We start from the raw sequence: 144179 nt of genomic DNA, 5'->3' as shown, positions 1-144179 counted from the left end.
TAAAACGCCTAACAGTATGCAACGCGCGTACATCCATTCATAATTGCCAGTGTTCATTTCGCCCCGAATCGACTACAACATTAAAATTGCTATTTTGAGTAAGTTCTAATCAAAAATATAATACTTCATCCATTGCTAAATCTGCGTATACATGTAGATGAGCTAACGATTCATTTGTTTTCATGGTGGACACACTCCAACACTCGTAATACCTTATTTGCTGCTGCTTCGAAATTATAAGAAATCCACCATATGAAAAACCTACTTCGATTTCAATGATATTTTGGTTATTTTGAAGGAATATAAATGGTACTTTTGATAAATAGAACAATGACTTGTTCCTTTACACTTATGCATTAAAAGTTTTACATAAAAGTCAATGGTTTCGGCAAAAACAGGGGTGTCCATTTCGCCCCGGGTGTCCATTATGCCCCTAATCCCCCTACATCTTCGGATGAACCTGATGTCTTTTCTTGTAGTTATGATTTTTTAGCTTCGGCTCCTATCATAACTTTAGAATCGATTGAATGGGCACTTAATAGCTTTGCTCCTTTCAAATCTCCTGGGGCAGATGGGATTTACCCTATTTTGCTTCAGAAGGGATTTGATCATTTCAAACATGTTTTGAAACAACTACTTGTTTGCAGTTTTGCTACAGGGTATATTCCCAAATCCTGGAGGGATATTACTGTGAAGTTTATTCCGAAAGTGGGTCGCGCGTCGTATGAAGAAGCAAAGAGCTTCAGAGCTATCAGTTTGATCTCTTTTCTTCTGAAATGCTTAGAACGCATTGTCGATCATCACATCCGTGATGTTCATCTGGCCAATGTGCCTCTTCATGTGAACCAACATGCTTACCAATCTGGAAAGTCCACTGTGACTCTTTTACACAAAGTTGTTTACGATATCGAAAAGGCATTCGCTCAAAAGCAATCCTGCTTGGGTGTTTTCTTAGATATCGAGGGTGCCTTTGACAACGTGCCTTTCGATGCCATATTGGAAGCCGCACGGGGTCATGGTATATCTCCAATGATTTCCAATTGGATACACCAAATGCTCAAAAACCGACATCTTTTCTCGACATTGCGTCAAGCGGCGATTAGGAAATTGAGTGTTTGTGGATGCCCCCAAGGGGGAGTCTTATCACCACTTTTATGGAATCTCGTAGCAGATACGCTATTGAGGCAACTCAATAATAGCGGTTTTCCTACTTATGGTTTTGCCGACGACTACCTAACATTGTTAGTCGCTATGTGCATCAGCACCCTTTTCGACCTGATGCAAAACGCTCTTCAGGTAGTTGAGGGTTGGTGTCGCCAATATGGCCTTTCGGTAAATCCGAGTAAAACATCTATTGTTCTTTTCACGTAAAAGCGAAACCGTAATGGTGTTCGAACTTTACGTCTCTTTGATTCTGAAATCAATGTGACTGAACAGGTAAAGTACGTTGGAGTCATTCTTGATTCCAAGCTATCCTGGACACCTCATGTTGAGTTCAGAATTAAGAAAGCTTGTATGGCCTTCGGGCAATGCCGGCGAACCTTTGGTACAACTTGGGGTCTAAAACCCAAGTATATCAAATGGATCTACACAGCTGTTGTTCGGCCAATATTGGCCTATGGATGTCTTGTGTGGTGGCAAAAGGGCGAAGTGAGAACGGCCCAATCAAAGTTAGGCCATCTCCAAAAGATGTGCTTAATGGCGATGTCTGGAGCGTTCTCTTCAACTCCCACGGCAGCGCTCGAAGTTCTCTTTGACGTTGCCCCACTACACATTCATCTCAAACAAGAAGCACTGTCTTGCACTTACCGCCTATGGGTACTCGGTTTACTAGAGGAAACTCCTGTGAACCGCAGTTCAACACACACCTCGTTGTTTCCACTTTTGGTGAATTGGGACAAAGTTGTCCTTGCTCCAAGTGATCTTACAATTGCTTGTAATTTTCCATATAGGACATTTTCCACGAAATTCCCTTCCCGGGAAGAGTGGACATCTGGTTATCTGGAGAGAAGCATTTCAGACGGCATCGTATGCTACACTGATGGCTCCCTTCTCGAAGGTCGAGCAGGTGCTGGTGTTTATTCTCGTGAGCTAAGGCTGTATCAGTCTTATTCACTTGGCAGACATTGCACCGTTTTTCAGGCCGAAATCTTTGCTCTTATGTGCGGAGTGCAATCAGCACTTCAGCAGCACGTAATGGGCAAAGTAATATACTTCTGTTCAGATAGCCAGGCTGCTATTAAAGCACTTGCTTCGGCCAACTCCAGGTCGAAGATAGTTATCGCTTGTCGAACTCAAATTGAGGAGCTGAATTCAGCAAACGCTGTTCACCTTGTATGGGTACCTGGCCATTCTTCCATCGCTGGAAATGAATTGGCTGATGAGTTAGCTCGCACTGGAGCATCACATGACTTCATTGGCCCTGAGCCAGCTATTCCGGTATTCAAGTGTTGGGTGAAGCTTCAGATTGACACCTGGGCTGCCACTCAGCACAAACAATACTGGAATAGTTTGGAGTCATATCGTCAAACAAAATTGTATTGTACTGAGCCATCTCTAGGGGTGGCAAAGTATCTAACAAATCTGTCAAAGCAGAATTGCAGCATGCTGGTCAAAGCATTGACTGGCCACTGCCGACTCAGTTATCATATGGCGAATATTCAGCAAGCTGATTCATTTGCATGTGATAGCTGTGAATCCGATTATGGAACTTCGTATCATTTGATATGTAACTGTCCAGTTTTCGCGCAACTGCGTTTCCGAGTATTCGGTAAACACTTATTAAGTGAAACTGACTTCAGAAACCTGAATCTTCAGGATATTCTGTTGTTCTTAACCCGCTGTGGTAAAGAGCTATAGGCTCTCTTTACGCTTTATGCATTATCACAGTGTCCTTTTCAGGACGCTATGTGAACCCATTGTGATACGCTTTTGCGAGTATGACGATCCTATTCCCTTACCTGTCCTTTCCCATGTCCTATCCTTTTTCCTTCCCTTCTCCGTCAGGTAAATGATGAATAGGCTCGTGTTCATGGCGATGGCACAAATTTCCCGAATGGAGGAGAACGTGCCTCTAGAGCTGACCTACTGATACCTGATACCTGATGCGCTTTAGTAGCAATTCTGTTTGGACATTTTTTCACTATTGATCATTCTTTTTATTTTTACAAAGTGTATGGACTATTGTTGTTACTTCGGCTGTAGGTCTTATGCAGTATGCTACATAAGTAAACTTCCTCTTTTTTATATTTACATTTTCCCAAGTATCAAATTGAAGATCTGAAAAACGCTACAGGCTAGAAACCACGAAGCAATACTTTCTGCTAGATAGATTAAACTTTTGCTCTTGTGGCCATCTTTTTGTTTTAATCCTCAAAACCCCAGGACAAACTTTTTATACTTAATCGGCTGATACTCAGGAACTACATACATTTATTTGTTCAACATCATTAAGTGTTGCGACGAGTCAAACTAATTTTCACAGCAGACACAATCCGTTTATTTGATGATAAGCTGATCATCAACTGTAATTTATTCATTTATTATATTAAACGTTTACAATAATATTGGTTAACCTACAATTTACAGTCTTATCGTCCCGCAATTCAATTCGGTTTCAAACCACAACTAACAACTGAATAATTATGTTATTCTAAGCCACACTTCAAGTGTACGTTTCAACTTGTACTCCTTTCAATCTCTCTATTCAATCGAACTGCATCTCAAAAATATGTCAGGGTTGCCAGCTCGTTTACCGCGCCAACATTCCCACCCCCGTGAATCTACATATTCTATGAAGTTTGACTAAATAAGGGCGCGGAATTAATGATGACCTTCCTGAACTCTGTTTTGGTGCAAAAGAGGATGGTGCAACAACTGGCATCTCTCAATCCCACACTCTTCAGCATTCTGGCAAACTCCAGTTGCATGCCGACGGTTGAGACAACATCTGCATAATCTTAGTTCGTTCACCAACTACTCTCCAACGCCGGCTGACGTCGAACGAATTGAATTCATTACAATCCTGTACATGGTGCTGTTGGTTCCTACAGACGAGACATTTTCTTGCAGTGTTCCTCGGCATGCGATTTATATTCTCAAAGGATTCATTTTCCGAAAACTCCTCCATCCGAAGAGCTGCTACGGATCCGACATTGCCCAAGTAACCACAAGCATTATAACATTGCACGAATTAGACTGAATATCAACCTTTGCAATGCGAAATGCAGTAATTCCACACTTGTCATGCAATAATCCTTTAGATTAGCATTATCAATGTGATGATGCATTGCATTTTTATTTACATTCGGGTTTATTAAAAGGTGCTATAAGATAATTCAATAATTCAACACTGCAAAAACTGAATAAATGCAATGTACAAACTAGCAAAGTTTGCTCTAACAATACAATTATAAAAGCTTGACTCTAATGGTAAACAAATGAAATCAAGAAGATTGAACAACTTTACGGTCAACTCTAGCGGTCTTCAACATTTCTGGTTCGACTCCCGACCAACTTAATCCCCGTTTGAGCCACCGATCGACGACAGCAAAACCTATTTAGAGATGAGCTTTTCTCTTTTTTGTAGGCTGCTATCTCATGCCAATAACGATGGAAATCGCAATTAGCATATGAGCAGTGTGCGAAGGGTGTTTTAGTCGAGGTTTTAATGTTCTTATGTTGATTAAATATCTTCTAAAATGCATTATGTATTTATCAGTAATTTATCGGAATGTGATAGTTTACTGTATTCTATTACATATGACATATTCGTTTTACCCTCCTACAATGATTGAGACAGAAGAACAGTTTCCTTTTAGTTAATGAAATATCTGTTGTTATCACTGCAGCAGAAACGGTCCAAGGCGCCAGCGCGTATGGAACTCATCTAGCGGTCTTCAACACTTCTGGTTCGACTCCCGATCTGACGACAAAAAAATAATGGTTAAAACATTCATGTGTGGGGGCATCAGTACCGTCGATAACAAAACGGTGCTAAAATTAGATTTTTGTTTTGGTTTTTCGTGTTGCACGTATCAAGCATGTGAAATGCAAATGTACAGCACATGCATTTATATTACTTTAGTTATGGCTGTCAGCGTGCTGCAATATGTGGCACTAATTTGATTTTAGTGGGACCCTTTTCGACTTTAATATTGCTTCAATGAGGTGTATAAAGTAATGCAGCATTATATTCATAATTTTAATTATCAATATATGGCAAAATTGATGCACTTATATACGGCTTCGTGGTTACTTGGGTGGTTACTTCCCATGCATCTTGAACCGATTCATTCATAACATCACACAACACTTTCAGTGACGATGATTCGCAAGTCCTTTTATATTGCGCCCATTGTAGCTTCATTTCGCCTGGAAAGTTTCCTATTAGTTCTTGTAGCAAAGTAGGATTATGAAGGTGTGCTGTTTGTTCCATCGCAATTGAATGGTCGACTAAATTTTGGATTGCCATTCCATAATTTATTATCGATTCTAGTCGTTCCATTTCAGGTGATGGTACGGCGCGTACTTTTTTGATCAAAGAACCGATAATAACTGTCGGTCGACCATACAGCATTTTTAGCGTATCCATTACCTTTGGAACTAAGCTTGGCAAGAGTAAGCGACTTCTCACATATTCCAGAGCCTGTCCTTTCAAACACCTCTGTAATCTAATCAGATTTTCCGAGTTACTATAGCCGCAAGCCATGGTAGTGTTCTTGAATTGGCTATAGAAGACAGGCCATTCTTCAGGATCTCCAGAGAATACTGGCAAATCCGCCGTCATTACTTGGCGAGCGTTTACTTGTTGTGGTGTTGGCGACACGACTAATGCCGGAGACGAGCAATTTGACGGGGCGTACTCGAAGGAATTCGGTGGAGAAACATGATCCCTGTGGCTTATCACATTTTCAACGACAGTGATCCCGTTCCCGTCGTCGTTGGCTACATCTATATCATCATCAGTGTCGGGTTCGCTTCCAATCAAACCAGATCTCAATAGATAATATTCCCTTCGTGTGAACAATAGCTGTGCAGCCTGTCGGTCGGCGATTGCTTTCATTTTGATTGTATGCTCCTTTCGTAAATATTTCAGTTTGAGCACGATCAGATGTGCTGATGCCCCAGCGGCGGCGTTCACTTCTTCAACTTCACAATCGTTCTTCTTGGGGTCGCTCTTGGCATCACAATTGGCAATTATCGGTGTTTTACAACTTGTTGTCGTCATCTTCCAGATCCAATCAGCGGTTGCTAATTGTAAATTTTTAAGTTTGTTGCGACGAGTCAAACTAATTTTCACAGCAGACACAATCCGTTTATTTGATGATCAGCTTAAACTGTAATTTATTCATTTATTATATTAAACGTTTACAATAATATTTGTTAACCTACAATTTACAGTCTTATCGACCCGCAATTCAATTCGGTTTCAAACCACAACTAACAACTGAATAATTATGTTATTCTAAGCCACACTTCAAGTATACGTTTCAACTTGTACTCCTTTCAATCTCTCTATTCAATCGAACTGCATCTCAAAAATATGTCAGGGTTGCCAGCTCGTTTACCGCGCCAACATTAAGACAAGACATAATCAACAATAGTACGCCCGAATACTCGGTTTGTGGCTGCCACTCACCATCCTCGGTCGCGTCCAATGCTCGCCAGGTCGCGCTCCACCTGGTCCACCCAACGTGCTCTCTGCGCTCCACGCCTTCATGTGCTAACCGGATCAGTTGCAAACATCAGCTTTGCAGGGTTGTTGTCCGGCATTCTTGCAACATGCCTTGCCTCCGGCTTTGGCCACTTTCTGGATGCTGGGTTCGCCCTAAAGTGCAGCGAGCTCGTGGTTCATCTTTCTCCGCCACACACCGTTCTCCTGCACACCGCGAAGATCGTCCTTAGCACGCGTCGCTCGAAAACTCCGAGTGCTTGCAGATCCTCCTCGAGCATGGTCCATGTCTCGTGCCCGTAGAGGGCCACCGGTCTTATTAGCGCTTTGTACATGGTGCATTTGGTGCGTAGGTGAATCTTTTTCGACCGCAGTTTCTTCTGGAGCCCGTAGTAGGCCCGACTTCCGCTGATGATGCGCCTCCGAATTTCACGGCTCACGTTGTTGTCAGCCATCAGTAAGGGTTCGAGGTAGACGAATTCCTCCACCACCTCGAAAGTATCCCCGTCTATCGTAACATTACTACCCAGACGGATGCGGTCGTGTTCGGTTCCGCCTACCAGCATGTGCTTTATTTTTGAGGCATTCACCACCAATCCGACCTTTGCTGCTTCGCGTTTCATGCGGGTGTACAGCTCTGCCACCGTTCTAAATGTTCTGGCAATAATGTCCATGTCGTCCGCAAAGCACACAAATTGACCGGATTTAGTGAAAATTGTTCCCCGGCTGTTGAGCCCGGCTCGTCGCATCACACCTTAAAGAGCGATGTTGAAGAGGAGGCATGAGAGTCCATCACCTTGTCGCAGTCAACGGCGAGATTCGAATGAACTGGATAGTTCACCCGAAATCCTTACGCAGTTTTGCACACCGTCCATCGTTGCTTTAATCAGTCTAGTCAGCTTCCCAGGAAAGCCGTTTTCGTCCATGATTCTCCATAGCTCTGCGCGGTCGATACTGTTGTATGCTGTTTTGAAGTCGATGAACAGGTGATGCGTTGGGACCTGGTATTCACGGCATTTCTGGAGGATGTGGTAAAGATGTGGTCCGTTGTCGACCGGCCGTCGATGAAGCCGGCTTGATAACTTCCCACGAACTCATTCGTTTCAGGTGACAGACGACGGAAGATGATCTGGGATAGCACTTTGTAGGCTGCATTAAAAATAGTGATCGCCTCTGAAGTTCTCACATTCCAAATGATCGCCTTTCTTGTGAATGGGTCAGATTACATCTTCCTTCCACTCCTCCGGTAGCTGTTCGGTTTTCCAGCTCCTGACTATCAGCCGGTGCAGACAGGTGGCCAACTTTTCTGGGTCCATCTTGATGAGTTCAGCTGCGATACCATCCTTACCAGCTGCTTTGTTGGGTATGAGCTGGTGAATGGCATCCTTAACTTCCCTCAGCGTGGGAGTGGGTTCATTTCCGTCCTCCGCTGCACTGGCGTCGTCGCTTCCCCCGTTGCCGTGGGCTCCCGTGCCTTCGTTCTCCACGCCTTTCAGGTGCTGATCGAAGTGCTGCTTCTTCCTTTCGATCACCTCACGTCCGTCCGTCAAGAGGCCTCCGTCTTTATCCCTGTATATTTCGGCTCGCGGCACGAAGCCGTTGTGGGATGCGTTGAGCTTCTTATAGAACTTCCGTGTTTCTTGGGAACGGCACAGCAGTTCCATTTCTTCACACTCCGCTTCTTCCACACACTCAGATTCAGTTTCGTTGTTCGGTAATTATTTTGCCGGAAAAATTCGGTAATGCGAAAAAACAACCGTTCTACGGTAAAGATGATTCATTTTACAAGAGTTCGGTAATATTATTACCGATTGGATTGTGATTTCATGCTTTGACAGCATCATTCATCAAATAATTTACAGTATGGACAGCAAAATCGAACAATTACCGTATACTGTAAGAAACATTACCGTACATCTTGTTAAATCAAGCCTCACTTTACCGAAGTTCGGTACAGTTGCCAGCAATATTTGCGAAATGTCAAATTGGAAAAAATAGACATTTTATTTCAGTTCTGTAGTCAGTTCAGTATTTCAATGTTAATTTTCCCTGAAAAATCAGTAAATAAAACATCGTGCTGCCCGATAGTTGTTATTTTGTTAAACGGAGCATCGTGTTTTGTGGACTTGAGTAAGTATTCATACTTATATTTATTATGGCTTTCCCCCAATTAAATAATCAACATTTGGTTCCAGGTCTTCCAGGTGCTTACGTGGTGGAACGCAGTGGAAGTGCACTCACGACGTTCTACAAATCGGTGTCAAGGTTGAATAATTATTAGAAAGAGTGACAATATTAACGAACATTCTCGCAAAATTTGGTAAATAAAAACATTCAAATTCTCCAGCCTGCATCTTCAATTATTGCTTGTACCGAAAATCTGTAAAACATTCATAAGAAAACATTTAACTACCGAAATTCTACGGTAATTTTAAAACGCAGATTACCGAAGAATACGGTAATTTTTGACAGCCTTTGAAAATTTTGTTTTACCGGATGTTCGGTATACGTTTCGATTACCGAACGGATTACCGAACGTTCAGCTGTTGAGAATTCGGTAAAAAATTACCGTATACTGTAAAAAAATCTAAGTTTGCAGGCGGCGCTTTTTCTCCCGGAAGAGGCGGGTCTGCTGTTTCCGTTTCTGTTTGTAACGTTCCACGTTCTGTCGAGTCCCTTGCTGCAGCATTACCGCCCTCGCTGCGTTCTTCTCCTCCAAAAACCGTTCTGCACTCTTCGTCGAACCATTCATTCCGTCGATTCCATTCCACGTACCCGATGGTGCTCTCGGCTGCGTCGCTGATAACAGCTTTCACTGTACTCCAGCAGTCCTCTAGAGGGGCCTCATAGAGCTCGTCCTCGTCTGGCAACGCGGCCTCGAGATTCTGCTTGTATGCTGAGGCGACATCCGGTTGTTTCAGTCGCCGGTACCGTACATTGTTGATATTCAGGAAATATCAAATATAAAAACAAGTGGTTTTCACTAGGATCGATGGGAAGTGTTGTACTTCTTGCAAGGGTAATTGTCAAACCGGAAGTCCATGCTTCAACCTGATTTTGCACCGGAAATAAGTGTTCCCTGGTGCAATGTTGTGGCGATGTGTTCTACAGCTACCTATTGGCTACTTTTTCAGTAAATAGCTATTTATTCTCGGTAGATCTATTAAATTAAATAGAATCAAAATCTGGCCTTTAATTTCTTACCGAAACGTACTTTTACAAAGTGGAGTCAATTTTGTAAATTGGGACAAAAACCGATAAACGCCTAAACGTATGCAATGGTCTTGTAATTATTCGTTGGCTTAAAGTATGGCTCGTGTTTGAATTCTATAGGGATTAATGACATGGGTGATACTTTTAAAAGCTGGACTCTGGTGTACCGAACAAATTTTTCATAGACACCAAACTTCTAATATAATCTTTTCAGGTCCAAACTGATTATGGAGTTTTGGGAGCAGTGCGCCCCGAGTCCTGCCGGACCGGAAGAACACATCTCACGGTGTGTTGTGTAGAACAACTTTATAATAAAAAAATAAGTAAGTCTGAAATTTTGCCCACTGATACTTTGGGCTATTCCCTTCAATTTGCTGGGTCGGTGGAAAACATCCATCGGGGGGTCTAGAACAAAAAAAAATTTTGAAGGTTTTTCATGCAAAAACTGTTAAAAGCGCATATTGAAAATTATCGCATCTCTTATAAATAGTCACAACTTTTTTGTCTTTAAAGATAGAACCATAAAATTTTCAGGCGTTTCGAAGAAGTATGAGTAGATGACTGTGTGAAAATTTAATTGAAATATGTTGAATGGTTTTCAAATAATAGCAAAACTATCAAACGCATTCTAAAATACTAAGCTTAGTAGCAAAAGTCAAAGCAAAATATCTATATTTTTTAGATAATAATACATGAAAAATATTTAATTCTAAGCACCCTGAGTCATTATGATGGCTGTATTGTGGAAACTTACTTGTTTTTCAAATGATGAACAGATACATAGTCAAATACATGAAAGGAAAACACACACACTGCCATGATGTAGCTTTTTACTAAACTATTAATTATTTATTTCAAGAACGTGGTTTTGTGTATACACGTTCATTTTTTACATTTTTTTTAAATTATTAAGATCTTATCTAAGTATCAAATTGCAAGCGAAAGGCTTTAGGGGAGCGTGGCGCAATAATTTGGATGACAAAAAAAAACTGTTTGTTATTTTTACGAAAGATATAGTTTTATGTTGAAAATATTCTACTAGTAAACGATGCCCTAACAATGATCAACCACTCTTCGTCATGCTTGGAGGTTTCAAATTACACAGAAAATATTTTTTGAGACATCATATGCAAATCGATAAGACTATTTATATCATTGTTATCAAATTGTTTTTCCAAGGCTTTATGCTGAACAGCCTAATTTTCATGCTTAATGTAGAAACATTTTCAATAAGTACTCCGTTCTTTCAACTATTCTTTCAGTACTTATTATCAGTTGTTTATTAATAAATGGTGGCATAAGCAATAAGCATCATATTGCTATTAAATTCAAATACAAATTTAAGTTTAGGTCCAACAGCTATGTCAAATATCGTGAAATAATCCGGAAACTATGTTTAGTACCGTAAAGTTGCCCTTGATCAAATATTGCCCAACTGAATTCTGTTTTAAATTCAGTTCTCGTTATTGTGTCCTTCAAGACAGTGGTTTAATGTAGACTCATACCCACAACTTCAATGTTATTATGAGGTCTTTAACAGAGTTAACTTGTTTTTATTCTTTGACTAAGATGTAATACTATTTTATTTTGAGCTTGTAAACATTATTTCCAAAATAATTTAGATTCTGTACTTTTTCCTCGAAACAGAGATGTTTCCCATCCTCGAGTGCTTTTCTTGGCTTGCCAAATAACATTCAAATATTTTTTTAGGGAAGGCCGACATGCTCAGCAATCATGATAATTGTGTTTATTATAGAATTCATATTAGAGGCACACTTGTACTTGTGAACATGTATACGCAAGACCACGTTCTTGAAATAAATAATTAAAGCTTTAGTGAAAAGCTACATAATGGCAGAGTGTGTGTTTTCCTTTCATGTATTTGACTATGTATCTGTTCATCATTTGAAAAACAAATCATAATGACTCAAGGTGCTTAGAATTTAATATGTTTCATGTATAATTACAAAAGAAATATAGAAATTTGGTTGGACTTTTTCAACTGAGCTTAATATTTTGGAATGCGTTTGAAAGTTTTGCTATTATTTGGAAACCATTCAACATATTTCAATGAAATTTTTACACAGTCATCTACGCATACTACTTCGAAACGCCTGAAAATTTTATGGTTCTATCTTCAAAGACAAAAAATTTGTAGGAGATGCAATAATTTACAATATGCGCTTTTAACAATTTTTGCATGAAAAACCTTCAAAAAAAATTTTTGTTCTAGACCCCCCGATGGATGTTTTCTACCGACCCAGCAAATTGAAGGGAATAGGCCAAAGTATCAGTGGGCAAAATTTCAGACTTACTTATTTTTTTGTTTTAAAGTTGCTCTATAAACACACCGTGATCTGGGACCAAGTTTCACATGCAATTCATGCTAGAAAACAACCTCAGCATCGTGTTCTTGCGTTGGCCTACCATTTCAAGTTGTTAAAGAGTTTGGAATTATTTAAAAATGCCAGATTCATAGACGAAACGCCGAAACATTGAACCAGGGAACACTCATTTCCGGTGCAAACACGAGCAGAACAGAATATCAACAGCATAATAAAATATGTTATTTTGGCAAAATAACTGTATAATGGAATCAAAAATTTTTATGTTATTAACACGTTTTATTACGTTATAAACATGTCTGTCATAAGCAGCAAAATAATAAAAATCATAACAAAAAATGTTTCTGGAAGACTAATTTATTAATATGTTTTGTTAGATATTCTCCACTGCTCGGGAAATCGGGTTCAAGCATGGACTTCCGGTTTGAAAACTACCCTTGCATGAAGTACAACTTTTCCCATCGACCGTAGTGAAAACTGATTATTTTTGTATTTTATAGTTCCTGAGTATCAGCCGGTTGAAAATAAAAAGTTTGTCCTGGGGCTTTGAGGGTTAACAATCGCTTTACTACCCTAACATCAACGTGGAATTTGGTCAAATCTTTTATCATAAGTTTCAGAAATTGAGCATGAATGATACACGGAAAACCTACCAAAAACATCATTCCATTTCTTTTCTAAACTAGCGCTTGCGCAACCAGCATTGAACAGCATACTAGATTTATCAAAATATCTTCTTGTATTTTTTGACAACATAAAAATTTACAGCATATCAGTTTTTTATCTATATTAACGAGATTTTTAGCCTTAGTTTAGCTAATTCATCTCAGGAGCCACGCTTTGCTTCCCTTTCGAAGGAAGAACTCACATTTTGTGAGTATGTCGGGGATTGAATCCCAGGTCCTCGGCGTGATGGTCACGTATTTTAACCATCATACCTGGTCCGCTCCACAACAGGCTGTTTTGAAATATAGAAGCCATGGGCTTTATTTTTTTTTTAAGCATTAGATCACTATGCTGTATTTGACATGGTTGAAATTATGTCATTTATGCATGTTTTCTGTCTTTTTTTTATACAAACTTCAAATTCCTCGAGCTTATTTTTAGATAGTACCAATTACATTCAAATTTTGAGAGTCTAAAACAGAAAATTAAGGTGGCAAAATAAAATATGTTTTAAGTATGAATTTTCTTTGAAAACTTTAGGCCACTCTATTGCTTAAGTTGGGATTTCTGTCTTTTTCAACTATTTCTTTGTTATCACTAGCTGGATTGAAAGCAAGTTCGTTCTTTTAAAGGTAACAATGTAAATCCCCAACTAAACTGGAAAAAATAACTAAATGGAGCTACTAATACAAAAAATATTCCGCTCTTATCTGAAATAATCGTACTACGGAACAGGGTACTGAAAAGTACTACTTGTCAGAACATCTGGCACTACACATTTTGCGTTTGTGTGAACAATAGCAGGATGAACTCCAGTTTAGGACTAGAGTTCATTTTGGTAGATCCGTCGTCGTAAGGCACCGCACCCCGACAAGGTGATCTAAGAATAAAGACTACATAATATCGTCGGTTTCCTGCAATAGGGGCACAACTCAAAATTTCTCATTTTTTGAGAATTTGATAGCAAATGTTGGAAACATTCATCACACAAAGATCCGTTCCAAAATCCGTTGAGAAACGCAAGATATTGATATTTTTTATCTTTTTTAGGCACTAAAGGCACAACTAAAAATCAGTCAAAATTCGATATTTTTGTCGAATGATGAATCAAATAAGTGAACTTGTAGGAGGTTCAAGATTCCCATAATAAGAAATGAGAAGTAGCATTGTCTGCTAAAGCATGTTGTCATTAATACCCCTAAGAATGATTTAAAATAAATTACAGCAATATTCATGATATGTACTACACAATTTTTAAATAAAAGGAATACTTACTGAAAAATCGCCTCAATAGTCCACTCAGGTGTACTAAGTCTTGTTTTATTTACTAGTCTAAAGGAGAAGAATTGTTAAATCACTTCTTATAGATCGAGCTAATTGTCATCGTTCATTCCACTTATATAAACATTGACGTCCCTCCTCATTGAAGGACTTTATTTCTTCTTCGTCCTTTCGAATCTACGTTGATCGTCACTATACTATACAGCCGAACTCACACACCAATACAAGAACTTATTCATACACTGGTTTATAGTCCTGGCACTATTCAAACAATCCTGCCGTCTAGCAAGCTGCTTTGCCAGAACACCGTCGTTTCAAAACCACGGAGCGCACCCCACGAAAATCTATTACTTTAACAACATCGAATAATCATGCACCTTCCCACTGCTTAAGCCTTCCAAACTCGGTTACGATGCAATTTTTAATAGATGCACATCATGTCACCCCTATCGTAGCTTTGTAGTGTTTTCAATCAGCACCTACACGAATCCGATCGAATTACTACACTTGTCCACTCACCAATGCCTTACTTTTACAACTAATGATATGTATCAGAATCACACTTTCCGGTTAGCGAACAATTACATTTACTTCCGAACTGCAATGATATGTATCGGTTTCAATTAATATAGCACAATTTTCAGCAAACCAAAGCCCGCTGTCGTGTACACAGTTTCAATGATATATAAAGTGTTGGACGACGACAGTTCGATTGAGTGATAAAATGGATGAACGGATGTGCGCAGACGCCGTGTGGAGCCAGACGTCACGGCAGGCACGAATGCCATCACAGTCTGTCGGCAGTGGTGGTGAGTTAGGATAACGAGGGGTGCCTTTCTAAGGAGGAAATGCCTAGCATTTTATGTAGGGGAACTCGGCCTAAAATTCGCTGATGGGGTGAATCATTCCTGAATGTGGTTTGATCATTGCTATAGGTGAATGATGCCCAGATATGTTTGCATATAACATCCTTCTAGAAGCCGGGTAGGCAAACCCTCGTAAAATATTGTGATTTCCCAATGAAAATTCCGGTTTTACTTGCATGTAATTAAGGTTTTCTGGTGAATTTATTTTTAGCTATGTGTTTCCAAAGAGATTGAGGAACACGTGGAGGCGCATGGTTGTTGGTGCATATAGGTGAGTATACAGTCGGATCTCCTATTAGACGTTGCCACCCACTTAACGCCCACCGCGTTTTCCAGGTTGTCTTCTAACAAATTTCGGGGAAAGAGGGGCATAATTCCCCGGCTAAGCATATGTGGTCATAATCCTCAAAAGATGCTTACTTTAAGGTTGAAGAATTCGTCATTGATATCGGCGTCATCATTGAAATTTCAAAAGCAGTTTTCTCATTCAAAACATTAAGGTTTTTATTAAAAATGTATTCACTGTAATCCATTTTCCTTCTGGAATACAGTGAATACATTTTCATAGAAAATAATTGTGTTTTGAACGAGAAAACTGCTTTCGAAATTTCAACTATGACGGTGATATCAATGATGAATCCTGCAACCTTAAGGTCGTATTCTGCCTTGGAGAGCAGTTTACTCATTTACCTAAGAAACTTTTGACCCACGTGCCACAAAATTTCCCATTCAAATAAACAATTCGAAAAAGTGTTACTTTTTAGGTGACGGGAAACTGCAGGAGGCAAAACGCCTTTTTGGGTGAGGCAGAACGCCCGCTGGCATTTCCCGCTATTAATGTTATGAAATACCATGGGGCTCCATCGAATTCTTCCCAGCGGAAAATGAAGGAGTAGGAGGCGCGTGGTTGTTTAATGGCTTGATTCCATATAATCAGCGCGCAATGTCTTAATTTCTGGTGCGCTGCAAATTAGGGAATCTTCCCAAATGTGGAAAATCGTCGTTTTTCACGCTTTTCTTTCGCCAATAGCAGCTGTTCTTGGGCTGAACTTGCTCAGTTTTAGTTCTAGTTTGCTTGTATCTAACGAAAACCTCCACGATATGATGAAATCGAGTGAAGGCGTTTTGCCCCCGGGAAGCGTTATGCCCGCATTTCCCCTTGTTCATTTCTTGTATGTTTTGAAACTATAGTAAGCACTAACTGCACTAAGAAAATCAGCTGGATTGGATGCAAGGCAGCTGACAAATTGTGGTGGGCTTAAAGTGGGTGGCAGCGTCTAATGTTTCCCAAACTTCAAGGATGTATCGCCCCTTACAGCTTCAAAAAAATATTTTCGCCCCCCCCCCCCCCCCCCCCTCCCTAGGTGAGATTTTATTTTTCTATAGCAGAAGCATGGAACTGTGCTTAGCTAAAGCATTTAAAAGCGCTACTTTGGCAAAACTAGTAGTGCCCTTTAATGTATCTAAATCTGTGTCACTCTCATTTTCATCAAATTGTTTGGTAAATGCGTTGATGTTTCACATTTGAAAAAAATATACTGTATTTTACTCGTGCTTACATAACATACTTTTCAAAACGATGGTATTTGAGCATTAATTAATCGAAATAGAATGAATTGTGAATACCTTGAACACTCGATATTTCCAACCAGATGTTTTACCATTGTTCTAAAAGGGAGTTTTTCAACAAACGAGAGTCAATGCTTGGTAACAAGCAGGCAAACAGACTGGTGGAGAATTTGAAAACAATATGTTATGTGAAAAAAGTGTAACTGAGAAAAATATCGGTGTATTTTCAAATGTAATTACTTTTCTCCAAGATTCAAATCAACGAGCTTCGTATAAATTTGAATGCTTCCTGTGTTTCAAACAAATTGTCAAATAAGTAAATATGCATCATTCATAACTAGATTTGAACGGAATTTTACCGAGATTTGTTTGAATGTTTTCAAATTAACTTCCAGTAAAATTTGGAATTCCTCCGAGAAGCTTCTCTGAAATATTTTCAAACACTGTGCTTGAAGTTGTTTGTAAACACTGTGTTACGAATGTCATCGGAAAAGTGTTCTGAAATTCAACTGAACCTCATTCGATTTAAAATTCATGAAGAAATCCGCCGACGAGTTGAAATCCAAAATTACTCATCAGTTCGCAAAAAAAACTCTCTGTTCTCTGTTCATAATTATGACAAAAACTAATCACGATTCACGAATGTTTGTTATAGGAGTTTCCAAATATATTTTAGATTTCCAGAATTTCAGAAACCCTTCCGAAGTGCGTATAGATTTTTTTCTAGCAATTTTGCCACAAAATCGACATAAATACCCAATAACTCTGTAATAGCATGTCGATGTTTAAGCTTAACCCTCGAGCGATCGCTGTTGTATTTTGTACAACACATTGAAAAAAATTCGTTTTTTGTACTCAGCGTTAGCGGCGGTGGTCAACCGCGCGAATTACGGAAGGTTAATATTGACAGCATTTTTCTATGATCCTGGACAAAACTCGAACTGTAAGCTTGAATATCAGAGTTTTTATGTTGATATTCTCGACTTATAATTCAATAAAACTGATGTTTTCCTATGATTGAAAAAATTGCCCACCTTTTTTGTATTTTCACCCCCAAATTTTGATTTTTCAAATTTTCGCCCCTCTGGGCCTTATTTTCGCCCCCCAGGGGGGCGATTTCGCCCACTTTGAGAATCACTGGTCTAATAGGAGACTCAACTGTACACTATTAGGGGTCATTCAAATATGACAACCATCGTTTAGGAGAAAGAGGGTATTTAAAAGTGTGACACTACATGTATTGAGTATACGAAACAGCGTCATATTTGAAAGTCGTCGTTAAGTAGCAACTTACCCCATGACCACTGAATCAAATTTCAACCATAAAGCAACAATAATGACAATGTCGAAACCTGCATTTGGTGCGACATATGTAGGTTTGTCCCTACTAAAACAGAATAGGATAAAGATCATACACCACGAGTTTAGGGATTTTTAAGCCTTGCATTGCTGAAATGTCAAGCAAATTTTGTCACTTTCAATGCCTAACAAATGAGGCTTTCTATCAATAAAAACAATGCAAGCTTGAAAAACGGTATCTTGCCCCATCTTACCCTATCTTTGCGCATTGTTATCCTGTATAACGCCATACAAGATAATATTCAGTAAAGTAAAGGTCGTCGAGATCATTCACCGTCTCTATGATATAGTAAATGGTATAAATCTGGAGCAACATTTGAAAAGGGCCCAAGAAATCTTGTGCCTTTTTTCGAAAACGCTCCGTAGGGCCTAACAGCAGCCCGCCCACGCAAATGGACACCGTTATCCGAAAGATCGATGTTTGCTCTATCTGATAAAGGTCTTAGTTTGAGTGAATGAGGTGATGGGTTCTCAGGAGCGACATGTGAAGTCATTGTTTACCAATGCTTGTATGCCCTTTTCAAATGTTGCTCCAGAAATGCTTGGCTCAAAGGTAAAGTGAACGTTTCCTGTTTAAATCACACATGTTTCTGCATAAATGGCTTTTCTCATTACACCAGCGAGAACTTCCTCGGTAATTCGTCCAGGAGTTCTTTGTTAATTTCTCCAGGAAATCTTCGATATTCTTTCCAGGAGTTCTTCAGGAGTTACCCAAGGAGTTCCTCCAGGAGTTTCTCGAAAATTCATCCAAGAATTTCTCAGAAATTCCTTCTGAAGTTCACTGAGAATTGGTGCAGAAGTTTCTCGGAAATTTCTCCAGGAGTTCATCGGAGATTCTTCCAGGAGCTCCTCGTTCTTGAGAAATTTCTTCAGGAACTTCTAGGGAATTCCTCCATGAAATATCTGGAAATTCTTCCAGGTTTCCTCGAAAATTTCTCCAGCAGTTCTCCGTGAATTCCTACTGGTGTATCCCGTGAATTGCTCCAAAAGTTGCCCGGAAATTTCTCCATGAGTTCTCCGAAATTTCTTCAGGATATCATCAGAAATTTCTCTAAGAGGTCCCCGAGAATTTCTCCAGAACTTTCTCGGGAATTCCACCAGAAGTTGTCGGGAATTCAGCCAAAAGTTCATTGGGAATTCCTCCAGAACTTTTTTTCCACGAGCTCCTCGGGAATTCCTCCAAGACATGCTCGGTAATTCCTCATCGAGTTTTCCCGTTTCCGAGAACTATTGCAGGGATTCCTAAGAAATTCTTCCAGGAGCTCACCGGACATTGCTGCCGCAATTTATCGAAAATCTTTCCAGAAGATCCTCCAAAATTTATTCAGGACTTCCTCGAGGATCGGGAATTCGTCCAGGAGTTCCTCGGGAATTCCTCCAGAAGTTCTTTATGATTTTTTTCCAAAAGTTCCTGGATAGTTCCTCGGAAACTCCTCCAGGAGTTCCCCGGATTTTTGTTCCAGAAATTCATTCAGGAGTTCTTTGGAAATTTCTGCAGCAGAGCACCCGAAATTCTTCCAGAAGTTCCCCGGGAACTGCTACAGAAGTTTCCCGAATATGTCTATAGCAGTTCTTCGAGGATTCGCCCAGAAGTTCATCGAAAATTTCTTTGGGAGCTCTTCGGGGATTCCTTCATGAGTTATCCGGAAAATTCTCCTGCAGTTTCTCGGAAAGGCCTGCAGTACTTCCCCGCGAAATCCTCCAGGAGTTTTCCGTATACTCATCCAGGAGTTCCCCGAAAATTCCCCCACGATATACCAAAGATTCCTTAGGAATTTATCCAAGACTTCCTCGGGAATTCCACCAAAAGTGCCTTTGAAATTCGTCCAGGAATTTCTCGGGAATTCCTTCAGAAATACTTCGATTTTTTCCAGGAGCTTTTTGGGAATTCCTCCAGGAGAACCTCGGAAGTTCCTCAAGGAGTTCCTCGGAAATTCTTCTGGGAATTCCTCCAGCCAGGAGTTCCCCGGAAGTTTATTCATGATTTCCCCGTAATTTTCCTCCATTTCTTCAGAAGTTCTTGCAGAAGTTCTCAAGAAATTCATTCAGGAGTTCTCCGGAAATTTCCACAAGAGATGGTCAGGAATTTTTCCAAGAGTCCATCGGGAATACCACCATAAGTTTCTCGATAGTTCGTCCTGGAATTACTCCAAAAGTTCTTCTAGATTTTTCCCAGAAGTTCCTCGGGAATTCCTCCAGAAGTTTCTTGAAAATTCCTACAAGAATTCCCCCAGAAGATCTCCATGGGAGTTCCCAGAAAATTCCTTAAGGAATTCACCTTAAGAAAATTAGTTCAAGAGTTCCTCGCAGATTTCTCTAGGAGATCCTTGGAAATTCCTCCTAGAAATCGTCGAGAATCTCAGGAGTTGCTCGAGAATTTCTCAAAAAGTTCTATGGGAATTCTTCCAGAAGTTCCTCTGAAATTACTCCATGAACTCCTCAAGATTTTTCCAGGAATTTTACGGTAATTTCTCTCGAAGTTCCCCGAAAATTTCTCATGGAGTATCTCAGTAATTTCTTCAGGGGCTCTTCGTGAATTTCTCCTGCACTTCGATGAAAATTCTTCGAGGAATTCTCCGTGAATTCCTTCAAGAGATCCTCAAAAAATCTTCCATGAGATCCCCTTAAATTCTTCAGGAATTCCTTCAGAACTATTTCGAGATTTTTTTCAGGAGCTCCTCGATAATTCCTCTAGGAGTTCTTCGGAAATTCACTCCTGGGGGAATTTGCTGGGAAATCCTGAGGGAATTTTTGGGCGAACTCCAAGAGAATCTCAGTGAACTTCCGGAGGAATTCATGGGGAACTCCTGGAGGAAATCATGAAGAACTTCTGTAGGCATTCTATGAGAAATTCTGGAGAAATTCGATAAAAAAAACGATCAAATCTGACTATCTATATATATAAAAATGCAGTGGCATACGTGGGACCGCGCATAACTCACGAACGGAACGTCCAATGCAGGTCGTCCTAGTTTTGTTCTGTTAGTTTTCACCCAAGGAAGGTTTATGAGCCAAAAAACATTAAGAAATATTGAGTTTTTAGAAATCGATTTTTATACCTTTGGCACGGGGGGACTTGGACTTGAAACGTCAAAAAAACGCAGTAGGCAAGACAAAGTTTGCCGGGTACAGCTAGTACAGTATAAATGTCAATGGTTGCTCCTCCGTGATTGATCTGAGCTGGTACCAACTGCACTGAGATCCAAATGAATAAGGGCTGGGTCACTCCACTTATTCTCAAAGTGCAATTTAAGCAGCTCATACATTTTGGATCAATAACGGTGCCGGCCACGTCCTCATAGTCAGTTGGGAAGGGAAAGGAATGTTAGAGTGTGCCGGTTGTTGCTACTAAAGACCGAGATCACCTCTGCATCCCCACAACCAGCACGGACTGGGGTATTTGTTAGACGGAAAGGGTGAGAGATCTGGGAGTCACCGTTGGGTCGGTGATGCGATCCATGAATTGGGGTTTATCGTGTTCGTAAAGGTGATAGATTGTGTGGTGAATAAGGTGAATAAAGTCAAGCGGTACAGCACGCGTTTGGTTGCATAACTTGTAGGTGTTATATACACTGTGCTGTGAGTGGAAGTTAGAAGGGAGGGAAACGACTTTTTTCCAATTCGTTTCTGGTTCTAGCGATGGCTATGAACATATGAATATTAGTATGGGACAAACATCAAATTCTCGCTCCAGTCGACTTTTTTGATTCCATTTAGGTGAAACTATAATTTAGCGCAAGCGGTTCAAAGTTTTCATAGGATTTACTATGGGAAAAGTTAAACTTTCAGATAAAAAAATCCCAGAGGTCGTCCCATGTCTCCTTAATTCAAATCGATCAATGCTTCTTGTAGAAAAATCATTTATGAAACTTTCTTTCGAAGACACAAAACGATTGGATGCTTGATGAAAAAGTTATTGATTTATTACCGTTTATTGATCCAACGAACGGCTTTTTGATTAGTTTTATTAGCAGCACTGTAGCTGCTGCCTTGGCTGCTGCTGTTTCTGGGGGTGGTGATGCCTCCCGCCACCCCATGCAACAACGGCAGCAGCAGTGCTGCTGATAAAACAAAACAAAAAGCCGTTCGTTGGATCACTAATCGGTAATAAATCAATAACTTTTTCCGCAAACATCCAATCGTTTTGCGGTCTTCGAAGGAAAGTTTCATAAAAAAAAATTTACAAGAAGCATTAATCGATTTGAATTAAGGACACAAAGGGTGACCTCTATGATTTTTTGTTTCAAAGTGTAACCTTTCCCATAGTAAATCCTATGAAAACTTTGAACCGCTTGCACTAAATTATAGTTTCACCGATTGCGCTGAAATTTTGTACAGTTCATATGGGACCTAAATGGGATCTAAAAAGTCGACTGGAGCGAGGATTTATTTTTTTTTCATACAAGCGTGTCCCATACTAATGAATATACATGAGTTGTATATGTAGAGAAGAGAGAGAAGGAGAGAAAGTGGATAGAAAGGTACAAAGTAGGATGAAAGGGACGGGCCAGGGATTGAACCCATGACTTTCTGCATACGAATCAGAAGCGGTAGCCACTAGACCACCAAGCCCGTCTCTATAAGGAATTCTGGAGAAATTATTGCGAGACTTCAGGAAACATTCCAGATACACGTCTGGAGGAGATTTACAATGATCTCCTGGAGGCATTCCCAAAGAACTACAGGCAGAATTCTCGAAAAACTACTTACAGATCCCGAGAAACTCTTGTAGGAATTCTCGAGGATTTACAGGAAGAATTCCTGGATAGTTTCTCGAGGAACTCCTGGAGAATTTCTCGAGGAACTCCTGGAGGATTTCCCGAGAAACTCCAGGAGTAACTCCCGAGGAGCTCCAGGAAGAATTCTCAATAAACTCGAGAAAACTCCAAACTGGAGGACATTTTTAAAGAACTACTGTATGTACTATAAGAGGAACTATTAGAATAACTCCCGAAGAACTCCCATGGGATTTCCCGAGGAGCTCCTGTAGGAATTCCCGAGGATTTCCTGGAGGACTTCCCAAGGGTCTGTTGGAGAAATTCTTCAGGAAGTCTTGAATAAACTTCCGAGAAACTCTTGCAGAAATTTTCAGGAACTTCTGGAGGAATTCACAAGAAACTACTGTAGACATATTCAAAGAACTGCAGCAGCAAACACTGAGGAAATCCTGGAGGTATTTTCGGAGAACATGTGCATGAATTTCTGCGGAACTCCTAGGGGAAATCCTGTGAAACTTCTGGGGAATTCCCCAGGAACTCCTGGAGGGATTCCCGAGGAACTGCTGAAGTAATTTCCGAGGAACTTCTGGAGGAATTCCCGAAGAACTTCTGGAGGAATTCCCGAGGAATCTCACTAGGAGGAATTGCCGAGGAACTTCTGCAGGAATACCCGAGGAACTCCTGGAGGTATTTCCAGGGAACTGAAGAAGCCACAAAGAAAAAAACGTCTTGCTCAAAAACTGATTTGCATTTCGTCTCTTGCTTAACGTGATTGATTTGATGAGTTTGTGTTTGCTATTGTTTGTGTATTATTATTGCAGTTGTTCACTATTGATAATATTGTAAATTAGTGATAAGTAATAATTCAATTAGACTAAATGATGTCCGTTGGATTCTTAGAAATAAATAAATAAATAAAATAAATATATATTTTTAAAAGAGTCATGTTAGGGTGATCCATGAAATTCAGTTTTCTTGCAATAACTTTTAATCCATTCGTTTCTCGTAAAATCTCTCATAGTTAAAAAGATATTGGCTTTTTTCTTCAAAAAATCACTTTTTTTAAATTTATATCCCAAAAAAGAGCAAATGATTTTTCAATCGCCGAATTGCATTGAAAAGATCGTAATCTGTTCTATTGATGCTGAAAAAATTGTGAGTACCTTTTTTGTTTGAAGCTTTTTATTGATTTTTGAAAAGACGGTTTTTTTCACATAGAAAATCAGCTGTAACTCTTAAAATCGATGAGATACAAACTTGGCGTCTTCGACAATATTGTGAGTTTTTGTATGCTCTAAAAGTGGTCAGAACAAAGTATAGCGAAAAAATCAACGCATCCAACAGATCCAAATAATTAAGTAACAAAATGCAATGAAACACAATGTTTAGTTTTTTTCAATTTTCACAGTTTTATTGTCGTTTCTCGACATTTCCTTAGCCGAGAGGGGATACATTTTTAATATATATTTTCAGTATATTTATATATGGTAATAATAATAGAAATTTTTAATTTACAATACTCTTTTGAATCATGTTCATTTTCTTTTTTGTTTCCTTTGACGCACTATTGTTCTTGACCCTAGATTTCTTATTAATTTACTTAGTAATCGTTTTTTTTTCCTTCCATTCCCTTTGATCATGTTTATATGTGTATAAATTAATTTTCTTCAAATTAATATATTTTGGTTGTCTGTCTCCTTTCTCGCTTTTCTCTGGTTCACCACTTTTTCTGAATAGTTTGCTTACTAGTACTTCTGTTTTATAAAATAATTAAAACTCATTATTTCACAATGTACACAATTATTTCCATTCCTTCATAACCACACATGCCTTTCCAAATCATTTCTTGTATCCTTCTAATTTTGTATGATCTCCATCGAACCGTACTTTTGAAAATAGTACTGTAAGTAACAAAATTAATGAGTGTATTGATTCTTAAGTTACTTGAAGTATGCAGTAAGAAGATCATGGCTTTATGTGACAGTTGATTTGTAATGATCGTTGAAAAGTGAAGAATCTAACCAATTTGATTGCAACATGTTCAATCATATTGGAAGAAAAATGAGTAAATCTGATTGTTAAACGTGTTAATTCAATACATAGAGTTTGCAAAACAGAAATTACTTCAAAGCAATCAAGTTGTGTTGTATTGGCGATTGGTTCGTTCATCCCTATCAGTGCAAAATTCCAAACTACATAGGAAAATTTATTTATCGCTAGGATTTAAAACTAAAATAACTACTTTTAGTAGGCCATTTGTTATCCGTATTTTAGTACTGTTTTTAAGATTCACATAATCGCACCAAAAATAATAGGTTTTCATTCATCTTTTCGATTCTTTTCCAAGCGTGCACCTCTCGTCGTCAGGGGCTATATTCTAATGAAATCTTCGATTGAAATGTATATTAAAGCAATAAGCACGGTGAAATAAATAGTAAACAAGCTCCAATATGTGCGCCATACCTTTGAAGCAATTGCATAAAAGTCATCGGGAGGTGAGTTTAGCTTATAATTGGTAAATGGGGAATCGATTTTCAGAAGTGTTTTACTAGCATTTGCGAGAGTCAATGGACGGATCAGAGATGCGCACAATTAAAGTTCAAGAGTAGTCCAATTGGGTAACACTCATATGTAGCATGGGATCTTGATTATTTCTTTATTACATTGGTCATTATTACAACTGCAGAACTGCAGAAGTCAATTTACAATTTCTATGTGTCTTATTTGTTACCACCTGAAAAGCAGAAAGTGAAACTTCGTTGTTCTAATTCATATATGCGAAAAGTCCGACGCAAATAAGTCATGTTTCCAGTTCAGAAGATGGCCCTAATATCTATTTTCTTTATTTTGTTTGAGGGATTGTATCATGCAACCGATTGAACAGTGTAATTTGATTGGGAAATTATTGGATTTGCTATTAAACTAGTCACCTGTAAACCAATAAGCAAACTACTTCAACATTTTTTAAAATCTGATAAAATCAACTAATCCATACTTCAGTCAGATAAACCTCTAGAACGAATGGAACAAAACGCTTCATCTAGTCCTGCTAAGTGATTGTTCCAAACAAAAACCATGGGATAGTGCTTCGGTGATATGACCTTCGTTAACACGGCATAAGCTGCTGAACATGTGTTTGTTTGAGATGTCTTCTTTCTCTCATAAAATAAAGTCGTACTTAAAGGCTTCGTCAGCAGTTTGCTTCAAACTTCTCTGCAACGCAAACGGAATGTCGATCACTGTTTTCTTTGACGTCATTAATCCCATATTCCTTAGGTTTTGTTTGCTGCTAGATGAACTGTTTTGATTTTACTTTCATCTTCCATTGTCCACAATGTAGGGGGATTATAAAAATATGTACTTTGTATCATCTCCTTATTTCCTGCCTTTATGCCATTTTTGTTGCTAGTAATGAAATTTAGTGTCAATTCCCAAGAAGCGCGTTCTTTAATGATAATAAGTCAAATGAAACATTCGCATAACCTGTTTTTTGTGTTGCTCTTGTTTATTTTTATGTCAATTAATCATTAAAGTTTCTTATATTAAAGATATGGTTTTGGCTTGTTTTTTTTTCGTTAAAGATAAATATTTTATTTTTAAGGTTTTGTTTCGCTTCCATGAAATGCGTTCCGGCTCACTTTTGCTTGCTCAACATTACGAAGCTCTGTGAAGGTAAAGACGTCAATACCTCTGCAGAATTGTACCATGCCATGATCCCAACCACCGGCATGTGCTGGTTTAGTATTTATATGGAAATGGTTTTTTGTCTCTGATTGATGCATAAGATTTTATTTCTCATACATGGCATTATTACATTTCACAACAGATTGCCTCGACGATTCAGCTCTCATACAATTGCTGCTAACTAATTAACAACAAAATGGTGAATAAATGAATATTACTTGTTTGCTAAGTAACATGTAGAGATTCAACTGTTTACTACATTGCAAACTTATATGACGTTCGATGAAAAGCCACGTCAATCATAAAAAAAAAGTAAATACAAGTAATCAGTGATGTAAAGACATGCTGTTTCGGGGAAAAAAGAGTAACATTGGTAAGGAACAATAAGCAGCAGCATTGAATCTCTTCGAGACAAAATGTTTCCGAATTGCGGTTCTTCTGAGGCCATGACAACGGTTTCGCGTAATTTGGTAGGAGTCTAAGGCAAAACTTATGTTGATTTTATTTGTTTAATTTATACATCGCTTCAACTCCTGTCTTGATTTTTTTTTTGTATGGAACGAGTGCAAGGATGCAACCTTACGTATTCGTTGCTCACGTCCCGTTTTTCTGTGTAGTTTTCTTTGATTTTACTTTATATTTACAAGATGTTTCCGCGATCGGTTCTGCCTATTATGTTTAAGTAAATTTACAAATTTGCTTTTTTCAATGAGTTACGCTTAACTTTTTTCTCTATGAAAAAAAATGTTTTCCTGTTCCATACCAGCTGTACACTAAGTGGCGGTCGCTTTGTTTGTTTTATTTTTCCTATAGTCTTATGAGATTTTATGTGAAGTAGGAAAGAGAAATTACATGAAAATGCATGTTAATTTGGCGAAAATTATTTGAGAGGGAACGAATATGTTTTACGATACGATAGTTCTGGCTGAATCTACAATTCAAAAGTAAAACGAATAGGAATGATGTAGTTTGTCTAGGACCATATGCTGGGATTATCAAATGTCAAAAATTTAGTTTTGTTGAATTGATAATTGATAATTAAATGTTCCTTGTTTCATAAATGTAATGGAAGGCTTGATTATTTGTTCATTTTTTAAACAAAGTAGTTATTCACCTTGTTATGAATCGTCTGATGCTGCATTTTGATGATTTGTATCATTACTGTTTTTTTTTTTCTTTTAATATTAGTTTTAATAAATTCACAGATTTGAGTTTCATTTTTCCTTAGATGTACTTTTGCTTTTTTTTAATAAATACGCGAAAAATCTGAAAATTGCTCTCGCTCTCCGTGCTCGTGTGTGAATGTGGTTTTCACTTTTTTTTTATTTGGTTGCGTATCGCGTCATCTCACGGGCTGAATTTGTTAATTTGTTTTAGTCTAGTCTCCTATACTGGAACATGTTGCCGTTACGGTCGGTATTTGGCTTCCTAGAACTAACTGTCGTGGCTTGGATTGTACGAAAAATAAGGATGTGGATTTGGTAAACCAGATAGTAGGTACGCCGATGAAACTTATGTTGAGGTTTATCAAGGTTACTTTTACTGCAATAAAACGGTAAGAAGGGGTTAAATTTTTGATTAGCCTGACGAACAGCATCACTACAAATGCGAAACAGAAAGCTAGTGAATCACGGCAATTGTTCTAACGAAAATATTCACATGTTTTGTGACATCTCCGTAATCCAAGATGAACATTTTTTTAGTAACTGGGACCATAAGCAACTAACTCAATATTATTTTCAAACTTTTCGATGTAGCCTGAAAGTTTAACGACAGACAAAAGCCGAGATGATAGATTTAACACACGGTGGCACAGAAAAACCGAGTTTTTTAAATAATCAACCGTAGTATAGTTAGGCTACAAGGTTTCTGACTAGTATCACATAACAAGATAATAACAAAATTATATCAAACATAGTTAAAAATAACAAAAGTTGATATGATTTTGTTCTAAAGATTCTTCGATGAAAAACAAGAAATTTATAACAAAAGTTATAGTTATTTTGAAACAAGTTTAACCTTCCTTTTGCATCACGATGGGAACAGCTCGCTGGCGTAGTGTACGATTTGGGTCAGTAATGACCCAAATGCCAAAGGAAGATTAATATAGCTTCGAAAAAGTTTTAGGTCTAGGTATCAAAATTTGTTAAATTAAACGTTGGGCAAGTAATACACATCGTTTGTTAGTTCAAGACTGAGTAGCCGGTTTCAATTGATTGTTGGAGCCATATAGTCGAACCTCCAGCAGAAGTTAAATTTATGTTTTGGCTGATGGAAGTTTTGTTAGAATTTTTTTTTTATTTTAACTACTAACAGCACATGTTTTGTAACAACCGTTGTAACAAAAATCATTGTAACGAAGAAACACAATCTGTCATGATTTTGTTATTCGCATTTGGTCGGTTATCAATGCACGCTAATTTTTTTTTGTCTAGGTCATTGGCTCAATGTTTAATCTAAAACTCTACAGAGCCGAAAGTCACACGCTAAAATTATTAAAATTGTCGTGATTCACCATTGAACTACACTTCAGTCTAAAATAAAACTACTGCTAAACTCATCTATTCCTATCGTAAGCAATAATGGTTTGTATGGATAAATGAGATTTTAAAAGATCTAAGCTCAAAATCATTGCAAGATAAAACACTACTAGTGAATAAGCTTTGGTGCTTTAAGTGATAGAAACAAAAATAGTTAAGCCTAATTCATGCAGACATAATATAATGCATCTATCCGTAAGAGAAAATAAAAAAAAACTGTTAGCTCACCCCACTCAAAAAGCTTTATCGACATAAATTCCCCGAACAAACCTATAACCTAATGTAAATCCAAACGAAATCCATAGAAGGCTTTCCACAGTTGCTGGTAATCTCTGTGAGATTTACAGAGTAATTTTCAGAGGCATTCCAGTGAGCCTCAGGGAGTTTCAGAAGCTATCAGGGCCAGGGGCGTATCAGAAGGTTTCAAGAACGTTTAGAAGAATGTCATGGTGTCTCAGGGGGTCTCAGAGAATCTCAGGGGGTTTAAAGGGGACTCTGGGACAATTCTAGCGGATGAGTGGATTTCCAGGGGGTCGAGGGAAATCTCTGGAAATCACCAGAGAAAGTCGTTTTAGCAATTTTTGGAGAAATTATTCATATTATAAAGGCAGCGGATTTGAGTATAGATGATGCTAAAATCAAACCTGCCGAAAATTAATCCTTGGGAGAGCTTAAGGACTAAACCCCTAGAGGTGTTATCTAGAGTTGCCAATTGGAAACACTCCAGTTTGTCCAGTCCTGTTTTGCAGGAGTAATAAATCTGTGGGAATACAGGGGGATTCCAGAAAGAATAGAAGGAGGAACTCCAGGAGGAATCTCACAAGGAACAATATAAGATTCTCTTGAATAAAGTAATTCCACGAGGGACTCTAGGAGTAATTCTTAGAGGTGTGCACTGAAGTAATCTATGGAAGTATTGCAGCAGCAGTAACCACTGTCATCCACAAATACTCTCATATAACTCAAGATATATCTCTTATATTAGCAAATTTTGTAGAATAAGTATATAGGGCATGTGTGCTACTCGGGTAGAAGTACTATAGAAATAATCTCTGGAGGTGCTGCAGGAGTTACCCCTGAAGGTATTCTATAATCTGTCCATGGAGAAAATCTACGAATCCCTGTAATCTATGGGAGAGAAATATCTGAAAAAAAAACTACAGGTGAAATCACCGAAGGAACCTCAGAAGTAATCTTTGGAAACACTTAAGGGTGTCCCTGAAAAATAGTTCCAAAAGGAATCACTGAAGGAATTCTAGATATTATTCCAGGCAAAGTTTCTGTACGAAGACCCTTACGTCATTGAAGCACATAATGGACAGTCCAGGTGTTATCTCTGGAGAAACTCCAAGAAAAACCCCTGGAGGAATGACATGAGGAATCCCTTGAACACCTAGAGGAACACCAGAAGGAAGTTCATGAGCATCTTCAGAAGGCATTCTTGAAGCAGGCTTGTCCCGCACTGAACGCAAAAAATTCTGCTCTTTGAATTTACACCACCTTAATGATCATAAACTTGCAATGTTTATTGCTTAACCATTAGAAGGATATTTGAATATCCTAAATGTCATTTCGAACTGTCAAAAAACCGCACCGCAGAGCCGCACGGAGCGATCAAAGTGAAATACACTAGAGTGCGCGCACTCAAGTGTAATTCTCTTTGCGCACGCCAGCGCGGCACTACGGTGCGGTTTTTTGACAGTTCGAAGTGACATTTAGGATATTCAAATATCCTTCTATTGGTTAAGCAATAAACATTGCAAGTTTATGATCATTAAGGTGGTGTAAATTCAAAGAGCAGAAATTTTATGCGTTCAGTGCGGGACAAGCCTGGAAGGATTTCCTTAAGAAACTCAAAAAAAAAAATCAGGCAGAAAACAAGGAAGACTCCCTAAATGAGATCTACAATATATACCAGGAGGAACAGTCCTGCAAAATGTCAGTCTCAGTGCCTGTTTTTCAGCCGAAAATGAATGACTGCGGAGGTCGTTTTCAGTTCCTCGATGTGAGAACTGACAGAGTCCGAGAGCTCCATTCGTGAGCGACCCAATAAGATCAATTCCCAATCATCCACACACTACTCATGCTGAAAGGCCATTCGTCTCAAGCGGTGGCTTGTGAGAATGAGTGCCCTATACGCTACCACGGGTGAAAATACTCAACTACAGAAAATTGAATGGAAATTTAGCCCTGTTAGCTCTCGCTTTCAGCACGCTGCGTGCGAGTGTGAGTACCTATTTCATTTCGCTCCCGTGTTGTTGATCGGAAAGCAACATTGACAGGAAAACCAAAACGGAGAAAATGATAAAAAGCAAAATATCGCTATCATAAAGGTCTGTCGAAAATTTGCAGCACTGGGAACTACACAAGTAAACTTCGGAGAAACGGCAGAAATAATCTCAAGAGGAGCTCTAGTAATCACCCTTAAATGAGCCTCAGAATTAAAAGTTAAAAGAAAATCCCGGAGTTATCCTTGGAGGAAGTCCAGCAGATGTTTCTAGAAGTTATCGCTAGACTCCAGGAGTAATCCTTGTAGAAAATCTAGAAGTTATAACTGGATAAGTTTCAATCAATAATGCCTAGGAGAGCTCCAAAAATTATTCCTGGAGCGGAGGGATTACTGGACAATCTCTATGACTCATGAATCAGAAGGCATCCCTGGATAAGCTCCAAAAGTGATTCCATAAGTTACTCCTGGGCAAACTCTAGGAGGTTCTCTCTGGAGAAACTCCAGGAATGATTCCTATAAAAACGCCAGGATTCATTCCTGGAGGCACTCCAGGAGTTATCCCTGGAAATACTCCATAGGTTATTCCTTGAGGAACTCTATGAGTAATTCATGGAGATACTACAGGATCAATCGTTGGTATTAACTCGCAGAAGTAATCTCTTGAGGTACTCCAAGAGTAGTCCCGGTAGATACTCTAGACTAGAAGAATTCTCAAAAGGAACTGCCGGAAAGTACTTGATACGAGCTCCCGGAAGGAATTCAAGGTGAGTTCTCTGGAGGAATTCCGGGGCCAACCCTGAAATAACTAAGGGAAGCATCTCCGATGGATTTATTTTTCACAGTCGGAGAGACCGCAGATGTTTATATGTAAACCTACAGTAACCAGTTTCATGACAACTGGTTCTCAGATCAGCATACGCTGCAATTGTTTCTATTTTTGTCTAGACAAGAGGTGACGCCAGGACTCAAACAATCAGCCAAAAACACTTCACTGGTCTAAGACCTAATGCCTATGTATATTAAGCCATCCCACGCGAAAAACTTATTGGCCAAAAGATCAATCAAAATCGGTTGATGGATGCATTGACCACAAATCATTTCAACAAAAACTTTTATGCATACTTGAGCGGGGCGAACAACAGTATCTTCTCCTAATCATCCTGAGCTAGACTAGACTAAAGAGGTAAAGTTCCTAACAACAAATTGCAAAAATAGCGGAAACACAGAGTCATGCATGAAGTTTGAACGTACCTATGATTAACTAAAACACTTTTAGCGCTATATATTTTTTGTAAGATTTCATTGTACAGATTTTAGGAAACTTTCTATTATTCCATCGATCGGATTTGACAAAACACACTATTTTAAAAGTGCTTTCGACACTGCCTCTATGGAACAGAAGTAACAAGTAAGGAGTCTAAACAAATCAAACAAACGGAAAAGGAAGCCACAATTGGGAGATCAGTTTTTTCAACTGATTTGAAAAAGGATTTCTAAAGAAGAATTGGAACTAACAAAACCAGGTGATTGAAATGTGGTAAATAAGGATTGAACAAGACAAGATCGTACTTTGAGCATTTTTACTGCTGCATTTATAGATTGCACTGAGAAATATGCGAGTAAGCTGAAGAGAATTGTAGAAGGAATGCGAGCGAAGTTGCTTTCATACTCCATGGTGGAATCAGCGTTATTTATAATAAGAAATGTCACTTGCATGTTTCAAAACTATAATAAATGATGATAATACTATTTTTTTTTTATTTCAATACAAAGTACTCAATAAAGTCTGGCAAATCAGTTACATACCAAAAGTTACTGAAACGTCGGAAAAAGCAAAACCGGTATGTAAGTATGAATGAATAACGAACTTTCACGAACCTAGATAGAATCTTTGCTGATCCCTCTCGCAATCCGTTGAAAACCAGCAGAATAGTGGCATCCTTTCAGGAGTCTAGGGTGGTTTAAGCTTCATCTCGAGAAGATCGTGCTCGAACAGATACTATTAGCTAGAGTGTAAACTATTGCAAGGCTATATCGAAAAACTGGACAACAAAGAAGATATTCACAATTCGTAGAAACGCTAGGACAAAACTGTTGCATCAGCTTTCGTGTTTCAATCTAAGTCGGATTGTGGTCACTAAGATGACTGCCGCTAGACAAAACTTCAGTTCGTATCAAAAACCAACAACATCAAACCATCTCATAGTACGAACCAAGAACAAAAGTGATACAGTTCTGAACCAAACAAAAGTTGAAAACCAAAACAATGCCGAAGGAGAAAATTAAACATAGTGATGTCAATGAGTTTTACAGCTTAAGTGAATCGAGTGATGCAATTGAGGATCGCCTAGATAGACCCAAACTAGGTGGTCCACTGACCAGTGATGTGGTTCCGAACAGTTTGTAGTATCCGATGACTAAATGTGATAGGTTTAAGTTGTCCAGCATTATTTGAGCTACACCCATGAACACTTTTTTGCCCTCCATTCGTCCGTAATCACCCCATACCGTCACCTGAAAAAAAAATCCAAAACATATGAATGCTTCTATTCAATGCGAAACATCTAACGCAACTTACTTGTAGTATGCAGCCAGCAAACGGTTCTCTAAACACTAATTGTTGTTGATATAATGGATCTAACGTTTTCCTAGCAGTCGTTGTTTTAGCTTTTTCTATACACTTTTTACCGGAAACTAAATACACTTTAACATAAGGCGCTGGAAGTACTTTTGAGCCAGGACGAGCCTGAAAAACAATGGAAAACAGTGGACGAAATTACAAATTAAGATTCCAGTGCAAATTCCCACCGTACTAACCTGCAAACCTCTCGCTCTTATCACTTCAACTTCTAAGGAACCCTTCTGATAGTACATAGACAGTTGAATATCACCTAAGGCAGGAGCGCCCAGCACTTGGCGCCCAACAAGCTGTCCTGGTCCCAAACCCTCGATGAAGTCCGACAATGGTCCAGTATCGCCGGTCATCCGTAGCGATGGCGACCATCTACCATTTGGTGTGTCAATGTGTTGTGGTGGAATACAGAAGAGGATATAACGTTAGAAGGTATTTCATGTTTATGCAGAAAATCGAAACAAGATGATCACATAATAAACGTGAATCTCTAGCATGCAGGGATCATCTACGGGAAATGAGTTAACTAAATGTGTAAAGATAAGCGACGAATGATGACAGCGTGCACTCGGTAGCTTGGCCAACAACTCATGAATTGAACTTGTCTAATATGAAGACATGCGTTTTAAGAATTACTAATATGTTGAAAATAATAAGCCAAGAATCATCGTATACACATTATGCACACTCTCGTTGATCAAAACTGTAAGGAACTTTGCAAGCAGTAAATGCCTCAATTCACATTCGCCGTAACTTCAGGAAGCCTTGGGGAAATGATAGGTTCTTCAGGAAATTTACATGAACGAATGCAAACATGACTAGAGAAGACGCAGGAAACGTTGATTTAAATTCGTTCCAGTTTTTCCCATATCGCTAAAATAATATCAGTTAAAATGATTAAACAGATCCATAGGTGCGTAATGTACAAATCCAAAACATTATTTACAATGATCTATTTGAACCGTTGCGAGAAAATTACTCTACGTGACTACGTGATTGATAATATATGTGTTATTATTTGTAATGTAGGATGATCTCTAAAAAGCTAGCAATTGTTTGCTTGTATAGGGCACGGGATTCGAATGAAAAAGATTTAAGCAAAATGATTTTTCAAAAAATAATCAACTAACACCATAGTTGCGCAGATCAAAATAGAACCACTGTTCTAGTTATGATCATATTCTCAACATTGTTTTCTATTTTGATGAAAAACATGTATTCTTTGTGGGAATGGACCAATCGGAAGCACCCTGATACGTCAATATAGATGTATAAAGACAGACCCAAGCAAAAACATCTTTCACAACGCAATTAGCTATATAATCTACTACTGGCCAAAACTGATGCTGCTACCCTTTGGTTTCAAGTACCTGTATATCACCAAATGATTTTCTTAAAAATTTTAAAAGCCAGAGAATTGGGAATTATAAATTCTTGGGCGAAATATAAGTGGAAAAGAAAACGACATTTGCTGCGCCTCTCTGCAGAAACGCGTTTACTTGAATATAAATTTTCGAAAAACGAGCTTTTGGAATAAAGACATTCCCAACTTCATCGATATTTTCACGTTGCTATGTCACAGCATGCAATGTTTTATGAGCCATTTAACACTGCAGTGATCTTGAAACAATTTTTGTCACACTGTACTGGAAGGTATTTCAGACAGTGTAGTGCTTATACTAGAGAACTAGAAATTGTCAGCTAACAAATTTTTGCTGTAAGTTGCTGAAGTAGTCATTTAACAATGGTCCAAATTTGGGAAAGTTCGGGCTATTCTACATGAAGGTAGAAATATTCTAGAAAAAGCATTATTAATCCGATAGCTAACTTTGGACTGTCATACATATCTCCGGATTCAATGAACCTATTGCAATTAGGCTTTGAGCTTCGAAAAACTTTTTACGTAACTTAAGATTTTTAACACAAAAAAAAATGATTAGATTACACAGCGCAACATTTTTTGTCTCAAGAGCAAACTTATGTGTCTCCGAAGGATTTTGGGCCGCCGAATCCGAATCCGGGCTCAGATTTGCTCCAACACGTCACAATTTTGAGCTATACCTCAATTTATAGGACAAAATATGCGATTTTGGGCTTTTTTGACTGCAAGCCATTAAGCATGGAAGTATTTTTTTTTAAGCAATCAAAAGGTTAATTGGTCAATTAACATCTAAATTAACGACTCATGCAAAATATTTCGTTTTACCTAATCAAATTTGATAGATTTAAGCATTTTATGTAAGTATGAAAACTTGCATGCAACTTTTGGAGGGTGACTTGTATGGGAAACATCGTACCTAACATAAATCGCCTAAAACCATCAAATTCGATTTGGTAAAACAAAATATTTTGCATGAGTCGTTAATTTAGATGTTAATTGACCAATTAACCTTTTGATTGATTAAAAAAATATTTCCATGCTTAATAACTTGCAGTCAAAAAAGCCCAAAATCGCATATTTTGCCCTATAAATTGAGGTATAGTTCAAAATTGTGACGTGTTGGAGCAAATCTGAGCCCGGATTCGGATTCAGCGGCCAAAAATCGGTCAGAGACACGTAAGTTTGCTCTTGAGACAGACCAAAAGTTAATTTTTGTTACGCTGTGTTATTTTTCTAATAAAACACCAAATTAGCCAAAACTTCTACATCGTTTCAAAGTTCAAAATAGTTCAGTAGAATTCCCTCTAATTTATTTGAATATAAATATTTTTGAAAAAGAGTACCAACATATCCGTGGACAAATTAAAAGAAATGAATGTTAAAAATAGACTAAAAATTCATATAATAAACTAAATCGCTACAACTTTTTTTCTTATGAACAATTTTAAGTTATGTCAAACGTTTTTCAAAGCTCATTACACAAGTCATGAATGTTCAAGATTTCGTTGCATTCGGTCCATGGAATTTGGAGATATAACAGTCCAAAGTTGACTATCGGGTAATTGTACTTTTCTAGAATATTTTTAACTTCATGTAGAATAACTCGATCTATACTAAATTTGGACCATTGATAGAACAGGTTAGGTAATCAAGAGTTGAGCCAAATTGCGACCTTCTGAAGCAGTGGGAATATGATACGATTTTTTCTCTCTGGAAATAATATACTACGGTAAAGTCTCAGGTATATGAAAGCCACAGGAATAAACTTTTCGAAAACTGGTTAAAAGTTTACATTTGCGCCAGATTTCATTGAAAAATTGAATCATTTGTCAATAATGATTTTAATCTTAATTTGAACCATCGTGCTCATAATTTGAACCAATTTTAATCTAGATTTGAATATTTTATATTATATTATCTTTATTAAAGAGACTTTCAGCCCGTGGCTGGTTCATCTCTGTTAGATTTGAACTTTTGGCGGCAGCAGCTCAAGCAATTCCCACAACAGCCAATTTAATGCTAAACAACTAAAAATCTCATGGATCTGCTAATTCTCATAACATATTTGCATTAGGCAATGGAATTTCAACTCAGAAAGATCGGAATTCTTCAGGAATTTGGAAACTAATTTGGTATTTTCCATCCCCAAGAGTAAACAAAGGAGCCACTAGCGCACTGGAAGCTCACCCCCAGTTACTAGTTCAAATCTAGATTACAAATGGTTCAATTGAAGATAATATTTTCCAAGTACTAATAACGTAAATTTGGTATTTTTATGACAAATAATGCGGAATATTATTTGATTGGACGATTCTACGATAAATTGGCTTTCAATTACCGAATTCACTTATTGCGTGTGATACAATGCGTGAGCTGTACAAGTGCACCGAAAATGTGCATCCTCTTGGGAATGGATGAAATTGCTGTGATATTTCAATTACTTATTTTCGAAAAAAAAAGGTTCTATTCTATGCATTTGAAGTCAATGCTACCAGGTTCTATTACGGAAAGCCATTTGCCAACTTTTTCGGGACAATATTTGCCAGTGAGTAATTTTAATAATTTTCGAAATGGTTCAAATTAAGATTACAATTTGACTAGATCAAATTATGATTTATTACCCTACTAGTTGAGCAAATTACCATAAAATTTCAGAATTTTTGATGCACTTTTTGAAAAAAATACAGCTAGTTGACCGTTTTTTGAAAAGTGAAATTTTGCCTGTTCCGATCATTTTGTCTATCCCCAGTATATTCCGACTTGTAGATTTGATCACTATTAAACGATTGTTGCATGCCAAAAGGCTACGCTCAGATTTTATCCTTGGCGAGTGCAAATAAAAAATATGCAATGCGATCGGAAATACGCCTCGAATACACAATTTACCAGATACAAGTGAACTGTGGATTGATAAAACATAACAGTAATGAAGCAACAGTCCATAGACTATGCTTGTAGATCCTAAAGCCTTTTCTCGTGGAAGTTCTTGGATTACCTAAAATATCAAGGAAAAATATTTTTCTTAAGTACCATGCCCCATGGACCTGTATAGTGTTGCCCTTTATCAGTAATGTAACAAACAATTGCTCAATTACGCTTGTAGACCTTCAGGCCTTTACTCGTGAAAGTCCTTGAAAGACCTATAACACCTTTGGAAAGTAGTTCCTTACAGATCCAAGTGCCATGCATCTGCAGGATGTTACATCGCATCAGTAATGTGATAACAATCCATTGGTTGCGCTCTTAGATCTTAAGGACTTTACTCACGGACGTTCATGACTAACCTAGATCATCTTTAGAAATAAGTTTTTTGCAGAACAATACTCCATGGACGTATAGGATGTTACAGCATATCAGTAATGAAACAACATTCCATTGATTACGCTTGTAGGGTTTTAAGTCTACGCGGAAGGTCTTGGATAATAACCCATTGGTCACGCTTATAGATTTTAAAGCCTTTACTCGTGGAAATTCTTGGATGACCTAGAACACATTTTAAAATTACTTGTATACATAACTATGCACCATGGAACTGTATGATATAACACCGTATCACTAATGTAACAACAATTGATTGAATACGCTTATAGACCTTCAAGCCTTTACTCGCGCAAGTTCTTGAATAACCTAGAACTTCTTTGGAAAGTAATATTTTACAGATCCATGCACCATGGATCTGCAGGATGCTACACTGCATCCATTCTTCTTCTTCTTCTTCTTTATGGCTCATTTATTATGGGAACCCACAGGAACTTGGCCGGCCTCGCTTCAACTTAGTGTTCTTTGAGCATTTCCACAGTTAATAATTGAAGGGCTTTCTTTGCCTGCCATTGCATGAATTTGTACATTGTGAGGTAAGGACAATGATACACTATGCCCAGCCAGGGAGTCGAGAAAATTTTCCCGACTGGAACGAGAATCGAACTCGCCCTCTCCGGATTGGTGATCTGTAGCCATAACTGGAGTTCCCACCGCATCCATTGGCAACGCTTGTAAATCTTCAGGCCTTTATGCACGGAAGTTGTTGGATAACCTAGATCATCTTTAGAAATAAGTTCTTTACAGAACAATATTCCATGAGCCTGCAGGATGTTGCGCCGTGTCAGTAGTGTTACATCATTCCATTGATTATGCATGAAAACCTTAAGCCTACAGGATGACCTAGAACACGGGTTCCCAACCGGTGGCCCGCGGCCCCCTGGGGGCCGTGAAGCCAGTCCAGGGGGGCCGCGATGTTACAAAAAAATGTTAAATTTTATTCTATTTTGTGCAAATTATACGAGCAAAAGAAACGTTGGGATCCACTTCTAGAACAATAATAATATTCGCAGAATTCGGTTCGCGCTTCTAACAACACTACAGTAGTGTTGTTAGAAGCGCGAACCGAATTTTTTAAAAAGACAATTACACCGTCTTTGACCTTGCGGCCTCTACAGACTGAACATTACTAACATTTGACAACGGACAACACTTAGAACACCCAGCGGCCCAGTGGAGAATTTTTCGTTTGACGAAAAGTTTTCCCCGACTGGAGCGGAATCGAACCCACACTCCAAGGCTTACGAGACATCTTAAACGACTGACGCCGCTAACCGCTCGGCCACGAAGCCCACTAATAATTCTGCGAATATTATTAGTGTTCTAGAAGTGGATCCCAACGTTTTTTTAATTTTGTGTCAGACGGATTATGCTTTCACAAAGCTTTTCATAAACATCGAAATGTCGGATGAAGGAGAATATCTGATCATTTGATTGCAATTGCGACTGCCAAGTCGAAATTCGTCCCAGGTTTCCAGATTCCTCAGTCGATAGCTACCTCCAAAGTTACTCACTTGTTATTTTCTTCTGCTCGGGTACTGGCAAGTGTAATGAAAACACAAAGTGAATTCATCAGCATAGCGTTAGAATAGGTATTTATCATTGAAGCATGAACAAAATGTTTCATAAACATTCAACTAACTTTGATTTTTAAAGAAAAACTCTGGTGGGACTGCAATGCCGATAAATTTAGCAATTTTTGGGGTTTTCTCGGCATAAGCTGTCCCATGTCATGTGAGATGTTCAGCATAAACTGTCCCATGTTGTAATTTTCATCATAAAATGTCCTATGTTGAGTTTTGCAGCATAATCTGTCCCATGTTAAATTTTACAAATTATATCAGGATATCCGGAGAATTTTCAGGCTTCCCTCAGAGATGCTCGGACAACTTTTTATGCGTATAAATTGAACATGGGATAGCTTTTGAGTAAAAATAAAAGAACATGGGACAGCTTATGCTGCAAAACTGAACTGCCCATATTCGCATAGGTGACGTAAACGCCACATAGGTCAAAATTCACTTTTTTAGCTTAACATATCCTACACCATGTATAGCATTTGCTCCAATTATTAAAAAAATGTGTTTGTTCTAAAACATGTGATTATATTGAAAAGAACGTTTTGACGTAACCACCATGTGGTCGCAATACTGACGTCTGTGTACAAGAAAACGAAAATCTCCCCATAAAACGTGATTGAAAATAATTTATTGAGATAACTAATTAAGATAATTTATTGACATAAACATAATCTATATTGGAGATATCCAATTATTTTATTTCAGATGCCTGAAAACCATTTTCAATATCAACAACTTTCATAGTGAATATTATCAATTATGTTTAATACTTACTATGGATGCAATGTAGATACTGAAACATTTATGATGCTTTGACAACAACATGTGAATAATTTAACAAATTGATACTTGATAGCCTACAATTCGTAATTGTGAGTCTACGCCGATTGAAGTAATCGTTTCCACTGGTTATAGTCCTGGATCAATCGCTTCCAGTCGCCCTGAGATTTTGGAGCCCCTTAGGGCCGCAAAATGCAGTTGATGAAGACCTAAAAGGCCCACGTGCGCGCCCTACCACGAAGCCAACGGCTCCTTCCTGGTTCTCTGCTAATATGATATAAGTTTGTCATTTCTCTGGCATAGGAGCTACGTACCCAGCCCACCGCAGCCTGCCGTGCTTTATCCGCTTCATTATACATCAGTTAACCGATTTTGTCAGCCTGTTTTGGGGACACATTTTTTTGTCCTCCTTAAATATCTAAATAGATTTTCAAGCAGTAGTTTAGTGATGAACATGATTGAATTAGTTCAACTTTGACCGTAAGTTAATGAGAGCAAAAAGTTTGTGGGGCTGACAAAATTGGGTTCATACTGTATCTATTTATTTACATACTTGGTACAATTCGTAGTTCATGCAACGCCGCCATATGCCGTGATCCTGGTTAGCGGCGAGTTTTGTTCGCAGTTAACGTGCTTACTTTAAATTACTCTAAAATGAGTGTTTGTCAAATCTCCTAAGTATAGAATCCAAACACCTCATGTATGAACAGTTATATTTTTTGTATGGATGGTTGTGGTAGATATCTATCGCTTCCTCTGAATTACGACGTAAACTCCTCAAACCCCCTTTCAGTTACTTACTAAGTGCTTGAAGCAAACTCATTGAAACCCGAAACGTGAGTTTTTGTGGCACCTGATTGATTAATGAAATAGTAAACACATGGTTAGCCACGAGTAAAATCATTCCACAGCAAAACTATTATATGTTTTACGTTTTGTTTCAAAACCATCATTGAAACAATACTACTGAACTGTTGTGGCTTTTCAGTCTAACAAAAGTGAAACGATAAGGAGTTTGGCATGGCCGTTTTAATCCTGTTAGACTGAAAAAGCCACAACAGTTCAACATTTCTTCCCAGTCGTAAACATCCTCCAAAACTTAGATGAATTTAATCCATATCTATCTGATTAGGCGTTGGGTGTATGAGCTTTTGATGTTTACTAATTTAATTGTAAAAACTTAGTGTAGAAGGTTATTAAAATGAAACTAGTTTCGTTATTAAAATGAAATTAGTTTCGTAACATTTCGTAATTTGTCGAAAATGCGAAAAAATAAATGAGGCCCGCGGGTGACACTTGATGTTTTGGTTTTAGTTTATCAAGTAAATCTCAAAAAATTGTAAATATTACTAAGGTATCATATATATAAAATCCCAGCGTTGTCTGTCTGTCTGTCCGTAACGCTTTGAAATGTTTCGTTGAAATGTTTCACCATAGTTGTATCAAATTTCTAAAAGGTACGAGAACATTCTGGATGTTTTTTTACTTTCCAGAAATAATAAGAAGAACCTTCTGGAATGTTCTGGAACATCAATATTCTAAAAATTTGAAGAACTTTCTGGAAGTTCCAGAAAATAAATAACATTCTGGAATGCTCTAAAATATGGAACTTCTTAAATTTTCGAGAATCCCCTTGAAGTTTCTGGACGCTTCAGAAAGAGGAAGAAGAAGAACCTTCGGCAGCATTAAGGAACATCTTTTTTTTTGGCGTAACGTCCCAACTGGTTTAACCCTGCTTCTCAGCTTAGTGTCTATGAGCTCAGTTATTAACTGAGAAGTTCGGCTTCTAATAACCACTTCTAAGTTGTTAAACGTTTTAGAAAAGAACCTTCTAGAATGTTCTAGAGAGCATGAAACTTTATTATATTGGGAAAAGGTTATGGACGTTAGGGAACGAGCAAGGAACCAAAAAAGAACCTTCTAGAATGTTCTGGAACATAAAAATCCATAAAATTTCCAGAAACCACCTGAAAGATACTGAACGTTACAAAAGTAAAACAATCATCTGAGATATTCTGGATATCACACTTCCTCAAATATCGAAAACTCTCTGTGCGTTACTGAACGTTTCAATCAAAGAAAGGAGAAGAACCTTCTGGAATGTTCTGTACACTTTTCATTCTTAATTTCAAGAACTTTCTGGAAGTTAATGGAAGTCCAAGAAAGAAGTAAAGGGCCTTCTAAAATGTTCTGGAACACCAAAATTCATTAAATTTTGAGTCCTTCCTAGAGATTACTGAATGTTTCAGAAAGAAGAATAATAATCTGCGAAAATGTTCTAGATAATCAAAATTCTTAGAACTTTCGAGAAGTTACTGGACAAAAACAAGACAAAGACCTTCTGCAAACTTTTTTTAAATTTACTAAAAGTGTCTGAGAGTTTGTGAACGTTCCAGAAAGAATGAAAATTCCCTTTAAGAAGGTTCTGGAACAACCAAATTCATAAAATGTTTGAGAAATTTCTGGAAGCTACTGAACATTCCAAATGAAAACAGAAAAAAATCTCTAGAATATTCTGGAACATTAAACTTCCCAGGTACTTTCCAGAAGTTACTGAATGTTTCAGAAAGAACAAGAAAACTAACCTTCTGGAATTTTCTGGAACAAATTATTTAATGCCGATTATGTTCGGGGAGTTTGTCAACGTTCAAGAAAAAAAATGTCAAATGGACCTTCTGAAAAGTTCTGGAAAATCAGAATTCATTAAATTTTGAGAACTTTCTGGAGGTTACTAAACGTTCAAGAAAGAAGCATTCTGAAGAGAGATTCTGGAATGTTCTCGAAAACAGTTTCATTGAAGAAGTGTAACTGAAATTTTAAAAACATTTTTTTTCTAGCTAGCGTGGCTAGCCACGTCGGGTCAGCTAGTTTCTTAATAGTTACGTACAACACCATATTTTGGATAAGGCATAAAATAACCTTTTCAACATTGACTGCCTTAATTGTATGGTGCATTGGAAGAAGCCGTTAGGATCCATCGTAGAGCCTGGGGATTAATGTTAATTCCGGTATTTTTGCACACATTAAACGAAATAAGAAAACTGGTCGGCGTAAAGTCAAATTGGACTAGGCGATTTTTTGGTCAGGTAAAGATATGCCAAGGAATCACTAAACTAAAAACAATTGGTCCGGTCTGATTTAAAGCCGAACAACTGTGAATCTTACTACGATGCTTTATGGTACGCTCGACCGCACTATCAGATAGTTCACATTTTCAGAATGTGACGTGTTAGCTTTTTTCTGAAACCACGGTTAGTACATCTTCTTTCGAGTCGGGACTGCTGCTTATCAACGAATGTATTTAACGCACGAATACGGACATTCAGCCGGAGATCCGGGTTCGATTCCCGTTCCGGTCGGGATTTTTTTTGACTCCCTGGGCATGGTGTATCATTGCACTTGCCTCACAATATACAAATGCATGCAATGGCAGGCAAAGGAAGCCCTTCAATTAATAACTGTGGAAGTGCTCAAAGAGCACTAAGTTGAAGCGAGGCAGGCCAAGTCTCAGTGGGGACTTAGAGCCATATAGAAGAAGAAGAAGAAGACGGACATTCCGAAAAAAAATCTAACACGTGTTCAGAAAACGGGTACCGCAGTAGCTAACATAACGGTCATAGCAATCTGGTTGTTACGTCAACTTATCCGTGTAATCATTCATCAAAACGACTGAATGGTCGCATAAACTGACGTACACGTTTTAAATATGGAAAAAATACCTGAAACATCTTAAAATCATTGCGGCTCACTTTTTGTAGCTGTAATCCACGAAACTGACAAGATTATCTCATTCAAATAGTCGATGCATATGTAAATCCGGAAAAAATCTATAAAATCGTGTTTTCCCATCAGAGCAGACGTTGGTGGTTACATCGACTATGCGAATATGGGCAGTGAACATGGGACATTTGTATTTTCAAACTCATTCTCCTGAAATGATGAAGATTCATTCGTCGCACGGTTAGTTTTGCTTGAAGACAAAAAGTGTCCCCAACGAGGCCCAGTGCTAGATGTGCCAGATGTTCCAGAGTGGCCACAGCGTAATTTTAATCGGTCGCACCATTTCCCAGCAATTATCACACTCTTCATGTGAACATTGGTTGATTGCAAACTAACTGTAAGCAAACTAATTTCAGCGGACACGTAGAATCAGTTTTATATTTATCCTCTACCTTTGAACTTTGTGAAATCACCATGCCTCACAATCAGCGGTTTAGTGTACGAATCCATGCCAGTATGTATTTAACTTTTAAATATTATTTCAGTGTTTTGGCATGGCCAGCTTTTTCTTTTTCTCACTCACTCTCCTAAATAAACACGAGAAAGAGAAGGATGAAAGGTGGCCATTCGACGCCTCTTCATCCCACTCTTTCTCGTATTTGTTTAGGAGAATAAGCTAGGAAAAAGAAAAAGCTGACTACGCTAAAGTTTAGTCTGTCGATCCGGTTCCCGCGATTGCTTGACCGACATCTTAGCAGAGATTGTTGATTCGCTACATGGAAAGAATGTAGTTTTTACACAACTTCTGCGATGCGACTGATATGCAGCTAAATAATGTAATTTCACTTTTTTGTGTGTGCATATTTTCATATTTTTTTTCTGCAAAACAAATCTCCCTGTTAGCGTGGCTCAAAATACCACATGTCAAAAAGTTCGATAGGTTCCCATCTCATTTCGCTCTATATGATGCCACGATGCTCTGGTCAAATTTTCAGTTAAACCCGTTAACATTTGGGCGGTGCTATACTAGTTTGATGTTTGTATGGAATTTTATATGGGAAAACATCGTTTTTAGCATTTTTCTCATGAGGGGCACTATTTTTACTTTAAACACATAACCTAGAACTATAGTCTTTTTTTTTATTCTTAATCACTTAACCTAATTTACAGCTCTTTTTGTCCAATAGGGTACTACGTGAGCGATTCCAATTGGACGCTGCACTTCCACTTTGTACAGCGCCTAAATGTATTCTATTCTATTCTACTTTATTGAACTGATTGCTTTTGTGCTTCTTTCACTCTTCTACCCTGTCCATGGTAGAATGATGAGCACGATGATGTGTGGCTGCTGTTCCTTTTCCAGTCCGATTGGGGGTCCATTATGAGTTGCGGTTCGCCGATATCCATATTCCGGGTCCGTTAGAGCTACATGCTCCGAAAAGGGTCAGGTGCCAGCTGCTCTCGGGGGGAAGAGCAACTGACGAAAAATTGCAAGTGCCGGGGCTGGGTTCGAACCCATGACCATCCGCTTATGAAGCGAACGTGTGGACCACTGCGCCACGGGCCCCGACTACTATAGTCTTATATGTGCCGAACAACTTTGTCGAAGACCGCAATATTATCCGAAGCTTGTAAGAAAAGTTATTACATGCAGACCACCTAGTGGTGCTTAACATTTAATAAGTAAAGGAACAACAATAGCAAGAAAATCTCATTGAATGGGATCGTACTGTCAAGGCTATAGCTTTTTTCGAAAGTGTCTGATCACGTTGCGGTTTTCGACAAAGTTTTTCGGCATATCCCAGGCTATATTTCTATAGGATCTATTACGTGGTTTAAGGAAAACTAGAACCTCTCAAAAGCAAAACGCAAAAAACGATGTTTTCGCATATAAGCTTCCATAAAAACTTCACACGAGTTTAGCACCGCCCAAATGTTTAGTATTTAGTTGAAAATTTGACCAGGGCATCGTGGCGTCATATAGAACGAAATGAAAAGAGGGCGCATCGATCTTTTTGACATGTTGCTCATACAAGCTTGAGCCTACTCCCTGTACAACGTAAAAACCTCCATGTGTATCGTTATGCATTGAATGTGTAATAAGCAAAAAGCATGATTCTTACATCTACTAGCCAGATTTAAGCAGAAAAAAAGCAATGATTTGTCTACAATGGTAATTAACAATAACTAAAGCAAAAAAGTGTGCATATTAATGGTACTTCATTCTAGAATGGAATCAAATATAGATATGATGCAGCAGTTTCCATCTCAGAGAGGACTATTACGAACAGTACATGAAACGTTCCATTAAGAAACAGCTAGTATTCGCGCCGTTTAGAATGTACTTGACTATCGTTGCGACAAATACAGAAGATGAGGCGAGTCAGATACTATTCATTAGAGGACATTCTTCAGAATCAGATTCCCAAGGCACAAAGATTTTTTTACAATCGACAGATATGGTTTACACTATGGGGTATGACATTTCATTTTTAGCAGATGAGCGAATGCCTTGGGTAGAGAAAAGTACATCCATCTATTCGGTCTCTTCAATCTATATCGATAGGTTTCAATTACAGGGAGAGATAGACAGTTTAAGATTTATTCCGAAAATGTCGATTTATTTCTCAAAATTGCATAACTAGTTAGCATCATTTCATGCAACAAGCAATAACAGAGTACATAAAAAACAGAAAAGATAAACACATTTTTATTTTAAAAAGAGTGCAGAACACATAGTATTAACATAATGTTCAACTACATTGCTAAATAAAGTATAAGATATAAAAAATAGGTGCTTTAAAAAAATAGATTTTCTGAGCATTATTTTTTCTTGGACAAATCATATTATATTCTTGGACTAATTATACTATATTCCCGATACGAATCAGCCAACGGCTGAAAGTCTCATAAAGTGAAGTGAAATAGTATAATAATGATACATAAATCTTTAAACAAACAAAGAAAAAACATATGACACTACAGATTTCCCATGAGATCCAACGAAAATATTTCATGTTGGCCAATTGGCTTAATTGTATCTTATATTGCTCTAATTCAAATATCTCACATGAACCAAAAGGGACATGTTCTTCACTTTTCATCATTGTTTAATAAAAAGTCACACGAATCAGTACTTTGCCGTTCAACGCAAATTGTCCCTTGTAACGATTGGTGGGAGTTCGGCTTTGTAGTCTAAAGTTCTCTAGAACACCGTTTAGGACTCGAGAGAACTTTAGACGGCAAAGCCGAACTCCCACCAATCGTAGCAACCAAACAGTCGAACTCTCGAACATCCAAAAACATTGTTCCTTGTTGTATGGAAATTCCTATGTACGAGAAACATTTTTGCGTAAAACGGCAGTATTTTTTCATTGTTTCACTTGGAGTTCTAGGCAGCAGGCGTAACCTCTAAACGCAAAAAAGGAGTTCGTGATACTTTTTACTAAAAAAGAAAGTATGTAGAGTCCGAGCATATTACTTACACCCTAATATTAGAATGTTCTTGAATAAGAAATCTGAAAACAATCTTGCAAAACAAAGCATAGGATAGCAAATTGCAATAAGAAGTTCAGTACACATTGAGTTAACCACAAAACACTTAGAATTCATGAAGAAAAGGATATTGCAACTCATTAGTCGTAGATAGTAAATAGTAGAGCAAAAGGAGTTAACAAAAAGGCAACACATAGTTTACACCCGCAGCGGAAGGGGAAACTTACGAGGAGCCCTCGGAGCTAGAGATTGAGTGTAAACTTCCGGCACGATTGGCCCCCGACTGTGATGGAATCGGTGTCACTTCGACTGACCGTTGGATCGATCCCGCTGAGGATCGTTTGCGTTGCGATGTAGACGACGAGGATGATGGCGATATCCCTTGGTCTGTGAGTGATTAGGCGTGTATTTACAATGTTTCACAAAAAATAAACTAAATAACATTCAAAATTAAAACATTTCGGTATCGAAAATAATGCGCAACTCTTGGGTTGAACTTTTGCAAGGGAATGCCCCAATTGGCGAAGGAAATGCTAGCACGGCGTATGGGCAATCCAAAGTTAATTGTCCAGCAGTTCAGCTCACATATGTCAAATCTAATAACAAGTAACTAGTGTGTAATATTTAAAACGAAATCATAATACAGAACAAGAAGTTGAAATAGAAGGACTGAAAGTGGAAAATTGTAAGAGCATTGTTCAATTTTGGGAAATCTTATGTTACTTTTCTAATCTTCAAGTAATTGATGAACATAAGGGGCAGATATCAATTTCCATGCAGATACATTTTCATATTGTGGCGAACACATAAACATGAAAACATCACGTTTAAGATATACTTTCAGAATTTTCTTTTTTTTTCATTTTTTTATTGTATTTGAACTTAATATTTAGCAAAGACAGTTTTGATTATAAGCAATAACAGATTTCTTACTGAATTGACAAAAAATATTCGGTTTTGTAATGAATTTTATGTTTTCCAAATAATTTTCTCACATTCATTCATGTAATCTTTGCCTCTTATTACTACTACCAAGTCTCTGAATGTTTTTGTTATCAATTACATGTTTTGGTATGAATGTAGTGGTTTCTTTTGATCTGCTCAAGCCTTCCCAGTTTTCTATATCAATAATAGTTTAGGGGAAGAAGATAGTAAATTTGTTCAATCTTGTAGACAATAAATAACATAAATCATTTATTGCAGCTAAACATATAAAAATAAACACCGTTTTTTAGAACATTTTTTTTTCTTTTTGTAATGACAACAAGTACTGTTTTATTTTACTGATAGTACAGGTTGAAAAATTTGATATCTGCCTACCAATTTTTAAACATGCCAAAATCTATGAAAAATTGTAGTAAAAGTGCTAAATAAAAAGTAGATTTAGAAAGAATGTTATACAGTAAAACATAAGATAGAGAAGAAAGCTGTTTATAAGTAGTGTTAAAAAGTGTATGTGTGTATGGAACTAACCGAAAACAAGAATCAATTCTACCTCATGACATTCCATTCCAATTACGTAAACCACTCGCATCTATGAAGCACCCTATCAACGAAATGTTACTACGGTCCTTACATTTTAAGTTATTTTTGAGTTTAATTAGCATTTATTCTATGTCTCCCCGTAAGAACATTGATTGACCTTATACCTGTCGCGTGTACTTATTATTTGTCTCTGAGACTGGCGGAAAGCAATATACATTGATCGGAACACGCTGTGTGATCGTCGTTGAAATGGGAAACTCCTCTGGGAAATAAGGTCATACAAATTTGATGAATCTCTACTGAACCAACTACAGCAACAGTACAGAATGACGGCTTGAACACAAAAATAAAAATCTATTACTAGTGTACACGGTTGACGGTTGTGGTGATACTAGAAAATGTTAAACAGAGCAAAAACTGAACAACAGGATGGATTACAGGATGGTGAAACGAAGGTGAAATGAAGAAGAACAAAAAACTAGGAGCGAACCTGTCGCCGTCTGCGCTGCCTTCACCATCGCTAGACGCTGAAGAACCACGCGATAGGCCTCCGCGAACTTCCCCTGGTAACACCTCTTCGCTTCGGTGCACGGTAAAGGAGTTTTTTCCACGCTTACCAAACCCCATTCGGCGCTTACGACCTTTTTCATATGTTGAATGAAATTGATTATCAAAACATGGTCAGTTCAAAGAGTGTCATGATGGGATTCTTGTACATCGATGCGACACATGGAGCTAATCTCTCGCCTTATTATTTACATATTTTACTTTTGACAATCGATTTAGTCACTTACATTACAAATAGCTGATATGTATATTTTTATCCTAATTCGATACCTTTCTCTCACTCTGTGCGCTAGACGCACATAATCTCACATGATTGAACTTCACAATAAATTAAACTCAAAATTAAATAAAAACCGAAAAGCACAGTTTTGATAAAATTTTGAGCAAGTTACCTGTTGCCGACAGTTGCGACGTGGAACTACTCTTCTTTCCCATGCCGGGACCGAAGAGATCCCGTTCCCTCGTTGGGGTCTCACTCTTGGGCGATCGTTGGTCTAGCTTACGCCGCGAGTCCAAACTTTGTATCACGGCCGTGTCGCTTAAGCTACCATCTGGAAAGAGACCGAATCGGGAATTAGACTAATTAGAGAATGCAGGCTATATTTGAGAACTGTAAACAACAATTGTTGTAAGCAATGCACAATGGGTCCAGAGCCGTGTTTACGAAGACAAAAATGTTTGTGCCTAAACCATAAGTTTTAGATACATGGTGTCTTTGGGAAACTTTCTTCTTATTTTTCGAACTTTTTTCTCATTATTGTTAAATTGGGGTGATCCCTCTAGTTTCGCGGATCCAAACATCTGCTTTTTAATAGTTTTATGTACGTTCACAACATGTTCTACAAAGTTGTAAAAGAACTTATTTGGAGCAAGTTTGCTGAAGAAACCATTATTCTATCTCTTATGGTTCCTAACTTATAGTTTTTTAAAAGATTCATGTTAGGGTGATCCATGAATTTCAGTTTTCCTGAAATAACTTTTAATTCGTTCGTTTCTCGTAAATACTTTGTTCCGAGCACTTTTAGAACTATCAACGACGCATATTTTTCCCAAAGTGCTCAAAGTTCTAACTCTCATAGTTAAAAAGATATTGGAATTTTTCTTCGAAAAATCACTTTTTTTTTAAATGTCATATCTCAAAAAGGAGCAAATGGATTTTCAATCTACCGGTTGCATTGGAAAGATCGTACTCTGTTCTATTTATGGTGAAAAAACTGTAGGTACCTTTTTTGTTTAAAGCTTTTTATTGAATTTTGAAAATACGATTTTTTTCATGGAAAAGCAGTTGTAACTTTGAAAATCGATGAGATACAAACTTGGCGTCTTCGACAAAATTGTGAGTTTTTGGCTGCTATAAAAATGCCCAGAACAAAGTATTGCGAAAAAATCAACACACAAAATTATATTGAGTAAAAACAGATTTTCATATGGAAAGCGGAACAATTTCAGCAAACTCGACTAGTCTTTGTTAGATAGATCGAAGTAACCATGTCAAAAATATTTAAATTTGCTTATAATCCATAATTCGTCAATGAACTTAACTTAACATGTGATTTTGAGCTGATTTCCATCAATTTAATTTCAATTTCATCACTTCAATGTATGGATAGTGAAAATGTCAATCACTAGTATATGTTTAGGTTAACGTAAAAGCCTATCAAAGTTACATGATTTACAATATCTTATCAACATTGTGCCTAAATGGTGATGACAGTATAAATAAACATTGGTTCTACAATGAAATGGATGGCCATTTACCAAGCTACTTTGATCTATCTAACAAAGACGAGTTGAATTTGCTTGAAAGTGTCATTTTTCATATGAAAATCTGTTTTTACTCAATATAATTTTATGTGTTGATTTTTTCGCAATACTTTGTTCTGGGAACTTTTATAGCAGCCAAAAACTCACAATTTTGTCGAAGACGCCAAGTTTGTATCTCATCGATTTTCAAAGTTACAACTGCTTTTCCATGAAAAAAAATCGTATTTTCAAAATTCAATAAAAAGTTTTAAACAAAAAAGGTACCTACAGTTTTTTCACCATAAATAGAACAGAGTACGATCTTTCTAATGCAACCAGAAGATTGAAAATCCATTTGCTCCTTTTTGAAATATGACATTTTGAAAAAAAGTGATTTTTCGAAGAAAAATGCCAATATCTTCTTAACTATGAGAGTTAGAACTTTGAGCACTTTAGAAAAAATATGCGTCGTTGATAGTTCCAAAAGTGCTCGGAACAAAGTATTTACGAGAAACGAACGAATTAAAAGTTATTTCAGGAAAACTGAAATTCATGGATCACCCTAACATGAATCTGTTAAAAAATTATAAGTTAGGAACCATAAGAGATAGAATAATGGTTTCTTCGGCAAACTTGCTCTAAATAAGTTCTTTTACAACTTTGTAGAACATGTTGTGAACGTACATAAAAACATTAAAAAGCAGATGTTTGGATCAGCGAAACTAGAGGGACCACTCTAATTTCACAATAATGAGAAAAAAGGTCGAAAAATAAGAAGAAAGTTTCCCAAAGACACCATGTATCTAAAACTTATGGTTTAGGCACAAACATTTTTGTCTTCGTAAATACGGCTCTGGACCCATTGTGCAATGTGTAAGCTGGCAAAATTTCATGTTTTTCATAAACAAATCACTTAAAAAAGTTCTGCTAGAAAAGTTCTCGCGGATTATACCTGACGTTTCTCTTTGAGTTCCGCATTCAGCAATTTTGCAGAACTTTCTAGCTGTTAAAAGAAAACATTCCATCTGTTCGCTGTTGCATACGAGAGGAAGGAAACAACCCCGCATAAGCAAAATTCAACTATAAAAATACTGTTCTAGGTAGAACACGATAACGAAGATCCTATCGGTTATTATTATATACAAGCTCTCAATAAAGAGATTTTCAGTTCGTGGCTGATTCATCTCCAAAGAATCTATCGGTGTTTATTAACGTTATCAAATTAAAACAAATCACAAAACAAACACCTAAGTGTTAAATATTTATTCAAATGACATATCACAAATATGTTAAGAATGTCCAATATGTACTGAATTTTCTATTGAATCGCATATAGATTCGTCGTTGTTTGAAAAATTTACACGGGAAAAAATCCGTTCCTTAAAGCATAATGAAAAAGTCATAAAACCATAAAATATGTCGCTTCATGATAGCATGACTACAAGTCATAATATCATGACGAGACGAATATCATGAATATTTCTTACAATTTTAATAAAAAAAAGTCATGGTTGCCAAAGACGCTACGGCAAACCTTTTCTTGTTTACCTTTATGCAACATTATGACGCTGAGTCATAGAATTATGCCGCTGAGTCATTGAACCATAAAACAGCGACATGACGCAATGCAACAAAACAAACGTCTGCAACCATTTCACCCGTGTCACTCACCTATTTTATCCTCGGGCGTTCCCTCATTGTTCGAAAGACTTCGGTCCAGTTCAGCACGCTCCCGCGATTCTCGCCGACCGTCGCTGAGACGGTCCCGCTCATGGTCACTACTGTTTCGGTCACGATCACGCTGCCGATACGCATCCCGTCCACCGTTGTTGCCGTACCGACCCCGGTCTCTCACATCGTAATCACTTTGGTGGTGGTGGTGTTGGTGGGGATTGGATTTTCGCGGCGTGGGCCCACCCGGTGAGATTTTTTTCAATGAGGTTCGTTTTGGTTCGGTTTGCAGAAGGGCGATACCATTGGAGGATTTGGAACGATTGGAAGCATAATTAGCATTTCTAGCGTCAGTCTTGGGGCGAGGTGAAGGGGATTTACTGTATTCAAAGTACTCTGGCTTGTCATTAATACTGACTGAACTATGTCGGGTATTATCACTTTTGCTACCTTTGTTGCTGCTACCAGCTTTATGCTGAGAAGCAAATTTTTTCAAATCTTCCAAACTGGAAGTCCGTCGGGTATCTAGCCGAGATCTACGTTTGGTGGAAGATTTGCCATTGAATGATGAATTTCGTCCTCTAGAAAAAGGACTTTCAAACACATCGTCATCGGACACGTAATCCTCGTTTTCATCGCAGCGATCTTCATCGTTGGACACCACACTCGAACTACGTGTACGACACTTTGTAAACAAGTCTCCAGATGCTTTAGTCGAATGACCTCGCCTATTATCTACTGAATGGGAGCGTGTATATCCCACCGCTTTTTCGTTTTCGTACTTTCCTAAATCCACCTTACGGTTCAAATTGTCATCTTTGAGGATATAGTGTTTCCGACCTTCAATAAACTCATACTTATCGTACTTTTCGTTTATTCTTCTGTTGTGAGTTGAGTCACCGTCGCTGAGGGAATGACTTCTGTTTAAAAATGTCGGACTTTCGTCACTCAAGTACGTGAAATTTTGTGGCTTTTGTAATAACTCATGACGCACTTCGTCAATGATCGATTTAATGGACTCCGAGCTACTGTGCAGAACATCGATTTCACCTTTGATTTCATCCACTCTATTTTTGCTGTCCGTTCTTTGTTTGTTTGATTTTTGAAGCACTGGGTCAACTTCTTTAAATTTTGGTTTATCCGCAGCCTTAGATTTAGATGTGGATCCTTTAGAGGAAGACGCTTTAGATTTAGCTGAGCCAGATCGGTTCAGCGAATTGGAACTGGAAGTATTTTTCGACATTTTGGAATTTTTCTTTGCAGGTGACGCTGTTGATTTTCTGTTGGTTTTCCTATTATTTGCATTATCCTTGCTATCGGCATGTGACACATCAGTATTTCTAATTATATCGAGAGTCATGTTGCTTTTATCCAAACTTGACCTGGATCCAATGGAATCAGAATTGTTGTCGGTGTATTTTTCATCCAGTGCTTTATGGCCATCAAGTGATCTTGTTCGTTTGTGATATACTTTCTCTTCCACACTGCTGGCGATCATATTTTTACGAACGCTTTTTGTTTTGTAACCCGTATCTGAGTCATATTCAATGTCTATCATATGATCGCTAGCGACTAGTGATTGCGAGCGATTAAATTTGTCTTTTTGTTTAGTAATCGTGTTGCCCAAGTAAGTTTCTTTGAATCCAAGTTCGGTGTGTCCATAGAATGGCTGTTCACGTGGATATGTGAGATATTCGGTGGGTTTCCTGAGTACCACGCCCAGATCGTTTTCAAAGTCATCCACATGATATTCGTCTTCCTGGCGAATATCGTGAGACTGGTTTACGATCATTCTTGGAGGAACATTCAAATCAATACTTCCAACTGAAGAACGGAATTGTAGGTGCGGAGCAGAAAATTCACAAATCGATCCATCGTGGGTGCTAGAATAGCGAATGTTACTTTCTCCTAAATTCTCCATACTGTTTCGAATGCATGTGATTGTTTGATTCTTGATTCCAGTATTTGGATCGTACACATTAGATATACAAATATTTCCAGTTTGGCCACTATTTTGTTCGTAAGTGAAACTGTTTGGCAAATTCTGGTCCGAGAAGGAAGACTTTAGTATAATCTGATTTGTAGCAGTTGGGATTGATTGATTAGTGTGAGGTCCACGATGATTGGATACACAAATCGACTCATTTCGTGAGTTTCTTGGTTCTTTTGGCATACGGCGGCGAACTTTGTTCATACTATTCAAATTTGGTTCTGATGTATTTGAACGAGCAGCGTATGAAGGTCGTCGATTTGTGTCATAATCAGCTGATGCCTGATCGCTATAAAATGAATCGCCTTGTAGAGATGTGGACATTTGATTGATTCCGTACTGCATGTAGCTACTAAGCGGTAACGATCCAGTTTTTAGCTCTAAAGAGGTTGGTTCCGTTGACGACATGTTTGAAAGGTTCAGAGATGTGGTCATCATGTTATCATTACCAGGGTTAACAATACAGCTCTGAATGGTGCTCTGATCTGAATTAAGCATAATGCATTGCTTGCTAAAATAACTATTACTTGCAGGCTCAGGGAGAGGAAATTGCTCAAGGGTTGGAACAGCAGGACTCGGTACAAGCCTATTATCTTCAGTAGCCGAGGGAACAACAACACTGGAAGTGGAGGCCATAGTAGGTAACATAGGGGTTTCAGGTAGTTTTGGGGTATATTCTCTAGAGGGTATGAAGCCTTGATCAGGAGCAACATCGAAATTGGGAGGATTTAGACCAGCTTGAGCGACATCAGGAAGTGTTGTTTCGTGTTCCGCCTCGCTGACTGGTTGCCCGAATGGGTACTCGCTTGGAAGAGCACACAAAGAAGTCGTTGCCCAACCCGATGGGAGACTTCTATGCTGAAGACGCCTACCGCGCGTATTCCTTCCGATTCGAAAATTATTAGTCAGTATCGATGCATGCTGTTTATGTTGAAAATAAATAATCGAAATTAATCCAATTACCTTATCCCTTTTGATCCACGCGGTCGCTCCGACTGAGTTGAAAAAGCACTTGAAGTTACACTAACTACCGACTCCATATCGGAGTCAGCAAAATCACCCATAAAATCCTTATCCGGAGATAACGAGTGTCTAGGTCTAATTCTACTGTCTAATGAGTGTGTCGTCAGATCGCTGTCGGATAGTCCGGTATAGCGTTGTTCCCATCCTAAGAATATAGAACAAAAATATGATTGAGAAATCCATCTTGAAATACACGAATACCAACCTCCCATCCCCGTACTTCGATACGTTGGCAGATGATGGCTTTGGCGATGTCGGTACCGGGAAAAACGTCCTCCACTGCGCTCCTCAAACTCCTGTACGAACCGTTCTCGCATTGCTGCATTTCGTGACACGTGAGGTACTTGTGGTAATTGTCGTTTCTTCGGTGAACCAGTTGGTGTCGCAGTCGCTGATCGTGATTGAAATCTTGGCGCATACTGATGTAATGGAAGAACTGGATATTCGGTATATCTATCATCTTGGGGCGACAGAGAATCCCGCCGGTCATCCCGATAGCTATCGCTCGGTGCTGCCGATTGACTTCGTTGGTTCAGTGCCATCGTGCCGTTCCGACGATAGGAAGCGGATGCCTGCAGCGCAAAAAAATAAACAAATAAGCAATTTTCAGGCGTTGCCTTCCGAAGTGCAATTAAGTAATGAAGATTATTATCAATCAGTTTGAATCAGCTGTAAAAAAACAATGATCAAACATCTTGTTTGATTCGATCGAATTTTCATGAGGCTTCAAACAGATGTTGTTCTTGAGTTCATTCCTTGTCAAATATTTGACCCTGTATACTTGAAGCCTTAAATGCTCACTTTGAGTAGGTAATGTGATCATATATAAGCAACTGTATAATCGTGAATTTCAAATAACTCAACGTACATATGTATAGATGGGTAAATTCAAGGGTAAATTATTGGCTAAATTGGGAAAAAATCCACAGCTCAGGTGAGATTTGAACTCACGAACCTTAACTGTATAATCCTTATTTGAACCTTATCCGAGAAGAGATTATCATTAAAATTCTGACAAAAGTTATAAACACTACAAGATTTAATGTTTTAAGTGTCAAATCGTGAAATGCGTTTTAGGAATGGGCACTGTGAGTATCCTAAGTGGAGCAGAATAAGCAATCCGACCAATTACGATGGTGTGACCGTAGCACGCTCTTGTAGACGCGACGAACGCGTGGGCGGACTCCCTATCCCTAGCCAACGAAGGCGAGAAAGCAGCAAACACCGGCAACATCTGTCTACTCTACGATGTTTCACGTCGCCTCAGTGGGACTAAGATGAATGCTACGATGCCCCTTAAAAGACACGTCTGGACAATTATTGACCGACAAGGCTGACCAGTTTAACCGCTGGTCCGAGCACTTTGGACAAGTAGCGGCCACGCCATCAACAACTCAACATGATCCGTCAAGAATTCGACGCATTACCCATGTCAAAACCGAAGCTCCATCAGTACAGGAGACGGAAACAGCCATCCGTAGCATGGAATCGAACAGGGCCCCGGGGGCGATCCCAGATCAGCTGAGATGCTCAAAGCTCAGCTTGTAGTATCCACACAACTACTGCATCAATTATTCTGCAACATATGGGAAACCGCGACATTTCCGGCCGACTGGATGCAAGGCATCTTAGTAAAGTTACCCAAAAAGGGTTACCTGACTGTATGCGATAATTGGCAGGGCATCATGTAACTGTGTATTGTTCCCACAGTCCTCTGCAAAGTGATCCTTAACCGGATACAGGAGAAGATTGACGCAACTCTCCGACGGCAGCAAGCAGAATTCCGTGCCGGACGATCCTGTGTGGTCCATATTGTCACGCCCCGTATCATCATGGAGCAAATCAATGGATTCCAAGAGTCTCTCCACCTGTCTCTACTGGTATGCATTCATTACGAAAAAGCTTTCGACCGTCTCAATCACGAAAATAAGCGAGGAGCCCTCAAGCGTTCTTGAGAAAATCATCGGCCTCATAGAAGCACAGTACAGGGCATTTTCGTGCAGAGTACTGCACAACGCGCAACGGTGTCTTGTCCGGGTCGTTGCTGGAGTGAGGCAAGGGTGTATACAATCACCGCTACTGTTCCTCATCGTATCGATCGTCGCCGTGGCAGCCCATTACCATGGACAACCTAAATGACTTTGAATTGGCCGATGACGTTGCTTTCCTAGCTCAACGGCGCTCTGATATGCAAAGCAAGATCGATGTGATCTTGCCAATCGCTTCTCGGAAATAGATCATACCTGATCATACCATCAACGTCAACAAGACCAAACCGTTGGATGTACGGTAGCTGGGCAAGCAGTGGAGAATATTAAAACCTTCCAATATCTTGGTAGTCAAGATCGACATAGGTGCACGGATCAAGCAGGCGAGGGCTGCTTTTGCGAGTTCAAGAAATTCGTGAAAAGAAAACAACCAAATTAGGCGAGGTGCCAAAATCCCAATTTCCAACTCGAACGTAAAATGTGTGTTGCTATACGTCAGTGAAACTTGGTGTGTATCAGTGGAGAACTCCCAACGGCTGCAGGTCTGTATTATATAATATATGATATATAATTCGTGCATAGTGGCCTCACAATTATATCTCCAACGTGGAGCTCCATTGTCGACATCATTGGAAGCCGATATGATATCTGCTAGCAAGCGTTAGATTGGATCCCAGCAGGACATCGCAGCAGAGGCAGACCCAGAGGCTCTTGGCGACATAGCTTCAACAACGAAATAAAGCAAGTCGACAGAAAATTGATCTGATCTAGACATAGGTCAAGCCGATGCCGGACAATCTCTCAGGATGGAGATCTTTCAATTCGGCCCTCAGGACAGAAAGTAAGTTAGTAAGTAGTAAGTAAGTAAGTAGACCGTAGCACTTTACAAATGTCGATTTCTTGATTTCACTTGGAAATTTCTCCAGAGTCACTTTTTGGTTTCCCTAAGGGATTTTCTTGAAGAATTTGTTTCTGGGTTTTTCTTTCTGAAATTTATCCATTAGTAAATTCGGAGATTCGCCTTTCGGAATTCGATGTTTCTTTCGATATTTCAACAAGAGTTCGTCCGGTGTTTCCAGGCGCTCCTTGAGAAATTCCTAAATTAAATTGCCTAAAGAGACCCAGCTTCCATATTCCCCCAGGCCCATATAGCCGAGGCGGTAAACGCACGGGTATTCAGCATGACCATGCTGAGGGTGACGGGTTCGATTCCCGGTCGGTCCAGGATCTTTTCGTAAAGGAAATTTTCTTGACTTCCTTGGGCATAGAGTATCTTCGTGCCTGCCACACGATATACGCATGCAAAATGGTCATTGGCAGAGGAAGCTCTCAGTTAATAACTGTGGAAGTGCTCATAGAACACTAAGCTGAGAAGCAGGCTTTGTCTCAATGAGGACGTTACGCCAAGAAGAAAGAGAGAGACCCAGCTTCCCGGAGTATCTCTGGTAGTGCCCAATACATATGTTCAAAATTGCTGAAGATTGTTTTGTCGCGAAAGCAGGTTCAGGAAAAAAATCAGGAACTTGCTACTTCTCAGGAGGAACCAGTTCCCTGAAGAACCTCTTATAGTGACCAATATAATAAAAAAGTTTTTTATAAAATGTTTATTACTTAACGCTAAAATCGGCATTTTTTATGGGATGATCCAATTCTTGCTAACATATCGGATTTTTCGTTTCCTTCAATTCCCCAGTGCCCTGGAACCCGAAATAGCTTCAACTGATTTCGGCAAACTGTTGAAGTGACTAAATACACTCCCAACCAAACATGTTTAAACGTGCTGATTTCAAAGCATTTAGAGCTGCTTGACTATCAGACATCATGCAAATTGTTAAATGTCTGTATAGTTTCTGCGTAAGTAAATATTGCTGCATTTTAAAATCGTCTGTATTTCAGCTTGAAAAACGGTGTGCCATTTGCCAATAGGGATTGATGATTGATACGTTGATCCCGAGGCCAGTCACTCCTGCACCTACTTTATCGTTCAATTTCGAACCATCAGTTCAACATACGATTGATCCTGGATGGTGTTTCTGGGCCACCATTTGGCCACAGATTTTACCCAAAATTAATCACTTCAAAAGATCGTTCAAAATTGTATCTTTTGCTCATCCAATCACTATTATCTACGATTAAACCACCGTTATTAATTGTCAGAAAACTGAGATGTCCTTTTAGGGCACCCTCAAAGAGTTGTGTAGTTCTTGTGAGCTTCTCTTGAGCTTCTGATTGAAGAAATTGATGCAGATGAAGTAGGTGAAGTATATAAAGCCAAGCGCTTTAGACGGTGTACTTCGAATTGCTACTGTAATTGAAAGAGTAGCTAATCTTTGAAGTTTATCCGGCTTCTTTTGTTCTAATATTTTGTTTGTTTTAGGCCTCCTGACCAGTGCCACATAGGTAACTCTGGGTCTCGCAATTGCCTCCCCCTAGAGCGTAACGTAATTTTTGGTCGGCGTAAAATGACTTCTAGAGAATTCACTCGCTATGATCTGTAGTGTGCAGTGCAAGTAGCCCTAACAAATTATGGACGAAAACGGCTTGCCTGGGTAGCTAACTAGACTGATTAAAGCAACGATGGACGGTGTGCAAAACTGCGTAAGTATTTCGGGTGACCTATCCAGTTCATTCGAATCTCGCCGGGACTGCGACAAGGTGATGGACTCTCATGCCTACTCTTCAACATCGCACTGGAAGGTGCAATGAGCCGGAGAACGATTTTCACAAAATTCGATCAATTTGTGTACTTTGCTGACGACATGAACATTGCCTCGAAAATAAAATACATGCTGGTAGGCGGAATCGAACACGACCGGATCCGTCTGGGTAGTAATGTTACGATAGGTGCAAATAATTTTGTAATATCCAGGCGCGTAATTTCTGGTGATGTATTTATTTTCGAACGTAATTTCACTCGGTCACATCGTTTTCCAACAATTATCACACTTACCATGCACACCCTGGTTGACACCGGAAAGTATCAACAAACCCATTCCAGCAGATACCTAGAAGCAGTACCATATTTTTCATCCCCCATCTAACTCGGTGAAATAGCCGAGAGATAAGGGATATGACTCACAATCAACGGATCCGTGTACGAATCCATGCCAATATTTTACTTATATATGATTCATCTATTGTTCCGGTTCTAGCGATTGCTAGACTCTTTGTCAAGCTACGGCGGCTAATTAACTGCGTGGAAGGGATGTAATATGTACATCACTTTTACGACGCGACTGATGTGCAGGGAAAACGATGTGATTTCACAAGATTTTTTTTGCTGTGCGGGGATACCTTCGAGGTGGTGGAGGAATTCGTCTATCTCGGATCCTTACTAACGGCTGACAACAACGTGAGTTGTGAAATTCGAAGGCGCATCATCAGCGGTAGTCAATCCTGTTACGGGCTCCACAAGAAGCTGCGAAAAAAGATTCACCCACACACCAAATGCACAATGTACAAAACGCTAAACCATACTCGAGGAGGACCTGAAGCACGCGGAATTTTCGAGCGACGCGGGCTAAGGACGATCTTCGGCGGTGTGCAGGAGAACGGTGTGTGGCGGGAAGGATGATCCACAAGCTCGCTGCACTTTACGGCGAACCCAGTATCCAGAAGATGGCCATAGCCGAAGGGATACGATGGGCAGAGCATGTTGCAAGAATGCCGGACAACAACCCTTCAAAGTTGGTGCTCGCAACGGATCCGGTTGGCACAAGAGGGCGTGTGGTGAAGAGAGCACAATGGGCGGATCAGGAGGAGCGTGGCTTGGCAAGCATCGGGCGTGACCGAGGATGGAGAACGGAAGCCACGAACCGTGTATTATGGAGAAATATTGTTGATTCAATTTTATCTTGAATTTGTACTAAATACATGAAAAAATGAGAGGCAATAAAAACTGAGTGGGAAAGAGGGGAACGAAAAAAAGAACCGATGATGATTTCGGGTAGAAGAGCGCGTTTTTTGCCTCGAGAGTCTTTGTATGGGAGTGGAACTTGCGAGTACTTTTTGAGTGTGAGTGGACGTGAGAAACACAACAAGCAATTATGAGTTTTGGACGAACTCCTCGCTGCGGGACCAGCTCGCGCTCGGTGCTGCTGAGGACTCACATTGTGATTTCTGAGTTGTATTTTCACTCCTCAGATAATCGTCGAAATCGCTTCCTCATTTTTCGCGAGGGAGTTTCTGTCAAGCTTTCCTGGAAATTCAGGTATCAGTAGGTCAGCTCCAGAGGCAAGTTTTCCTGCATTTCTGATATTTGTGCCATTCTAGAGTTTGGTCGTTGACATTTACATCTAAAGCCATCACATTAGTGATATTCGCTGTGAACTGCAGCATTACATATCCAACCATTATCTATGACATTCCTGGAATTGAATGAATTATTTCAAAGTTGAGATATTCTAGATCACACAAACTACTCAACAGATCTGGTCTACAGTCGTAGCAACAATCGTATCCGGTTTACTGAGTAACGTTGCATAATCAACTATGGTTACTGGATCTGATGGAAAACTGATTTATTATAATATGTAGTATAACATTGGGACATTTAGGGTCATCCAAACTGTTCCGGAATTTAGTCCTCGACATCTACTTGTGTGAACTTCGGTGAATATGACCCTTGTCTCGGCTTGTCCTTATCCCGAATAACTCATAGAAGAGCCTGAGATAGATACAATTTATAAAGAACTCTAAATTGTATTTGTTGAAATCCAGTATAGATTCCCGAGCAAAGTTCAACAACAAAATTACAGCAAATCGAAAACATGATTTGTATTCTGCAACAAATTGATATCACATTTTGATATCAGTTTATCTTTACTTAACTTGATTTCAAATTTTGTTTTCGGTTTGCAGTCATTTTAAATCAATGTAAATATTAAGTGTTTTTTAATAGTTTTGAATCTTTTAGTAAACCATTTAATGTAATTCTAGTGATATATCATGAGTGCAATTATATTATTGCACTTTTGATTGATATCAACCAAAATCTGAACATTAAACGATTTTTCATTTTTCTTGCGCTGATAAAAAAAAACAGTTATCAATTTGCTATCGATAGCAGGAATTGTTTTCAATTTGCTGTCACAGGAACGTTTTTCTGCTCTCATTTTTGATGTCTTAACCGTTAAAACGACCAAAACGGCAACAACCTGAGTTATCAAAATTTGCAATATCACAACATCAAAATAAGTTTTCAATTTGCTATCAGACTTTGCTCGGGGCCAGAGTAGCAGTGCTAAATCATCTCGGAATCAGAGGAGCACTCGGAGCAGCAATTTAGAAACTACTCTGGTAAGCCTAAATGGGTTACGTATGAAGATGATGTTTAAACAACCATATATATCGGACTTGGAATTGTTGCATGAGACTCTTAGATGCTTCTGTTTTATAAAGCACTAACAATAACAATTAAAGACCACTTCCTCAGGGTTAAAAAGCATTGTCTAAAATCACACACATTGTGTTCAAGGAATGGTAAGAATACACATCTTTAACAGTAATAAAACGACCAGGTTAGGCAATCGGCTCAAATACCATCACTCACCTCGTTCGTCATTTGATTGTGAAAGCCCTGCCCTACGCCCGACACCGTTCGATAGTCTTTTGCTACCATACTAGCCACTCGTTTACGTCCCTGTGGTGACATATCCCGTCGAGACCTTCGCTCCTGTAGATCAACCTGAAAGGCAGCAGAGAAAGGCAAAATAAAGTCCATTAATACTGTTTCACTATTACGGAAAAACGTTCTTGGCTCATCAAGAAGTATAGGATTGATTACTAAGGCTACAAAACTATCAGATATGAACCGTTTTAAACTTGTGTTAAAAAGCAAGGCTATACATAACTTTAACGAAGAAAACTAAAGCGGTAGCGTTATAAGACTATTTGACAAAAATTGATAGCAAAACATAATAGATTATATGCATCTATTGGGGAGTATATTTTAAAGCTGTAGTTGAATTTGCAATATATGTAGCACAAAAATAAAGCATTAATTCAAGCTGGACCGTCCATTTTCTCATATACAACTTTGTTCTTCGCGACAAATAATCGGTGTTGATGAAGTCTCAGGCTTGAAGGTGGTTAAAGATGTTGATTAAAACAAAATCGAAAAAAGGTGTAGGAAATTTGCTAGTGTTCGCTGTATGAGTATTTATATTTTTAGCGACGTGTGTCGGAATGATTATTGTATTCTTTCAACTAACGGAAAATTGTATTCACAGGGCAAACGTCTGTAGAGATCTCGACAGAACTGAAAAATAAAATAGTGTTAATTGAGTTCACACAAGTAATCCACAAACTGTACACCCATTCATTACCCAAATTAAAATACTGAACTAAAAAGATGTGAAACATGAAAGGTGCAGGTGTAAGTAATAAGGGCGTTTATTGTGTAAATACATCTTATGCTCAACCATTTAGTGAATATGACAGTGGTGGTGGATGGAAAAGAATGGATGACCAATTTTACCTCTGGTGGAGGACTTGATGATGAAACGCTAGCACCGTCTCGGGCAGTCATCAGACCATCGATATCGCATTCGGAGGTCGTGTCAGAGTCAGTACACCTTGAAGTGGTGCTCGGTGGCGATAAATGATCGATCGGGGATAAAATCATATCCAGTTCGTTGCCAGGTTCTCTATCCTCTCTACGGAACTACGGATAAATCGTGAAAAATGCGTGATGGGTATTCTTAGAAATGGTTCTTAAATGGAGTAAAACAATTTGCAGTGCTGAAGAGTAGAACAATTGTTATTGAAAAGACACTTTCTTAAGACATTACGTGAAGATGTGCCATAAAGCTACATCGACAATTCAAACCATGAACAAAGTTGACACATTGGATTACCGATCAATGAACTAAGAGAACTGTACATTGTTCGAAAAAACATTACATTACAAAAATGGCATCAAAAATTCTAGCACATTGTGTATAGTTGTGCAGACAGTTCAAACATTCTATCTACATGATTGATGAACTTCAAGCAGATTTTTTATGATTAGTTATTCCATATATGGATTGCAAAACATCAATATAAAGTTCTTAAGAAATATCGTGGTCTCATATTCTAAATTATATGAATTCATTCCGGTAGGCAAATGGAAACCGAAGCACGCACAGCTCAGAATGGAGAAAAACAAACATTTATCAACGATTACGACCGTAGACTACAGTATCAATGGCGTATTTTCTAATCACTATAGTAGACCCTCTCTAGTAAGCTATTGTTAGGAACACCTCTTCAAATTGTTTCTTATATTCATTTTCAACTCCTAAAAATATCTGTGCTCAAAACAACTGAACATTCGACTTTTTAAACGAATATTATAAACATCTACACACTTTTTAAATTTTAAAGCCTCGATATTGAAACCACGATATTTTTCGTCAAACTGAATTTTTGCTTTCCCATTCCATGGAAAAATTTTGTAATATTTATGACAGGTTTACAACAAAACTATTCTTCTATGTTGGATAATGACCAAATTCATCACCAAGCATTCAAAATGACTTCAACTTCTAGGAATGAGTTCAATATTAACGGTCTAGCAGTCAAACGTTGGTCATTGCTATTCAAGCTTTATGAAATTTTCAACGATCGTTATCTTAAAATATCTAGAAGGAGATGAAAATACTAAATATATTAGCAAAGGATATGGAACATAAATGTACAGTCAACTAACTATCCACCATCCATGGATTACAGTTTCCCAAAAAAAAAATGATAAATGGGAATCAGCTTTTAGTGCAGCGTTGACTGCACAATCCGTGATGAACACACTACGAACAATTGACGAAAACCAAACGAAACAATTCGGAGCATATGCAAAAACGAATAATTTCATTTAGGGCCATATGTCAACGACCGAATACGTACTGCATCTCGGAGAGACTCCGAATGCGGCTGCAGAACGTGCCACTCTGCTTCGTCGTCCAAAGGGTACGTGGACAAATCGAGAATCACTTCGCCGAGGAAATCGTTGGCACCATAGCGGACGTAGTCCCAGACAGTGATCTGAAATGAACGCACGGCAAATGTAGACGATTACGGGTGAATAAGTTTGGGACAATACTTCGAACAGGCGATTTTGCAGATCAGCTCTACGAAGGCCTTCGTATACGAATGTTTGACCCCAGCGAGGCTCGTTCGTCAGAGCTAACGTTTTCGTTCGTCGTTTGGATTTTTCACTGCGGTCCGGAAGCAAGCAGATCTGGAAGAGGAAAATTTGATTAATGTTTGAGATACTTTAACCTGTAAATTTTATATTAAGACTTAAGACTACCCCCTCCTTCATAAAAAAAAATAATTTGTGAAATAAATAAACTTAGTTTCTGGCGATATTGAACGTATGTTCAATAAATTACGTTATTTTCCAATATATACTACACTCAATATGTAAGCAATGGCTGGTTGCGGGAGATTTGACAAACAATGCGAAAAATTGGAGTGTGAGATTTCATAGAAATTCACATATTACATCATGTAAGTTCCCTTTATATGTTATATAATCTAACATGAGCCAGAAAGATTACATGTAATGCAAAGAGTACATGCAAATTTATATTTTATAGTCAATCATTTAATATTTTTCCGAATGCCAATATCAAATTTAGCGACTAATCAGGTTGCGAAACCCGCAAGTGTTAGGAAAACCAAGTCCCAAGAGGCCAACCCTAAGAGGAAGAGTGGCCAACCGGTCCAAGGGAAGAGGAACCCTTGGATTACGATTGGAAAGAAAAAGGTAGTGAGAAAAGTGAAGTCAGTCCACAAAGGCGAACGAAGCGGCCACGCTGATCTTTAAAACCGAGGCAGACACGTATGCCGAAGTGCTGAGGCGAAAATCGTCTCTCACCGCTGGGCGCGGATGTAAATAGCATCCGGCGCACCAGGACTGCAGAGATGATGCTAGTGCTGAAGAAGGTGGCGGTCAAAAAAGGCACCTCCTACAAGACACTAGCTCAAGAGGTATTGGGCAAAAAAGTTCAGGTGAGAGCCCTAGCGGCGGTGGCGACACTCCAGTGTAAAAACCTGGACGAGAGCACCGACGCAGAAGAGCTCGCAGCCGCGATCAAGCTCCCCGTAGGGTAGGTGAACAAGGTTACTGGCGTGCTTCAAGTGCTTTGAGCAAGGGCATAAGTCGTGGGCGTGGAAAGCCCCCAACGTGAGCAAGCTCTGCAAGAAGTGCGGAGTGGAAGGCCATATCGCCAGGGAGTGCCACTCGGCACCAAAATGCCTGATTTGCACGGCAAACAAGAGTTACACGGCCGGCGGGCCCTAATGTCCAGGCACGTGAGGTAGTCGCACCAACTGACGATAATGCAGGTTACACAGCTAAACCTGAACCACTGTGAAGCCGTACAACAGTTGCTGTGGCAGTCAGTCTCTGAGTCAAGTACAGACATCGCAATACTATCAGACCCATACCGCATCCCTCCTGATAACGGGAACTGGGTAGCGGATAAGGCCAAGCTAGCGGCGATCTATACAACTAGTTGTATTTCGGGTAAAGAAATAATTTCCATGTCGAACGAGGGCTTCGCAATAGCGAAGATCAAAGGGGTGCACTCCTGTAGTAAATAGCTATGCCCCTCTCAAGTGGCCGATAGACCAGTTCTCATCTATGCTGGATTCACTATCAAGCACACTAGTGGGATTGAGTCCCGTGGTCATCGGTGGAGACTTCAACGCCTCGATTAACGCGAGAGGCTGGGCTCTACTCGAAGCTCAATGACTGCACGTAAGCGACAAAAATAACCAACAGTAAGAACGGTGGTGCAGTGTCCATCATTGATGTCACCTTCTAGAGTCCAGGTCTAAACCCTAGCTCGGACTGAAGCGTCGACGATGGATACACACAAAGTGACCTTCTGGCGATTCGATACAGGGGGAAACACGGAGGAAGACGGCCACAGCTGAAGGTCATCGACCGTCATCGGGGATGGCTGACTTCGCGCTTCGATAAACCGGCATTTGTGGAGCGATTATGGAAGGTAACACCGACGACCTATCCAGCGATGATCTACTCGGAACCCTAAGCCGTGCATGCGACGCCGTAATGCCAAGGCGATCCCTACTCAGACATGGACGCAAATCGATACTAGTAGTGTCCAGAAATCGCAAAAATCCGCGCATCCTACTTAAGAGCTAGAAGGGAGAGCTCGCACCGATGAGGGTAGAATGGAGCAAAGTGAGGCCTGCAGGGCGACTAAACTAGCACTGAACAAAGAGATTCAGGCACGTGATGCCCACAGATTAGTCATGGCTAAAAAGAAGCACCCCCAGAACGCTCCCCAGAGATGCTGCAGGAGATCGTGGAAACGTTGTTCCCGCGCCACAATACAAGACCATGGACCCCCGTCTCCTATGGCCAAACCGGCCAAAGCAAGCTCGCTTAAGTTGAACAAGGCTCCGAGTCCGGACGGTATCCCGACAGTAGCCATCAAGACAGCCATCGATAATCCGGCCCTGACATGTTCAAAATGGCTATGCAGGTGTGTCTGGACAGAGGCGACTTTCTCTTGCATGAAAATCACAATCCAAGGTTCACAAATCTCGTGGTGCACGATCTTTGTCCTATTCTCTTTAAGTTGGGATAAACCTATGTCGCATTGGGTAGAATATCGCAACAAATTAAGGTTGCGACATTGTCGTTATTGTAGCGCGATGTTTGAATTTTGATACAGTGGGCAGTGGGCACCATACTACAACATTCGATTCTAGAATGGATCGGGCCAATGCACAGTACAGCGATCGTAAACATAGAGGGTCACGGAATTCGTCGGCTATTCTGAACATGTTTGCTCTATATCGATATCGATTATATCGTTATAATGCGTTCAGAAAGAGATCGCAGCGTCCAGAATCACGCCTAAATCACGTACCAGTCATGCCAGTGGTTGATTGGCGATGACATAGGCATAGCTAATAGGTGTGCGTTTGCGATGTAAGGATATAACGTGGCACTTTTGTAGACTCACCATCAGCAAGTTGGTAGTACACCACTCGACGAAGGACTGAACTAACAGCTGTAGTTGTGCACAATCTTGGAGGCAGCGAATCAGTCACGTCGTCTGCTAAAAAACAGACGGATTCCTGGTGAAAGCACGCTGGATAGATCATTTAGGAATATGGAAAACAGTAATGGCCCCAAATTGCTGCCTTGTGGAACTCCAGAGAAGTTCGAAAATGGTTCCGATGCTTCTGGTTCGATTTTGACGATTTTTAGATATGATTTTAACCAGCAAACGAGATCGTCAGAAACACCCAGTTTCCCCAGCCGTGCAAGCAATATCCCGTGGTCTACGCGATCAAAGACAAATATGTAACTTGAAAATGAATTGTGTCCAGTCCAACCAAAAACCTGCGCTGTCGACACTCTTTTGTGACATGTGTGCTGCTAGGGTCACTATTTAACTCCGGAATGGTTTAACCAATCCGGACCATTTTTAATACACACACAGACATCATCTTAATTCGTCGACCTGAGTTGACTGGTATATGTAACTTAATCCACAAAGTTTTCTATCGAAAATTGTTTTTGGAGTGAACACATAGTCTTTCCATTACACATAGTGTACGAGAAAGGTAAAAAGCATCTCAGACAACCAGCATTTGCATAAGGATGCACGCATTTCATTGTATAATGTAATAATTTAAGTTACATTTGCCTATATGTCCGACGAATGAACAGTTCTCATCACATATGATGTTATTTGTTGAACCTATTCCAATGTTTTTGGTGAAGTTATATAATAATACAAATCAACTTATTAAAAACATTCAAAAAGCACGGAAGCTCCATAAGAAGCTCACCGCATCCTGCAACAGCCTCGTGTCGCGAGCCTTGACGGACGGACGAGGGGTGATCGTAAGGTGGCAGCAGCACTTCGATGTGTTATTAACTCTCGTTACGCCCGCTCAGTCCCAAGGACTCCCAGCCCGCTTAGGGTCGACTCTTTCCGCCGAGGCTATGCGAGAAAAGGGAAAAAAATTCGTTCCAACGGCTTTATTGGTGCTACACCTAACGTCCCAAGTGGGTCGACCAAGTAAAAGACGAACTGCGGACCCTACGCAGAGTGTGGAACTGGAGACAAACAGCCATGGACCGAGTGGAATGGAGCTACTATACACCCGGCCACCCGGCCTTAGCCTGATCGGTAAGTAAGTAAGTATCTAACGTCCATACAGCCCTAACTACCCCCTAACCAGTACTTACGATAGGTGTATGCGCAAGCCCGTGCACAGAAATGGCGCCAAGGGTTTTCTCAATTTCGGTAAAAGGCGGAGGGGCGCCTAGTGTATAGAACATCGGTTATGTTGCTCCATTCTTTGAAGCAGATCAATTGCTAATAAAATTTTTACGTAAAACTAGTTTGGGGTCACGGTTTTCTCGGATGTCTGAAGCTTACAAAGCTGTTTTTTATGAGTAGCGTGGGTAGATCACCTTGGAATAGTGCGGTACGGCGTAAGATCTACCGAACTATATCAAATTTTGATCTCGCTATTTTCCAGTCTGGTTAATTTAAATGCAGGATCGAAATTTGGTTTACTTTTTTATTGTATTTCGTTTGTTAATTGTTTTTTACTCTATTTTTGTAATTTATTTTTCACTGCTAATATACCATTTGTTTCAGAGGGATACAGGTAAATTTGTCCTATGTATAAATAACTAAATTTACAAAAAAAAGATACATAACTGTTGAGAAAGTATCACCATTCAATACTATTTTCTATTTCAGATCTACAAGCAGCGAAAACATCGAAGCATCTCTTTTTTTAGAAACCGTACGATTGCAGTGTTGGTAAAAACTCAAGTTCTCAAATCTCATGCTTGAGTTGTTTCACGCGCGATTCTTGACTCGCCAAACTCACCGCCGAAATAATCATGCATAAGTTGACTCGCGATTTCACTCATTGCTTTATTTCTTGGTATTCTTATTACTTACATCGATGTTTTTAGGATTATATGACAGAACAAAAGCAAACCTATCGTACAACAACATTGGATGTCGTTTAAATTGATTTAGATTAGTTTTACAAGCGAACGAGGTTCCGGCGTTTGATTCGTGAGAGCGAGATTTTGCATGAAAATCTCGCGCGTGAGAAAATGATTCAGAATCGCGCGCGAGTTTGCTCACGCAAGAGCGATTCATGAGTGTGCTTTGAGTGTGATTTTACCAACACTACGGTTGAGTGGCAAGTAGACCACGGTGTCCGCGTCGATTTCTTCGAGCCATGTTTCGTAATTTCGCGAATTTTTGGTAAACCCGTAAGATAATTTCAATTCGGTAAATTCCATTTTTTTTAGCGAAAACACATGTTTTTGTTCGTCACTTATTCAACTTATATTACACGCTGCGACTACAATAATCACGTTAGATCCAACAAAGTGAGCAATTGATGAGTATATGCTGCTAATACCGTCCCGAATGCAATATTCTGGTATGATGTAGGTATCGCGTCGGAGCCTACCGTGGCAAGTGCGGGTAAGCAAACACTCGATGAACATACTTGATCAGTACGCTACGATTCTTTGTCGTTTTTTTTAGTATCGTGACGGAATAAATCATGTTCAGCAAAAGAAAGCAAATGCGGTTAGAAACCTTTGTCGCGAATGAGTTGGAAACACCGAAGTTCCGATTGCTCGTTCATCAAAACAAAAATCCTTTCAAAGACAATCGGGGAGACACTGAGATTTTCGGTCTTCATAACAACGGTTGTCTTACTAACACTCCCTCCCATCCTCGATGGCCGTAAGGACGTGGCCAGCGCCGTTATTGGTCTTAATAAAGTTGGGAGTTCTCGAACTGTGCACATTGAGAATAGTAAGCCCTATTCATTGGTTCTCTGTGCAATTTCGATTACTCCGGTCAATCACGGAGTAGCAACTACGAAGTGTTCGGTCATCTACACTGAAATAAATTTTGTTTTGGAAACTACCTATTCCATAGTAAAATTACTAACCGTACCTATGATTCTCAACCGACAACAATTTCCAGTTAATTCCACTAAAACACTGACAATTTACCTAGCAGTGCAGTTAACATTACCAAAAATAATCTTAACTTAACAGCTGAACATTGTATTTTTAACCATACTGTGTTGTAAAATGCGTGTCCAGGAAAAATTGACAATGCTTTGTTGTTGAGGTGACTACGTTTTTAGTTGAATTTACTGCAATGTATTGTCTCTTCAATCATATTTCAGTGAACTTTACAGATTTTGTTGTCGGTTGAGAATCATAGGTACGGTTAATAATTTTACTATGGAATCGGTAGTTTCCACAACAAATTTTATTTCAGTGTATGCTCATTAGCGTGGTTCAAAAAATCGTTTTTGCTCCACATCGTTTTTTCGATTCGTAACCAGATTCTATGCCTTCTCCCAAAATTTGAGCTCATTTGGTTAAAAATTCAGACTGCACAAGCCCTTCAAAGTTTGTATGGGAATTACTATGGGAAAACGATGTGTTTCATTCAATCGACCGTAGTGTTTCCCCAAGTACCCTAGAGCGTTAGTTGACCCTTGGTACTCCTAGGCTACTCTATCAGCTACAACTTTGCCGAAGACTGCATTCGAATCGAATGCTTCATTAATTAGTTACCGATTTTTATCCACAATCGAAATCTTTACTCGTGATGGTTAAACTAATCAATGGGCGTCACTGCACTTTGCAGTGAAACATAGAGGTCATGATTTCAGTGTGATATCTTTGGCGCCACATGCAGCAATATTGCCTGCTGGGAAGCTGGAGGATCATTGTTAAAGTTTGTCCAGTTGGATACAAATCGATAGTTAATTAATTAGGCGTCCGATTTGAATGCGGTCTTTGGGAAAGTTGAGGCCGATAGAGTAGCCTAGAAGTACCAAGGGTCAACTAACGCTGTAGGGCACTTGGGGAAATACTACGGTCGATTGAATGAAAAACATCGTTTTCCCATAGTAATTCCCATGCAAACTTTGAAGGCCTTGTGCACTCTCAATTTTCAACCAAATGGGCTCAAATTTTGGGAGAAGGCATAGAATCTGGTTATGAATCGAATAAGCGGTGTGGAGCAAAAACGATTTTTTGAACCACGCTAATGCTCATGCTCATGCTCATACTCCATATTCAACTAAATGGACAGAAAACAACTGACAAATATTGATTTGATTGATTTTTCCCAATTTCCACTAAAATGTTTGTTGCATTGGAATTTTACAAAAATCCCGGGATGCCGGGATTTCCGGGGATGTGCGTCAGTTTTTGTCTCGGAACCCGGTACAAGGAAAATGGCCGGGAAATGGACAATGGACTGGTAGTAGTGGACATTGGTTTAGAGCTAAAATGCTGTTTTGACACAAAAGGATGGACTATGCAATTTTCGCCCAATAACACCCTTACTGACGGTGCATCAGTTTCAGGTCATAATAATTCATAATACGATTCGTCAAAAATATGGATGTACAGGGGGTGGCCAAAATGTTTGGGATAGGCATTTTTTTTTCTCCCACAAAAAAATTCAACATGCTGTAACTTTTCGTAGAGTGCATCAACAATTCTCAAATTTTAACTGTTTATCAATAAGGAAATAAGTCAAATTTACAATACCATATAAAACTTACTAAATGTGTTCTTCCTTTAATCTAAATAGGCTCTAATATATCTGATTAGAGATAACTAGAGAACAGAAGTGGAAAATTTTTAGACATCAACACTAAAATTTATTGACATTGACGTAAAAAATTACATTTTTTCGAGAAAAATCCAAAAAGTGTCAATCCATGATAACTTTTTTCAACGTACAAAAAGTATTTATGTTTTAATGGTTTGTGAAGTATACGCATATTGTTAGTGTACGTTCAAAATTTCATTTAATTCGGTTAACTGGTTTACGAGATATGACAGCTCAAAAATAAGTTGTCTAAAAAATAGTGTTTTACCCGAACGGTTCTAACTTCGCGAAAAATTATTCAATCGAGCCCAAATTTGTACCAATGATGCACATATAATAGGTTGACAAACAGCCAAAATTTGAGATTTTTTGATGCACTCTATGAAAAGTTATAGCATGTTGAACTTTTTTGTGAGAGAAAAAAAAGTTGCCTATCCCAAACATTTTGGCCATCCCCTGTATGTTCAACACAAATTTGGGTAGTGAATTAGCACCATTTGATGAAAATGTCCCGTAACATATTACATATTTAGTTTGCATGTACAATACTCACTTTGGCGTATGGATTTCGTGCCGCACCGTTAAGCCTTGGAACCAGATCTTTGGCGCCCACGATTGTCACGATCAGCTGCAGAGAACTGGGATCGAAGCCCAGCTTCAACTGAATCCGTCCTCCAACGCAATTTTCTTGCTGCGTCGCTGTCGCAGCCGGTGTCAGTCTATTAGGATATCGAAGGTTGGTGGAATAATTCCGAACACTGTGCAGGTCTGGTGAACCGGGAGATGTGACTAGCACGCTGGGCTTATCCCGGCGGTTGTAGTTTTCTGTGGAAATAAAGAAATGCTTCAACTTATGCGACTAGCGTCAATGCTGCAGAAAGGGCAAAGGCACAAAATAAACACACTGAAATTTTAATAAAATATAACACATCAACATTCTTAGATCCCTAATTTGGAGCGTATAATTTTGGTGGATTTTGATTAGCACAACAGCTATTTGGGTGCCAAACATCTTAATCATTTTTTTATCGATTTTAGTTGCTACGGAAAATTTCTTCTACTGACAGGAAAAGCATTCGCTAATACCTGCTCCACGGTGAGTCTGAATACGCGTTGGAGAATGAGATTTTCGCCAGGATGCTTGAGTGTTTTTACGATTTATCGCAATCTCACGTGTTAGGAGCAATTCTACCAACGGTTCCCGTCTACTAGCACTTATAATATCGTATACGTCCGACGCGGATTTCCCACGCATCGAGTGGCCATTCCATTCCACCACTTCATCACCTGTAAACGTGTGGACGGGAATGAAAAGTTGAATGCTGGCAAAGTCAAGCTGGTGTTCAACACCTTGCTAAGAAACACAGCTATAGTTAGGATAATGGTATGGAAAAATGGAGCTAGTAGAACCCTACATCGAACAAGAATGTCTTTCAGGTGAGACCGTATACAATAGTCAGCGATACACTCATCCAAGCTAAGCACTGAAAGGTTTATTCAAAACGTACCAAACAAGAACGGGTGGTATTTACCTGGCCTAATGTGTCCTTCCTGGTCTGCTATCGAACCTCGCTGCACTTGTTCAACAATAGCTCCCTTTTCGTTGTGGGGCAGAACTTGACCACCTCGTACTCTCAATCCTAAAACGTCTTCGCTGTCTACATTTCTTTGCAATACCATATGACCAATCATACGGCTGCCATCTGCTGACACTTGCCAACTAACAGGATTCTGTGTGAAATAATTTCATATTCGATGTTTCATTGTTACGAAATTTTTTAATGTATTTATGTTTTTCTCTAGCATTACTAAATGAAATCTACAACTGGGAGCATTTTTCCAACGCTGTAAATCCAGACACAAATTTCGTTAAGTAATACAACTTGACTAATTGTTTCGAATGTTTTTGTGGTATTTCCAATAATTTTGTGGTATTTTCAATATTTTTTAAACGAGCGAAATAACGAAAAGTAAAATTTGATAATTATTTACCGTGTGCAATACAGACGAAATGATAAATTAAGGAATCGTACCAATGGTTTCTGTATCCAAACATAAACAAATAAATATGAGATCCTGTGAATGATGACAAATATATGTATGTGAAAAGTGCAAAGTGAAACACGGGAGCACTGATTGTCGGTAATGTGATGGTAAACAGAAACGAACATTGCTTCCAGACATACAGAAAAAAAAGAGTTACGGATTTGATTCATTTACACCAAGATGATTGATAATCGATTCAATTAAACCACATCTAATATGACCAAAACATCATAAAAATCTCCCTCGGGCATCATCATCAGTGGAAGCAGCAGAAAATGTGTTTTAGATAGTGGTACATAGACGCTACAGGGAGAAAAGTCGACGATAGAAAAGTTGTATATGATTCATGGATAGAGTTTGAAGCCTCAAACAGAAGCAAGCTAGTCGCATGCAAGTATATAAATAAGCAGAATCGATATATAATGATTAAAAGAACTGAATGAAACTACATATTGTTAAAAAGAATTTGTGTGCATTTATACAGTAAAGTTAATATAAGAACTCATTGAAATAACATCTCTACTTTTCATTTGTTTGTTTGTCATAAAAAGTTGAATTTTTCGTTTCTATCCTATTCTATCTTATGTGTAATATCCTAGCCAATCGATCTCCAATTTTCCGAACATACTTCTTCTTCTTCTTCTTCTTCTTCTTCATGGCTCTGTGCCACTGGGACTTGACCTGCTTCGCTTCAACTTAGTGTTCTTTGAGCACTTTCACAGTTATGGCTGGTTTCCACCTGATAAGTACTGTGTAATAGGATAGGACAAGTAATGCTCACGTAAAACTTTTGCAATCAACATTACTTAGGCGTTCGCAGTTGATAAGTAAATCACAGCCAGAAAGATTTGCCAACAGATGGCACTGTCATGCGATGCTGTCAGTCATGTTGTTGATTTTCCGTACGGAATAATATGTCGATGTAGGGGGATTAGGGGCATAATGGACACCCTAAGCAAATGAGTACGTTACGCCTGTATAACAGAGTAAAAGTTAACATATTTTCAATTGATTTACAACCTTAACTTGTTTCCTAGGTCTTTCAATCATTTACAGCAGGTAAAATGTCTTTATTGTGAAGAAATAATGAATTATAAACCGTGTGTTTTTCAGGGCTGGCAGGAAAAGTACGGGGCGAAATGGACACCCATCGGGGCATAATGGACACCCGTGCATATTTTATGCTAATTCTTTGGTCACATCGACCAGTTAAGTAATTTTTCCTACGGAGAGCAATACCACAGATATAATACTCCATCTTAGACGAGTTTACATAACATCAAAGTTAATTAAATAAACTTTAGGCTAAAATAATCGGATTGATTTTTTACAAACTCTCTAAAACGCCTAACAGTATGCAATGCGCGTACACCCATTAGTAATTGCCGGTGTTCATTTCGCCCCGAATCAAATACAACATTGAAATTACTTTTCTAAGTGAATTCTGATCAAAAATAAAATACTTCATCCATTGCTAAATATTCGTATACATGTAGATGAGGTAACAATTCACTTGTTTTAATTGTGGACACTCTCCAAAACTCGTAATACCTTATTTGATGCTGCTTCGAAATTATAAGAATTTCACCATATGAAAAACACAAATCAATTTCAATGATATTTTAGTTATTTTGGAGCAATATAAATGGTACTTTTGCAAAATAGAACCATGACTAGTTCCTTTACAATAATGCATTTAAAGTTTTACATAAAAGTCAACGGTTTCGGAAAAAACAGGGGTGTCCATTTCGCCCCGGGTGTCCATTATGCCCCTAATCCCCCTATTATTCCGTGAGTAAAAGGGACATTTCTCTTTCTTTGTGTTTCTTCTTTCGCGCCTGCGCGTTCACAGTGTGCATTAGTATTTAGCCGTGTCGCTCTATAATGTGTGCTCCGTCGTCCCTCAGCATGGCTGCATCTGAACACGAGATTGAATTTCTTGAGGTTGAATAATTTGCCGTTACGTAGTTTAAAAATTTATAAAGACACCCCAAAACTGAATTGTTTATAAATAGTTCGACTATTGAAAAAAGTAAATAGCATTTGAGTTTAGCTGATGAGGAGACAATGATTCTAAAAACTGTTGCATCATAATCATTTCATTTCGTTTGTTGAATAAAATGTTCTATGGTGCACTAGAACCATAAGAAGTAAAGACTGTATTCGATGAAATTTGGACACAGAAAATAATGTATAGCTTTTGATTGCGTTCACAAAATCAAATATTTTTTTGATCAGGAATAATATATAATGTGTAGCTAATACCATAACAATGACAACAAATTCAGTTTGGTATTGGCGCAGATATTGTTAATATCATAAAATAAGATTTTAGCAAATTTTTTCATCCGTTTAAAAAATTGTAAAGGCTATAATTTTGATGTAACTCGTCAAGACGACTGAAAATTTGACTCGAAGTTCTTAACAGAGTATCAATAAACTGGTAAAAAAATCTTAAAATCAGTTCAATACGTTTTTCTAGTATTCAAAACTCAAATCGTTTCAAGGCATATTTTAGGTACATTTTAACCATTTTATTCCGTGTGTACTATTTTGTTTGTACAACTGTCATGACTGTTCCGATTTTTATAACCATTTAACCATTATAAAAACTGTTCTTAGCCAAATTGCTTGAAAACTTTTCAAGTTATAACTGTGTGAATGTCACGATACAAAAAAAAAACATTTTTGATTATTGTGACTTTGTGCCACATATACGGCTATAACTTTATTACGGCTAGATCAAATTGAATGAAATTTTTACACAATATTTCTACATGTATACTTTACATTCAGAACAGTTTTGATTGAATTCGGTTCGGTATTTTTGAATCTAGAGCTATAACGGTGAAGAAATTTCTCAAATGGCAAAATTCTTGTTTCAACGATATCTCCACCAATATTCAACCGATTTTGATGAAATTTGTATAGTATTAGCTATACGTAATACACTATTCCTGGTAAGAAATTAGTCATTTACCATTTTATTATGAAATCTTTCTGAATTCCAATAATTCGTTCCGAGATCCCTACGAGAATTGCTCTGGGATTCCCTCAGAATTTCTGCTTGGGATTCCTCCAGAAATTCCATCCTAGATCTCTCTCGAAATTAATTCAGGATTGCTCCAGGAGTTCTTTCTGGGATACCTAAGGGAGTTCCCTCAGATATTATTCCAGCAATTTGTTTAGGATTTGTTCAGAACTTCCAGGAGTTCTCTCCAGGATTACTCCTGTAACTCCATACTGGATTCCTTCAGAGGTTCCTTCATGGAATTCTCTAGAAATTCCTTCCGAGATTCCTCCAGAAGATTCATATGAAATTATTCTAGAAGTTCTTTCAGGGATTTTTTCACGAGTTTTTTTTTATGATTTCTCCAGAACCTTTTGGAATGTCTTCAGATTTTTATCTGAGAAGAAACTATTGAAAGAATCTCTGAAATCGCTCGTGTAGATATTCCCTGCAAAACTGCTGGAGATATTCCTTAAGAAGCTGTTGGAGGAATTTTATAAGGAACTCAAGAGCAAGTCTTGGAGTACTTCCATAAAGAATAAAAAAAAAACTTCTGGAGTATTTCCATGAGCAACATTTAAGAAACTTCCAGAATGAATTCCAAATTATGTAATCTGCAAGGAATCCCAGTAGAATTTCTTGGAGGAATCCCGGAAGGATATCCTGGATAAATTATTGAACAAATCTTAGAAGGAACTCCTGGAAGAACCTTGACTTATTTTCCAGGAGTCTGGAAGTTCTGAAGAAATTCCGGAAAGAACTTTTAAAAATTCCCGGAAGATACCCCGGGTAAATTCTCTGGAGAGGTCCCTGATGCCACCCCTGGTGTAATCTTAGAAGAAAATCCTGGAAAAATACCAAAAGAAACTATGAGAGGAACCCATAAATTTACTCCTAGAGGAAACCTAGAAGGAGTTCCTGGAGGAATCCCGGAAGAAGCTAGAGGAATTACAAAAGGAATTCTTTGAGGATTCACATGAGAAACGTCCAGAGAAAATCTAGATGAATCTCAAAAAGTTGTATCTTAGAAAGGAATCCTGGAAGAATCACTGAAAGAACTCCAGGACGAATCTAAGAATGAATTCCTATAGAAATCCTGAATTCCTGCGGCAATCTCCGAATAAATATCTGAGTGAACCCCGGATAAAACATACTTAAGAAATCCCGGATGAAATTATTGTAGAATAGTTCGAAAAAACTCCTGTTAGAATCTTAGAAAACACCTCTGGAGAAAACCCTGAAGGAACTCCTAGAAGATCCAAAAAAAAAAACAAAATAAATAAATCCTGAATTAGAAGAAACTCACGGAGGGATTTTTTGTAGAACTTCTAATGAAAATCTCAGAGACATTTTATAAGAATCCCCTGCGAACTTCAGGTGGATTTTTCGGTGGAATATCTGGAAGAAATTCAAGAGGACTTTCTGTGAAACCCCAAAGAAAAACCTTCGTACGGAATGCCAAAAGATTCATCACAAAGAATCTTTCGTGGTTCTTCATTAAATTCCCCGTGAAGCTTTGTCCTACCTCGTATTTCATCTAAAACTCCACAAGGTAACCGTCAGAGTCCCAGCCGAATTCCTCCCACCGTAGTCCGAACTCCAATATTGCAGAATTTATAATTAGTATCCAACCATAGTTCTCGCTGTAATACCATTAAAAGTTTTTTTTTAAATTTCTTTTTGTTTGTGAATTTTAACTTAGGCTAATTCTTCACACACCCATTAAAAGTTCCCTCAGAATCCCAGCGTCTCTCATTAGCATTTCCCTTGGAACTCCGTTGCACGGTGTCAAAATTTCGATTATTATCGAACTTCCATGTACCTCGGATCTTTCTTCACAGAAAGTCAGCATTTTGGCTATACTTTATAATTGGAAAGTTTTAAAATATTCCATCGGGGAAATTTTGATTTATCTAAGTTTTTGGCTATTTTTCATACTAAAATTAATTAAATACTGATTTTAACCAAAAAACGTCCCATACAAAATGTATGGGAAAATTTTCACCAATAAAATATTTTCTTGTCTTCCGATTATGAATATATAGCCCAAACACTAACAATTTCCGAAGAAAAATCCGAGGTACATGAAAGTTCGATAAAAATCGAGATTTTGACACCGTGGCGTTGAAATCTCACTATCTGGATTTTCCCCATACGCGCGCAAAAATTAAATTTAAATTTCAATCACACTTCCTGAGGAAACGAACAAAATTTCTCTAAGTCCAAATCGTAAACAACAAGGTCACGAAACGCCACACGAACAACGAACAATTTATCTAGCAACCGCCGTATGCAGTGCCCTTTTCTTCACATCCTTCTTACAGCATCGTTTCGTAAAAATGCTGTCGGTTAAACAAATGCCAAAATTACTTACGGAAAAAGGAGGAATTTTACTTGAGCGCTCTACTTGTGAACTGGAAACTTACCATTAGGTACTAATTGAAGGGCTTTCTTTGCCTGCCATTGCATGAATTTGTACATTGTGAGGCAAGCACAATGATACACTATGCCCAGGGAGTCGGGAAAATATTCCCGACCGGAACGGGAATCGAACCCGCCGTCTCTAGATTGGCGATCCATGGCCTTAACCACTAGGCTAACTGGATACCCACATACCGAACATACCCAATCAACAAAACCTTGATCTGCAAAAAACGATCACTATGCCCCACGCTTCTGATTATCCGGTTATGAAATGAATGTGCAACCAATTATGCTACAGATCCCGTCGTTGTTTAAATAAAAATGCTAGTAAGAATGAAACAAACGATTAATCGGCTCTGTTCTAGTGCACAATGGTCCAAGAAATGTAACTGTAGTAGCTGGACAAAAATTTTTATTAGTACGGCAGGGCGGAGGTTTTTTATGTATATATTATCTCTGCCATGCAACTCCGATGCCTACCTTCTAGTTAAAACCGGCCAGAATACGAGCAACGTCAATAAGGAAGGCCATGTATGCAAACAGGGCCGGTGGGTTTGCTTCGGCAAACTTACTGATTCCCTCCAGACAGTAAACCGGGGGGTTGGTGTTAGGCCCTACGGACCGGCTGGAAAAAGCCATGCAAGAGAATACGATCCGAGACCAACGGCAACGGCTCCAGCGAACAAAGAGGACTTGGAAGCTACAAACGTAAGAGATGAATCAGCCTCTAGCTGGAAATCTCTCTAATAAAGACACCTAAAAGCTACATACGCGGAATTACAGATCCCTCAAGTTCATCGGAAGCTCACGCATACTTGCCGATATACTGAAGTACCTACCGCGGGTTCGGCATCATAAGACTGCAGGAGGTGTGCTAGACAGGATCAACGGTGCGAATGCATAGAGGTAATCATACCAGCTACTAGAGCTGCGGCAAGACACGCGAGCTGGAAACAAGGGCCAGTTCTTCAACTTCAGTATAATCAACGTGCACACAGCCCCCACTCTGGAAGCACTGATAATGACAAGGAAGCATTCTACGCGCAGCTTGAACTTGAGTACGATATCTGCCCAAGACACGACGTCAAGATCATCATAGGAGATCTAAATGCTCAGGTTAGCCAGGAGGAGGAATTTAGTCCGACGATTGGGAAGTTCAGCGCCCGCCAGCTGACAAACGAAAACGGCCTATGACTGATAGATTTTACCGCCTCCAAGAACATGGCCATACGTAGCACCTTCTTTCAGCATAGCCTACCTTATCGTACACCTGAAGATCGCCACAGCAGACGGAAACCCAAATCAACCACGTCCTGATTGACGGACGGCACTTCTCTGACATTATAGGGGAAAGTGGGTAAGATGCCATTTTTCAAACTTTCATCGTTTTCAATGATACATAGCCTCATTTGTTAGGCTTTCAAAGTGGTAACAGCAACTAGACAATATTTGCTCGATGCTTCATCAAAAATATTCACTAGTTTATTGCATTTTCATCGATTTTCAGCGATTTCAAAAACTGGTTCGTAAAACGCAAGTGGTGCAAAAAGGCCATCTGCCATGGGGTAAGATGCCACTCCATGAAAACAGTCAAAAATTATGTCCATCACTTTTCGGGCTTTTTCGACTCACTTTTACCCCTCCGTAACGCTTTTTTCGTATACTCGATACATGTAGTGTTTCCCCGCTCCTCCCCGCTAAACGATGGTCGTTATATTTGAATGGAATGGGTGACAAAACGTCGAAAGACAAAACGTCGAATGCCAAAACGTCGAATGCCAAAACGTCGAAAGGACAAAACGTCGAAGGGACAAAACGTCGAAAGGACAAAACGTCGAAAAGTGTGTAACTGTTCGCAGTTCAGCATGGATTTTTTATTTTTTTGGGGCTTTTGTGTGATTTTGTGTGGATTGATTTAATCCTGTGGATAGCCTGAGAGGGGTGGCGATACCCGGTAGATCAACCAAGATGACAGGATGACGAACTAATTAACGGGGACGCACTCATTATGCCTCATTATCTGCCCAAGCGCTGAAGGTTAGTGAATCATTTTGCACTCTATGATGCTTTAGACCCGAGTTGAAACCACCAGCTGTGTAAAGATTGATACATGGCGTTGTTGTGCTAGTACCATATTCTGGAATACCGGATGAAATGCGGAGAAGGACAGCCGTAACCAAACCAGACGCCCTTGTAGGAACAATGCGCCCGATGATCGCCATCGCCACCCTAAAGGTGACAGAGATCCGGTCGACGATACCTAGAGACCGCCATCGTAGCCACCGTGAAGGAAGTTATGGTGTAATGCTGAAAATTTGTGGAAGGTGCCACTGACATTGTGCCACTCGCAGTGTTGCACAGGGCGCGATCAATTTGTGTTGAAGTTCAAAAACGGCACGCTGCGATTAAACATACCTATTTGAACATTGTTCAGTTCATAAGGAACGCACGTGAGCTCGAAAGTGAGCAAGAACTGCACCCGCAGAATGCCAACATACCAACATGGTACCCTGGTATCTGGTAAACTGAAATGGTCATGTTTCTAACATTTTTTCACCATTTCTAGCAATCTTGGGCTGATTCGATTCAGAAACTCACTCTCTATTGAGATTGGGAACCGGTGCGGTCACCGTGGATTACCGGAAAACCCGGATTTCGGTGCAGAATTTCAATACCCGATGCCAAAATGTCCCACTTCATTGTGGCGCATATTTTCGCGCAACAACGCATGTATGCAGATGCGTCACAAAGCCCTAGGACAGCACCTTGGTCAGGACGCACATATGATTTGATGACACATCCAAGCTCAGTTCATTTTTGGCTCGCGTTTAGTTCAAATGCAACACTGGGAGCCAGTAGAAGGGGCTCCAAAGAAGTAAGAGAAGAAAAGTGTGAGTTTTTATATACGACAGTGCGAATATTCCCTACCCGTGAATAACTGGTTAAGAAGCATGCCGACCCTCAGGAAGGCTCCTCTCTGAGCTAGTTGGCAGATACAAGTGAAAGAATGAGTATCCTTTAAAAGAATAAAGAACTCACTATTTGCTTAGATTACTCGTTTTCGACGTTTTCGACGTTTTGTCCTTTCGACGATTTGTCCCTTTCGACGTTTTGGCATTCGACCTTTTGGCATTCGACGTTTTGGCATTCGACGTTTTGTCTTTCGACGCTTTGTCCCTAAACCATTTGAATGACCCCTAACATGGATAGCGTAGATATCAACAACCGTGCGCCTCCATATGTGCCTCAATCCCCTTGGAAACACATGGCTGGTAATAAAATCACCCGAAAACCTTAATTGCAAGCACAAAAACCCAGATTTATCCACCTAGTGGTGATAGTGCCTTTCTCGTCGAATATGTACTCATGAACTTTCTGTCGACGTTAGCCAAAATGTTCCTGAATCCTGATAATACTTTATATAGAAAAACAACAATTTTAACAAATCCATGATCGATTTTGGAAACTTATTCATGGTACATACACAGCTAGCCGCGTTCGGTAATTTTTACCGAAATCTCAACAGCTGAACGTTCGGTAATGGTTTTTTACCGAAATTCTGTAAAAAATACCAAATTTCGGTAAAATGTTATCGTTTATCTGTCAAATTTTAACGAAGTTCGGTATACGTCACCGAATTTCTCCGGTAAAAAACTTAACGGTTGAGATTTCCGTAAAATATTACCGAAGTCGGTGATTTTTGCTAAGTGTGTATTCAAGATCAAAGCAGAGCTGAAAAATATCAGATATCTCAGTTGACTGCTTGACCACCTTAACCCTGGTCGTATATTGGGGTCAGAGATGCCAGATATACAGATTTTTCTGTATCATACAGATTTTTGACCTTCTATACAGACAACATATAGAGTACAGAAAAATACAGAATTTTGAAATGTTATACAGATTTCTCCAGAAAGCATGAAATTTGAAGCTTTTTGCAATAAATTTATTGAAAACTTTATAAATTGTTGCTTAAATTTTAAAGATTTTATGAAAATTTGTACGTTTTCACAAATGTTTTAGAAAAATAAATACCTGCAAAAGTTTTAAACTGTCAGAAAGTAGTACATTTTTGTTAGTTCCTATTGAAATCTAGGACTCTCGGTGTCTGCTATACCCTCAAATACGGCGATACAGAAAAATATGTAATGATACAGATTTTTGATAAAAATAATCTGGCATCTCTGATTGGGGTCATTATGACTCCATTCCATGCACTACGGCAGCGGGGTGAGCGTCAGCTAATGCATGAAGAAGGTCAACTCTATTTACAATCGTAGATCACTTTGTGATCTTCGCCATTGTTTATTTCAGTACACTTTAGGCTATATTTTATTACCAAATGTAACACGATTCATGTAAAATGTGATCTTCTTACGAGAAAAATGCAGAAAATGTAAAAATTTCCATTCAAATTTCAATCGCAATGAGAAGAGCGAGGGCCCAACCAGCCGCACCCAAATTGTGAGCAGTAATTTTAGAAGCAAAAGTAGATTGAAGATTGAAAATTGATAAGGTGTTGATGCGATTAGATTTTAATTTTTCCATAAAACGTTGATCCATCCTACTATGCATTTACACCGCTGGAATCTGAAATGGTGTGATTTGAAGATATCACTTTGGTCACGATTTCGTTCTCTTGCATATTGAAGACTTTGACCATTTCTTCACTTATAATCTTACCCAACGTTTACAGGCTATCAAAAAAGCCACGATTTGATTTATCGCTTTGACATTTATTTTGTTCACTTTTATAATTCCGCTATTTGATGTGCAGCTTGCATGGGTTTTGTTAAATTTTACGTTTGACCACTTCGGGTGGGAGACCTGGAACCAATTCTGGTTGTCTCAAATGTGGTCTGAGATTATGTTCTTGTTAACTGTTCATCGAGTTAACTAAAAAGCTGAAAATTAATGTGATCTGATGCTATTTTCTTGCAACAGTTCAACAGTTTTTTGAAAAACCACGATTTTATGTATCGCATGCATGATTTTGGTTTCTTCTTCTTCTTTATTGCTCGACGTCCCCACTGGGACTTGGGTTGCCTCGCTTCAACTTAGTGTTCTTTGAGCGCTTTTCCACAGTTATTAATTGTAGGGCTTTCTTTGCCTGCCATTGCATGAACTTGTATATTGTGAGGCAAGTACAATGATACACTATGCTCAGGGTGTCAAAGCCTTAACCACTAGGCTAACTGGAGACTTCTATTAAATCACTTCCGAAGGAACACCCGCAACCGATTCCGAAATATTATTACAAGTTCTAGATGTGGCCTGAGACTATTTTCTTGTTGGCCTTACATCAGATTATAAAAAAACGCCACTATGGTTCAGTTCCCTTCTATATTTTACCACTTCCGGTGGGCTACTCGTCTCGTCCCTAGTTCTGGAACACTACCGGTTCTCCCAAATATGGTCTGAGATTATTTGTTGGCTATCGTTTATCATGTTACTGAATAAGTAATTGATATGTTACATATATTGGTTCTCTTTTACATTTGAGTATTTCTGGCGGGACAACCGGAATCGGTTCCGTAACACACTGATATGGCTTGCGTCTACTTTTTTTTGCAACTGTTCATCATGTTACCTAAATAGCCGTGATGCCTCAATCGCATGCACGGGTTTGCTTTCACTTTCGGCTCGGAACCGGTTGTGGAACACTACTGATAATCTCCTAAATTATCTGAGCCTATTTGCTTGCAAACGTTTGTTAGGTTATCAAAAAAGCCGCGCTTTGCTATGTCGCATGCATGGGTTTGGTACAATTTTATATTCAGCCGCTTTCGGAGGGAAACCCGAAACTAGTTCCGGAACTAATGACAGTCCATAATGTGGTCTTAGCATAAAAGGTCATCAAATTGTCGGAAAATCTGTGATTTGATGTGCCGCATGTAAAAACTATGTCAAATTTTATATACGGCCACTTCCGGCGGAACTCCCGGAACCGGTTCTGCAACACTACTGGCTCAGATATGGTCTGAGTCTATTTTATGCCAACCTTTCATTATCACAAAAGCCGTGCTTTGATATGTCACATGCGTGGATTTGGTTCACTTTAATATTTGGCCACTTTCGGCAAGACACCCGGAGCCGGTTCCGGAACAAAACCGGTTCAGATATGGTCTGGGACTGTTTTCTTGCTAACTGTTCATCAGGTTATCGAAATTGCCGCAGTTTGATGTGTCGCATGCATGGGTTTGGATCACTTTTTTATTTGACCACTCCCAGCGGGTCATCCGGAACCGGTTCCGAAACTCTACCGGTTTAGATATGGCCTGAGTCTTTTTTAATGCCAACCTGTCATTGGGTTATAAAAAAGTCGCGCTTTGATATGTCGCATGCATGGATTTGGTTCACTTTTATATTTGCCCACTTCCGGCGGGACATCCGGAACCGGTTCCGGAACACAACCGGTTCAGATATGGTCTGAGACTGTTTTCTTGCTAACTGTTCATCAGGTTATCGAAATTGCCGCAATTTGATGTGTCGCATGCATGGCTTTAGTTCACTTTTATATTTGGCCACTTCCGGCGGGACATCCGGAACCGGTTCCGGAACACTACCGGTTCAGATATGGTCTGAGACTGTTTTCCTGCTAAACGTTCATCAGGTTATCCAAAATGCCACAGTTTGATGTGTAGCATGTATGTGTTTGTTACATTTTTATGTATGGCCCCTTCCAAGGGTACTGGTCCGGAACACCTAAATGGCCATAACTCCGGAACGGCTGGACCAATCCGAACCATTTTCAATAGGAAACAATGGGACCAGATTCCGCGTCGAATGACCCGTTGGTCATTGAAATCGGTTGAGGTTTACTGCCAAAAAGTGATGTGAGTTTTTTTGTACACATACACACACACATACACACACACATACACACACACATACACACACACATACATACACACAGACATCACCTCAATTCGTCGAGCTGAGTTGATTGGTATATGTGAGTCGACACTCCGGGCCTTCTATCAAAAAGTCATTTTTGGAGTGAACATATAGCCTTTCCAGTACACTTAGTGTACGAGAAAGGCAAAAACCGGAAGTTGCCAATTTTTAATGGGAAATCATAAGATTTTCAGTGGGTTTGGCGGCCTATCTTCTAGAAGAATCTTTAAAGCAAGCATATCTTGACACCATTCATCTATAGTAATGATCAAGTCCCACTCAGGAATGATTTTATGAGTTGAGTCATTTTACCCCATCTTGGCATTTTGGGCTCTGTTCCCCTAGGACTTATCGTGGCGCTAACATCGACTCTGACTTCTATCTGGCAATGGTAAAAATGCGTCAAAAACTGATTAATAACATACGAAACCGAAGGCCGCCTTGGTATAATCTGGAGCGACTGAAACAACCAAATGTCGCCACCCCATACGCGCAGAATCTCGAGATAGCGTTTCCGGGCGAGGACGAGCTTGATGAACCCCTCTTGAGGACTGCTGGAGTACGAAAAAGAGCAACCATCAATAACGCAGCTGAGACCAAGGTTGGGTATGTAGAATGGAGACGAAGGAACGATTGGTTCGACAATGAGTGTAGAGAGATTTAAGAAGAGAAGTACGAAGGCGGTCATGCTGCAGCACGGGACTTGACAGAACGTGGAATAATATAAAAGAAAGCGGAAACAGCACATTCACCTCTTCCCGAAGAAAAAGCGCTGCCTGGGAGAAGCGGAGTGCTAAAAATTGGAACTACCGTGCCATTCACAAGAAACACGAAAATTCTACCAGAAACACAACGCATCCCGCAATAGTTTCGTTCCGCGATCTGAAATGTGCAGGGATAAGGACGGGAGCATCTTCACGGACGGACGTGAGGTGATCGAAAGGTGGTAGCAGCACTACGACGAACACCTGAATGGTGTGAGGAGCGCAGACATGGAGGACTAAGGCAGCGGAAGAAATTATTACGTCAGAACAGTAGGGAGCAACAACGTGCCTACTCCCACGTTGAGGGAAGCTAAGGATGCTATCCAGCAGTTCAAGAACAATATGTCAGCTGGGAGGAACGGTATGTAATCTCGCCGAGGACTTAGACAAGGTGATGGACTCTCATGCCTGCTATCCTGTTCAATATCGCTCTGAAAGGTGTTATGCGACAAGCCGGGTTTTTCAATCGCCATATGGGCTACATACACGATATTAAAAAGGAAATGTGTACCATGGGGCGTTATGGGTTTTGCAGCAATCATAAAAAATTCACCAAGATTTGTCAAGCCATTTTGCGGCTGTTCGGGTTCGTTTGGAAGTTAACCATCAATGTTAACTTCTTTTCCGATCAGCCTAGATAGCTGTGTAGTGTCGGTAGCGGTTGTCTCAATTGGCTAAGAATAACATTACGGACCGCCTGATCCAGTGGTAAGAGTCCACTAAACAGGTGACCCCTAATTCATGGTGTTATGCGGCTTATGCTTGCCGTGTCAAGGAATGAAAGGGGTCTAATAAAAACCTAACCACAAACGGAGCCTGTAGAGAATTAGGGCGACCTCCACAGTATGTTGCCCTTACTGCGCTAACCGGAGCAATAGTGCAGTGGACCTTGCGTTTGTCCGAGATAATCAGCTGCCCTTTTTAAGTCTCAAATTTGAGGCTAAATAAGGGCGAGGTTATTCAAATGGTGTTAATTTGCTTACATTACTACCTATATGGATTCGCTTATAGTTATTTATGTAACGAGTTGCAAAAAGTTGATTTTTTCAGCACGAATCGTACATTTATCCAACGAGGCTTGCCGAGTTGGATAAATGCGAAGAGTGCTGAAAAAATCGAGTTTTGCAACGAGTTCCATACAAAATTTTATGCAATGACTTTTTTCATAATGCAACCGAGTTACAAATGAGTTGCATTATGAACATTATACAACTATTTTTCATTATGCAACTCATTTCAGTTGTATAATGAACCAGTTTGGAAAACATGTCCATTATGATACCAAAATGAGTTATATAAAATGTAAATTATAATACTGAATTGCATAAAAGCGTTTTCGCCATTGACATTTTTCAATTGACACTAGTTTGAGTAATGTGGCTAGGAATCCTCAGATCTCAGAACCAGTTTGGAAAAAATGGCCATTATGATACCAAAATGCGTTATATAAAATGTAAATTATGATACTGAATTGCATAAAAGCGTTTTCGCCATTGGCATTTTTCAATTGACACTAGTTTGAGTAGTGCGGCTAGGAATCCTCAGATCTTCAGCTATATCTTAGAATAACATTAACAGTATGTTTCAACCTTTCCTTCTGGATGCCTTCAAGCAAGCTCTTGTATACAGCATCTTTTCGCTGATATTTGATTGATCATCTGAAGTAGCTCAAACATTAATTTGAGATGCTTGAGTTTGATGGATGACATACACACTTAAATTAAACCGCCGACCTCAGCAAACGGATTGCCGAGAATCCAACAGCCGAGAATCCGGTAATAATTTTTTACTGAATCTCAGTAAAATTTTTACCGAGATGTCGTTAAAACTTTGTCGAGATCTCGGTAATCAAACTTTTTACCAAGATCTCGGCAAAGTTCACCGAGATTCGGTAGTGGTTTACCGAAATCTCGGTAAAAAATTTACCGAGAATCAGTAAATATTTTACCGAGATATCAGCTGTTGGATTCTCGGTAAACCGTTTATCGAGATCAATTTCTGAATTTAAGTGTGTAGGTAGTACAGTTCATGGATAACTTAACATAGAATTGCACCTAACCCAACTCTCATGAGCAGAATTTGTCATAAGTTGACTGATTGGCAAGTGTCAGATTAAGAGTCTCCATTTGACCCTATTTGCACTTTTGAGTGTTCCATCGCATAATTTGCGTATTCAGGCGTCCTGCTCAATAAACTAGGGAACTTGTACTAATTGTTGCCAAAACATTTTATGGATAACTCGCTTCCATTGCTACACCAAGAGAATCTCATTGTGGTTTTGTATCTACAACACCCTCCATTATGGCATACCATAACTATTGCTTTGAAAGAACCTTGTCCTCTGCGGTCTGTGCGAGAGGTATTCCTGAATGGAACTCTGATCTGTCCAAGTTCAAAATATCTCCGGATAAACCATTCTTTTGTATAGTTACGAATCTCTAGCTTACGTTCTGAGAATTGTTGCTTTAGCGTGAAATTATTCCATAGTTTTACCTCGAAAGGGTACGTGCGTTGTATAAAGAAAGAATGAGTTCCAGATTTATCTGGTTACCTTGTTCTTTCCGAAATGCTTGAAACGCATTGTCGATTATCACATCTGTGATGTTCGCCTGGCTAACATGCCTATTCATGTGAACTCACATGCCTCCCAATTTGGAATGTCCACAGTGACTCTTTTACACAAAGTTGTATACGTTTTCAAGAAAGTACTCGCTCAAACGTAGTTTTGCTTGAATATTGAGGATGCTTTCGATGACGTGCCTTTTAATGTCACATTGAAAGTTACATGACGTTACAAGCTACCTTCAATGTGCTATAGGCTCTATTTACTCTTATGTGATTTACAGTGTCCCTTTCAGAACACTGATTAAACCCGTTGTGGTATGAGCTATGAGCTCTCGTTGCGCTTATGCGTTCATTCCCTCTTCTAGGGTACCCCTTCCTATTTCATCACCTTTCCCTATCCTAATTTCCATCCCTTATCCCATTCTCCCTCAGGTAAATGATGAAATAGGCTTATATGTATTGCGATGGTACAAATGTCCCAAATGGAGGAGTACGTGCCTCTGGAGCCGGCCTTCTGATACCTGATGGTAATATATATGAATTAAACGCAAAGAACCCAGCTAGTCTTTTGCACTCTTGCTGATTTAACCATGCTGTTTAGCACCATGGCGTCTTCGAGGAAGTTTTTTTTTCTCAATTTACACAATTAGGAAAAACGATCAATCCCCCTAAAAGTTAGATAGAAAAAAAAAGTTTTTTTTTGAATTTTTCAAGATGTAAGGTTGATTTCCTCACAAGAATTGTAGAAAATGTTGATCTGAATAAATTTGTAGAAGACGCTAAGTTTGTAACTCTATAGCTTTTCAAGATACAACCTAGAAAACATCAAAAACTGTAACTGCTTCCAATCGATGATAAGATGGTAAAAATAGAAAAAAAGAAATTAGGGAATATAACAATATGTGTATACATAATTAATCGGAAAAATCTCACTAAGTTCCATACCGTCGGACGATCGCACACTCCTCAATTTCTTCGTATTTTATGCGCCAAACGATACACTCGGAGTAATAAATCATTTGATGCTAATTGTTTGACACATTTTCTTCATTTATAACTTAACAGAACATGGAAAATGTAGAATCAAAGCTTAAATAATTACCTATTCTCGGCCGTTTTGTTCTCTTCGTCTTTGGGGTTTTTTTGAAACCTATTGAACTCAGAGTTGGTCTCAAATCCTTCCCAACTAAGCTGAATTATATGGCCAAGTTTCAGGCAATTTGGCTGACAAAAACCCCCCATGACGAAGAGAACAAACCTGCCGATAATACCCATTGTCACCCTAGATTTTGAGAAAAAAAACTTTTCTCAAAAGGCAGTCGGTAATAAAAACAAAACTTTTCTTGAACAGTAACGGTGTCACAAACTTGGCATTTTTGACAAAGTTTTATAAAACAGCATTTTCCACAACTCTTGTGAATATATCAACCTTGTATCTAAAAAAAATCAACAATTTATTATCTCACTTTTAGGGGGAATAATCATTTTTCCCAAATGTTCAAAAGAAGCGCGTTATCAAAAGGTAAACCTTCTTCAAAAGACGCCATGACGCATGGTTGTTATTATTATTATTATATTTTATTAAAGACACTTTACCAAAAAAAGTTGGCATTCGTGTCCACTACGCATGGTTATGTGATTCATAGGCACACAATGCGTTGAAAAATAGAAAAATTGAGATGGAAAATTGCGAAAAAAAACATCCACATAGTTTTGGTGAGCATTAAACCCACATCTCCCCAATTCGCTAGATAGGGCGCGTTAACCAACTTCCCCACAGAACAGGTAACGCTTCTGCGGAGCCAAAAGCCAACCTGAACCCAATACCAACCTCACCCCACGCTTTTTTTTCAACATGTGACAGAAGTTTTCTTGTTGTTCTGGCACTCAGTTTCATAAGGCAACCAAATTTCTTTTTGTTTTTTCGGTTCTTGTCGTATAGTAATCCTTTAAAACTCGATAAACAAGTAATTGATTTTCAAATTGGCTTGTAGGGTAATTGTTCCCTTCGTTGTGGTAGTACCTATTGTTGCGGTAATGGCAATTGAGCACTTTTTCGACTGAAATGTTACCAAAAGGCATTTTTAATAGATGTATTATGCTTAAATTATGAGATTGCACTTTTTGTGTGCTTAAGATTTGCCCAAAAACCTATTTAAAAAAAAATATTTTCCTTAATATTTCTGTTGCTGTGTTCCTATTGTTGCGGTAGTGTTCCTATTGTTGCGGTATCCCATATGATTTCAATGGGATACCGCAACAATAGGAACCGAAATTAAATTTTACCTCCATAATAGGAACAGTGTTCCTATTGTTGTGGCAAGCGATTAATTATCGAAAACAGAGAGAAACGACAGTTTTCATATTTTTTCCAGCAAATTTGGATAGAAAACTACCGACTAACGTTTTGAAAACCTTCATTAGATGGTACGATCATATTTTTTTGAATTAATTTATCTTATTACCACAACGATCGGCACACTTACCCTATCTGAACACTATTAGAATTTCTCTTGTAATGAGTCTTGTAGAGCCCTTAGTGATTCTACGCACATTTAAAAGCAAATATGAACGCTGTTCAAGCCACGATGTCAAAATCATTATAAGAGACTTCAACGATAAGGCAAGACAGGAGGAGAAATTCTGATCGGCGACGGTTAGGAAGATCAGCGCTTATCAGCTGACGATCGAGAATGGCTTACGACTCTTCGATTTAACCGTCTTCAAGATTACGATTTCTTTCCGCATTCCTTATTGTTACACCAAAAGAAAAAAAAACAAACAAACTGGTAGTATAGCTGCTACACTCATCAAAACGAACCCGAAAAAAATACCCACTTTAGGTTAAGTAGGTGTCTTTATAGGAGAGATTGTCAACCCAAGACTGGTTCATCTCTTAGTTAGCCACCAGTGAATAGGCTGGATCAAGGAAACCGAACAGCTATCAGAAAATTAGAAAATGGGAAAATCTACCCACATTCACTAGAAATGCGACCATTTGGGATTTGAGATCACTATTTTGAATGTTACCTTCAAAATAATATTTTAGTCGTCTATTTTTTTAACTGAATGAGTTCGTTGAAAGTAATCAAGCAGCTCGACAACCAGTAGACAATGGATCAAATCTTCACAGTATGGTGTTAGTACGCATGTGCCAATTCAACTATCCAGTGCTATAGAATGTCATAAACGAGACAAAGAAGCTTACCGAGATTTGGGTTAAGCATAAGTCTTTCTGGAAAGGTCTATAGCGACAAGTGAGAACAACCGGAGTATGATTTCACGAGATTTGGAAAATTTGTCTGCTTTGCGGATGACATTGTCATTATTGCTATTGGAATGGTGGCACGCAATTCACTCCAGAAGCATGAATGCATATTTCAATTGCTAGGTGTTTTTATTCATTTCAATGTGATTTGATGCACAAAAAATGATTCGGCTTGGATCGCAAAGAGCCGTATTAACCGATACGAACATTGGAGCATGACGGAGAGCAATATAACTGCCTTATTCAAAATCAATAATCTTAATACCGAACGACAACATGTAGGCGCACCTTGAGCAAGCCTCTCATTAGCTCCTTTTTGTCAACAGCACTATACTGCACGGCTAAAACTGGCAAAAAAAAAACGTGGAAAAATCCGATTTTTCAGCACGTGCTTAAGGACCTCGTGGCATTGCAACACTGTCAAAGTCAGCGACACCATTCTACGACGTGGTCATCGATGTAATTTGCTGTATTGTTCTGCATAGTATCCAATTAATTTGATTAAAGATGGCACTATGTGCTATGGACAAAAAATATTTTGTAAATATGTGTAATATGGCATAGACAACCTTTGAAGTATTTCACTTTTTTGATGGAATTTTGAAAACAGCAGTTCTAGTTGTGATATCGAGTGTAATAAAATATATCCTAACATGAACAATGAAATAGAAAAATGTGCGATATACAGAATGGAAGCTCATGCAAAAGCTCTACAGTAGGCATGCAAAAACGATTAAAATAAGCAAGTTTTTTGTACGTTAATAGACTCTTGATGAACATGTTAATTCAAGTATGAAACACAAATAATTGCAAGTAAATATATTTATATATTTGTATGGTTCAAATATTTCTTGTGATGGTTAATGATGTTCATGTTGTTAGTGTGTAGTGTAATAATCTTGCGAATTAGTTTTTAGTAAGATACCTTGGGGCCATCACCACGATTAGAATCTTCACTACTAGTAAATGTACTGCTAGTGTCGATACCAGAATCCTTCGTCGTTGAATCCTGGCTGCCCTGTCTTTCCGACTCCCATCGTCCCCAGTCATCGGCGTCCTGTCCATCGAACCTCACCGTTTTCTTTCTCCGTTCGGTGAATCGTCGACTGTCGGCCGGATCATCCCAGTATGGGTCCGGCTGTTCATTGCCAACAGAACTGGAATTATATCGACTGTTCTGCTGAATAAACTGATATTGGCTATTATGAGCTTGATGGGACTCCGGCACTGACTGGTGACTATGCTGATGATGACTACTACTGTGGTGATGATTATTGTTATCGTATGCCAACGACGTAATGGTGCTGTCGGCAACCACTACCTGTGGTAGTGGTTGCTGATATTGCGAGTGCGACTGCTGGCTTTGGTACCGGTTATGGTTCGTTCGATTATAGCTATTTCTTTGTTGTACATCCAGCTTACTCGCCCGGTAATCGGTTAGGCTTGGATTCAGTCGAGAGTGATTATCAAAATACTGTTTTTGGTGCCCGGCTGCAAAAGGGTCGAAAGCGAACAACGCTCAACATTTGCTAGTAATTATGTAATTTCTACTACAAAGTGAAATAAAATTATAAAAGGTCACAGAGAAATAGGGATGAATATGTACGGAAAACTAAAAATCAACATAAATTTCGTAAATTCAAACTAATCCCTAATTTTACCTACTTTGTCCATATTAAAATTCTTGACTAACAAGTGATGAATTCGTATTGTAAATTGTATACAGTCAGAATAATAATAATAATCAGTATTTTGCAACGTACTCATCGTCCTCAAAATAGGATCAATAATAAATACATTGATGTAAGCATTAGAATGTGAGCTAAACCGATTTTTAGCATTGAATGTATAATATTCATTGATGGACTAAAAATGATTTTCTAAATTGTATTTTACAGAAACCATCTATAAATGTTGCTGGGACAATATTAAAATAATGTATCATCCTTTGGAATTTTTAAATACGCATTCTCATGAATTAGGTCAATAAGAGAAGCATGAAAAAATATTAACTCTAATGATTGCTTAACGTACTACACATTGTGTGTTTGAGATACTGAGGAAAATTCAAAAATTCTAACTTTGTTTCCTATACCATCAACCATCGAAATTAAACAATAATAGTGAAGCATTAATAAGAAACATCAATCAGTACCGTTTCGTCTGGTCCTGTCTCCAATTGAAAATCAAGACACATCGTGTTTCCGCGAAATATTATGATAAACAAACCTGAACGTAATAAACCACTACATTGTAGTTCGAAACATGTGTGAATGGGAGAAATATTTACGTACACTGTAGCAGGATGGAGAGTGCGCATTACGAGATACTCGGATATACTGATAAGAGCAAATCGAGAAAAGTGAGAAACAGTTGTATAGAGAAAGAGTACTAAAATAAGGTGAAGGGCAAGGAGTAAGTAAGAGCGAAAGGAAGTAACGTCATAAGAGATCTACAGCGCGTATTATGGGTTACGTGACTGGAGATTACGGTACTGAACACATGCCAATGTGAAAAATGACAGATGGATTGTCAACTGGCTAGAAAGAGCAGCTTTGGAGGACCTAGACTACGACAAAAATCATACAAAGAGCTCAATGTCTATGTATATCTACATAAATATCGAACCCGAACGAAAGATGGATCATAAATTGAGGTAAATAAATCTAAGCTATGGAACGCGGTCGAATGGCTTACATACAATAGAGTTTTCATTATTCACAACATTACATCGCGCTTGACAAGGCACTGAGACAAGAAAATGAAGATTCAAAATGAAAGATTTAAATAGGACCACAACAGCACACACAGAGAAAGTACTTTGCAAGTGATAGAACCAATTTTAAACAATAAGTAAGTTAGGTGATCGATCAATAAACCAAATTAATAATGGTGCATATAAGTAAACACAATTACGACACTAAATAAGAATAAAGAGAAATATATGGCATTTTTCGTTGTTTGACAAGTGTCAGCTTGATCGAATAGGCTATTCGTTGTACACAGATTCTCATTTAAGAACATGAGAAAACAATCACATGATATAAACTGTTACAGTCAGTTTTGTATGCTCACAGTTTTTTCTCCATTGAAGCATGCATGCTTCAGACACATCATTGGATTTTCCCGAACAACTGATTGCTTTGAAGAATAACAAAACACCTATGAAGAGATGCATATCCGTAGCCGGGATACTGTTGATACATTTTCCATTTAGCGATAATAATAGGCTAAAACCAGACGTTACCGTATTCAACGAAACATTACTGTATTTATATAACCTTTCAGAACTATTTCATCATAATATTAGAACCGACACTGATTTTTCATTCGAGTTCTCTTCATCGATCCTCTCTTTGTGTTATCACAGAATGAGTATTGAGTTTTCCAAAGATTTTTTGGTTTAAATGCAAAGAAGACGACTACATGTTGCTATAGAAACAAAAAGAATAATGATTTTGTTTGTTTTGATCAAGTTCTTTGCGAAAGAGAGAGGCGACGAAGAGAAATCGATCAAGTCAGTTAGGCCCTTATGAAAAATCATTTTCGTAATGTTAATTGAAGGGGTTAGAAGCAAAGGGGTATAAGTGAAAAAACCTACTTTCGAATAAATGAGGTTTAAAGTTTTCGCCAATTTTCACCCCATACAAAATATATGGGATTTAAAAGTCCACCAAATTTTCTCCAATTTATTATAATTTGTCTAATCATCGTAAAAAGAATCTTAAAAACGTTCTTGAGAGCTTGATATCTCAAGATTTTTTTGTTATGCTCAACTATACACCCCTTTGCATCTGGGCCGCTCAATTGTAATGCACGCACTGAGATTTATACCTTAATTTCGATAATGGTCTCATCAGCCGATTCATACATATAAAACAATCCAAATCGGTGCATACTATTGCAATTCTAACAAACTATTTTGTTCAAGCGATGAGAATGCTGACATTTGATTAGAGAACGAACGAAATTAGACTGTTTAGATTAGAGAACGAAACGAAATGACTGGCGACGGATATAGTCGAGTGACTCCGTAGCTTGAAGGAATAGCAGTGCCCATCTAACGAATTGGGAGTCGTGAGTTCGAGTCTCACCGAAGTAAGTGGATTTCTTTTCATAATTCAAATCTCAATTTGTTCATCGAGTACATGTTTCTGCTGTGCACATGGATGTCAAAGCATATTCAACAGTGTAATTTCCACATGGCTTGGTCAGCTAAAATCAAGAAATTGACGTTTGACCATATTGTTTTGTAGCTTAAACGAGCAGCTGCAATATTGAACTTTTAACATATCCAATTTTTGCGAAAATAGAATCGGGCTAATCAAAATTTCACTAATCTAGCCTGAATGGAAACGGCCTTGTCGGCTGGAAAAATGCACTTGGTCCTATTTTAAAAGTTGGCATCTATTGAAATGTCCAAGCAAAATCTCACGAACAACAATGAGAGGTCGTTCAAATATGACGTCCAGTGAGTAGAATGATCAATATTTGTCTAACTACTTGTAACTTATTTACTCTATAGTTCTCCTGAAACTTCGCTGAGAAATCTTTCATTTATTTCTGCCCGGTAATGTTTAAGAAATTCCTCCCATAAATTTCTCCAATAATTTGCTTGCCATTTCCATAAGAATCTTGTATGAAATTAACCGTTCTAGGAATCTGCAGGCAGACAATTAAACGTTCCATAATAAATACAAAATTTCCCATAAATAATTCGAAAAGTCCCAGTGAAGAAACAGGGGTGTAAGCAGTAATAAATAACAAAAGTTCCATAATCAAATAAAAAATGCATAAATAAATCAAAATCTCCCATAAACAAATGATTTTTGAGCGATTAAGAACGTCAAAAATGCAATGAAGAAATCAACTGTTGCAGTAAAAAAAGCCATTTACCCCTCCAAATAACTTCGAATTTTCCATAAATAAATCCAATTTTTCCATAATAAATAGAAAATTCACAATAAAAATACATTGAAAAACAATAAAAAAAAATCAAAACATGCAATAAAAAATGACTAAATTAGTAAATTACCCATGAAAAATAAATGCAGGAAAGTATGAGGCAGTGAAGTGCTGAATCGCACTTATACATATGACTGAAACGACTGAAAAGCCTGCGTAACTATGATTGCAATTTACCGAGCAATTGCTTGCTGTCCGAACTCGCTATCGCTCGTCGGACCTAAAAAAGGGATAACATCTATGTTTGCATTATACCAGGAAAATTCTTGGATCTGTGGTTTGCCTAGAACCGAATCGATGCAGATGCGGTGCATCGGATATCGGATACTTCGGCTGCCTTCTGTCGCTTCAGTTCCTCAGACATACAAATCCTAGATGATGAAAAATATTCAAAGCCATGTTTACACATTCAAGCTTTGGAAGCTGGAATTTGAACTTTCTTACGTTGCTTCTGAGGGGAATATAATGGCTGACGATTTATAGCAAGCTTCAGGAGCCCCACTAAATAATAACTTTACTATGTGACATAAATAATGAACGCCCCCTCAGTTCTAAAAATCAAAGCACGAAATAATAGGTATCGATGTTTTACACCAAACCACTGTTTCTAGCAAAATTAAATTAAATCCTTGATAAGCTTCCTTTCCCACTTCCCATCCTCAGTCAACCCAATTAGGTGACACCAACGCACTTACGCTCGTGGATATCGGTCAAAGTCAAATTAAACATGCTTATATGTATAATGTCGTGATCGATATTGACAAAAATGCACGTCAACCGGGCTCCTTGGGCATAACAAGATCTAGACACGTATGTTCTCGAAAGGCAAAGAAAAGGGCAAAATTACCTAATAACTATGTATCTGACTGTTTGCCATTGGATTCGCCATCTAACTAACGGGCGACAACTAGCACATCATACTCAAGTCATGGGCTGCCCTTCGTGTATAGAAGAATGTGAAGCAGGTGGAAACAAGTACCGGGGCTCGTAAAACCATACAAGTACTTGTTATTTTTATCAGCATCCCTTACTCAGCGGAGAACTTATTTCGTCTCTAGAAAAGGAAAGTAGGTATACTGCCACGGCTACGACTGGGCTATTATCGAATAAAGATCTCCTTTTGAGAATTATTTTTAGCGACAACGGCAACGCAAAAAGATGAACCGTGCCGAAGAATCAACGGGAAAGAATTGTGTTATCGAAACTACTTTCATATACAGAAGTGTATACACATATTATGATACAATTACGATATCGTTTCCGTTGGATCGATACACAGCGAGTTTCATCTGAGTTGCTCTGGAGCATGAAAAGCAAAGAAGATTTTCCAGCCGCCGAACCCCAATGATTCCCCTTTCTGACATAATTACGGAGCTTGCTGGCATAGGGCTGCCAAAATGCGACATATCTACACAGCTTTGTGCAGTGTATTTTCATCTAGGGAATATTCTAGTAGTATGCAAGTAAAAGCATAGAATTGTTTTTGATTTATCAATTTATGTGAATTGACAATTTTCAGTTCTTCTTGATTGCACGTGGATGTTCAACAATTTGGTTATCAATCATATCAGGCCAAACATGTCTAAAGGTCCAATCTGCAGAAGAGAGTCTCTCTTTGGTTTCCCTCTCTTTCGTTAATATCTCAGCTGTTTCTTTGTATTATGATTGTCTCCTTGCATTGAACGAGGATCAAAACAATCGTCTTTTGATTTGTACTGCAAAAATAGTTGAAAAGTGTACCATTACATTGCAATAATTGAAAGAGAAATTAAACAAAGAGAGCCTCTCAAATGCAGATAGGACCTATTGAAATGTTTGGCCTGATATGTTTCCAAGAAACAAATGGAGACGCATGGTTGTTTCTGCCCTACTATTTATGTTATTGTTGAATGGCATTCTGATAATAGTAGGGTATTGGTTCCCTTATTAAGCATGTGGCTCCCATTTTCATCCCACAAAAAATGAAGGATTGAAGCGCTGTTGTTTTGTTTCTTATTTTTGTATTTTTTGTTGGAAGTGAGCACCCATGAAAACAAAAAGAACGGAGTCAATCGGTGCCGTAATCGCTTGTTTTCGAATAGGATGAAAATGGGAGCATGAGATTACTGATGGCACACATACCCTAAATGGCAATATGGCGTAAATATTCGTTTTTTACCAACTTTTTACACCACTAATAAACGATGATACAATATACAACTATTTAAAAATGTTTAAAAAGGTATATTTTTTTTAATCATTCCCGTTTGAAAAATAAAATCATTTTTTTTTTTTTTGAGATTACGATTTTTTAAGGACAAGATCCTCTAGTAACGGACGGTTTTGTTTTAGGCTTGCGATTTCAGTTGAGCCGTTGGGCTGCAATCGACAAGTCTCTTTAAAGAAAAATACGTTTTACAGAAATTGTTATAACTTTAGTAATTATTGCTATTTTCTCGTGTTCTCAAGCTGATTTAACACATCACATATTGTGCTATGTATCGCGTAAAAAGAGAATTTCAAAAAATATGTCTACACACTTTTACAAAAATTCAAACTTTTCCTTTTTTTCACGCGCCACAATATACTGTGTCGGATAAAACAATAAGACCAGCAGCGGTCCTATTTCATACAAAATGGCCAAGTTTGACGATATGGTACTCGGTTTCTAGTAAACCGATTTGGCTGAAATCTTGACAACCGACTTGGAATTATGGGAATTTTGATTTGTATTAAATTGATTGAGTTCTGTTCACTACTTCCAAAGTTATAGATATACGGTGCGACAAAATTCTAACACCAGATTTTCATGATGGTTATTTATGGTCAATTCAATAAAAATGTCCCCAAATTTAAATGGTATCCTTAATTTTAGTACTTGTTTATCAATCATCAAGTATCAGATACTCTCATATATCCTTTGATCTTTACGAGATGAATCAGCCGAGGGCTGAAAATCTCGATAATAAAGAAAAATAATAATAAATAATAATCCTTCGATCATGGCAATCTAAAAGTGACCTTAATATTTTGTCGTTTCGTATATCTGTAACTTTTGATGTAGTGAACAGAACTGATTCAATTAAATGCAAATCTCAATTCACGTAACTCCATGGGCACTGCCAAAATTTCAGCTAAATCGATTCACTAGAAATCGAGCATCACATTGTCAAACTTGGCCATTTTGTATGAAAAACGGCTGGTGGTCTTATTGTTTTGTCCGACACTGTACAGTGTATCAAACAATTGTCCGTACAGCATTTTTCATTCAAATGTTTATAACTTTTTCATGCGTCAATCAAAAACGCTGAAAATTTGATCAATCATGAATCATATATTAAAGCTCCATTGGAAAAATTTTGAGCGAGATAGAATAAGTTTTCTAAAAGTTATAGAAATTTTTGTAAAACTTGTAAGATTTTTAAACAATTTTTTAAAACATCATATCTCAATATGTATTTCATGAAACTTTTCCATGTTTTGATGCGTTACTGCTTATATCTATGGCTAACATTTGCAGCTTTGTTTGAAGTTTTATATTCACTACAAAAAATATAAAAAATCTCTATATGTTCAGAGTATTATTTGGAAATTTATCATATTTTGATCAATGAAAGTGCCAAGCGTTTTCAACTTCTTAAAGCTTTCTGTATACAGGACTGTTTGTATACAGGACCTACTAAACCCTCATATGGAGAGAAGGTCCTATGTATTTTTCGTTTAATTGATGCACTTTTATTAGTGCAAAACGTTTGGCAGATTATATGTGTAAAATATGATAAATTTATAAACATCGACAACTACACAAACAGATTTTTCATAGTTCTTGTAGAGAACAAATTAACCCTTACAAGATTACGTATTAAATGTCCATGTGTTAGTGTTCCCTCAAAAAAAGTTTGAAAATATTTCATCCAATATTCTTTGAGATATAGAGCATTGAAATTTTGTTTAATAAACCATCAAGGTTTACTAAGAATTCACTAACTTTCAGAAAACTTTTTCACCCTCGCTCAAAATTTTACCAATGGAGCTTCAATATATGGTTTACGAATGGTAAAATTTTCAGCGGTTTTTATTACCGTATAAAAAAGTTATGAACATTTGAAAGAAAAATTATTTTGACGAAAAAAAAATGCTGTACGGACAATTGTTTGATCCACTGCAAGTAGACTGTTTCAGAAACTATAAGAACATCTACGCATAGCGAGAAAGTAATGGTTATCTTAACAAACTACTACGTGTATATTTTGTAGGTTGTATTTTTATTCAAAGTATATTAATCGATGTCGGTAACAAGTTTGTACATTAAAAGTTTTTAAAGCCATAATGTTCATAACAAAAATTCAACAATTTAACTCTTTACACAGACAAATAGTTTACAGTACATGAATTCAACCTAAATATAAAAAAATAGGTTGAATTCATGTACTGTAAACTATTTTTTTCCAAAGGATCACTTTAAAAACAAATTACATAAGATACTTCATGGATGGTTTTTGAAAATTATTCTACGCCCGTGCTTATGGGTGCGTCCAAACATTGAGAAAACTCACCTATTTCATTTTTGAAGGAATGAGTCCACAGATTTTGGAATTTTCAAACATTTGCCTCTAACAATAAAAATAAAAATATTTCATTCTACGCACAACAAAGCTTAGGCATTGCTTTTATTTATAATTATTTAAAATTGTAGTTTTACACATGCTCAGGTATAAATTTGAGACTTGTTTCCGGCAATTGTAAAAATTGTTTTTGGAAATTTTTTTTTTCAATTTGAATGGAAGTTTCAGGTCCAAAAAACTATATTTTAAACTAAAACTAATGATTTTCCGATAGTTACGAATATTACCATTCATGAATGTATTTTTTTTATTTATCTAGTGATATTTTTTTTACATAGAAGAAAAATGGTTGAACAAGGTTTTTCAAAAATAATGCAATTTGTACAAAACCTTTCTAAGGTACCGTAATCTGGGGGGAAGTTGATCACTTTTGCTCTATTCTTTTGAATAAAATCAAGTACAATGCACATGACTCCAAACAAATATTTTTAAAACATGTACTGAGTGGACCTGTTTCAAGTTCCGTATACGAAATTCTTACAAGAAATTGCTAAATTTTATAAAAATTGCTCAAATTGCCAAATTTGAAAACTTTCAATCCGGGGTGAAGTTGACCAACCAATGACATAACATTATAAGAATGGAAAATTATTGAACAAACTAAATTTGATGATGCTGAATCTGAATAAGTTTGTTTTCAAAATTCTTACAACTGGTGTAATTTGTATGTTAAAAATAAAATAAAGTTTAGTAAGTTACAGAATGACCTACATTAAACGCCTAAAAATATGCAATTACCTTAAAGATCGTCTTACTTTCGCAAAAATATGCCTTTTTCATATAAAACTTATATGTTAACATCGCTTTTAACTCAAAGCTATGTTCGAAGAGCCTACCATGAATAAATGAAAGTGTTTTGTGAGTCATCTGATAAACAAGGCGTTGCTGGGAGGCGATTTTTTGAAAGGCAGTCTTTTCACCGAGTTTCAATACACATCCAAAAAAAGTCGATATTTTTAAGTAAAATCTGTCACAATCAGTGCTGAAAAAATCATTTCGTCATATCTAAATTCAATCACCTACAGCTCATTTTGGAGGCTGAACCTGGGAATATGGTATATATAAAAATGCAGTGGCATACGTGGGACCGCGCATAAATAACTTGCGAACGGATGGTCCGATTTGGTTCGTCTAAGTTTCGTTCTGTTAGTTTTCACCCAAGGAAGGTTTATGAGGCATAAAACATGGAAAAATTGAGAGTTTTTTGAAAATCGGGTTTTCGTACATTTTGAACCGGGACTTGCTTAACTAGGGACTTGAAACGTCAAAAAACGCAGTAGGCAAGACAAAGTTTGCCGGGTACAGCTAGTGGTATATGAAAGACTTGTGCAGCTAGACCAGTTCTGCTAGAAAGTCACGAAAAAACCGTTTTTTTTTTCGAATATTTAACGTAAATGTCACGGGCTTCCTTTGAAAAATGCCAAATGATATTCACGGTGAATATCATTTAGCATTTTTCAAAGGTGGTCCGTGACATTTACCTTAAATATTCGAAAAATATCGGTTTTTCCGTGACTTTCTAGTAGAACTGGTCTAGCCGCACAAGTTTTTCATATACCATATTCTCAGGTTCAGCTTCTAAAATTAGCAGTAGGCGATTGAATTTAGATATAACGAAATGAAATTTTCAACACTGGTCACAATTGCCATAAAAACCTTCAAAAATTCTTCAAATATATTCACACAATCGATTTACATCAAAAGTTCTTCCATTGATACAGAATTGTGGCGTCCTCAGCGGTTGAAGGATGTGGATCCCAATGTGATCAACTTCACCCGGCTGATCAACTACCCCCCCAGATTCCGGTACCTAAGGAATGTTGTTCCATTTGCAAATCAAAAGTCAATTGTAACTGTTGATTGTCGGTATTTGATGTTAATAAATTAGAGCAGGATATGTGTGCAAACAAAGTTGTATCTTGCATTCATTTCTAAATGACTGAGCTGCTAAGTTGTGCTTATTGTTTCTGGAACAGTCTGTATAACACCTTAACAGCAAATTTTGGAGGATTGCTGGAGAGAACCTAAATGAAGTCATGGAACGACCATTGGCAGTTTTCTTTTGGTATGTCTTTTGCTACATCATTGACTGGCTGTTTAAAGGATCATTAACAAATCAGGTTGAGGTTGAGCTTGATCTTGATTGACCTCTCGTGGATGCTACTCCAGTATCGCCAGGCCAGCTACACTCACACAAGGAATCAATGTGATATCTCCCGGGGACTAATCAGGCATCTTCAGTGTGTGAGTGTTGGTGATCTTCTATTTTTAGACGTCAATGGCTTCTGCCACGTCAGGTTGCAGGTCAATGTGGGGAAGGGAAAGGAAGTGATGATAGCAATCATTTGTATCCACATCAGGCCGAATATACATATGCGTCTGCACAAATTCATGCGGATGTCGGAGTGCTGGTAAGGTATGGTTGGCAATGGGTTCACACATTGTTGAGTGGATGCCAGGCGTAAGGTGATAAATAAGTGTATTTATTACTCTGAAGATATTGCGGCACAGTTCGCCTGATTGCATAACTCGTAGGCGTTATATGATATGAAAGTTGGAAGGAAGGGAAACGGCTTTTTCAACCCGTTTTTGTTCTAACGATTGCTATAAACTTATGCATATACATGAATTGTATATGTAGAGAAGAGAAAGAGATAAAGATAAAGAAAGATACAATGTAGTAGGAAAGGGACGAGTCAGGAATTGAACCCAGGACCTTCTGCATATGAATCAGAAGTGGTAGCCACCAAGTCCGTGTTATTCAAAGGATCATTAACAAATCACACGCAAAATTCACATTCTAGAGAGACTCAGTTTTGGAGCTTTTTTTATTCTAGAGTGGATCCATGATAGATTTTGATCCTTTCTTTTTCCGACAACCAATGATAAACCCAAATTCTCTCTGAAAATTTGCCTGTGACTGTGCTATGACTTCATCAAGAGTCTGCTAATAATTCTTCCATGAACCCAACTTGTTTTGTTCGTGGGCAGAATTGTTAATCATCTTATGGTGGACTTGACAAGGCTTTACGAAGCACGATCTGAAAACCATGATATATCCTATCATTTGTGTGCCAAACATTTGAGACATTCCTTTAAACAACGAAAGAGTCTTCAATATTTATCAGTAAAATAGTGTTCTAGTACCATGAAAATTTCAAAAATTATCAAGAAGGATTGACACCCCATCTTAAATTGATATTCAGATTCTAAATCAGTTCGTAATTCGTAAAATGGTCATAGGCGAAACAAAATGTAAATAATTACCAATTTTGTATTTTTGGAGGCTTGCATTACGCATAAATATTTACTTGCTCTGCATGTTTAAGGTAATTATTCTAACAGTATTTCAAAAAAAAAAATCTCTCAATAATCATGGTAAAGCAAATGTCAAATCTAACCAATAAAAACCCTACTTCACTTAGCAATAGTACAATCAACATAACTGGAAAGGATACTTGATAACGTCAATTTGCGTCATCAAACAATAAGCAAGAAAGTTTCAAAACTCACATTAGTGTAAATAGGATCACTACAGATGTCGTTATCCAGAGTTGCAAAAATTAATCACACCGACCGTTCTCTATTGGGCGCCGATCACTGGGTGGTTATTTCCTCCCCGGGAGAAAGTGTCGGCAGATGAAACCGCATTAATTCCTGCAGACTCTTCCTTTGGATGACACGAGGCACTAGAGTTGCACAAAGATTGCTCACGTTACTGGCGTATCAAGTTTCTTCCTCCAAACCAAATGACACGAACCCGGTTTCGACATAAACGAATGTAGGTAGTAAATCAATAAACAATGCTTGTAAGCTACGATACACTCGATTCTTTTTTCTTTTTTTTATTTTGTAATATCAAAGCTATTTTTAGCACAATTCAGTACACTCACACTGATCCACGCAAAATTTCCGCAGTTAAATATAGACCGAGAGCACCATCCGAGAGAAAAAGAGAGAATTTGGCGGCTCAGGATCACTGAATCAGGAACTACGCACTAATTTACAGCAAAAGCACTAATAAACACCACCTCCACTACTGCAGCATTGGTTTGTGGTCGACGTGCTGCGCTACGTATCCTTCTCGCTGGGCTGCTCTTCTTTCATAGCCAAACAATTAGATTTTTTTCTTGCTCCACAAAATCGATACCGGCACCGCACAACCGATTGTTCATTTCCAAAACGATGCAGGCGTCTATATTCCTAAGTTTTGATATCCCAACAGCACCCGGTATCTCCTTATCCAAAATGGTCGAGCTCAAATTCGGTTCACTGACACGAAACTACCATGCCTTATTTTCGACCGCACCAAGATGTGATATAACACTAAGCCAGTCAACACAACAAGCCCTTGTAAACACTACGATTCTAGTCAATTCTATGTACACAGAAGGATTTCGCCACGTCGGGCGCTATCTGCTTCGTGAGTTAATGGACCCGAAAAGTAATTTGTGTTTGCAAAATTCAAAGGACGGTCCGCACCGTCCACTTTTTGCAATTTTATTACTGCTTCGTATGACTGGCCAGAGTAAACTAAATATGCAAAGGAAAATTTACATGAGTTTCCCTTTTCTCCAGGCGGCTATGGGACTGTGCGCTCATTGCAGCCCAAGAAGGCTCCCCAATACTCACGCTCTCCTGATTCGTGATTGCTCAGTCAAGGCGCGTACTCTGTCTTCTTTGCCCAATAGACCGAGCAGGACATGCCGACTACAACAATGTGGTCGGCACTCGTACACGCAATCATACACGTGAGACTCTCACGTGCTGTTTGCCTTTTCCTAGGACACCGAGAATGCAGCCGTAAGCCTTCCCCAAACGTAATTTGGTGTACCGCAAGGTATCGTGAAGCTCTTCAAAAAGAATTTCATCGGTGGCGGTGACCATGTGCCAAGCTAACACGCAAGCAATAGAGAGTCAATCAGTGACTAATAACTTGCAAAGAATGTAGGAATAACTAGGTGGATGCCGTATAAATGGAACACCGGTGCGGCAACTTGGTAAAGAAACGTTCCACTAGCAGCCTCACGTGGTTGCATTCTCATTCAACGGAGTCCTTTTCATTGTATATATTTTACATTATATCTGTAAACTTAAAACTGCAAAAATCATTTTCGACATGTCATCTATACGATTACAAACCCATCTCACATGAAGTTATGATTGTATACCTAACAATAAGGTGCTTTTATTTAAATTTAATCCTATCAGCATCCAACATAAGTTAGAAACAAAAGATGGAAAAGTTGAAACGTTGAAAATGAACTGCATCACAGAAATTAAGGAATCCGAAATTCCTTCAGAGATTCCTCCTGAAATTCCTCCATGGATTACCACAGGAGTTCCCTCAGTTATTTCTGCAGGAGTAATTTCAAAGATTCCTGCAGGAATCCTCTCAGAAATTTCTCTTGAAATTTCTTTGGAGATTCTTCTTGGAATTCCTTTGAAAGTTTTTCATGGAGATTTTCCATAGTTATTTTTTTAGAGAGTTTTCTCTTGAAGTTCATTCAGGTATTCATACGAAAGTTCCAGCAGGAATTAATCTAGAAGTTCCTTCGAGGTTTCCTGCAGTACAGCAATTCTTTCAGAGATTGCTCGAGAAGTTCCATCAGGGATCTCTCCAGTAGTTCCAGAATGTCTCAGGGATGCCTGCAGAAGTTCCATCAAGGATTTCTTCAGAAGTTACCTCAGATATACCAACAGGAGTTCCCTCAGAACTTTCTCCAGAGGTTCTATCAGAAAATCTTTCAGGAGGATTCAGGGATGCCTGCAGCAGATCCAGCAGGAATAGATCTAAAATTTCCGTCAGGAGAGGTCCTTTAGAAATTAGTCTGGGAGTTCCTCCGGGGATTCCTTCTGAAGTTCTTTCAGGGACTAGTTCAGGAGTTCTTTCACAGTTTCAGGGATTCATTCAGATGTTTCTTCAGAGAATCCTCCAAAAGTACCTTCATAGATCTCTCCAGGAGTTTCTTCACGAATCTCTCCAGGAATTCATTCAGAGATTTTTACAGAAGAACAAGGGGTATCTCAAAGAAAATTTAAGGATTCTCCAAGCAGTTTTTTCATGGCTTTTTACAGAAGTTCCTTTAGTCCAAGAGTTCCTGCAGTAATTCTCCACAAGTTCCTTTAGGAATTCCTTCAGCAGAATTATCGAAGGTTTACAATCTCTCACAGAATTCCTACAAGAATTCCTCCAGGATTTCTTTCAGGAAATCCTACTGGATTCCCTTCAGGAATTCTTTCGAGTATTCCTCGCGAAAATCCTTCGGGGATTCCTCCAGAAAATCCTTCGAATACACCGCCTGGAAATCCTACGGGGATTCCTCAAGAGATATCTCCTGTGAAACCTTCTGCGATTCCTCTTGGAATTCCTTCGAGTATGCCTCTTGCAATTCCTTTGGCGATTCCTCTTAATAATCTTTCGGGGTTTCCTCCTGGAAATCCTTCATTTTTTTCGAGAAATCATTCGAAGATTGTTTCGGGGATTCGTTCGTGAATTCTTTTTGGTGAATATTCGTAAATTTTTCCTGGAAATCCTTCGCCGATTCCTCTTTGAATCCCTTTGAGAATTCCTGCTGCAATTTTTCCGGTGGTTCCAGGTGGATTTTTTTTTCGGGGATTCCTTTGGGGATTCTTCCTGGAAACCTATCGGGGACTCCATCTGTAAATCCCTTCGGAAATTCTTTTTGAAAATCCATGGGGGATTCCTCCTGCAATACCTTCGGTGGCTTCTTCTGTAATTCTTTTAAGGATTCCTTCTGGAAATTGTTCGGAAATTCCTCCTCCAATTCATTTGAGGTTTCCTGCAGGATTTTTTGCTGTGATTTCTACGGGGATTAATTAGAGACTCCTGCTGAAATTCTTTCAAGGATCTCTGCTGGAGTTCTTTCGGGAATTCTTCCTGGAAATAATTCGGATGTTCCTCCTTAAAATCGTTCATAGATTCCCTCTGGAAATCCTTTGGAGATTCCTCCTGGAATTCTTCCGGGGGTTCTTGTAGGGAATTCTTGAGAAATTCTTTGCCCACCAGGGATGCCTGTCGAAGTTCCTCCCGGGGTTACATACAGCAGTTTCTTCCGGGATTCCTCCACGAGTTCATTCACAGATTCATTCAGGAGATCCTTCGGGAATTCCTCCGGAAATTCATAGGTTCCTTACGGAATTCCTCCTGGAATTCGTTCGAGAATTTATCCTGAAAATCCTTGAGGGATTGCTTCATACTGTGACCTTTTAATCAAAGATAGCTTTTGAAGTTTCTAAAGCCAGTATCCGCAATAATCGGGACACAAAAGTATGGCTGTAGCTGTGCAATGAATCAGTAAAATTGACCAAATAATTGACTGAGAACTCTTTAGTGTATGTTTATTATTTGTGCCAAATTTCATCAAAATCGATGCATTACTTTTAACAGTAGATGAAAAACAAACAGACGTGGTTTTGAGCATTTTGTACAATCATGACCAATTTTCATTCGCATAATAGATGGTTCTTTTAGGCTATAGTTTAAAGTTCTATGATGATAATTGTGAAATTTCGTTAGCATGTTATGATACTTATAGATACAATGTCTTGCAAAATTTCATCAACTTTGATCAATTGGTTTGAAAGCTACTGCTGTTGATATGTGTGAGTGTTAGGGATTTTTTTTGTGTTTTTCATGTGCGATGTTTGCCTATTCATAACTTTTGAATTTTTCTGCTAATTTTCATGAAATTTTGACAGAAGTTAGTTGATTATGTGTATATTTTGCCTGCAAAATTTAAAAATTATTGGTATAGTACTTTCAATAGTACAATCAAAACAATGGAGGGTGCTCACTAATTGCTTTCGGAGGGGCTAAAATCACGTTCAGTCCCAATACATGTTTCGACTATAAAATTGTTGATAGTGCATCGATTTTTTTTTTTTTTTGAAATTTTGCCTATGCAACAAATGTAGATTGAGAGGTTTGTGTTCAAAATTTCAGCAATTTCCATTGCAACATTCAAAAGTAACAGCGCTAACAACCAAAACTAGGGGCTGTACAAAATGCATTGGCGCGCAGTCTACTCTTGCATTGCTACAACAAAAAGTACTGCACCGATTCACATGGAATTTTGTAGGTGAAATGAATACATCTTAAGATGTTATTAGGCCAAATTTGAGCAATTTTAATGTATATATTTCGGAGTTATAGCTGTATTTCTGTGTCCCGATTATTGCGGATACAGGCTTTAAGAAAACACAACGAAAACTGTATCAAAATCGATACTTTATCGCATACCAGATACAATGGAGTATTGCGACATGCTCTACACTAAAGATACAGAATGCTAAAATAGGTCCAATAACTGGTCGCAGTGATCAGCCCGAACAGAAATTAAAAGAACTTGGCATTCAAACGTATTTTATGGCATCATTGGTCATTACTTAAAAGCCCAGATTATAAATTCTAGAGCATACTGATAATTTCATTGCTTTTCCAATGCTGACTTCTGTCAAATTTCGGCCACTCCGATTCACGCCACCGCCGCCAATCAAAATATAGTCGGCGCACAGGTCTAGTATGAGCTACTATCGGCATGTCCTGTTTAATAGACTGAAACCTCTTGAGGAGTTCGTCGGCGAATAGCAGACTGCTTTTTTTGTGAGGGCAGAACAATGACATATCAAATGTTATTCTTAGAAAATGTTTCGATTTTGTGTACTCCTCATGCAGCAGAGAGTTTTTCATTTATAAATGATCCAAGCTTTATCAATGGGAATTTGTTATCTTTATTAAAGTGACTTTTAGCCCGGGGCTAGCTCATTTCGTTTTCGACCCACGGCTTTACATCCCTTCCGAAGGAAGAACCCACATTTTTGAGTTTCCTGATAAAACCTGGGAATCTATCCCAGGTCTTCGGTGTTATAGTCAAGTGTTCTAAGCATCACACTACATCCGCTCCACAATTTGAATTTCACAATACTTTAACTAAAGGATATTGGTTCCCATATTAAGCACATAACTTCCATTTTCATCCTACTAAAAGCAAGGGATTGAAGCACTGTTTATTTTGATTTTTTTTTTTTAAGTGAACACGAATGAAACCAAAAAGAACGGAATCAATCGGTGCCGTAATCGCTTGTTTTCGAATAGTATGAATTAAATTAAGATTATAGAATTCGAACTAAAAATGTGTTAATTTTGAAATTTTGGAGGCAAATAATGATAAACTATATAAACTTTCATCTTAAAAGACCTATTCCATAATTTGTTAAAAAACGCGAGATTTATGCGCTTTTATATCAATTTTGCGTAATAAAGACACAGTTCAAAATCAGTCAACTTTAACAATAGTCATTGAAAACAATAATGCGAAACTCATGAAACGGGCAATCGTTCAGGTCGATTCGAAGCTACAATATTTGAAATTCGTTCATTTATGACAAATGATGAGTTAAATATGCAAACTTGTAGCAAGTGCTGCGCGTTTATTCTGAAAATTTATATTGTGTTGTGCCTTTATTGCAGGAATGCGACCATGTATTGGGTTTCTCGCCAATGTTTGGACTACTGTGATAATTTGAAAATCCACTGAATCATCATTTTCCAGCGGCATTTCACACTAGTCAAACTTATTTTGTTTACCTGTTGTGCATCCGACGCCCCTGTCACGAACTCAACCGAGCTTGTGTATGCCAGCCGCTGCGAAGTCGTGTGCGAAATTCGACTGTGATGATAATGAATTTCGGCCGAGTCTAAATGGGTGCAAATGTCGCAATATCGCTACAATATTATTGGCACAAATTCACGACACGAATCCTCCGATGGCCACCACTGTCGTCGTCGTCGTCAAAAGTGAGTGAGAGAGCCAACGATGATACCCATAGCTCATTCTCTCGTGCTCATTGCTCATTGATTTCAGCAGCATCCCTTATCCAAGGTCATTGTTAAACATTCATTAGCCAGCAGAGCACGGCCATCAGTCCATGTAGGTATATCATGGAGCAAGCATCAGCACACTAATACCGTGACGGTGTTATTGTAGGAAATAATTTGTCAATGAGTATGCTTTCCAACTTTCTATGCCCATCTCGCCATCATCCGTCGATGTAGGAGCAAGGTGGAGCCATCTGTACTTACACGGGAGGTGATTCGTATTGGAGCTGTTGGAATCTACCAACACTGGAAATGCTGTCAATTCCAGTATAATCGACCATGCGTTTCCTTAAAGTAAAATTTGTTGTGGTGCGCTCCTATGCAGTAGGGTGCCGCCACAATTGAAAATGTTTGTAAGGTTTTTGCAGATCTGCAATCTATTCAATCGTTAATTGTTCAACTAGCAAATTTGTTTTAATTTTGGGGTGCTGAACCATCAGTTCAATTTAGGCCAGTTTGGGCTGTTTTTTCGTTGTCTGCACAAGCGTACCATGGACTACCTTTCAAATTTGATTGTTTTTTCTATTGTTGTAAGAATGTTGGTCATCATCTCCCAAAAACTGTAGAATCCATATGGGGTACCCCAATGCAGAAGTTTACATACATGTCAATTACAATGCTTCAGCACTGTTCCGTTCAAATGGAAACAAAGTGTTTTTGTCTTTCCGTCGCATTGGCCTTTGTTGTTCATGTGGAACAGGAGCAACACAGGGATGCGATAGCAGTCAACTGATCGGGAGCACGATAAAAATGCTCCCAGCAGCGTAATGTACACATGTACCTCTACTACACTATTGCCACTATGAGCAATAACAGCAGCCAAAACAACAGTACACTAGAAGGAGATGGTAAAAATAATAACGTCAATGATGAAATTTATAACAGCACATAATTTATGGACGATTTCCACAATAGATACTGCAGTATGGTATCGGCAAGTTTGTGCATACTAGTAACACCAACTTTGGCATTAGGATCGAAAGCCCGATAGGGCCATCACCGTCATAAAAATATTGTGATGACACTTGACGCTTATCCAGAGCTCATCCCGATCAATCGCCCGAAAATTGATGCATTACCAAGAAATGTTTGGAAATAGTGATTGATATGTAAAACTGATTCAGGCCTCAAACCACCGATCCACAATTAACAATAACCTTAGTAAGGTCTTGGAGTCTTTTTTGATCTTTTCAAATTTCATTTCTCTGTGGCTTTTGTTTGACATATCTAAGCAATCTACACTATCTATAGACTAATTATTGAGAACCGGTTCCAGAAATCGAGAACATCAGAAAAATTAGTTTTCATCCTAGCTATGTGCTTGAAAACCTACAAATGTTATTTACTGTATGTATTTTATTGCATAACTTCTTTGCATACTTCACTGAAATGAGACACAGTTTGGAACTATTGTTAAAGGGTTCTAGTCAGGTCTGGGCGGAACCGGATACAGGGATCCCGAAAGATGGTCAATTGGGTAACGATGACGAACTTCGTATAGTTTTCACTCCAAAATCCGGCGTCACGTAGCTCAACCTTCGTAGATTTTTATGCTTGTTATTCTTGTGATACACAAATCAATTGATAATCTTCTTCTTCTTCTTCTTCTTCTTGGCTTAACAACCCAACTGAAAAAAAAACCTGCTTCTCAGCTAAGTGTTTTATGAGCACTTCCACGGGTATTTACTGAGAGCTTTCTCTGCCGTGTGGCAAGCACGAAAATACTCTGTGCCCAAGGAAGTCAAGGAAATTTCACTTACGAAAAGTTCCTTAGCTGACTGGAAATCGAACTCGTCACGCTCAGCATGGTTATGCTGAATGCATTTACGGTTATAGGGGTCCCAAATGAATATGTAGTCGTATTAATTTCACGTGTTCACCGGAGAAATCCATATTGTATTTTTCTCAATTTTTATCATTTATCGTCACTGTAATGTTCTGGTATAAAAATGAACAAATGATGATATCGATCTTTCCAGACCATGGTCCACTGGTGTGACATAAGTGGACATTTAGCAGCTGACCTCATGCTTGTGGTGCAAAGCGTGAGAAACTCATCTACCATTTGATTCATTTTGATCAAAGCGTTGACCATAGCATAATTCCGTTTTTCAGAAAATGAAGTTTCCCGTTATGCTGAGAATTTATCCAGGAGTTTTACCAGGAATTTCTGTAGGTGTCATGAAGGTGGAAGGGAGGGTCAGAAAGCTAAAATTTAAGTATTACGAAATAAATGGATGCTGCCTAGAGAAATTTTCGATGGAACTTATAGAAGACTGAACGCTGAATTTTATGTGGAAATATTACAAAAGTATTTAGTGCAGCTTGTAGAGATATTCCCAATGAAATTCCTGCAGGAATGTACGGTGGAGCCCCTAAAGTAATTTGAACCTTTAAAAAAATATTTTGGCAACTTATACAATGCTTTTCTTCTAGTGGAATAATCGATGGAACAGTTAGAGAAATTCTTTGTGGATCTCCTAAAGCAATTCCTGTTGGAGCTGCTAGAGGATTTTCCAGTAGAACTCCTAGAGGATTTTCCGAAGGTACTTTGAAAAGAATTTTTAGCTAAATTCCCACAAGTATTCTCGGTGGTACTCCTGTTAGGAATTTCTGGTGGAACTCTTACATGATTAAACGTTAGAACTTCGAGAAGAATCCCCAGTGAATTAAACTAGCAAAGGAATTCCTGACAGAAATTTTCTAGGGATTAAAAATGTATCTTCTGGGGGGAATTTGCAGTGGAACTCCTAAAGAATTTCCCTGTGGAACACATAGAGAAGTAATTTTAGGATTTCTTGGGGGAATTCTCGTTGGGACTTTTATAGGAATTTCTGAAGAGATTTTCGGTAGAATTTCGAGAAGTATTCCCGGTAAAGCTTTGCCGGACTTTCCGATGAAACTTTGAGAAATAATCGGTGCGACTCCTAGAGAAATTCTCTCTGAAACTCCTACACGAATCCCTAGTGGAATTCCTGCTGTAACTCCTAGGGGAATCTCTGGTGGAACCCCCTACAGGAATTCTCGGTAGAAGTCTTAGAGGAGTTCTTCGTGAATATTTATACTGGAGAAATTCACGGTAGATCAACCACTACAATATCTGAATATTAATAGAGAAGACCTTATAGGTATTCACGGAGGATCTTCGAGTAGACCTTCCGGTGTAACTGAAAGAACTTCCGTTGAAACTTTTAGCAGAATTCTTATTGAAACTCTGACAGGAATTCCCGAAGCAACGCCTAGAGGAATTCCCAGTGGATCTCCTAGAGAATTAACAGGTGGAAGTAGAAAAAAAACATTTAGTGGAACTCCTAGAGAATGTCTATTTGGAAGTCTGGAATTTTCGGTGCAACCTCTAGAGGGATTTCTGGCGGAACTCCTAGAAAAATTTTCATTGGAACTTCTAGAAAAATTCTCGGTGGAACTACTAGAGCATGGGACTCCTGCGGGAATTTGCAGTGGTACTAATGAAGAAATTCGAGGTGGTACGCTTATAAGAATTTCTATTGTATATCCTACTGGAGTTTCGATCAGAAGTATTGGAATTCCTTGAGAATTTCTCGTTGAATTTTGTGGTGGAATTGATGGAAGAATTCCTTGAGAAACTCCTTAAGAGGTTCCCAATGGAACATCTAGAGGAATTCCTGATGAAACTTTCGATGGCACTACTAGAAAAAAAAAAGTAAACATTCACGGGATATCCTCTAGAATCGTGCCTTTGGATGAGTGGAGCCTCGTGGCCGTGCTAACGCCATGGGGTGAGGGTACGATTCCCGCTCCGAGTCATGAAATTTTTCGCAAGAAATTTGTCTTCATCGTATTCACTGGTGCTCGTAATATGTATCATGTCCGTTGTCTAGTGTTAAGCTTCGTTCAGTCTGTACAGCCTGTGGCTGAAGACGGTGTCCTTGTCTTTTTTAAAACAATCTGTGAAAGTTTCAGCTCAATCGGTTCAGCTCGCGCAAATGAATTAAATGTTTGTATGGGATTTACAGTCCGTATATATGGGAAGTTGGATGACCTCCAGTCTCTCGTTCAGTACGCTCATTTAACGAGTACGATTTGGCCCAGAATGGAAAATATAGTAGCTGATACCCTAAGAATCAATTTTGAAGTAGACCATCCCAAGTAACAATGATAGCTAAATAACAGCAGCTTATTCAGCCAAAATTTTTAAAATTAAGCTTACGAGTGGTTTATTCAGCCTGTTGCTGGCAACCCTGTCAGCGGGCACTCCCTGCCTAGAGTATAATAATAAGAAATTAGACTAAGAGAAAATGTCAGTTAAAGTGTCAATGAGAATTGTCATACAAAATTGCATAATCATTGCCAAGTAAATTTGTGCTCATGGTTGTTTACTGGAGTTCAAGTAATTATTCTTTATTTTCATATTTCATCATATTAACCGACTTAATTAGTTATTTCAGATTGTGAGAAGAAGATTATATATTTGTTGGATGATTTGTTATGCTGGGTAACTGTAAGGAGAATAAATGTAAGGCAATCATGAATTATGTTTATGCATCAAATTTAGCTAACCTTAAATAAATTTGCAGCTTTGGGCTATCTTGATCGGGAACACAGACGAGTTGCTTCTTAGACTCCGAAAATCATTTCACCAACACAGCCTTTGTACAGCAAACATGTTTGTTGGGATATCACGATAAAACTTATTTTAATTGCAGTTTCAGCTAACGAAAGCAGAATGAGGACATCTGCCTTCGTTTACTCTCGGTTGTTACATGCAGCACGTATTTGCAATTCGAAACTTGCGCGCTACATCATAAGCGGTTGTGTTGTCCTTTATTACAATTGCTCACGCACGTAGACGGGCATCGAAATAACGAAATATCAAAAAAAAAAACATATTCGAGAGCATGATATTCTTAAGAACTCCACGGAGTACCTATAGCTCGTCCAGATAATCATTGCCATACCAGCTTTAAATCATAATGTCGACTCAGAGTCAGGTGGCACGTTTCCTTTAAGTAAGTTATGTTATGAATACTTTTGGCTAAAATATTCATCATAAGCGAAGATCTTTATATGCTTTCATGGGTAAATTAAGGCCGGGGTTCCCGAGCAGAGGGGGATATCAAACTAATAACTATCAAATCACATAATGTGTTTTTATATCTTGTTTTGTTATTATTAATTTATCAAGGCATTAGTTTTCCATAACATGTTTTGTTTGACAATCTTATTTTGTTATGATCAAGCTATTGATATATATATATATACCCATAAAATAATATTGTAATCATATGTTTTGTTGTGGAACAAATTTAGTTATTATTATACTATTGAGAGTGTACAAATATGTAATAAACAATAGCACAACAATAACAAGTTTTGAAATTGAAACATTCGAGATTTTGTTTCCAGCACATTGTTTACAGCACACCTCGTGTATGATCTAATTAGTTCCTCTAATTGGGACTGAACGAGCTTTTCAGTTCATTATTTCATAAACACTTCGATGATTATGACCTGTTTTATGTTCCTTTTTTTGTATTTAGTTACGTATATTCGTAGCTATTCCTTAGATATTCAATATAGTGGACCTCAAAATGTGTGAAGAATTAGCCAAAGTTAAAATTCACGAATAGGGTCCATATAGCCGAGGCGGTAAACGCACGGGTATTCAGCATGACTATGCTGAGGGTGACGGGTTCGATTCCCGGTCGGTCCAGGATCTTTTCGTAAAGGAAATTTCCTTAACTTCCTTGGGCATAGAGTATCTTCGTGCCTGCCACACGATATACACATGCAAAATGGTCATTGGCAGAGGAAGCTCTCAGTTAAAAACTGTGGAGAGAAGCAGGCTTTGTCCCAGTGAGGACGTTTCGCCAAGAAGAAGAAGAAGAAGAAGAAGAAGAAAATTCACGAATAAAAAGAAATAAAAAAATGGACCTCTGAATGTTGTTTTTCTTGATGAGTTTGTACAGGTCGGACCCGATTATCCGGAGTCTGGTTCTGATGCTTCTCAAATATATATGCATATATGTGCGTGTGCGTGTCTGACAGTTTTCCCATGGGAAAACTGTAAAAAAAACGCATACCTCGACGGAGCGAACGCTATGTATTCCAGGCTATAGGTCTAGGATTGTTTTAAAGGGTAATAAAAAATAAGATTTTCCAATTCCTTAAATTTTCAAATAATAGTATCTTTTTAATCGCTGATCCGACTTTTATTATATTGTAGGGCAAATCGCCAATTATTCACACCTTTAAAACATGCCAATTTTGTTCTACACTATATGCTTTTGTTATGAGGTTAGTTGGTTAGTTTTTAAAGTGTGCAATAATTGGCGATTTACTATATTTGTAATTGTCATTTTATTACAACGGTAGCCTGCTAGAACAGACAAACAGACGTGATACTAATAATTCCATTCGTACACCAATTCAACGGTCTATTTAGAAATTTGTTAGTTGGCCAACTGCCCCACCCGAGGCATTCGTATCGTTTTTGTGGATGAGGCACAGTGAGCAAGTCATGCTTTGTACATCTTTATTAGATTTTTTTTCATCTTGTATTTTTCGTTGGGTAATTTTCAATTTATTTTATATAATAACTAGCAATGATTTGATTTGCTCTAAACGCTTGTTTTGTTATTAATATAGGGCCTTGTAACATTTGGGCAGGTGTACCTATTTTGGGCACTTGATGCTATAACGAAATCAATTTCAAACCAATAAATTTGCATTTTTGTATAGAATTAGATACTGTACGTAACTCATGGCGTACCAATTATGTATAAAATTGATTTAATTAAAGTGACAAGTGCCAAAAATAGGTACAGCTGCCCAAATGGTACAAGACCCTAGCATTATTATTTACTTTGTTATTAATTTGATATCATAACTAATTTTGCTTTCGGATTGTTATCAATAACAATAAAATAACAAAATTTGTTATGGAAACATTTCCCAAAGTCATTGTTATTATGTTGTTATCAAACTAACAAAACATGTTATTAAATTGGTCTTCCAGGAACATTTTTTGTTATGATTTTTGTTATTTTGCTGCTTATGACAGTCAAGTTTATAACATAATTTGTTATGTTAATAACATCAAAATAACTTATTTCATTACTCAGTTATTTTGTCAAAATAACACATTTTCTTATGCTGTTGTTATGCCCTTCTGCTCGGGTTCTAGATAAAACATAATGAAGTTTACAGGTCATGTAAACCTCATTTTGGTCATGCAAACTTCCAGTTATGATTACTTACATGATATATCATGTAAGCTTTCATCATATGTCATGTAACAACTCTGAGTAATGCTGAATTACATGAGATGTAATGGAAGTTTACATGGTATTTCATGAAATTTAAATTACATGTCATGTAAACTTCTGTGAAATCCCACGCTTCAATTATTATCACAGAAATTCACACTATTTGTTCGATCTGCAATACTGCAAAGTAAGCATTCGATTAATCGTTGAGTAGCTCTCACTTGTACCAGCTTGGTGTTCATCGACGACGAACTCCTCCAGCTGTTTCAATCTGTTGAATAGAATATGTACACCGAATTGGGGACTGCTATTTCTGGTTGTTTGGCACACACCAGTTTGTGTGTCTTTCTTGTTAAGTCTAATGAGGCTCTCCAGCCTGCTAGTAAGGTAGTTTTTGCGCTTGTGGTTGTTTTGCTTTTAGTGTTTTTACGCCCTAGGTTTTTCTTTTTTCCATATTTCCAATACAATACGGTGTGGTTTTTTGTGCAGATATTCACAATTGAAAAGTTGAACCGGGAACTCGTTGTTTCCAGCAGGCTTGAGCCCTTTAACCGTAGTGTGGCCAGCAAGAAAAAAAAACACCCGTAGAATGCCGGCGGGTACCCGGGTACCCTCGAAATGAAAATAATTTTATCGCCATGAAATTCCCACCGCATTTTTTTTTTCTCGATAGATTATGAGTGTTTAAGTTGAATGAGCCAAAAAAATTAATTTTTTGGGGAATTTGCTCGAAAATGTGACCATTGCAGTTTCGTGGGTACCCGGATACCCTGCCAGCATTCCACGTAATAAAAAATTTACTAGAATCGCTCTTATTTCGTGTGGAATGTTATATCTTGTCCAACTTTGGACCAATCATAGACTACTAGTTGATCATCAAACTGTGGAAATTTTAGAAAAGTAAAATTTTTGCCTACGCTTTAATTCTAGAATTTTTAAAAGTTCTTAGGCTGTTTGCGAAAACAGTATAGAATGGATGAAGTGCATTCCCTGTTTCAAATAAAGGGAACCAATGAAAGAAATCTATTGGACTATCACATACAATTGTTACTCAAACAAGGTTGTTTGGTTAAAGTACAAGTTTACGATAACTAGTACCTTTTTTATGTTCGTGTTGCAGTATTATACAATTTCCCATAGCCGAGCTTTGTTTCATCGGCTGAATTGTCCACTTTGAGGAGGAAACCTTAACCATGCGTGAGGGGTATCAACGCTTGAGTGTTAATCAACGACTAATAAATGTATGAACTAGGTTAGGTAGGTATACAACACCTCTTAAATTTGGACAATATTTCAGATCCTATAAGGAATGTGCATTACATAAAAGTTCGTTATACAGTCATTTACATATTTTAGAAGTGCTGATGCATTATAGATTTATCCATCAATATTGGTTCATTGTCATATACTTTTAGTTAGCAGTTTAACTCGTAAAATTACATAATTTTTTTTCAAGTCGCATCTTTACATCTGATAATAAATTCATTGTCACTGATCAGAATTCATTTACACTTTGCCAACACTGTCGTCTGATACAATTCATTTCAGTAAAATTAGGGATTAAGAATAAAAATAATAGGTTTAGAGATAAAGTGTGGACACTAAACAGAACCAAAATCAGCATTTATACAGAAAGATCTAGCAACAGTAAACGAGCACACTGACCTTCATACTCCGGCGTAGATCGAATATCTTCGTCCGAACTGCTATACGACCGCTGCTGCGGCAGATAAGGACCACCCATAGGGCGTTTGTGTTTTTTCATTGGTTCTGGTGGTAACACAATCCCGCTGCTACTTCCGGATTGCATTGATTCTGCGTAGTGCTGCTGCTGCCGAGGATGAACCAAATGCGGATGAGCACGCATTAGATCTTCAATTTCACCCTGATTATGAATGATAAATGATTACGATGACTGTAGCATGAGTGATACGCACTGGAAAAGCATTTCTTAATTACCTGATAATAACTAGGATCCTCTTGCGCATAACCACACATCCCAACGTTTCCGCTGGGCCGTGTGATCTGCACTTGAGGATTCATGTGCGATTGAGGATGTCCGTATGGTGACTGTTGCAAGGGAGGCTGGGGAAGACCGGGGTGTTGCGTGTACTGGCCATACGGACCTTGCTGCTGGCCACCTTGAGAGTGCATCCGCGGCATCGGTAATCGAACTTGCGAGGGACCAGTCGATATATCCACTCCACTGTCCGATTGTGACAATCGTCGTTGTGGTGGATCTTGTTGTGAATACTGCCTCCTTAGCTGACTACCGGAACGTTGCATCGGGTTGTTTTCTTTTTCAGCAGCACTCTTCGCTCGCTCCAGTTTTGGTCGTTTGTCGGAGGGATCGTGTGGATCGAGTGTTTGCGGATATCCCTAAAAGAGCACAAACAAATTCAATTAGGTCTTTTTATATTTCTTCGATAGATAAATACACTCACCCTCGGATCTCCTTCGTATCGGCGTCCCGGCGTCCCATCGGGACTGGTACTTTTGTTGATCCATTGGCCCGTTTTCGATAACAGTTCTTGTTTCTTCCGACAAACGATGCATACCCATATCACCTGAAGGAAAATGAAAGAAATGTGCTTTTTAGTATCTGATTTAATACTGAAATGTGTAAATATATCAAGTCCACTATGTGGGTACTATGGTACTACACGATTAGATACGCACAGTTTCTAGTCATGTTCAAAAATTCAAGTCAATCGGTTCAATATTGACTGAGATATATATAGTACCAAGTGCCCAAAATAGATGCTCCTGCCCAAATGGTCCCAGACCCTATATTTTAATATAAGCTGTTCCAAAAAGCTATTATATTGTGGAGTGAGGCGTTAGTCGTCTGGCCGTTTTGTAAGGCTGAAAGTGTGGGTTCGATTCTCGCTTCTGTTGGTGAAAACATTTCGTCAAACGAAAATTACCCACTGGACCACTGGGTGTTTCGTGTGTTGTCCGTTGTCCTATGTTTGTTATTGGTTAGTCTGTGCAACCTCTGGTTGAAGACGCTGTAGTGTATTTTTTTTTATCCTCGTAAACCTATGCGTATGCACTGTATTGCATTTTGAGTGATCTTATCTATCATTCTTACGCTATCGTTAAATTTCGAAGTGGTGAGAAACAGGCTTTGCCCCATTGGGTGCGTTTTTTTTCTCCCCTGTTGGGGAAATTAAGCGTCCAATAAGCTGAACTTTTGTGGCATAGTGAGTGCGTTACGCCAAGAAGAAGTAATCCACGCAGGAATCTCGGTGGGACCTTGTGGAATCCAGTCTCAAAAGAAATACCAGAAAAAGAAATGGAGGAATATAAAGAAGAATCACGGGAGACACCCCTCAAAAAAAATCGGAAGAAATCCCAAAATGAGTTCCGGTTCAAATCAATGAAAAAAAAATCGATAGAAATCTCGGAAGCAACCTCAGAAGGAATCCCGGGACGATTCCAGGAAGGAATTCCTTGAAACAATCACTGGACGAATCCATGAAGAATCCCGGCAGAAATTATTGAATGCAACCCGGTAGTAATCCTGTTGAAAAATCTGGAGTGGGAAAAAGTGGAGTTCCTGGGAAAATCTTAAGGCATCATAGAAAGAACCCCAGAAAGAATCCAAAGAGTAATTTAGGAAGGAATCCATGAAGGCATTTCTGAATGGTTCCAGAAGAAATTATTTTAAAAAAGATCGCGGAAGAATTCTGCGGAAGAATCCCAGGGGAATCCCAGGAATCCCCTGAAAGAATCCTGGGAGAATTCCCTAAACAAAATCTGTGAAGAATGAAGAACCCAGGAGAAATAATCGATTATCTGGAAAAAAATCCGGAAGAAATGCTTAAAGAAATCACGGAAGAAATCAATCGAGGAATCAATGAAGAAATCATGGAAACAATATCTTAAAAAATCCCGAAAGAAATACTTGAAATAATCATTGCAAAAATCGGAAGGAATCCCTAAGGGAAACCCGAGAAATATAAATAAAGAAATCCCGGGAGGACTCAATGAAGGAATCCCGGGAGCACACGGTGGAAAAATTCTGTTAGTAATTTCGAGATAAAACCCAGAAAGAGTTCTAATGGAATGCCTGAAGAAAAAGATGTGATGAAGCCATACCTCGAATTTTCAAGAGCACAAATTTGAACAATCCGTCAGAAATTTCGGAAAGCGTCCCTAGAAAAAATAATTTCAGAAGGAGTCCATTTGAATATTCTGCAGTAGTCTTTGGAAGAACTCCGAAAGATTCCTAGAAAAATCCGTAAGGGAATCCCAGGAAACATCCCTAAGGTATTCATCATAGGAATTTCTAAAGAGAATAAAGAATTTTTTTTTTTTGAGTCCAGTAGGAATTCCCATATGAAGCTCGGGAACAAGACCTTGAAGAATTCCCGAAGGAACTCGCTAGAAATCAATAAAGGATCCCACAAGAAATTCCTCAAGATATTCGTAAAGATCGAGAAGAACCCTTGAAAGAATCTCTGAATGTATTTCGAAAGGAATATCTAAAGAAGACTTGGGAAAAAATCAATGAAGGAATCCTGAGAAAAAGAACAAAAGACATCCCTAAAGGAATCATGGAAGAAACTTCAGCAAGAATCCTGAATAAATCCATTATGCAATTTCGAGAGTAATCTATGAAAGAAACTTGGAAGAAATCCAAGCGGAAAGTCCCAATGAAATCCATGAACAAATCAATAAAGAAATCCAGAGAGAAATCCCTGATAAAATACTAGACAATCCCTCAAAGGTCCTGGAAAAAAATCTCTGAAAGATCCCAGGAGTAAACAATATATAATTCCCGGGAAGAATTAACGGAATTCCACGTAGAACTCCCCAACAAACATTTTTGCTGTACAGGAGTGGAACAAACTACTCTTAAGCAAGCTTTAGCTTAATAAACTATTATTCAGCAAATAATGTTACTTGGGTTCAGGAGGAATCGTTGACAAAACCCAGCAGGAATCCCTACAGAATTCTCAAGAGGCATCCCTCAAGAAAACCCGGGAAGGATTAGTGAAGCAATCCCGGGGGAAAAGCTTAAGCAATCACGATGAAACATGCCGGAAAAAATCCATAGAATCCGTAGAGTTTTGAAAGAAATTAATGTAGAAAAAGAAGCCCCAATCCCAAGGGTAATCCCTGATGGAATGCCAGAAAATATCCCTCAAAGAATGCTGGGGAAAAGATCTGAAAGAATTCCGGAAAGAATCCGTAGAGTTCGTAGAATCTCGGAAGAAATTTATGAAGAAGGAGGGATATTAACCCTAAAAGGGATACTTGGGGTCCATTGGACCCCAGGCGCCTTTCAGAGCTCGTCTTTGATGGAAAACACTCAGCGAGGTGACGAAACTGAGGCCATAAAGGTATCCCTTTTAGGGTTAATAAAGAAATCATGGGCGGAATCCCGGGAGAAAACCCATAGGAGATATGCCTGATGGAATCACGGAAATATCCGTGAAAAAACCAGAAAAAATCCAGAACAAACCCCTAAATGAATTCCGGGAAAAAAACAATGAAAGAATCCCGGGATGAATCCCTAATGGAATGCAAAAAAAAATACTGAAAGAAAACCAGGATGAAGGAATCCCGGGAGAATTTCCAATAGGAATTTCATGAAGAAAAAATCCTGGAGGAATACTTGAATAAAACACAAGAGAAATCTCTGAAGGAATCACGAGCAGAATCAATCTCGGAAAAGAATCCCAGGAGAAATCGCTAAAAGCATTACTAGAAAAATTTTAGAACAAATCTTCAGAGACTTCCGGAAGAAATAAAAAAATCCGGGAGTTTTCTCTGGAAGAATCTTTAAAGGACACAAGCACGTTCAATGCATCCAATGAGCTATTCGCTCTTTGAAGGAAGCACGACACTAGACAAAGGACTAACATGCAACGCCCAAATGGCAGAGCCGAAAATTTTTCCTGTGGCGGGAATCGAACCCGCGCTTCTCAGCACGATGCGACTAAATGCTTGGTGACATTAGCTGCACGACAACGAAGCCACACAAAAATCTTTGACGAAATCTTTAACGGAAACCCAGGAGACATTTTTAAAGAAATCCCGGAAGAAATCTCAGAAGGAATCCTGTGAAAAAACAATTAAGGATTCTCGAGTTGAATCCTTAGAAGAGTCGCAAAAGGAATCCTAAGAGAAATCCCTGAAGGAAGACCGGGAGGAATTTCGTAAAGAACTCTAGTGGAATTTTGCGAGATTTGTTTTAATCTAAAACCACGATAATAATAACTGCGACGTTTGTAGGAGACCTCAAGGGAGTTTGAGGGGCATTTTAAAGATCACCGGGGATTCCAGGGCGTGTTGTGGATTCTTAGGAGATTCCAAGCGGTCGCAAAGGCGTTTCCGGGGGTTTCAGGTGGAAGGTGGAGGTCTCAGGGGTGTTTCGAAGGGCTTCAGAGGGTTCCAATAAAGTGCAGGTGGTGTCAAGAGCATTTCAGGGGGTTTCAAGAGGTCCCAGGAGGTCTCAAAGTGAGAAGGGGAAAATACACAATACACACATGCCTCTGGAATCTCAAACCCTCCAGAAGCCTCCAAGAATACCTCTGAAACGCATCTAAAACTTCTTGAAACCACCTTTAGCTTTCCTATATTCCCCTGGAGCCCGCAAAAACAATCAAATCCCCTGGAACCTTCTACTTCTTTTGGCTCCCTTGGGATTCCAGGAAAACCCCTGGCGTTATCTCAAACCCCCAGGAGCAAAATCTTTTCTCGCGATTTCAGTTCCTTAGTGCTCTCTCTTTTTAATTGATGCTCCATTTCGCAACAAAGTGTCATCCCAGATCATCACTCGTCGTCTATCACCAATATTGTGTGAATTTGTGGGAAGTAATCAGGCAAGCTCTACGTCACCTTCCGGTTAACAACAGATCCGATGTGCAGCGAATCCACCACAAATACCGTGAATATCAGATCTCATCGTATTTTCTAGAAGTTTCCCAACATTCCTACTCATATCGGACATCTATGCGATAAGATACACTATTGTCCAATTCAAGTCACGTGTGTCAAGTGTGAGGTTCAAGTCACTCGAACTTACTCCATCTTGCTCTTGTGGATCAACAAAATGAGTACCAAAAATCAAAATGCAACAACTTTGGGCAACTTATCGGACAGAGAAGATTGCAATACACATGGAGGCGCATGGTAACTGATAATTTTGCTACCCATTAGACTGAGTCAACAAGGTCGATTTTTTGAAACAAAGCTAGGGTAGGTAATCAAAAGTTGAACCAAATTGCGGCTTTCTGAAGTAGTGCAAATTTTGAGTGATATTTTCTCCCACATGGAAATAATTTATCACGGCAAAAACTTTTGCACATGAAAGCCACGAGTATAAGCTTTCAGGTAAGTGGTAAAAAGTTTGTGTTTGCAGCGAATTTCATTGAATAATTCGATTATTCGTCAACAATGATTTTAATCTTAATTTGAACCATCGTAATCATAATTTGAACCAATTTTAATCTTAATTTGAACTACTGGCGGCAGCAGCTCGAGCATCTCCCACAACAGCCAATTTCGTGCTGAACAATAGAAAAACAGATGGATCTGCTAATTCCCATAACTATTTTTCATTAGGCAGTGGCATTTCAACTAAGAATGTTCTTAACTCTTCAGGAACTTGGAAACTAAATTTGGAATTTTTCATCCTCCAAGAGTAAACAAAACAACCACTAGCGCAGTCTGCAGGCCAACACTAGAAGCTCGCCCCGTTTACTAGTTCAAATTTAGATTACAAATGGTTCAACTTAAAATAACATTCTCCAAGTAAGAATTACTTAAATTTGATAAGTTTTTGACAAATAATGCGAAATATTATTCGGTTGGTCGATTCTACGATAAATAAGCTTTCATTTGACGTGTTCACATATTGCGTGTGATACAATGCATGAGCTGTACGAGTGCACCGAAAATGTGCTTTCTCTGGGGGGAAATGGGTGAAATCACAGTGATTTTTCAATTTCCTTTTTTTCATGACAAAAACGCTTTTTTCAATGCTTTTAAAGTCCATGTTATCAGGTTGTATTTCGGAAAGCTGTTTAACATCTTTTTCGGGACAATATTTGCCTAAAAGGTACGTCGTTTTAATGAATTTTGAAATGGTTCAAATTAAGATTACAATTTGACTAGTTCAAAGTTTGATTTATTACCCTATTTCGATCTCTTTCAGCGTCAAAAAAAAATGAATTTTGGTGCGATTGCTTGCGTTCGCGTATCCCTCGTTGCGATTGAAATATGTAAGGGATCTGGCATAGAGAAACATACTTTATGGTATGTTTTGTAAGGGGCTCAAATTAATCCAAAACCATGTAAACTAATGACGCTAAAGTCCAGTCAGGACATGTTGAAAAGCTTTGTCGAAGACCATAAAGTGATCCAATGCTTGTGAAAAAAAGGTTATATGCTTCGTAAGTACAGGCAAGAAGGGAGATTTTTTTTTATTCTTCACAAGTTAAACGTTAAGCACCATCAGACGATTTGTAAGTTATAACTTTTAACAAAGTAGTATTTTAACATAATTGGTTACGCAGTTTAAAAAAGGGTTTACGATGTAAAACAATATTGGCTGGCAGACACCAATTAAAGTACTCAATGCCTGAAAAAATCGCAGATGAGTTCACATCTCAAAAATATTTTGATTGGTTTGGGGACACTACATGTTTGTCTACCGTGTACCAGGCCCGTACAGAAAAGACGACAAGGGAGGGTTTTTGGGGGTTAACACCACCAACTAACTCCCACCTCAATCCCCCAAAACCAATATTTCATACACTAGGCGCCCCTCCGCCCTTTGCCGAAATTAGAAAAATTCCCTACCTTGTCGCCTATTCTGTACACTAGCCTGACACATTTACATATTTTTCTCTCAGAAGAAAAACATCAAATAAAACCTATGAATTATTTTATGCAATACATGTAGACCTTAGAAACACTTTAAACTGTTCCATCCGAAAGCCTTAGCACCTCAACAAACATTTTGCGACATAATCAGGACTCAATACAAAATGAGGAGCTGTAAAATATGCTTTTTCTGCCATTCTCAATTGAGTCAATCCAAGCCTATTGTCTCTGCATGTTTTCGTTTCAGACGCTTGCTTAATGGGGCTTTAATCTTGGCGGCATAGGCGCCTAGAATTCTGGTGCCTGCCATTTCAAAGGAACGTCTACGTCTCAACAATAGTGGAGCAATCCAGTTTGCATTGTCTGTCTTATATTTTTTGATATTTATGCCGAAAAATATATGAAATGATAAACGAAAACTATACAGCTATGAAACACCACCACCAGAATCTCAATGAGCTTATGCTTGCTGCGGCCGTATCGTTCTCTTTTATTTTCGAATTCATTCACAGCCTTTAAACCACCACCACACAAGTACTCACCTTATTGTTACGCAGCGTAACTTTGCCCCCGCATTTGGCACAACAACGGATGTTGCAATAATTGCAGATGTGCCCGATGCCATCCGCAAATTTGGTTTTGAGACAAATATGACAGGTAGCGTCCAGTTCCACTCCTGCCTTTTTCTGCTGCTCCGATTTTTGCCTGATTGAATCAACGAGCGTCGCCACCTCATCCTGCTTTCTCCTGCAAGGAAAAGTTAAATAAAATGACAAATATTGTTATTATCTTACAATCTAAGCGATGATGAACTATGAATGGTTGTATAAAAAGTCTTCTAGATGCACGCCCTCAAAACGTACTGTCAATATGGTCTTTGACAAACTCTTATACATGGTTTCAGAATATGTTCGTAAACATTCAAGCCCAAGATATCTGAATTAATTGATTTTTGTTATCTTTTATACTTGATACATTGCCAAATTATGAGGTTGAAATCGGCATTGCTCTATTTCTATACACATGAACTGCTTAGCGAGACGACAACATAATCGATTTTGCTCTCATTTGATTTCCAATTAGATTTAGGTAATTGTCGGAAATTCGAGCCCATTTGTTTGTAACACGGATGTGCAACATAAAAAGACGTTTTTCGGGCACTTATTATGTCTTTAGTGTGCGATTTTTACTAAGCTTCACTCAGCATCGTGGAACAACTTAACAGCTCAACTATGGCAGAGACCAAGGAGATTGAGCGTCCCATTACCAGGGACGAAACATAGGGTCTCACTGAAAGTATGACCATGTATGGAATGACCAAAAATACCCTTAATACTTTATTTAAGCTTGAATATTATTTCTTGTAGTACTGGTCTAGCCACAAATATTTTTCGTATACCATATTCTTAGGTTCAGCTTCTGAAATAAGCTGTAGGTGGTTGAATTTAGATATGTCGAAATGACATTTTCAGCACTGATCCCAACTACAACAAAGCCTTCTTCTTCTTCGAAGTACATAATGAACATTTCTACAATTATCAACTGAGAGCTTTGTCTGCCATTGACCATTAAGCATTCGCATATCGAAGCAAAAGGAAGTCAAGAAAATTTCCATTCTAAATTCTCGGCGCAAGGTCTTGCTGAATATCCGCGTGATTATTGTTTATTCATTTAAGCGAAAACAGCTGATCCACTTCTTTCGGGATGAAAAACGTCGCCTGGAAGGAATAGAGTGCGAGGAAATTAAAAGCTGTCCCGTTCTCAAGAAACACGAAGCCCAATGCATCCCGTAACGGATTCGTGCCACGAGCCGAAATATGCAGCGATAAATACGGGAGCCTTTTAAGGACAAGGTATTTTAAATACATAGCTCAAAATTTCTAGAGCACCGTTTTTTAGTACCGTTGAACAGATTTGGATGAAAATGCATCACGCTAATTGTTCAGTGGTTGTCACCAGCGTGATGCATTTTAATCCAAATCCGTTCAACGGTACTAAAAAACGGTGCTCTAGAAATTTTGAGCAATGTACTCCAAATACCTTGTCCTTAAAGAACGGACGTGATGTGATTGAAAGGTGGAAGCAGCACTTCGATGAGCACTAGAACAGCACGTGGAATTTATTCACGGAAGATCAAGATAGCGGGACAGTGTTGGAATGTAACACAACTACCGGAGGAGTAGGAGGAAGTGTTATCTGTCCCATTCACAATGATCGCGACTATTTGGAATGTGAGAACTTCAGGACGATCACTATTTTGAATGTTGCCTACAAATTGCTATCCCAGATCATCTTCCGTCGTCTGTCACCTAAAACGAATGAGTTCGTGGGAAGTTACGAAGCCGACGGCCGGCCCGCAACGGACCAAATCTTCACCGTAAGGCACCTAAAAGCAGTCCTCCATAAATGCCGTGAATACCAGGTCCCAAACCATCACCTGTTAATCGATTGCAGGGTGGCATACGACAGCATCGACCACACAGAACTATGGAAAATTATGGACGAAAACGGCTTTTCTTCGAAGTTGTCCAGACTGATCTAAGCAACGATGGACGGTGTGCAAAACTGCACAAGGGTTTCGAGCAAACTATCCAGCTCATTCGAATCTCGTCGGCGACTGTGACAAGGTGATGAACTCTCATACCCAGTGAATCAAAATTCAACCATCGCGCAACAATAACGACAATGTCGCAACCTGAATTTGTTGCGACATTCTACCCAATGCAACATAGGTTTGTCCCAACTTGAACAGAATAGGACAAAGATTGTGCACCACGAGCTTAGAGATTTTTAAGGCTTGCATTGTGATTTTCGAGCGGTAACTTCGAGCCGGTAAACACTTAAACGCTGCTGAAGATGTATCATCAAAAAAGTTCGATTTTGGGTTGATAATAATTCATCATTCACGAGTTGAAAAGTACGCAACAAATTCAGCTTCCGTTTTGTCTCCAACAAAAACTTTCGAGATCATGTCATTATCTGTTACCAGTTGGGATAAAGAGTAATCGCCGCGTCTTCTTTGTTGCTTGTTTTGTGCCTTTTTTGTCTGACAATTCTCTTCACTGCTCATACCCACTCTTCAACATCGCTCCGGAATGTGAATGCGGCGAGTCGGGCTCGATAGCCAACACACGATTTTCACAAACTCCGGTAAATTTGTATGCTTCGCGGACGATATGAATATTTGGAAAACGGAGGCAAAGCAGTACACCTACCTAAAACGTGAAGCAGCAAAGGTTCTCTTCCGGTATGAAAAGGTGACGCTAAGCACCCGCTCATGGAAGCGCTATCGTGGCGACCGCCGTTATGTAACGCAGTGCCAACGATTGAAGGATGGCAAAATTTTGGCCACAGCTCTCGGAATTGCCATCTCCAACCTCGAAGCAGTAAATGTTCCGACAAGCACATCACATCTGATTGTCCTCAGAGTGGAGCCACGGTCGACAACGTGGGAGTATTTAACCAACCAAACTGTGGTGAAGCTCACCAGAGCTTCTCTTTTTTCATCTTTTTGGCGTAACGTCTCAACTGGGACAAAGCTTATCAGCTTAGTGTTCTATGAGCACTTCCACAATTATTATTCTTTGTCAATAACCATTTTGCATGTGCATATCGTTTTTTTTTTCTAAACTATGGGGAGCTAATCTGCTCAACAGACACCTGAACAGGAAGGTCCGGGTAGTAAGGGGTTAAGGCCGTCTTCTACAACAAAAGTAAAAGCCAGGACTACTCCCTTCTCGACCCACAAAACAACATTCGCTTCATCTCTTCGGAACAACCAAGAAGGCATTGCTTCAGAGAGGGGCCTGCAGCAACGAACTTCGATGACTTGCTTTGGTGAGTCCACCAAGGTATCGTGCTGGCGCTTATCCAGTTTCCCGAGTATTGCCACCACTCCATTTGTCCTCGGAAAGCGGGCAGGGTCAACCACCACGCTTGTACCCAACTGTTCTGCAAGCATCAAGAACTGATACTTGCGTGCAAAACGATTTGACCTGCTGAATGCTCAGGCCCTATCAGTAAGCACCAGAAGGAGTTGCCTATAGTGGGGTCGGATCCAACCCGGTCACCGGCGTAGCCACGGTAGGGGGGTTTTATGATTAAACTTCCGATCCACCTCTGTGTTGTAAACTAGTACTCGATTCTGGAAGTAACTTCCGAGAACCTTGTACAGGTGCCCGTGAATCCCAAGACGCCCAAGAGCGCATCGGTACCGCCCACTGACGCTATTGAACGCGTACTTTACATCTAAGGACTGTTCATTAAAGAAAGTGGACATCTGTTTACCAATAGTTTAGAGTTAAAACTAAACAAAAAATGTGAATTTTTGCTCAGTGTGTAAAAACATTGTTCACTTCGGCAACACATTCAAAGAAAACGGAAAAAGTAAGAAATTTCGAGCGATAGGTCGTATTAGCTTTGCGACTAGCAGATTAATTCTGCACAAATGGTGTTCCAAAAAGTTGTCGTTTCGAGAATTGGCTTACTAATACACTTCCGGGACCGCAATTTTTTAACGCTAAGCAGGGGACAGATGTGCCGGATGATGTAGGGTACATCAGAACTGAAAAATTTGGGAAAAGTTTTTAGTGTGGCAAGCCAATTGTTCATGTTACTTAAAGAGTTCTTCATATTTCACAACGGGAACAATCAACGATGAAAATAACAGAAAGGAATGCATCAAAAATCGACTTCTACTTATCTATCGAAAACATACGGATCCTCTTTTGTTTTAGGCGGATCTAGCATCCGCTTATTACGCTTCTTCTACACTAGAGATGCTCAAGACGGAAAAAGTCGATTTTGTCGAAAAATGGCAAAATCCACAAAACTTCTCTGAACAGCGTCCTGTGGAAAGATACTGGACAATAATTAGGCGGCATCTTAAGAAAGATGGAAGAGAAGCAAGCTCTGTTGATTGATTAAAAAAAAATTGGTCTGCGGCACAACGAAAAGCTACGTAGAAAGTTGTGCAAAATCTAATGAGAGGTATCAAGAGGAAAGTCCGAGCGTTCTTCCGAAAAGCGAAGTAAATGTTCAAACTCACGTGAATTTGGCCACATGTATGTTGATTGTCATTTATAAAAAATAAACTTATGGATTTCTTCGAAAATACATATTTTCTATTGAAAAACAGGTGTCCACTTTCTTTAATGAACAGTCCTTACAGTTACTAATGCACATACTGCATATATCGTGTATCAGGCACAAAGCTATGCTATGCCAAAAGAAGTCAAGGAAATTTCCATAAAAAAAAGTTCCTGGACAGACCGGGAATTTAACCTGTCACCCTCAACATGGTAATGCTGAATTACCCACGCCTAGTTGTGGCTGAGCCCCTCACCATGAAACTCAGCAGCTCCTACCGAAGGTGCCCGCAACGCGAGAAATTCATAAGCAAGTAGCCTCAACGAATCAACAAGGATGAAAAACCAAGAAGCTCCCGGTTTTCTGCGCCGAGAACTTCTGGCCAGTAAAATTCGGTCCGTTGAATGCATTCCACCCGCAGCGGAACCGTCCTAGCCCCATAGTCACATCCGTTTACCCGGCCACCCATCACAATCAACCATGCATCCAAACAAATGACTTTCCTTGATCTCTGACGCGGAACATGTCATCCTGTCAATCATTCCCGCAAGACCCCCTTTGAACGGTTTCAGACAGCCCGAAGCTCTGTTGATTTGTTCGCAATATCCCAGAAGACAGGTAATCTTAGCAGGAAAAGTAAGAAGGCCGATCCTAAGGAATAAACTTCTAACAAGGGTTTAATGTTTATTTTATCCTAGTTCACCTGTAATAAGCTTTAAATAAGCAGATCCAGTGTGCTCCATTAAAATCTTGAGTTAACGAGCTCGTTTTTAACCCTCGAGCAGTGCGTCTTTGACTACCTGCAGCGACAACGCGCTCACACTGTGTACCACATGAGTGCATTTTTTATGGTGCGTGTACTCAGTACACGACGGGACCGCTCCCGGGTTAACCTCATCCCCGTAAGGCTCAATAAGAAAGTCTTCTAACATTTTAAACAGGCTTAACAAGAACTCCCTTGCGAGGAAATGAGGGGGCAATTTTGGTGATTTTCTGGGGAGTTAAAATAGAACTCAGAAATCACAACGCAAATCCTCAATATTTTCGAGCAGAAATTCAACAATAGAAATTTTCAGTTAAAAGTATATTCGATAACTGAAGAAATGTTAAAAATATTAGAATTTAAAGGATTCTATCAATACACTATCAGATTTGCATAATCTGTAGCAATGTAAGAATAGTAGCGGATTGACAATGATATTTAAATCCGTAGACTCAGTGTACCAATAATCTATAGTACCATAAATTGGCCACAGTTGATTTTCTACTTTCAACAATGCAAACAATGAAACATTTTGTAGAAAAAAAAATCACCTTGACATAAGATGGTTATAGCCATTTTAACTTCAACATTTGCTCAAATTATAATGCACATGAACCTTGATTAAGGTAATGAGTAAGGACTGCCTAAATAAACGTTTTACCTATATGGACTTAGTTTATTACATATCAAAATTGATTTAAATGTTATAAAGGTTGTAAAGTTTAAGAAGGGCGAATGGCTAAGAGATATAAAAGGAGGTTCATGTGGGATTTCAGAGGCTTTTGAAGGGTGCTCCAGGCGGGTCTGAGAAGTGTAACAGAGGCATTCAGGAGAATCAGAGGGTCTTAACTGCTTTACAGGGGGTTCGAGGATGCTTCAGCGGGTTTTCAAAGGCGTTTCAGGAAGTTTTTCAAGGAGTTCCGGAGGCGTTACAGGGGCGTTTTCATGGGTTCCGGAGGATCTCAGATGCAAGGATTCCGAAAGAGGTTTCAGAGGGTTACAGGAGCGTTTTTGGGAATTCCGGGGGCGGGTCTCAGGTGGGGTCTGAGAGGGCTTCAAAGGGTTTTCGATGGTATTTCAGGCAATTTTGGAGGATTTTCAGCGGGTTTCAGAGGCGTTGCAAAAGGACGTTTTCGGGTATTTTGCAGAATCTCAGATGCGCTACAGAGGGTCTGAAGGTATCAGTAGGTCGGCTCCAGAGGCACGTTCTCCTCCAGGGGGTCAGAGGGAGTTTCAGGGAGTTTTTTGAAGCATTTCAGGAAAAGTTTCAAAGGGTTTCGGACGCGTTACAGCAGTGTTTTGGGCAGGCTTGATAATCCTCCTCGAAATCAAAAGAGTTTTGCAACATGCTCTAGAGCGGTGTTTTGCTTTTGCCTCGTCGCGAGGGAGCGAACGAACCCCAAACAGAGGGGCAATAAAAACTGAGCGAGGAAGAGGGGAACGAAAAAAGAGCCGATGATTATTTCGGGTTTTTGAGTGCGATTTTCGCCTCGAGAGTCTTTCTTTGTATGGGAGTGGAACTCGCGAGAGCTTTTTGAGTGTGAGTGGACGTGAGAAACACAACAAGCAATTATGAGTGTTGGACGAACTCCTCGCTGCGCGGCAAGCTCGCGCTCGGTGCTGTTGAGGATTTGCGTTGTGATTTCTGAGTTTTATTTTCACTCCTCAGAAAATCGCCAAAATCGCTTCCTCATTTTCTCGCGAGGGAGTTTCTGTCAAGCCTGGTTTTGGGGAGTTCCGGAGGGTCTCAAACAGGGTTGGTAACCATCAGTTTCGTCACCAACCAACGAGGGAAAATCAGCGACCGACAAAGAAGCCACCTTTTGGAAAGACTATATTCTTTCGACCTGTAGAATTGACTCTATGGTATGCTGGTATGCTGCTGTGCTTCCAATCCAAGGTTTGGTTCAATTCAGACTGAAAGCATGTTTCTATTTTACATTTTTGTTCTGATTAGGTTCTCGTGATGTTGATTACACAAGTTTACAAAATAAAACGAAAGTCGTGAACTTCTGTCAACGACCAAAAATTTTGAAGCCCAATTTAGTGCTGATTTCGAAACCGACCTTCAAAAAATTTTAAGTAGAACAGTTTTTGAGTTTTAGCTCAATATCGAGTTTTGCAACTTTTCGAAAAATGTCATTTACTAAAATTCATATATATTGCGTTTTGTTCAACCAATTTTAAATCGTTTTTCATAAATTAAAAGCTGAATACAATACCATTCGATCATCTGAATACAGGTTTTGCGTCAGATTGATGAAATTCAAGATATTGGCGAGTTTTAGGGACGATCTTCTTAAATTTTAGCAAAATTTCCAAAATTTTTTGAAGAAATGTATTTTTTCCAATAAGAAAAAACAAACTTAAAAATTCTTTCTCGTTTGTTTGACATATCATATGTAGGCGAGTTACAGTAAAAATTTCAGCTCAATCGGAGCATTGATTACGGAGAATGAGCTGTTTGAAGTAAGCGACTTTGCTTAAAAATAGAACAAAAATCGATTTCAAATCATCAACTTTGTATGGAAAGTCGAAAAAATTTCCGCTCTACTGTAATTTTTTTCTTTCGCGTTTTCGAACTCAGGGCATGATTCTACACCAAAAATGATCATCAGCTTACCGAGTTCAAAAATGCTGTAAACTAGTGTTATTTGTACGTCTGCCTTGTTCGGAGCAAGCTTCTTAACAAAAATGACGATAAAGATAATGGCAAAACTTTTTCTTCGCGACTAGCAAACTGATTTCACAGCGCAACATTTTTTTTTTGTCTCAAGAGCAAACTAATGTGTCTCGGCCAAATTTTGGGACACTGAATCCGAATCCGGGCTCAGATTTGCTCCAACACGTCATAATTTTGAACTACACCTCAAGTTATAGGGCAAAATATGCAATTTTGAGCTTTTTTGATTGCAAGCAATCAACCCTCGAGCGAACGTTAGTGATGCTCCTTCAGCTCCGATGACTAATAACTACTCTGGTATCATGTGCGTTGGGATCCGATGGAGTGTAAATCGGTGGAATTTCAGGAAGTATACATTAAGTATAAGAATTTTCACCGAGTTTCATAGGCATTATAGGGTGTTTTCTGGGGTTTACGAGGGTCTCAAGTGCATTATGGAGGGTGCGGCAAAGTTTCAAGGGGTTTGCAGAGGCATTTCAAGGAGATTCAAATTATTTCCAGCGGATTTAGAAAGCGTTACAGAAATGTTTTCATAAATTTTAAAGACCCTTCATGTGCGTTAAGGGAGGTCTTAGACCGTTTCAAGGGTTTTTGGAGCCATTTCAGGGATTTTCAAAGGATTAACAGTGGGTGTCAGTGGTGTAATCCGGGATTCTGGCGGACTTAGGGGCGTTACAGCTTTCATAGGGCCTTAAGTTTTTGAAAATACATTTTGGATACCTGCTCTCAGAGAAGATTCTGGAGAATTTCAGATGTGTTTTAAAGCGTTTCATAAACGTTGCGGGCGGTTTCAGAAGTGATTCAAGACGTTTCTGAATGCTTACGCTTCTAGAACCGATAAGCTATACTCAAGGAAGTTCTTGGAGATTCTTAAACAAATATTGAACTCATTACTTGACAGCATATAGTTGCAAAGACTGTGCAAGCATGAATTTCATTTGAACACATACGTTACACATGTAGATTTGATGATTTATGCTCAAGAAAGATTTTAAACAACCTTAAATAGTCCCAATCCCCCCTGATCTCTCACCCCTGAGCACACCCTAACTCCTCTCGCAACTTCTTTTCCGTAAACCAACCTTATCTTAACACATTCAAATTCCATTTAGGTAACGTTGCAGCCTAAATAGATTTTACCCAAATGGATTCTACTTAAACGGTGGTTCCTGTGTACAAAAAAAATCATTTTGCTTCCTAAGACCAAATATTTGTCCCAAATCAGATCAGATTTTCTGAAACATTTTAATGTTTAGATAGGAGAAATATTCTGATAAAATTCTAAACTCTGATTACAATTTTGATATGTTGGTGCACGAAACTACTTCAAACTTACCGCATAATCTCATTCTCCCGCTCCTCCTCCTGACGTTGACGTAGCATAACATTTTCAATGATAGCTCGTTCCTCCTGTGTTAGATGGGATAAATCAGGCATATCGGCCATTTTGGTAATATCCTAGTGATGCAATGAAATACGATTTGCTACGTATTTCGAAGTTTGGCTATCTTATCGGTAAATGTGTGTAAGCTATTTATATCCACTGAATCTGCAGTAGCATCCAATTTGTCATTTGTTCTTACTCTATGCACAGTTTTCACTGCCCTATCTTGCAAAACCATAAAACGAAGCACTACAGGTATGTATGACTTAAATGTTATTTCGTTATTCTTTTCCAGATGTGTACTATATCTACATAAGTTAGATTTCACTTTCCCCACACTATGTACAACTCATTAAACTCAACTACGCCTATGCTTCGTTAGAGGAGCAAACGTTATAGAAAATATCCGTGGCAATGTGCACTATTGTTGCTATTGTTCACTTGAATACTCTCGTCGTTAATCACGCATTCGCCCGATGGGTAGACATCGGAACTTGTCACTTTGTATTTTTTCAGTTTGGTTTCACATTTTGAAAACTGATACTCGCTGCACTTGTTGTCATTGTCTTCACCGTTGGCTACACTTGAGAAACGAATATCGCGGTTGCTTTTGGTAAACATTTTCACTATTTCCGCCAGCGGACACAGTCGAAGAGAAGTTGCCTTTTGCTACGATCTAATGAGCATGCAGTTTCTACGCATAACAGTCTGCTGATACCGCTCCATGGTGTCGCTGCGTGGCCGTACTAATGGCGTGGTGACCTGTAACGAAAAGATAAACGTCGTTAAAAAATTATCTCAAAGTAAAGCACAACTTTTAGAATATTTTTTTTGTACAATGCTGACATAAATTTCTATTTTCTCTTTCACCCCCTCCTCCTTGAAAAATTATGGTCAGAATTCGACATTTTGACGGGGAACACAAATAGCTTATCCAAGAAATTTATCAAAATGAAATTAGAGTCTCTGAGAAAACTTCTTAACAAATCCGACGAGTAACATGATTTTGTCTAATTGTTTGAGTAATTTTATAGCAAATACATTTATTATTTATCATCTCCACAACATCCCCTCCCGGGCCATCCGTGATTGAAAAAGGACAGCAAACCATTAATTCAGGATTAAGGAAATTGTTTTGTTCATTCAGTACGTTTTATCCGAAAACATGCTAAACGTAGAGATATTTTTGTAAAGTACCCTCAAAGGAAAAAGAAAAGCAGTTTTTTCGTAAACTCTCTCTCTCTTCTTGGCGTAACGTCCTCACTGGGACAAAGCCTGCTTCTCAGCTTAGTGTTCTATGAGCACTTCCACAGTTATTAACTGAGAGCTTCCTCTGCCAATGACCATTTTGCATGTGTATATCGTGTGGCAGGCACGAAGATACTCTATGCCCAAGGAAGTCAAGGAAATTTCCTTTTACGAAAAGATCCTGGACCGACCGGGAATCGAACCCGTCACCCTCAGCATGGTCATGCTGAATACCCGTGCGTTTACCGCCTCGGCAATATGGGCCCTTTTTCGTAAACTATAACAATGATCAAGAAAATTTATTCACTGTATCACGTTCATCATGATGAGAACAGGCGTTTTGAAGGAAAAAACTACTTTGAAATGTTTGTTGACGATGATAATTTGTTGACAAATTGTCCCACGCTATCGTTTCAAATCATTGTTTTTTTTTGTTGTAAATCATTGTTAAAACTGCTTTAATTTTCCACAAAAATACGGTGGATGCTTGAGCCTCAACATAGTATTTGTTTGAGAAGAAGCTCTACTTTTGCTTATTTATCTTTTCAAGAGTACATATGAATTAGTGGTGGAGACGCATGGTGATTCAGTTATTTTTCATGCTGGTATCCGATTATCGAAATTGTGAAGCACTGACTTTTAAAATGCATCACACGAATAAATCTTGAAACAAAGTAATCAATAATCTTTATGTATAGCAGGGCTGTCCACTTTGTTTAATTGATCTGGGTCGCTGAGTTATTCAGAAATAATGAGTTTCTTATGCTTTTTAACATACTAGAGTGTGCACTTCTTAGTTTTGTACTCTTTTTAAATTGCATTTGATAACTAAAAGAAACCAATAGTTTAAACCTTTCAAGCTCTGTTTAAAACTAAATGACGTAGGACGAAAAAATCCATTGAGCTACCCTTCACTATCAGCCATTACCGAGCCGCGGTACCATTTCAGTGGTATATAACATATTAAAAGCCTCTATAATTGATAAGTTCTGTTGCAAGGATTGCTAAATGAAGGCACTCCGCCGCACAATATGCCAGCCATCGAATGCACATAATATAGTTGCCTGCTTCATGCATCGTACCATAATAATAGGAGCGATCTCTTCCATGCAGCCAACAAAGGAACTTTCAACATTGAACACGATACGGGATGAAGCGAAGAAAAACCCACCCCCTTTCGCGGTGCACTCTTTCCATCTAGCCTACACTGAATGAACTATGAATCCTAGCGCCAGTCACCGATCTTATCACTTTTTGCTTAGTCGTTCCCCACTAGCAAGCTGTTGGCTTTCACTCCAATGTGTCAGAAAGAAGAAATCACTTTTGACAATGTGCTCATTTTTCATTTTCCTCTCTAACTCGGTGTCTCCGTGGCAATGTAGCTACACCAGCACATTTTCGTTCGGATGTACAAGGATCTCTCTCGGGAACTCAGTTTTTTTTTTTCTTCCTTTACATACTCTGCACTTCAGTTGGCCTGTTATTGTCAACATTGGACAGAGGATGCATGGTTCTGTATGGAAAAGGAGCAGTTTGCCACCCAACAGCGCATGCGTGCTGTACATGCCAATGAATGTAGTATACCGTGTAGAATGACAGACAGGAGACGAGATCTGTCTTCTAAGCATCGATGTAGAACCTGAGATGTGTAATTCGGACACAGTAAATCATTAATGTTTTTGAGATGCCGTGAGAACGAAAATATAACGACAACTTAATATATTTTTATGACAAAATATCAGTATAATTATTTAATTTTATATAAATTTTAATGGTAAAATATTTTCCTTATTCCGGGTTAACCTCCTCAAAAATCTGAAAAACGATAGTAATTTTTTTTTTATTCTTAATCACTTAACCTAATTTACAGCTCTATTGTCCACTTGGGCGCTACGTGAGGAACTTCAATTGACAGCTGCACCTACAGTATTGTACAGCGCCTAGATGTATTTTATTATACTTTATCGAAATGGTTGCCTTCCTGCTGCTTTCACTTTTCTACTCTATACATGGTAGAATGATGAGCACAAGGATGAGGGATGGCCGTTGTTCGTTTCCAGTCCGATTGGGGGTCCATTATGAGTAGCAGTTCGCCGATATGCAGGTATCCGGGTCCGGTTGGGCCATGTGGCTCAGAAGGGGGTCAATGTCAGCCGCTCTCGATGAAGAGCAACTGACAAAAAATTGCAAGTGCCGGGGCTGGGAATCAAACCCATGACCATCCGCATATGGAGCGAACGTGTGACCAACTACGCCACGGGCCCCAACCTGTAGTAAATTTTAGAACCTCAATCCGGGT

The 144179-nt window shown here is 38.7% G+C and overlaps 1 protein-coding gene across 11 annotated transcripts; it reads right to left on the bottom strand.

The window, feature by feature from the left end:
- Positions 1-24074: 24074 nt before the first annotated feature.
- LOC115261297 (regulating synaptic membrane exocytosis protein 2) lies at positions 24075-141394 on the bottom strand. 11 transcript variants are annotated; one of them, XR_009995714.1, is made up of 22 exons: positions 140585-141394; positions 131257-131461; positions 124318-124440; positions 123833-124252; positions 123539-123758; positions 96082-96647; positions 75715-75913; positions 75269-75469; positions 74736-75007; positions 66601-66738; positions 66405-66542; positions 64996-65181; positions 64069-64203; positions 56735-57101; positions 56470-56674; positions 53517-56389; positions 50495-50653; positions 50026-50176; positions 33962-34148; positions 33723-33890; positions 33023-33658; positions 24075-27916 (listed from the first exon to the last, which is right to left on the bottom strand). XR_009995714.1 is itself a non-coding variant. In XM_029862693.2 (22 exons), exons 1-22 carry the CDS (start codon positions 140692-140694, stop codon positions 27914-27916), a joined length of 7170 nt encoding a protein of 2389 aa, XP_029718553.1. In that variant the 5' UTR covers positions 140695-141394; the 3' UTR covers positions 24075-27913. The 11 variants fall into 11 exon arrangements, 1 of the variants encoding a protein (XP_029718553.1); XR_003894864.2 differs by lacking the exon at positions 50026-50176 and adding an exon at positions 48278-48437 and having other exon boundaries at positions 32396-33658; XR_003894863.2 differs by lacking the exon at positions 50026-50176 and adding an exon at positions 48278-48437.
- Between the last annotated feature and the right edge of the window lie 2785 nt (positions 141395-144179).

Source organism: Aedes albopictus, chromosome 3, assembly GCF_035046485.1.
Source record: "Aedes albopictus strain Foshan chromosome 3, AalbF5, whole genome shotgun sequence".
NCBI lineage: Eukaryota > Metazoa > Arthropoda > Insecta > Diptera > Culicidae > Aedes > Aedes albopictus.
This window is presented reverse-complemented; position numbering and strand designations above follow the sequence as displayed.

Bases quoted from the DNA above. Each gene is read 5' to 3' on its own strand.
- LOC115261297 (XM_029862693.2), bottom strand. From the start codon at position 140,694: ATGGCCGATATGCCTGATTTATCCCATCTAACACAGGAGGAACGAGCT. The intron at 124,441-131,256 runs GTGAGTACTTGT...ATTTTCCTTCAG, and splicing joins TTACGCTGCGTAACAATAAG to GTGATATGGGTATGCATCGT. The intron at 56,390-56,469 runs GTAATTGGATTA...TCGAATCGGAAG, and splicing joins CGTGGATCAAAAGGGATAAG to GAATACGCGCGGTAGGCGTC.